Source organism: Strongylocentrotus purpuratus, unplaced genomic scaffold, assembly GCF_000002235.5.
Source record: "Strongylocentrotus purpuratus isolate Spur 01 unplaced genomic scaffold, Spur_5.0 spur5_contig_848, whole genome shotgun sequence".
Lineage (NCBI taxonomy): Eukaryota > Metazoa > Echinodermata > Echinoidea > Camarodonta > Strongylocentrotidae > Strongylocentrotus > Strongylocentrotus purpuratus.
The window spans coordinates 527,858-672,036 of record NW_022145555.1 but is presented as its reverse complement, the minus strand read 5'-3'; the positions used below and the strand labels follow the sequence as shown (position 1 = coordinate 672,036).

Here is a 144,179-nt window from a genome sequence, read left to right as displayed (position 1 = left end):
ATTTTATCATTTAAGTTATCATTCAGAAAATAGACTCGTTTGATCAGGCCAATTCATCAATAATTCATTATTTTTATTAGAATATTTTTATTTTCAGAAGAATAGTATCAACTCATTTTGCAATTCTTGTTCAATTTTGCTTGTTATGTTTTGCTTTTCAATATGAAATTTATGAAACCATGTCAACCACGAGATACGAACTGTAATGTTTAGACATTGTTAGTAACAAGTCTGTATGCATGGTATAAACTCCTTGAAGTGATAGGTTATAATAATAAATAATAATAATAGCCTAATAGTCCACTCCAAATTTTATTAATTTTTTTTGCCCAATTGATCGTGAGCCCGGCAGCCACTGAGCAGCGCCAGATCGACGTTGCTCTATCTCTTATTGTTGAACGCCAAACAAGGTAGCAACAACTCCCATCTTTTAACGTCTTTTGGTATGACGCGGCCGGGGTTCGAACCCACGACCTCCCGGTTGTGAGGCGGACGCTCTACTGACTGAGCCAACACTCCGGTATTATCATGCTTGCTCGAATACTAGTTATAAAAACTCTCATTTGCTACCAAACTTTCCATACTCATAACTAAGATTTGTATGTCTTAGCCAAAAAAGAAGAAGCATGAAACATTATTACAGTCCAATGTCATAATGTACTGAATCTGAATACAGTATCGTATAATTTTGAGAATGCAGACGTGTAACTTGAATTATCGAATTATTTACCTAGGTAAACCGGTTAGAGACACTAATCTATCACACTGTCAGTTGTTTGGTAATCATATAAAATACTTGTACATAATATCTAAGTATATTGATAATTTATTTTCTTCAAATTTGTTGTTCATAAGTGTTATTGACGATGACGAAGATCTATTCTTCTGATATAGTTTACTATGTGATAATAAAATATGCCTTCAGCCGTGCATTTAATGTTTTGAGTGGGATTCTGTTATACTTCTTCTAGACAGTTAATATATGATATGTACATGTATATAAATAAATACATTTTACTAAAGGCGTCATTAGAGGGACATTTGGAGTGACCAAAAGGAGTCACTAAGTAGACAGTGTCATTAGGAGGACAATTTGGTGTCCTCTTAACGTTTATACGTTTTATTTCTCATAGAAGGCCCATTTAAAAAAAATATATATCTCTCTCTATATATGTTATAATACTAAAGGTTTCATTGGAGGGACATTTTGAGTGAAAAAATGAGTCATTAAGTAGACATTAGGGTTAGGGTTAGGGTTAGTAATAGGAATAGGGTTAGGGTTAGGATTAGGGTTAGGGTTAGGATTTTTAGGATGTCCACTTAATGTACCATATAGGGTTTTATATATATATATATATATATATATACAACCCTACATGTTGTATTTACAGGATATCTACATTATATAACCCCAAATGGTACATTGACCGGACATCATAAAAACTGGTACACTACCGTAACCCTAACCCTTACCCTAAATTCAAAACAATGAAACTAATTAAACTAATGACTGATGATTAAACGTTATGTTTCTTGGGAGGCCTTTAAGTTACGTCTGCCTTAAAACGCACGTAGAGGGCGTACTTCTTTTGTTCAATCATTAACATGTCACGAAAATATCCTGCTAATGACCATTTCTACTAATGACCATGTGTACTTTCCTTTAAAAGAGATAGTTGAATTTTGTTGCAGAGGGCGCTACAATTTTTTTGGGTGAGACAATGAAGAACTGTGTGCCTAATTTGAAAGAACATACAATTCAAATGCGAAAATCATTTTTGTTTGATCAAAATCGGTTAAGAGATGGCTAAAATATTCATAAATAGGCCTATAGCGATTTCTAATATTTGTGGTGCCCAACAAATATTCAATAATTAAAACCTGCCGTTGAAAAAACGAGATAGCGCCTGATACGTTTTATTTCAGCCAATGCTGATGTTGGCTTTTTGTCGACTGTTCCCTGTTGGTTATAATACGCACAATCAGCCGGCCCATGTATTTTAATGATTAATTAATTACTGACGGTCACCATATTGTTTTGAAAGTGGAGCTGAATTGGTATGATCGTATTGGCCACATTTCAAACATTTTGGGGTCTAAAATTATCTTCATAGCAATTTTAGATCGCAGTCGTTAATGTTAAAACAGCTGAATGTTCTCATTAAGATGCACATAATCAGAAGGCGGTGACTATCATTGGATCAAAGAACGAATCACGTTGAATGTCCATCCGTAATAGGTCCATGGATAGACCAAGAGTTTGATGAAGTCGCCCTGTCCTTGTTCTACGATACCCGTGCGTATAATTATCTAGAAAGATTCTCTCCTGTTCGTACAAACTCTGTCCATGGTCACCATGACATAGGGATGTCGTCATGCATTGGAAGGCAACAAATGAAAAGGGCAAATGTTAATATTAGTAACAATAATAACATTCCGATTCTGTTTTGCGCATATCACATTATCATACACTCTAAAAAATATTGGGCAAGAAAGTGCCCAATTTATGTACTTTCACTTTTTGGTATATGCATGGATATAAGGATATCAATATTCAATTACTGTGATATACGATTTGATTCGTTCTCATATTAACTATATATTTCATGAATTATAAGTAAGTATATTTCATATGACTTTTCTCTTTTTAGGCTGATATCTTTGTTTGTTTAATTGAACTTTGTTTGATAACGTAATGCAAAGTTATTTCATATTGAATAAAAAATATATGAACACATTTTCGGACATTAACAATTTACTTTTCGACATATACAAACAATACTTAGGGGAAATGAGCATTTTACAACTAACAGAATGTATCTAATCGATACTATTATGGCATTGTGATAGAATCAGAATAGGTTAAGAACTCTTTTATCTGTACTATCTTGTTTGGAATTAAAGGGAACCAACACCTTCATACTAAGTTACTTTTATTGTAAAGTTTAAGATATTTGAAAAATATCAGTGAAAATTTGAACAAAATCGGGCAAGGAATAAGGAAGTTAGAGCTTTTTGAAATGACTAGTCACTAGAGGGCGGTATTCAATTTGATGACATCATCTGTGGACAACTCTCCATGCCTTTTGTACATCAAATTTCATGTTTTTCCTTCTTTCTTGTGATTGAGATAATCTTCTCCCCGAAAGCAAGATATAGAATGCAAAAAGATATTCTACTTCACATGTTATGAAGTCGGATCAAGAATACAAATAAATACGAAGAAAACAAAAAAATTGTGAAATTTTATGTACAAAAGGCATGGAGAGTTGTCCACAGATGATGTCATCAAATTGAATACCGCCCTCTAGTGACGAGTCATTTCAAAAAGCTCTAACTTCCTTATTCCTTGCCCGATTTTGTTTAAATTTTCACTGATAATTATCTTTCAAATATCTTAAACTTTACAATAAAAGTAACTTAGTATGAAGGTTTTTGTTCCCTTTAAGGTCCGCTGTTAGAGTCTCGCCGCGGCACTAATGTCCGTCGGCAAGACATCAATTTACATTTGCCACACTCGACCCAGGTGAGGTACATGTAAATGGGTACCTGGTAGGATTATTCCTTGAAATGTGCTGCCAGAGCTAAAGCTAGGGTAATACATTTTCAAAAAGCTCTTTGGAAGCGCATACGGACGTAACAAAGTGATATGCGCTATACAAGAACGGAATATTATCATTCGCTATCTCGATTGGTTGGAAATCAGTTACATTGTCTTATACATGTACAAGGGGGCCGCAGGCCGCTATAAATTGATACGAACTACATACACATTACCTTCAGCAGTATTAAACATGAAATTCAACAACTTAGGAATATCAACACAGCCGCAAAGATTGATGAGCAAGCATTTGTAACTACCTAGAGATAAAAACAAATTTGGAGAAGATCCCTTACTGAAGAAGGAAAATAACAACGTCTCAAATATCGATACTCACCTTGTATACATATTTTGTATGTAGCCCACTTTACTACAGAGAATACATTTTTTTTGGTATATACCCACACATTTCGTTTTTGCTCATCACGTGCAGGTATTGAAGGATAAAAGACATAGTGCCTTGACTCAAGTTACATAACTACCATACATCGATTAAATTACTTTGACATAATATTACACTGAATTGAATACCCGCACCTTTTTAGAATACCCACAATGTTAAAGGATAATCATTTTTTCTATAGGTAAGAATATATATTATAAGTTTGTCAAGGACAGTACTTTCATTGGCGGCTTGGCCATCATCCATATAGTTTGTTGTCATTTGCAGTGCTCTTACCAAAACTACACGTTATACTGTTAGCGCTGTACAAATTTGAAACACGTCAAGAGAACGTAAATGTTGGTTTGCGCCTTCAGGTCGTTATAATTAATTGTACTCAGTTTTATATCATCTGTAAGCGCTGGGTCTTACTCGTATATGTTTTATGGGCGAATAATTAACCTGAAGTAGCCTTTCTGGAAAATTGTGAGCGAAAAAAAAAATTAAATCGCAAAACAAAACCACAGATGATGATGAACGGAAACAACGCCCAAACATCACCCGCCGACGATGTCTCCGTAGAGTTAGGGATGGTTAGCAACGAAGGCGTGATGTTCGATAAGAAACATTCGCGTATTCACCTCGTTTCGTCTTGGTGGTTGGCGTTGTCTCGCAGTGCCCCGGAAGGAATAGGTGTGCCAGGAATCAAGTACATCCTCGTGTCAAGGGAGAGTCGGTGCAGAAGGTGAGAAAATACTACAAACGATGATGATAATTACAATCATATTCTCCAGTGATTTATTTTTCAATGATATAATTTGACTCTAAAAGATGGAAATGCTCGTCAAAATTTAATGGCCAAAAACCCCATATTTTTGCAGTTTGCTTGAAGAGACTAGTTTATTGTTAAAGGGCTATGCTCTCTAATGCATTTATATCATTTTGATATGTTATAATTTACACTTAACTGGGCATTAGATATGTCAACTGCGTCGCTCAGCGCATTCAAGGAATAAGTCTTACCAGTTAACCCGCGCATTATACTTTGGCCGAGCATGGACTTACTAGAAATGGGCCGAGTGTGGCAAAGGTAGAAACATGGACTTACTAGACATGGTAGAACCATGTCTTACCAAATGACGTAAGCGCTGGGATTTGAACCCCGTGCCTCTCTTTCCCCTCCCCCTTCCTAATATATTTGTGTGTGTGTGTGTGTGTGTGCGTCTCTCTCTCTCTCTCTCTTTCTTCTCTTTAACGATCTCTCTCTCTCTCTCTCTCCTTTCTTCACTCGATCCCTCCGCCCCACCTTATCTCTCTCTCTCTCCCTTTTCCCCTCTCTTTCTCTCTGTTTGTTCCCCCTCCCTTGCTGTTTCTACTAAATATCTATCTGTATATCTATTTTTGCTCGATCATTTCTTTCTCTCGCTCTCTCCTCTTCAGGATGGGCTGGTTATGCATCCTAACGTTAGCCTTGACAGCATTCATATCCTTAACCGCCGAGAGGGCTATTTACTACTCCACCTTCCCTCTCTCGGTGGACATTAGCTCAAACGTGACAGCAGATGGGCTAACTTTTCCCAAAGTTATCATCTGTAACTTTAATTCGTTTGTGTGAGTATTAAAGCTTATATATCTGATCTCTTTCAAAACTATTTTAGTTAATACCGTGAGTCCTTAATACAAACAAATGATATCATTGTCCTTGTTTAGTGTTGTTTTGTTTTGTTTTTCTTCCATCATCTATTTCTTATTCTACTTCTCCTTCCTCTTCTTTCTGATCTCCAGGGAAGATCAGCTCCACGTATACAAGTGCAGCTGACAATGATCTATCCAGCTGTCTATTTTCTTCTTTTTTTTCGCTGTACATTCTTCAATTTTATATATATATATATATATATATTGGCTGTAGCGTAACAAATATCGTTTGTTCGTTTCAGTTTCTTTCTGTCAAAACACAAAAACGTCATAATGGAGAACAAAGAATACGTTTTCCTCACTGTATGCAAGTATGCAATCATGAGGTTGTACATTCATAATATTTTTTTGGCATTAACTAATATCGTGAATGTTAAATTAATTAAATTATAATCATTTTCAATGTATCCCCCCCCCCAGGCCCACTAGGTTATGGCAATAGCTGACTGGATAGACATTCCCCCACCCCCCCCCCACTCAGTGTTATTTAGGGTACGCATATGCGTGTTCCAAGCGACCCCCTCCCCCTTTTCAGCAAAAGTCCGGTGTGTAAAGTCAATACGGGTCCACCTATTTCTTTTGTTATACGAGCCTTTTTCAGCACCCCTCCCCCTTTTCAACGAAAGTCCGGTGTGTAAAGTCAATACGGGTAGACCTTTTTATTTTCTTACGAGCCGGAGAGTTTGGGAACACGCATGGTATCACTCCGTTCACGGAGTAGGGGGGGGGGGCGGGAGACATTCATGTTATATCACATGCCCAGTCTGTGTCACGATCGCAGAGAGTTTGGAATATCAACCTAAAATAATTTCAGTAGCCTTGCCTATCACTAAGTACTAACAAATGCGAACAATAAAATATTACACATTGTCTCTCACATTTTTTTATCATTTCATTTATCTTTTCCCCACTTACGCTTGCTTTTCTCTCTAATTGTGGGACAGATCAATTTTTTAATTTTATTTACTGCGTGTTTTACATTCATTTATTTATTTTTATTTGACCCGTGCCTTGTGTGTCTTGTCCTCGGCATGTCTCTTGTTAAACACTTGAGAAAAAAAAAACACAGCTGCATATTTTATTGATGATTATAAATGATTTTATTTACTGTGTTTTTTAACATTAATTTATTCATTTTTATTTGACCTGTGCCCTGTGTGCCCTGTCCTCGTCGTGTCTCATGTTAAACACTTGAGACAAAAAAAAACAGCTGCATATTTTATTGATGATTATAAATGATTACTCATCCTACTTAAATTACGACGTAATTCAGTTTTTAGACGGGTATACCATTACAAGCTACGCTTTTCAACAAGCCTCTCATTTTTACATGTCACATAGAAAAAGTCTTTATATTAACCTTTAATTAAGTTCAAACTGTCAAATTTGTTTAATTGTCAATAATGTTACTTCAAAAATGCAATTGTTATTATGTTGTTTCCAGATGTAATATCCTCCATTTTCCATTTTGTTATATCGTTTGTTTCTTTTGTTTACATTTAAGCATGTGAAAATAAACTCAAATTCAATTCAATTCAATCCGAAGATTATCTCTATGGTTTACACTCAGGGAACCACTGGCGTAGAAAACGGGGGGTGTGGGGGGGGGGGGGGGGGGACTGTGATTGGGAGGGGGTTAGCCCCTGGCCAAAAATGTGGTGCGGCGGGAATATCGTTCCGCCCCCCCCCCCACTTTTTATGGCTGAAAACCCCTTATTTTTTTGCATTTAGAATGATTGTCCTTTTCCCTTTGGATAGGTGCGCCCTTTTCTTTTCACCATAGAATATAGCGACTTCAAGCATCTTTGTCTGCAATTTCACTCAAAGCTTGCTCGCATTTTAAGTTATAATGTATAATATTTTTTAAATAATTTTGTATTAAAGATCGTTTCAGTCTTTCATGATAAGGATTGTTTTTATCTCTTTATAAGATGTAATATTTTGCACTTCACAAATCTAAATAACTTGTTCGCTCGCTCACAAATAAATATTTAGACCATCACACCCAACTGCAAAGTATGATGCTTAAGCAGTATCTTGAACCATGTAAAGAGAAAAACAAATCAATGAAATTAACCCTAAAATCTAGTCATATTCCAGGGGTATAAGGGCCTACCAATGTCTGAAAATGGCATTTTCGCTTTGAGGTTTCCCTTTGTAGTTTAGATAAGCATCAACGGGCCCGCCTCAGGGCGCTTGGTGGGGTTCAGGGGGCAGAGCCCCCAGAAGCTCAGGCCATTTTTTGCCTGACTGTTAATTTGGGAATTTTTAATTTTCCAACAAACGCATACACAAATGTATTATTTACAAAAGAGTGCGAAAAAATCCCGGAAAATCATGTTATTTTATATAGCAACATTTGGAAACCACTGGTATCGAATTAGAAATAAACCTCGTTTGAATTTTATTCGGTGCCCCCTATCAGCACGCCAGTGGTATTTACAATTTATTCGAGTTGATTTCTCAAAGGTATTTTCTATACTTCTATACTTTTGTATACGTCATGGTAAAATGTCACGGTCTGTTTCATTCTGTTTTCCACGTTTAGAAAATCAAAAACTCAGGCCCGACCAGCGATGGACAAATTGTTGAGGATTTACGAGAACACACACTACAATTCCAATGAGACTATTCTTTTGACACAAGAGGAGTTGACGCATCTAAGGAACGTCAATACGACACAGATGTTCGAAGAATTGAAACATCAAAAGGAGGATATGTTTATCAGGTGACAGTAATGATACTAGTAGTAATAGTACTGATAATAATGATGATGAAATAAAAAAAACAATTAAAATAGGGATACATTCAAAGTCATTACACTATTTCAAATATATTAATACTTTCATAAAATCTAAACCTTACTTAATTGCACTAACACCAAAGCTATATTTCTGACAAAAATAAAACCCAGAGCAAAAGGGGGATTATCAATTGACAGAAAATTAATAGAAAAGAGGAGACATGTTGGCTTCGTTGATTAAACGTCTGCCTGTCGGAGCAAAGATCGTGGGTTCGAATCCAGGCCAGGCGGGTGACTGAAGCCAGCATTAGGGACTTTTAGATTTGCATGGACTGATACGTGTGACGTCCATTCAAGGCAGTGCATTAAAAGGACGTCGATCATAGCTGTCGTTGTGCAAATCTAAAAGTCCCTGTGTGTTTAACCAGGGAGGTGAAACTATCTGCCCCTCGCCTGTTTTGTAGGCGCAGGCTAGGTTACAGACAGAAAACATACCGTCGTTACAGTGATTCAGTTTGCTTTTCACCTCCCCGGCACAGGTGACACTAATACTTGATAATCATAATATATTATTTAAAGCCTGTCTGCACTAATTTGGCCAGGAGGGATTAGGCCTCCCTACATGGTCTCTGACAGGTGGTTATCTCTTCAAATTAGCTCTCACTTAAAGGTACTATGTCCCATTTGCAGGCCCCCAAAATTAGAAGGCTAAATTCCAACGGCATTTGAAAGGTAATACTAATTTATAACTTCCCTTAGAACGAAATGGTTTGAAAATGGTTTGAAAAGTGGTAAAATAACGACCATTAGTTGTCGAATCGACTTTAGTGATTGTAATCACTAAAGTTACAGTCTAATTTTCAGACCCTTGAACCGAATGGTCGAACGTATTGTGCTGCGCAAAGATTCAATCAGTTTAATGTTGGCCTTTACAAGAATTGGGTTATTGATGTAGCCAAAATGCTAATGTACCCTTTACAGCTCATTTTATGTATGTTATTACCAAAAAAATAAAAAAGTCAGTCAGTCACTCAATAGTGTCTGACAGTGAAGTCTAGAAGGTAAACGGTGTCCTTGAGTAATTTGAATATAAGGACACTGCTTACGTTAACATTTCACAGATAGGACATATTAAGTGACATGTTTATAATTCCTGTAAAAATCTACATAATTTGATGTTGGCGGCAAACATTTAACATAAGAAAAAGGGGATCATGGGAGACCAACGGGTACCGCGTTTGCACTGTTTGCTATATAGAGGGCGCAAGGAGCTACAGGTAGTGCAGTCCCGCTTTAAAGAGGATTGTCCATCATGTCTTATACTTCCACTTTGCAGGGTGGTATTTGCTGGTGTGCCGGTGAGCTTGGATGACATCATACCAGTGGCCACCACCTTCGGGCGTTGCTATCAGATTAACGACGGTCAAAATGGAAGACAACTCCTCAACTCTTCAGTTGCCGGTAGGGATACCACTACTATTAATAGGGCTACTACAACAACAACAACAACAACTATTACTACTACTACTACTACTACTACTACTACCAGGCGCGTACACAGGATTTTTTCAAGGGGGGGGGGGGGTTAACATTTTTAAATCGGGCCGAAAATTTCGCATCGACTCAGCCAGCCGCTGAATAAGCGGGGGGGGGGGGGGGGGGGGGGGGGTAAAAGTCCGTGCAACAAAGTCCGGCCCGAGAATTGTAAGAAAAGGGGGTGTATTTGACTTTCGACCTGAGAATTCTTTAAAAAGGGGGTGTTTTTTCTTTTTTGCTCTCATCTCTTTGGACTCCTGAAAAATTATTCCGAATTTAGGGGGGTAAATTGAGCATTTTTCCGAATTTAGGGGGGTACATTGAGCATTTTTCCGAAATTAGGGGGGTGTCCAAGGCAGGAAAAGCCCGCGAAATTCTCATTTCTATCTTTTAAACCAAATTATTTATTCAGGAGTGTCATTTGGACTGAGTCTGATCCTAAACACCGAGCAAGATGAGTATTACTACAACACGTACTTGAAAGACTCAGCGGGATTCTCGATTCAACTTCTGGACCAAGATGAAACCAGTGACCTGCACGTACGAGGGTTTCAGGTGGGCCCAGGCACGTCGGCTGATGTTTCAATTACCGCCAAACAGGTGATTGTTTTATACACACATCGGTTGCTTCCTTTGCCTCCCTGCATATGGCCTCTCGATCCTATCTCACACGACTTTTGGCACAAAACAATAGGCGCACCAATATTAATTATGACGGAAGGATTGCTTTGTCCACCAAAATTTAATGACTTTGCATAATTATAAATTTCTTGTTAACTTACGACTTATAAAAAAAAGAAGGTTGTCGTGCCATATTAAATCATAGAATCACCAATGTTCGCGAGATTGTCGTACCACATTTCAATGTACTGTATTTTAATTTATTTTCAAATCTTTTGTAATTCAATTCGTTTCAGCCTTTGGATCCCGCTTTGGATACTATATATTTTGAAAATGTTTTTTCTTCTTCAGATCAACAAGCCAGTTCAATGAATTAATATGCCATTTTGGATTTATAATTCCCAATAAAGTTGCTGCATGGTTCAAAGATTTAGCAGGGATTTTTATCATATTTTCTTTCCTTATTGTAACACTGCTCAAATTCACATTTTTCCCCTCTCTTTTCTTTTGTGCTTATAATCATGTAGCAAAACTATGCGAAGCCGCCGTACGGTGGTTGTGGAGAGAGGAAACTGCAATATTTCGATAAATATTCTCGAATAAAGTGTCTTCTTGAATGCATGACACATACTGTGATAGAAGCGTGTGGATGTAGATCTCCTGCCCTGCCCGGTGAGTACTCTTAAAAAAAAAATCGAGTGATCACTGACGTGACTCCTCTGGAGAGTGAAAAATGTAGTGAAAATAGAGTGAACATCCACTCTTTTCTTCTTAGAGAGTGACTTTGCGCCCACCCTTGGCTCAAGAAATATATAAAGAATATACAAACATAGATACATATGGAGCAGACGCGTTCGCAGGGGGAGGCTTTGGGGGGTTAACCCCCCTCCCCCTTCAATTTTGTTTATGTGTGTATTTTGGAGCAAATCCCCCTTGTTTGTTTTTTTTTTTGTTTTTTTTTTTTTAATTAAAAAAAAAAATGTCCTCTTACCCCCCCCCCCCCCCCACCCGCTTATTCAGCGGCTGGCTGAGTCGTTGCGATTTTTTTTGGGACCCCCCTAAAAAAAGTGTCCTCTTACCCCCCCCCCCCCCCCCCCCCCGCTTATTCAGCGGCTGGCTGAGTCGTTGCGATTTTTTGGGGACCCCCCCCCCCCCCCCCCCCCCAAAAAAAAAAAAAAAAAAAAAAAAAAAAAAAAAAAAATGTCCTCTTACCCGACCCGACCCCCCCCCCGCTTATTCAGCGGCTGACTGAGTCGTTGCGAAATTTTCGGCCCGATTTAAAAATGTTAAACCCTCCCCCTCCTTGAAAAAATCCTGCGTACGCTACTGATAATTATACAGTATAATTATATAAACGTCCGGTATTAATACATTTACCATCTGTTTGTCTAAGATGACGCAAAAGCAAATATGACGGAGAAGAGAAGTTTCATGCTTTAAGTCGTCCAACAGCTCTTATAAAGTGAACATCGACTATTCACTATCGGCAAATAATTTTCGTGATTTATTGTTTCTTTTCCAAACTCTGCCGAGGGAACGCATACCTTGTATTAGTCTCGACGCTTTTTCGCTTATGTTACAATTATATATTATATATATATATATATATATATATTCTGTTACTAGGCAACGCATCTGTGTGTGATCCGATCACTATAGGAACTTGCGCGAATGCTGTGTTCGGTGAGTATGATAGTCATTTATTTATTTTTCATTTGTTTATTAATTCATTAATTTTCATATTCATTTATTTATTATTTCATTTGGTTCGTGATTTTATTATCATTATTGCCACAACAACTAAGAAACGTAATGGGTTACACTAAGTATTAGGCCTAAAATAAAAACTTGTCGTATTGCCCATTGCGACCGACCCAAAAATCTGAAAATCTACGGTCGGTATTTAAAATAATGTAAAAAAATTAAACCTTTTTTTTAGATTTTTTTTGTAATTCATGAATAAAAATATATGTATTTTGTTTGTTTAAATGGGATATAAATGCATAAAATCAAACTATTCCAAAATTCTCACTCGTGCAAACCATGGATAATTATGAGGTGAAAATGATATCAATGGAATGATGACGCTGAAGCACATGTATTTAAGCATTAAAAACTGAAAAATATCAGCTAAAAGAGGGCGGGAAAAAAGAAAAAAACACATTCAAATCTGAAAATATCGGCCCAAAGAGGGCGACAAAAAAAAAAGTATAAAAAAAAAATTCCGACCGACTGACCCATGTTTTGGCACCCAAAGGGCAATATAACAAGTTTTTATTTTAGGCCTTAGTATGGATGAAAGGCCGAAAATTCATAATGCAAACAAAAATCTTAATATCCGTATTTAGCCAGATACACACGAGCCGTAATTTTGAGTGTATTCTTTATAATTATATCGTCATTAAAACAAATTATAGAATGCATCCCTCATTTCATCACTTTTCTGCATCCCTAATTTTTAAAAAAAAATTACCGTAAAAGTAAGGAAGTAAAGAAATAAATATACAAATAAATATTTTAATATATATAAATTAATGAATAGGTAAATACACAATAGATAGATACATAAAAATTAATAAATACATATTAACGAATAAATAATTGTCAGATTTTCATGGCCAAACGATTAATCCTTTCTCAGAAGAGATAACTAGCACACACCACGCAGAACTTTGTCAATGCCCCATGAACTGTGAGGAAAGGGATTTCCCCGTTTCTGTTTCAACGGCCAAGTACCCGTCAGCCTTTCGGGCCGGTCTCCTTGAAAAGTACATCAGTGAAGGCCTGCTGGACAACATCAGTTTTAAGTCTGCAAATTTGTCGGTCATTGAGTAAGTATTGCTAGCAGTAGAGCTAGTAGAGGCTATGGCACGCACTCGGTGCCATAGAGTTCAATTAATACAAACTAATGTCGATCTTATGGTGATTCTTGAGTGTATCGTATATTGAATACTGGAGCATAAAGTTTGATTGATGGATTTTTAAATAACAAAAAAAAAATCCTTACAAAATCAATTATATTTTAATCAATCTATAACAAAAAAGAAGGTTATCGGGGAAGACCGAGTCAAGGTGTAAGATAATATACATTATGATGCAAATCATTCAATGACAATAATGTCAATGAAACAAATACATTTTCACCTTGAGATGAAGTTTTTAAATTTTTTTGTAATATATGTAAATAAATGAATAAGAAGGCTGGATAAATGGGCTTATTTTCTACGTTTATGCCGAAGTCTTGAGTGCTCTGTTCAGGAGTACAAACCACGGCGAATGATATTGGATTCTCGACTCCTACGCAGTGGTTTTAATATTTTTGGAGAGTTGATTCTACTTTTGGAGAGTGTAATATAAGACGAAGCGAACCCGAATACGACGTCCAAATGAATGAATTTCCTCTTTTGTAAAGTGGGAGTGTCCCCCATACACCCCAGGGGTCTCAGTCATATAGACATACCGGAAGCATGCGTGACCACAAGTTTTCCAGACACCCCCTAAACAGGGATTTCTTCTGTAGCCAAAATACACCCTAAATGAGGATTCCGCGTGGGTCCCCCCCCCCCCCGAATTCACACCCTAAACGGGTAGTTAATAAAAGCGTACTCCTAAACAACTGCTGTAAAATTGTAACTTCTTGTGCATTTTGAAGTGCGATATTACAATTTAAGTTGTTTGCAATGAAAATAAATCAAATTGCGCTTTTGATGTAAAATTCAGAATGAAAAAAACAATTTCAATAGAGAAGCAATAGCATCAACCTGTACACTTCCAAATGGGTTTAATACACAGCCATCATAATATTAGTCCTTACTTTGAAAAAAGAAGGAATTACATTTCATCGTCGTCAAGCCTGGTCGTAAAAAAGCAATTCACATGCTGGTACGCAAAGTATAGGGGCTTCTTTATGTGTTTTTATATTAGCAAGCTGACGTAACCGCAAGTTATGGACAACCGGCTTTCCGACCAGCTTTCAATTTGGAGTCGGGATCTAGAAAAAATACCCCTAAACGCGTACAGCAGCAGGATTTTGAAAACTACCACTTTTCTTGAAAATGACGTTTTTAACCCCTTAACGCGGCACCGCACGGAGCGCGTCAATTAAATCTCCAAAATAACACCCTTTTTACGCGTTTTTGGGGGGTCACGTATGCTTACGGTAATTCATATATTTTACCGAGACCCTTAGCCCCTGTCCATACATCCTTAACATGTAGAATTTTGCAGCTGTTCACCATAATATCTAGCGCAGATTTTTTTTTTGTATATCACTCCTAAAAGAGTGGATTTCCACCCTCATCATAGAGTGTTCGTTTCTATTGTTTTCTATACATGATCCTTTACAGGCAATTTTTAGCGTTAATTTTTAACTCTTAAACGAGTGTTTTCCACTCCTGTACATGGCAGTGTTAGCCTCTAATCTCTTTCCCACTTTTTTTACAGGCAGAACTTTGTGGCTGTCAATATTTATTTCAGTGATATCAGTACGACGGTAGTGACCCACCGACCCGCCTATACAGTCTCCTCCTTCATAGGTGAGTAACTTTATTTTCCCTTGAAGTATGTTTTTTTTTGTTTAAATCATAGTAAAGTCGTTTGTTTTTAGACCCGTGCTAGAATTGTAATAAATATTGTGAAGCACATAGTCAATAGAGCTCTGGAGGTAATGTTATTGTGGTATATTCTAATTTTGTGTGACTTTTACAAAGTTCCAATGAAACCTGAAATTACTGATTGTTTTTTTGTAACTTCGTGATGCATTTTTCAATCGTTGACAAGAGAGCACAGCAACTACCATCCATGCATGATGTTTGCATTGAATTCCTGAGGTGATCGTTCTGTACTGTGTATGGCTATGTTGTGCGGATGCTAGTCATTATGCTATCTTTGTACCATTTGTAAATGTATGCCAACTATATCTGGTCTTACAAAAATGTTCTTTTCTTTTTGAAATTTGTGTTTAGATTACAGTGAAATTCATATAAGCTTAGGTGCAAACCTAAAAAGAATACATACAGATTTTATTGAAACTGATTAATAAGTTTTTTACATTTATGATTCTGTACAATTCTCGAAGTTTTTTTTTGGCTTCAAAAGGGTCCCAATTGGCCAAAAATGATGGGGTTCAAATTTTCAGACCCCTCCTTAATCTCCACGGGGGTCCATATTGGGCTCCAAAATTGGGGGATTGTTGAAGTCTTTGGGGATGAAAAATAAATATTTGGGAATGAAAATAATATTGAGTTTTATGAAAAACGAATTTGGGGATTTTCTGTCAAAATTTGGCAACTTTGGGGATATTTAAGTGTCGTTTGGGTGGGGATTTTGTTAAGATTTAACCTGGCAACGCACGCTGAGCTGGGCTGCTCATTTCCTGGATTCAAGTTGCTCACTTTTTTATCAGTCTGGTCTGAGTGTAGTGACAAGCAAAATGGAAGCAAACAGGGCAAAGAAGTTGCGGCAATCCAGTCTCGCATCTTTTTTTACTGGAAGGTATGTTTGAATCATGCAAAAAAGTTGGCATACAGGGTAAATTACCATACATGGGGGTGTAATACGGACGTGTTCATGCACTGCTTTTTATGGTCTCCATTGTGTTAATAGATGCCAGGAAAACATCACCTACGGGGTTCAAATAAACACCCCCAAAAAAATCGGCTCGCCGCTTCGCGGCTCGTGGACATTATTGGTCAACCCCCCCTTAGCAAAAAGCTAGATCCGCCCCTGGATTTGTTTGCAGTACGAAAATGGTCTATTGAAATAAGGCGCCGTGTGCAACGTTACGTAATGACTTCATTAATAATTATGTATCTTCTCATTCTAGCTGACATAGGGGGCTCTCTTGGTCTATTTCTCGGCGGTAGTCTTCTAACAATATATGAAATATTGGACCTCTGTGGACACTCCTTCTCCAGGAAACACTAGAGCCTGATATGATACAGGATACACAAACCCTTACCACCAGGTCGACGATAGCCCGAGAGAAGAGACCGAACATGAAGTTGCCAATATACCGAATGGCCAAAACCATTCGGTCTAGAGTCGGTTTTGCGGTGTGACTGACTCGGTATGAGAAGCGGGAGAAGGGCGATATACAGGTTGAACGAGTCCTATTATTGGGGAGGGGATGATTGACGACATTTTCTCCGGCAACATTTACATCGAACTTATTTTTTTCTCTTTTCCTCATACGAGGCACTTTATTACTTTATATCATTTTAAAAACATTTCATATAGAGTTTAATAACAATATATATATATATATATATATTCGCAATCAACAAACTGATATAATAAAATAGGGGAAACATTAGGAAAGTGGAAGGGAAAGATCAAGGCATGAATATAAATGCGTTAAAGATTCAACTAAGAAAGATTCATCTTGATATTACTTATTAATTGTTCTTGGTTTCTGTATTGCCAATTGACATAAAACATAAAATCGCTTTTGAAAGTCATCCAAATTGAATGACTATTGAAGGATTTACTTCTAAGATGATTAAGTATATACACCTTATAAATTGCATATTGTGCGTAAACAATTAGTACGTTCATGAGCAGAAACTCCGGGTCTTCAATGTTGAAACCAATTAATATGATTTTTTGTCCTAACTCAATATCTTTTTGGAACAAGTTCGTTACCAGATGATGAATTTTTTGCCAAAAGACTGCGACTTGGCGACATCTTAGCAAAATGTGTTTAAACGATTCTGATTCATTGCAATATGTACAAAGCATATCGGATGTAATTTTCCACTTGTAAAGATTATCTTTGAAGGGTAAAACTTTATGAAGCAGTTTGAAAATAAATTGTCTTACTCTGTTGTCTTTGATCTTTTTTAATTTAAAATCTAAAACATGCCTCCACTCAAAATTGATTGGTAGTTGCAGTATTTCCTGCCAAAACAATGACACCGGAGGATTTTCTTTTTGAACTCATTCAAAAGAATATAAAAGTGTTTTGCTTTCATGAGACTTAATTTAATCAAGTCGCAGTTCGATATCTCAAACATTCCTTCAGAAACTTCTGTTGCAATTGTATTAAAATTGGTAAATCTTATTTGTTCTACCCATACTTTTGGAAAAGCTCTTTTTAATTACGAAAGTTTGAAGCTATCTAATAAAGAACTTGTACCCAAACGTTCGAAGAGAGTGTTGCTTGACACCCATTGACCGTTTACAAATACATCACTAACTTTACAGATTCCGTTTACATTCCATTTTTAAAAAAATAAAACATTTCGTTCATGTTTGATGTTACTGTTATACCACAGAATTTCATTACATATGTCTCTTACATTCAGGAAATGAACATATCTTAATTCGCACCAGTATGTGAGTAAGTTAGCATAGAATATTGGTAACTTATACATCTTACATAGCGAGAACATATCTTTGCTTGAGCAGTTTATTTTCAACATTAATGGTATGTCTTGAATAAAACTGATCCAATATCTGAAAAGTATTCTCCATTGCGACTTACCTCCTTTCATATATTTTGAAAACCAAGATAATTGCAATGATTGGAATTTGGTTCAGAATTTGGTTTGGTTTGGATAATCAAACTTATATTATTTCTACCCTTACCAAGTTTTGTAAGTTTTTAAGAATGTGAAAAATTGATTTGTCCCAAATTGCGTTTCATGAGAATGAAGCATAATTATTAGAGCTTACATCTTAGACTTAACACATTCAACAAAGGCCCTAATTCAACCTGTCCACCTTTCATTCTTGAGTTACCGTGCGTAAAAAAAAAAAGAGTTAAAGTTACAAGGGGTATGAATGATTTAGTTGTTAAATGTATTATGTAGTCCAATATATCAGTTTTATTTCTATGCTAATTGCCTTTCAACTTAATATTTTAGCAATATTTAAGCCAATTTGAGATTGTTTCAGAACTCAACTTTAAGTTCATCTTTTAAGTTTGGTTTGAGTCTGAAAATGTATATCCCTCATTCACCAAAATTCAAGATTCAGACATAAATGTGTACAATTACAATAACAATAATAAAACTGGGACTACTTTGAAGAATTTGAAGAAGGCCTCTGCATATGCCTTGGTTTCCATGACGATTACATGACTTATAAAATATAACAATAACTGATGTCAAACGTAACGCACTTCCAAAACATGTGATATTATAGAAGCCCTATTCCATAGTGGATAAATGTTCTTATGGCACTCAACAGCTACTAAAAGGAGTATATCCAAGAATTACAATACACCAGCCTATATAGAATATACTTTGTAAATATCATTATACCGTCGCATGTATAATAGTAATAAGCGATCGATGTATGTATGTCGTTATAATTTGTAAGCTATTTTTTGCAGAAAGTGATAAATGTTACTTCAGTTCAACTCAATTCAATTCTTTTATTCATCCAAATTCACAAGAATAAATGGAAATTTGTTTTTGTCACACATTGTAAAAATAGGTAATAATATATATGCGAAACTATATCGTTGTGTTTATAATCATAAAAGAACCATCAAAATAAAATGTAGACAACATATTTATTATTATTATTCTTATATTCTAGTATTACTCATTGAAAATGATGAAAGGATTGAACATCAGTGTGAAGGAAGGAAGGAAAACCAGGCCAGGGGGGTGTTTCACAAAGATCCCAAGTCGAACTTAACTCTAAGATGGACTTAAATATTATGGAAAGCCATTTGTAGCCTTAAAATAAAATATGTTCAAAGCGAAAATTCAAGTATTTTAGACTTTTTATAAATTCCAGATCAAGAACATGAAATCTCCTTGATAATAGAAAATTATGATTGATTTGAATCGAAATTTTATACCTCTTAAAAAAACTTTTACAAAATATTTTCAAAGATGCTAACGGCTTTCCATAATTTTTCAGTCTAACTTAGAGATAAGTTCAAATTAGGATCTTTGTGAAACACCCCCCAGATCGATACTGGGACCCACATGATCCTCACTCCATTTGGTTGTACAAACGGATTATGAAACATAGTGGCCCGAATTCACAAAGGAGGTTTGTCGACAAACCTCCTTTGTGAATTCGGGCCAGAGAGCCCAAATATAGGCCTGTCCGACATTTCAATGAGCGCATTCTCCTTCCTGACCGTAATAATTCGTTATTTAGATTGTGAGCATAGTAAGCATGGAATTCATGATAAAAAATAAAACTAAGAACATTAAAACTTTGATTTTGTTGCTGTTATGCTTTTCGACAAACTCCTACTTTATGGAGAATTCTTTCCAACGACCGCTTCCTAATTGAATCATTTATTTATTATCATCCATGAAAAGGATTAACCTCGCTTTTAAAGGGCCACTCTATAACCAAAACGGGCTAAAAAATGAAGGGAAAAAAAGACATGTAGAATAATTGTTTTGAGAGGTTGGAATAAATATCAATGATATATATATATATATATATATATATATATATATATATATATATATATATGATATACACATCTTAGCTAGGCCACAAGTCATTTTGTATTTCTTCTAACTATATCGATGATAATTTATTTTCAACAGATATTTTTTTGTTCCTATTTGTGCTTCTGGACCGTATTAAAGAGGGCGTGTTTTATATGCTTATGGCAGGGTCGTCATTCGGCATGGGACTCGTAATTGTTTTATGACTTCTTATTCAGCTGAAGCGAATTCCGATATCAAAAATAGAAAAAAGTTGAGATCTCGATATCGCCTAACTTCTTTAATTTTCTGTTTTTTTCCTTCTAATAGGCCATTTTCGTAATGTAACCAAATTTAATGCATACATCTATGTGAAGTGCCTCAATACAAATTATTCATTCACCTGATAAAAATAATAGTATTTCAATAGACAGAATTCGAACGGCATAAGTTGTTGCCAGGTTGGACAAACGTTTATGGCTTGACCTACCTAGCAACACTTAATATATGCAGTTTGCATTCTGTCTATTGAAATACTAATATTCTTATCGGGTGAATGAAATAATTTGTATTGAGGCACTTCACAAAGACGTATGCGTTAAATTTGGTTACATTACGAAAATGGCCTATTGCTCCCATCTGTAGTCTAAGCGTACTGATGTTCTTTTTGTGCGTGTGTACAAGTTGTGGTGTGTGTGCGCGTGTGTATGTGTGTGTAGTTGGGTTGGAGTAGGACTATTGCGAAGTATGAATATGAATGAGGTCTCGCGGTTTAGTGGTTTACTATTCACTTGACTCTCAATGCAAGGGTTGAGCGTTCAAATCTCAGCCCGGCACTGCATGATGTCCTTTGACAAAAAATTAATCAAAATTTGCCACTCTCCATCCAGGTGTAAATAGGTACCTGTAAATTTCTTCCTGCGATCCTCTTTTTAAAATTCCTCTAATAATTTGGTCCATCACTGAATTACCCACGAAATACAGGTGCCTCGTACCATAATGGTTCGAGAGGGCACAGAATTGAAATCTGAATACAATTCATCTCACATGGGGTTGCAATTGCACCTCTACACATCAGAATGAACGCCCCACACCCGTTTCAAACCAGGGTGGTTTATTCGATGCTACCCAATAACCTGATGCAACAACATTAATGCTCCAAGAACAATCTAAAATCTATGGCATAACAGTTTGGTCCAAACCTTTCAGCTGTTTCCCAACAAATGTCAAATATGAGGGCATAATTATGAAGAGAAATCATTTTCTGGAAACATTCTTCAATTATATTCTTCCAAACTGACGTAAAATGAACAAGAAATCTCACAAACGAGTTTTTACCTCTACCACAACTCAACCTTCTCTTTAAAGTAGACACCCGAAGAAAATTCACAACTGATAATTATGGACAAATTATATATGGATGGATAGATTTTCTCCTGAAAAACAGGAATAATTTGCTGACGAATCATATAGATATCATGGAAAGGCGTAAAATTAAATTTTGGGGCTAGCCGTGTCTCGCATGTGACGTCACAAATCTTGATGCTCTACGGAGGACCGTGGAAGGCGGAAAATCTGGATCTCAAAATTAACATTTTTGAGAGATGATTACTGCATGCCCCAGACATGTTTTGAAGAGGGAAGTTGTTATATTTGATCAGTAAGGCTTCCCCTTCGCAATGATATGAATTTTGCATCAATTCAAAACACTTTAGTTTCTTCAGGCAACTACTTTAAATGAGCTCATAGCCCTTTACCAGATTATAGACCTCACAACTAAACTCAATCAGATAAAAGACAAGTACCACAAAAATGAATTTGTTAAATCAAATTTTTTAATGTAAAAAAAGGAAATGCATAATTTCATTTATGCTTAGTGCTTTCTTTAAGGCCAATTATGTTATACATATGTACACTATCATACAAAATTATAAAGAAATCATTTCACTGGAGGCAAATATGACAAATTAAAAATGAGATGAAATTAGGAAACTAGTAACCATTCATCTGTATTATTCATGATAAATAAAACAGAATCAGTTTTACTAAAATGCCAATTAAACCCCCCCCCCCCCCAAAAAAAAAAAAAAAAAAAAAAAAATTGCAATGGGTTTTACAATCCAATTTTCTTGAATGACTTATTAGTGATGAGCGTAGTTGGCTTTACTTTTTGGTTTAAAGCAAACTGAGAATTGCAGAAAATATAATACGCATGTGTCCTTGTAGTAATAAGTCGGGTGCCTGCAAGCACGTTACTGCTATAGACGATTTATAGCTCTTACTACTTGCTACTTGCAGACAGCTGACGAATATTCAAATTCATTGATATCTTCTTCAATATATGCTCAGAATTGACATCACCTTACGTACAAAGTGTTAACGTATTTTAATAATACAAACATCAGATATATACACATGTATATGTTGCTATATCAGGTATGGGTTATGCAAGCCTTGGGATAACCAAGGGCAGCCACCTTAGAAGAGTAATGCAAATAGTATAAACATGTCTGTAAGCTAGTAAGTCTGCTAAATGACTGAAATTATGCTTGTATGTTTGTCTTGCATCAATACAAAATAACTTGTAAGCGTAATAGTCAATATCATTGTACGTGTAATGTCATTTTAACTTATTATTTTTTAATAAAAAAAATATTTCATGCCGATATATGTGTACTTATCTCAACGACTTATAAGAAAATATTAGATATTGGTGTATAGTGATAATACATTTTTGCACATAACATATATATATGTGGATGAAATGAAAGCGTTAATATGCATATGCGGTCAAAAGCAACAGCTTTACTATGTATACTAAACCTTAGAAGACATAGCAGGGAGGCATAATATGAGGTTTCTAATAAGATAAATAATTGAAGAAATGGTCCATCGTTTCTCCGAAGCTTTCATACTGTATAATCTACTGAGCAGGCAGTCTTCACTGATTATCATCACTATGAAGGTCTATGATTGGCTGATCTCTAGTTGGGGTGGCGTAATCAGATAGAAGACAAGTTTTGATTGGTTGATACTTATGATGGGCTATGCTGTCAAAGATCAACTCACCGAAGATCAGTGATCATCATCACTATCAGAGTTTCACTATTGAGGTCTATGATTGGCTGATTTGTCATGGGGCTGGTAGGATCAGATATGAGGTACTCTGTGATTGGCTGATTCTTATAAAGGGCTATACTGTCTAACACCCACTCTTTAGGTATCACTGATCATCATCACTAACAAGGTCTATGGTTGGTTGATCTGTCATGGGGCTGGTGAAATCAGTCAAAAGGTACTCTGTGATTGGCTGACTCTTATAAAGGGCTATACTGTCTAACACCCACTCTTTAGGTATCACTGATCATCATCACTATCAAGGTCTATGGTTGGCTGATCTGTCATGGGGCTGGTAAAATCAGTTAAAAGGTAATCTGTGATTGGTTGACTCTTATAAAGGACTATAATGTCTAACACCCACTCTTTAGGTATCACTGATCATCATCACTATCAAGATCTATGGTTGGCTGATCTGTCATGGGGCTGGTGAAATCAGTTAAAAGGTAATCTGTGATTGGCTGACTCTTATAAAGGGCTATACTGTCCAACACCCACTCTCTCGAAATCACAGGAACTCTGAACTTTCTCTGCAGACCTAAAATGGAAAGACACACAAAGAATATTACAAAATCAATCTGATATACATGTATTAACCAGAACTAACCTACATTCTATATATAAAGTTTTAAATGTAAACATTCAAGATTCTGGTGATATGGAACAATGAAGGGAACCCATCGTAGCAGTTTCAAATACATTTCTACTAAAAATTAGTTATTAGTTTTTCTTTCAAAGTTTGAATTTACATGGTAGACTAATCCTGACAGATTAATTGTCTTTGTAGATAACATTTCCTTGGCACCAAACTTTGTCTTGTAAAAAAGCAATTTGTCTCAAATCACATAATTTTGATTTCAATTGTGGTGTATTCTACACTTCTTTTCCTCTCTGTCTGTCTCTCTTTTACTCCTTTTATTGCTATCTCTGTCTGTTGGTCTGTCCGTCTGTCTCTTGCTCTCCTTTCATCTCTATCTCTGTCTGCCTATCTCTCTCTCTCTCTATCCTTTTATCTCTATCCCTCCCTCAGTTTGCCTGTCTCTGTCTGTTTGTCTCTCTCTCCCTCAACCTGTCTGTCTCCCTCTTAAAATATGTTTATGTAATTTCTTTTTCTATGAGCAGGACCTAATGTATTCAAGCGTGACTGTCTTTTTAAGGTCCTTCCATCTGCAAACGTTTTCTTCCATTGTACATTACACATACCGTAGTTATATAGTTACATAGTCGCATCAATATGCCTACCGTATACAGTCAAACCTGCTTTAGACACCTGTCTACAAGGACCACATTTTTTGTTTCCCATGAAAATGGTTTCTCATTCAAACATGCACTGAAGGAACCTGTCTACAAAGACCACCTGTCTATAAAGACCACTTTTTGTGTTTCCCTTGGGTGGTCGCTATAGACAGGTTTGACTGTATATCAAACATTCATGTATTTATACATGTATATATTTGCCTTTGAGTGGAATAAAAACTATAACTGAACTGAGCTGAACATTCTCTTCTTCTGGGACCCGTTTCACAAAGCCTTTTTTCGATGACAAATGTCCAAAATCAGTGACAAAATTGCTGATAACCAATATCAGAAGCAAGGATTTCAGTAGCTTATAACAAAAACTGTAATTTGTCAATGATGACAAGTTTTGTGAAATGGGGGCCCTGGAGAACAAAACTGGGTCGATTGCATGTTTGAATGAATTAGTTTCAAAGAGTCTTACCTTGGTAGTTTCTGTCTGTGTCTAGGTTGGGTTCTACGACGATGAAGGCCTTCCTACCGGGGTTGTAGGGAAAGAGAGATGGATGCTGGACTGTGGAGGCACCACACATCTCACACAGACCTACTAGCTGATCTATAGGGGTAGAGAGAGGGAGGGAGAAAGAGGGAGGGAGGGAGAGAGAAAGAGAGAGAGAGAGGGAGAGGAGAGAGAGAGAGAGAGAGAGAGAGAGAGAGAGAGAGAGAGAGAGAGAGAGAGAGAGAGAGAGAGAGAGAGAGAGAGAGAGAGAGAGAGAGAGAGAGAGAGAGGGAGGGAGGGAGGGAGGGAGGGAGGGAGAGAAAGAGGGAGGGAGGGAGAGAGAGAGAGAGAGAGAGAGAGAGAGGGAGGAGAGAAAGAGAGAGGCAAATAAAGACTGGAATTAAAAGACATTTCAAATTTCTTAAAATTAAATCTACAAAATTGTGAAGAAAAGAAGAAAATCACAGATCACGCAATATGGACAAAAAGAAGAAGAATAAAATAGATGCAAAGTCACGCGCATTGACTGCAATTAAGACTCCCTTCTGACGTTACATAACATTTTGCAGGGACAAAGCTCTCTAATACAGGATATGAATTCACTGGGCTGTACACTTCGCTTTCTCATCATGTGTGTGTGCGTGTGTGATGTACATGTAGTTGGGTTTATACAGACACGTATTTTGGAACTGGTGTTAAACATCACCAGCGCATCCAAAAGATAATAATGGGGTTAAATCTTAGGCTGTTTTTATTGCCATACCAAAGACAGGACCACTGAACCTACACTCATCTGCTAATTCATCTTTTGCCCAATAGGCTATTTTCATATAGGTGTTTTTGTGAAGAGCCTTGATGTAAATTATTTCATTCACCTGTTACCAATAGTTGTATTTCAATAGTCTGAACGGTAATTGCATACACTAGTTGCTGCTAGGTAGAACAAACAAAATGGCTTGCTCTACCTAACAAGATGTTATAAACTAGTATGCAATTTGCATACTGACTATTGAAATACAATTTGTTGTAACAGGTCAAGGAAATATTTCCTATCAAGGCACTTCACTGAGACGTATGAATCAAATTTGGTTACATTACGAAATTGGCCTATTAACATTGAATCTTGTACGAGGGCTATACTTAGCTGTCGAAATACAGAGGGCATCCTGGGGGGGGGGGGGGGGGGGGGGGGGGGTTGTTTCACAAAGATCCTAAGTTGGACTTAACAATTATGGGAAGCCGTTAGCATCTATGAAAATATAAGTAATTTTAAAAGGCATACAATTTGATTTAAACCATTCATATTAGCTATTATCAAGGAGATTTCGTGTTCTCGATGTGGAATTCATAAATGGTCTAAAATACTTGAATTTCCACTTTTGAATATATTTTAAGGCTACAAATGGCTCTCTATAATTTTTAAGTCCAACTTAGAGTTAAAGAGAAGGTTGAGTTCTGGGAAGAGGTGAAAAATAATGTGTGAGCGTTATCATCGTTATTATGCAAATGTGGAAGAACATCAGATCAAAAATGTTGCCTGAAAAGCATGGCTCTTCAAATGCTTTAAAATTCTAGATATGACATGCAACAGCATAAAAACTTCCTGATTTTTATGCCACATGTTTGTGTAGTCCCATATACTTATTTCTGTGTACAGTGCTTGTAACTTGACCAAGGCTGGGCCGAATTTCTTATCATTTTGATGATTCCAGAACCTTGCAGTACACACCAATACTTGTATGCTAGATGATCAACCTTTTCTGATCGATTCCACACCATTTATTTCACAGTGCAATCCCATGACCAGAACTCAACTCTATCTTTAAGTTCGACTTAGGATCTTTGTGAAACACTCCCCTGTTCTGTCTTACCTTTGTTGAGTCCAGTAAACGGTCCTATGCAGCATAGATCAAATTTAGCCATGAAGCCTGGTCCTTCCACAGTCCTGGCCCTCTTGGGTCCGTGATGGTCCTCACCATTCACCACGTCACCTCTGACCTCATAGTCTTCCTCCGCCAGGATTTTTCTTGCTTTCAGGCTATCATGAACCCCTGTCAGGAGATGAACGTACGATTGTGGTTACAAATATTCAAAACAAATACAAAAACAAACTTTTTCTGTTGAAATCTGCTGCTCATTAAAGTGACAAAATAAACAATATTTGCGTTCATGGAGACAAAGACTAATTGGTAAAATATAAAACATTTAAAAAATGACTAATACTTCACATATTCCAACAACTACTCTCTGGGCAATTTTTAACACTAAATTTTTTTTATTTGTCTCTTAACCAAATACTACACCATACCTGCCAACATTTGAAAATGAGAATTAAGAATTTTTAGCACGGTATGTCTTAGAAAATAAGAAATCTGTACCCTTAACAGGCGTTCGCACATGCAGCGGCAGTGTTACTGGCAATATGCGGTAAATCTGTGCAAAAAAGCGAATACGAATTCGCTGCTCAATCATGCAGCCCTTCAACGCACGCAATACGTGAACTCTCACATCGCGGCATATGATAAAACAAGCTTAATTTGGATTAAGCAACACACACAAAAAAAAAATTGGGGGGTCCTAAAAATCCAGAAAAAACAGAATATTCCGGATTATTCGGAAGGGTTGGCTACACATGTCTTTACCAAACCCCAATGCTAAACTGATTTAACTGAACCTATAAGCCAAATGCAACCCAAGCCACTTTATTGATGACAAAATCAGCCCCAAAGAAACGATGAATCACCTATCACTAACTAGATGTAGAAATAATAATTTGGAAACTTGAAGAATACACACATAATGCAATAAATTCATTTTGATCAGGGTCCCATTGCACAAAACTTACCATTGATAGTAACTTTGCCATCAATGGTAACTACATGTACCATGGAAACCTTGGTTTTGATTGGCTGTTGAGCCCTGTTACCATGGCAGTTACCATCAATGGTAAGTTTAATGCAGCGGGCCCAGTTCTATTGCAATCTTGTATGAAAGAAATATAGAGGTAAGGATTATAAATTGGAAAAGAAGGAAACTTGGGAATTAAGGGGTAGAAAAAGAAGACAAGTGACAATACCAATGCTAATGATTCAGTACACTTCTCAATGTATATACAGTCAAACCTGCTTTAGTGACCACCTGTCTACAAGGACCACATTTTTTGTTTCCTTTGAAAATGGGTTTCTCATTGAAACATGTACTAAAGGAACCTGTACATAAAGACCACCTGCCTATAAAGACCACTTTTCTTGTCTCCCTTGGGTGGTACTTATAGACAGGTTTCACTGTTTATTGAATTGAATGTGTAACCATATACTTACATTGAAAGCTAACGATCCATGCACGAGCTGCAATGCCTTGGAAATATTTTAGAGTACGCTCGCAAACTAGGGAAGAATCTGTGGATATATATTTGACAAGCATATACATGTATTCAATACAGTTTCAGAAAATTGATGTATGAAGCTAAATCAGTATGGTCTTGATTTTGTTTTCTGCTCTTGCTTTTACCTTCAAAATAGTATTTAGTTCACCGAGCTCTGTTATTGTAAGTTTACAATAAGCATTTAAGAATATGATATTCTTTCTTTCTGTTACCTGGTACTTGTACATGGAAAGCAAATAAACAAATGGTCTTCTAAAAATGCATTAACTGTCTCCAACAAAAGAGTATGACTATAAATATCAAGATGAAAATTAAATGACATCTACATGTAACAGTCATTGGGATACGAGTGTGTGAGTGTGTTTAATTGGTTCGTGTAGAAGTGTATCAATCAGAACTGATTTTTTATGTCTAGGATCAACCCTTAATGTCACCATCCAAATGGCGCGACGAAGTTTCGAACATGGGTCCTAACAGAGTCCGTTTGTAGGCGAAGACAGAGAACGGATCGTACTGCGGACATTTCCGCTAGACCAACTCACATCTTACACTTACACACATCTTACAGATTTTATCACTATGATGTGTAAAAGGCTTCATTCAGTGATACATTTAAAAGCTGTCTGTACTAGTTTGGCCAGAAGGGATTAGACCACCAGCGAAGTGACTGACAGGTGGCTGTCTCATCAACTCAGCTCTCAATTAACATAAGAAAAAGAGGATCATGGGGGACCAACAGGCACCGATTGGGGAAGTTTTCTATATAGAGGGAGCAAGTAGCTACAAGTAGTACAGTGGGGCTTTAAATCACTCACCTGTCTTGACGATGACGTGAGTGGTGTTGGCGTTGAAGGCACTGGCAAAACGACAGTTGGCTAGCTGACTTGTCAGTTGCTCGACTTGACGCTGTAGGAGGGGACAAAGACATAACTTTTTGAATGAGATTGCATCTCTTTACTAATATTCATCCACCTATGTTTTAGTAATATTGGTTGCTGATATATCATCATGATTTCATTTATTAATGTCATCATGCACACACAAAAAAGAAAATTGGAGTCTATCTGCAGATTTGGTAACTAGTAGTAGGCTATGCAAAGATTTTAAACATAATTGTAAATTGACCTTTGATCATGATGTAATCATTTAAAAATCTAATCAAGTCATCTACAAATGCAAAGATAACATATCAAAAGTTCTTATTTTTATGCCACTTGAAATATTTGAGATTTTTCAAGTGAATTGCGTATGTTTCTAACACAATTACCCCCAAAAATGTATTCAACACATCCAAATTGGGATGAAATTTGAAAATGTGTTTTTAGAGATATTACAAAAACAAAGTCATATCTATGATCCTCATGTAAATGGCCTCATTAAAATTGATCCAGTGAGTCTGTAACTCAGGATCTATGCAAGAACACATACAAAGATAATACTTACCAGTTCTAATCTATTCAGACCAGTAGCGATGAGGGACATGGGTCGAGAGGAAGGTCTAGGACTTGGACCTGGTCCTGCTTCAGGAGTTCTCAGAGACTGATCTCCAGACCTTCTCTCAGAGTGGGCGGGTGACCTCTGAGTCTTCATAGAGACATCCACTGGGCTTGGTACCGAGGAGGCCCCAGGGGTTCTTCCAGGTGTCAGTCGGTCTTGCAGGGTGCGAAACTTGGGGGTCTGATGGCCCCGAGGAGTGGCGATTCCTGGGGTGCCGTGACCCCTTCCTTGTTGTGTCTTAGACAGTGACCTTCCACTGGCTGATGCTCTACTGGAACTGAGTGTTGGAGTTGTTCTTGAAGGAGGTGTAACGGAATGAACAGTTTTACGTTCTTCAACTGTCCTACCGACTGAGTTTGATCTCGACTTTGCTGGTGAGTTCACCCTATCTTGAATTAAGTCCCCATCGCTGTCCACACTGTCTACTCTTCTCTTCTTGGAGCTTGTTCTCGACGCCCCTGCCCTAGGTGAAGAAGAATTCCTAGATGACTTGCATGAAACCATGGCAACATCATCATCACTCCCATCATCATTACCAGAGGCATCCTTCGGGTCGTCCTCTATCCGTCTCTTCTTCGTAGTGACCTTCTTAGAGCTACTCTTTCGGTACTGCTCCACCATACTGGTGACGGAGCGGATACTGTCCGACATCGACAACGACGATGATGCCTTCCTGACGGTGCTCGGTGACAAGGGTGGAGGAGGAGACGGAGATCTTGGTTCAATCATGTCCTTCTCATCATCCATCTCGTCCTCTTCGTCTGAGGTTTCCAGCGCTTTGCTTCTACGCTTTGTCCTTCCTGGGCTACTTTGTCGAGACCTTGCCGAGTTGTTTTGCTTCTTTGAAGCAGGAGTGGATGCCCCTTCTGTTTCTTCGACGATGAAACCTTGGGGACTCTCCTCCGCCTCCACCTTCTCTTCCTCGTCTTCATCATTAGTATCATCGTGGCTCCTGCTCCCTCTCTCTCTGGCCAGTGCTGCATGCAGCTCTGCCATCTGCTCCTCGAGGGCCTCCATGTCTTCACGAGTCTTCTCTTGTTGCTGCCAAGCAAACAACAAAGACATTTTTCTGAATATAAATTGATGCCCTTAATACAGGGATGCCATTTAGAACTGATCAGGGGGCCTGAAAATCACCTAAAATGAGCTATTTTGTACACAAAAAAGCCTAAACTAAGGTCTGAAAATAACTTGACAGGGCCTAAAAATTGGCATCCCTGCCTTAATAGCAATTCCATCTGTAATAGCATATATCCATCCATTAAAAACATTTTCTGAGTCTAGGACAACTGCTCCCTTGAATATCACCCAAGAAAACTATTCCCCTGCCCACTCGACAACTATATCTCCATAATTAAGACAAATACAGCCCCCGACTACATCTCAAACAAATACTGTACCCCCCTAAATTCAATAGCTTTCTGATTTTGATATACCATGCATTTTCCCTCCATCACTGACTCGGTAATCTCAAGGCAAATAGAAGTGAAGTCATTAAAAATAAATGACCGGCAACCAGGAATCTTGACAGAGCACTTGTTAAAACTTATGACTATCAAAGTGTCAGAGGATCATTCGACCTTTGACCTTTGTATTATTACAGTTACCATTCCTACCTGTGTGTTCATGATCTCACTCTGACTGGAGGGAATAGATGAAGCACTGGTGAGGTTCATGTGATGACTGGCACAACTATCTTCGGAACTCACAGACCCTCCTGGAATCAAGAACAACAATCACTCGTGAAAATCACTAGGGTTATAATCTGCAAGGGCTACTATGATTTAATATAAATCTGGGACCTGTCTTACATAGAGTTGATATCAATCGGAACTTATTTGCGATTGATATAAATTGCAACTATGTACATGAGAGAAAGGAGACTGCAAACTTGCGATTGATTTGGATCAACTCTTTGTAAGACGGGGCCCAGGTTGTATGTCAGCAGATTTTATGAATTACAACGAACTGGCTAAATTGTGATTGAGTAGTGGCTGTTTAAAGAGCATGACCCCCTTCCTGTTTCTTGATTCTTTGGTGCTTCTCATGTACAGGTGTATACATAATCTTTTAAAAAGTTGGTAGTGACTTAAAAAAGAATCAGTTGTCACAGAATCTAATGAAATTTAAACAGAATGTTAAAACCTCAGAATAGATTTTAGCAAAACAAATTTGACAATGTTTGATTCCTGTATGATTAAAAAAGGAAACATTTAGGATCACAAATAAGGTGAACTACAACACCGTTATGCTGGCCCACGATGTCTGATATTCTTAAATTCAAAGCATTGAAGTTTTTAGACTTTTGCAAAATCCTTTAAACAACTTCTTATAGATTTTTAAAAATTTAGAACTGCAACCTTGTGTATTATTTTGTCAACAAATTTTACAAATTCTGTTCTTGAACCTTTCTTGTAGAAAATCTGACTAAAAATATTTACCATATGCTCCATGGCTAAGGTGAGGACCTGTGTGGTCTCCGAAGAGTACCATGGGGTTGTCCTCATCATCATCTTCAACTTTCTCTACAGGTTTCTGGACCGAGGTCTGCAAAAAGGAACATGGTATCAGTTCATCATCACTTTCATCTTCCTCATCTCTTGCAACTTGAACCATTCTCCGAGACTTCCTGCGTTTCTGTCTCCCGATAAAGCCCTCCTCCTCTTCCTCCTCCTCATCATCGTCATCATCACTTACATCGTCTGTGATCACCTGCTTTCTCCGTCTAATGGTCGTTTTCGGTATTTCATCGCTTTCGTTCGAGGATTTGATGGGAGGTTCTGATTGTGTGTCTCCAATAATCTGAGATGTTACCTTCCTACATGTCTTACTTCGTGGTCCATTCAGCCTCAAGTCACAAACTGAAGGCTCCCTAGGCGACAACTCAGGGTGCTCGGAGGCAACTTCCTGATCTCCACCTTGAACAGTCACAACATTCTGGTCTCTAGCACTTTTCTCTCTTCGATCCACTGACCCACGTTTTCGTTTTACAGGAGTGTCCGCTATGCTTTTGTCTTCAGTCTGAGACCGAGGTACTTTGTTTCTCTTTCTGGACACAACAGTCGGCGTCTCCATGACGAGACTCTTTGACCGAACAAAGTCCTGTTCTTTGGTGGTATCTTCACTGGGACACAGGAGAGAACTCATATCAGGTTCCAACTCTTCCTGTGCCTTCTTTTTCTTTGGTATTGCTTTTGAGAGTCCACTTGTATGAAGAAAGGACGACATGCGGGACTTGGACATGTCATGACAAGGAGGGGTGGGTGGTATGAGGGCTTCAGTTTCCTCATATTGACAACTGCCTTGTGACATCATTGCATCCTTTGTTTCATCAATCTCATCGGGTACATTAAGATTTTGAGATTTTCTTGTAGATCTTGGTGTTTCCTTCTGCATTACCTGCTGAAATTGTGATGCATTACCAGATGGCTTTTCTGAATTATCTAGATCACTTGAGCTACAAGTATCTTTTGCATTAAGGTCCTTGGACAGAAGCAGAATCTCTGCATTCATGCTCTGGGATTCTTCAATTCCCTTGGCTCCCTGATTACCAGCTGTTTCTTCCTCGTCAAACATATCCCTGGACTCCTCGTCGAAATTGCAGGTGTCCAAGGATCTGTTGCACTCCTGAGACGCTTCCTTCTCGGCCAAGGACATTCCAATGCTTTCATCAACAACGGTGATGCATTCTTGAGGTGGAGTGCTAATTCTTTGTTCGATTTCCTGTTCCTCCTTTGCAGTATTACTCATAGCAGACTCATTTCGTGGCTGGACCATATCTCTTGATTGTCTTGCACTTCTTCGTAGCACCCTAGGTGAAGACCCTGGTGTGCGCTGAGGATTCTCTGGCCCTTCATGCAGGGTTTTCTTTGACTGCAGTTGGAATGCTCTGGCAGAAATGATGACATCTGATGACCGTTCATTCATTTCAGATGCACCTTGTGTTGTCGGGATTGCACTGCCATCCGATACTAACCAATCTGATTTGGTAGATATCTTGTTCCTTCTACTGGAAGAACGTCTTCCACCTCTAAGGCTTGAGGCCTCGTTGCAATTGCCATCAAAATCACCACCTGGATTGGATGGACTAGGCTGCACAACTGGTTCCTCAACATCGCTACCTCGAATAGGACTCTGAGTGGTGAGTCTACCACCACTGCGGCTTTTCCTTTTCAACGTCAATGATGATTTACTTGCAACTGACACCACAGTCTCCTGAGAAGTATAAGCACAAGATGGAGATTCTTTTTCAGAATCTTCTATATTCTTGACAGCACTTTTCTATTGCTCTGGCTGTCAGATAAAGGTAGGGACTTACTTTTCTTTCTTGTCATTGGACTTGCTGTCTGTTGAGATGTCAAGGTTTCATCTGCAACTTCTAATGTCTTGCTATCCTGAGGTGACTTAGATCCCTTCCTGACCGACCTTTGACAGGAAGGTGACTTCATGTTTTCAACAAAATCTATGTCTTCATCAGCTTCACATGTTTCTTTATGACTAGGTGCTTCTGGATCCTTTTGATATTGGTTGGCCTCTTTTGTCAGGTTTGATTTGTTTGAAGATGCAGTAGGTTGCTCGAGACTATCAGGAATTATTTGAATGTTCTGACTTGGCAGAGTGGCTTTCTCTTTGAAGCTGGAGCAGATGGACTTGCATCAATAGTGAATGTCTTTCGTTTCCTACGGGATATTCTCCTTGTTGGTCTGCTATTACCTGACCCTGAAGAAGTCTGAACCCCTTGCAAGTCACTGCCACCACAGGCTTCCTTTAGACCATCAACCTGTTGTATAGCTCCCGGTGAAGTCTGCATGGCAGGCTCCTTGACAATATCACCATCTGGTGTGTGCAGATTGCTTCCTTGTCTCCCATCCTCGGAAGCTTTCCTCTTTGATTGCTTCAGAGGCAGTAGCAGGGATTCGCTTGGCTGGGAGTTCAAATCAAGAGAAACTGGAAACGATCCTGAGGTCTTTGTCTGTGAAATGATTGTCACACTTGCTTGACTTGCCTGCTGCGCTGAGGAGCTTGAACCCGATAGTACTGTCAGGACCTCATCAGGCTTCTTGCTCAAGCAAACATCTACTTCTGTTTGCACCTGATCAGAAGCTGTGCCACTGCTGTTTCCACTGGGGCCTGGAGAAATTCCCAAATCAGGATTTTGTTGACTGGACATTGAAGGCAGAATACATTCCATAATGGACATCTCATCATCAAGAGGAGGCTTTTGTTGTTTTTTAGGAGGACTGTTAACATCTTTCTTAGCTGATGACCCTCCTGTTGATGGTTCAAACTCTTTCTCCAAAGCTCCATCTGGGTCTTCATATTCGTCGCTATCGATTTCCAAGTCAATGGACTCTGTAGTATCTGATCCTCTGCACTTTTTAGGACTGACTTCATCGTTGTCAACTTTGGGAATGTCCTCAGTATAAAGAGGCAGAGATGCTTGAGTTGGTACTTCAACTTCAACGTTCTCTCCTGCTTCTCTCTCTGCTCGCTCAATGGCTGGCAAACTTAATTCTGCTTCATTAGCCACATCACCTGCACCACATAGTTCTCTCACAACTCCTCTTATTCTTTCTGGATCTGTCTCATTTTGTTGAACTTCTTCTGATACCTTAGCTTTCTTCTTCTTCTCCACTCTACCAGACAACACTTCTTCAGGAACATTGTTGTTGCTGTTAGGAGGCCCTGGATGAGAACCACGTTTAGACCTTCTCAATGATGGGGTCAACCGTTGGGATGATTTGCTTTCAGGGGTGCAGTCATCTGCAGGTTGTTGATTCATGGAGCTCTTAGTATCCTCTACTTTCCCTGGCCTTGATGATTCCAAATTCTGCTCTTGACATTCTACCTCGACGATTCCAGTTTTGGGAGACAGTTCTCCCTCAAGACTCTTCTTTCCTTTGGGTTGGTCTAAAATAAAGGGAGTCTCAGGAATTGTCAAAACTCTTGCTTCAGGAGTGTCATTCTGTAAGACTTCACCATTCTGATCCTTTGCATGGATATTTCTCTGAATTCCTGGAGAAGCTTTTCTTTTATCAGAGGCTGAAGCCTTCCTTTTATCTGCTCCAGTACTAGTTCTTTCTTTAACAGTTGTTTTGACAGGAACTCTTTTGAGATTTTGAGTTTCAAATGAATCAATATCAATTGTTTCATTAGATTCTTTCTGCTGATTTTCTTGGACATGGCCTTTAGATTTCCTGACAGGTATACTCTCAGGAACCTTCTCAATGGTAAGTTTACCCTTCCTCCTTCGGGATGATCTTCCACCAGTTTCAGTGGGTTCACCTTTGAGATGCTCTGGCTCGGTGCCGAACTGACGGGCCAGCTCAAGAGCTAGCTCCCAGTCGCTCTTGATTGTGGCAGCTTTCGATTCCTTTCTCGCAGCTGCTGATTCCTTCTTTGCAGCTTTGGCCTGTTCCTTGAAGTTTTCTTCCATGCGCTGCTTCACGGTTCTACGTCTGGGGGGAGATTCTTTGTCCACATTCTTTGTGGATGTATTCATAGTTGAATCTTCAATGTCATGGATGTCTTCTTCACCTCCTGCATGATCCAGTGTCCTCTTTTCTTCTCTTGATTCTTTGTTGAGTCTACCTGAATGACGTCTGCCATTTCTACTCTCTAATACTCCTGTTTTATCTCTCTTTTGGGGAGTAAGTTTCATTTGGTTAATTTGGTCTTCTTTTGATTTTGATTCCTCAACTGGTTCTGACTGATCTACAATGGTGATTACTTTGGGGAGGACTTCTGGGGTACATTTGCCTTCCTCCAAAGGCAAACTCTCGTAATTTACATCATCACTTCCTTGATCGGTTCCTTGAGTAACAAGAATGTCTGAGTGTTCTTCTGAATTTTCTGCCCCCTCTTTCTCCTCTTCTTCTCCATCATCATCAGACTCATCACTTCCTGCATTCTTACTGACCAGCCAGTCTAGGATCCTATCCTGTGGATCGAGAGGCGGACTCTTGTCCACCCCATTCTTTACTTTGCCATAGGTAGTGGCAAAGACCCTTCTTCCATGATTCTTGTTGATCACTACCGGCTGGGAGTCGATCATCATCCCTCCTTCAGATGACTGCTGGCTCCCTTGGATATTGCCACCAGCTCCCCTTGGTCTTCTGATGACCACAACAGGTGTAATAGGTAGAGGATGTTTTATCAGGTTCCGTTCCACATGTGGGACCTTCTCTTGAGCATTACCATTAGTTTTGAGACAGTTACCACCTTCGTTGTCAAGACGAGCAACAGTATCATCCATGACTACATCTGCACTATCCATAAGGTCAACATCTTCAATGATGGCTGTGGGAGTTTCATCCTCCTTTGCGAGATGGGTATGTGATTCCTTACCTCCATTCTTAAGATGACTGGATGTTCGAGTTGCATTCTGTCCCTTTGAGTTGGCTTTAGCAATAAGCTTCACACCCTCATCTACAGTCTTGCTTTGGTTTATTGCACTCTCTTGATCGCTTTCAGAGCAGCTACTGGCACTCCTATGATCCCTCTTTGGAGCTCCCAGTTTTGTAAACCTCCCGTTCCTGATTGGAAATTCCTTCTTTCCATTCTGATTCTTCTTTCTCCCAGCTTTCTTTTTCACTTTCCGTGGGGTGCGCTGGCTGGGCACAAACTCATACGGATCTTGATCCCCTTCTTTAGGATTGTTCACTTGGCCAAGGACTCTAGGTGCAGGCACCACAAAGATTTCTGAATCTGCAGGAGTCGTCAGATTCTGAGATATATTTGGTTGACTGTCAAGTATACGACTCCCTTTTTCCTCGGGATGTCCAGAATTGATTGGAAGTAGATTGATTTCATTATTTAGCCGGTTTAACTCGTTGCTGTAGCCGGAGATGATATCCCTACGGCTGGTTAGGGGTGCAGCGTTTAGAGCGGCCAGAAGATCCTCTGCCTCTTTCTCCAATTCTTGATCATCATCATGGTAACCCTTTTTGCCACCGGTCTTCAGTCTTGGGAAGGATGAACTGTGTTTTTAAAAAAGAATGTGCGGATGGCTGACAGTTAGAAATATACAGGACATTCATTATATATTGACTAAACTGCCTATATTAAACGCAAAAACCATTTTCATGTGCTTTTCGTTTACAAAATGCAAATTCATCCTATGACAAATGCCCCTTGAAATCCAAAATGACTACCACATTTTAGCAATTATAAGATATCACAAAACTGTGAAAAACTGAACTAAAGTTTCCCCAATACTCAAAAAATTTGAACAAAATCCCTGCATTTTCTAAGAAACGGTACTTAACCGACTTTAAAAACTTCTGAAAACCCATGTCTAACATTTACATTATGTGTTTAATGACTAAAGAACAGTGCTTTGTATCCATTGGAAATTGTGATGTGTAAATCCATTTTCTCCTTCTTTTTCTTCTTATTATTAGTACTGTAATGGCGCTAGTGAAAGTCACTATCCTCCTTTTTTATTCATTACATAACATAAACAGACATAAGTGGAAATTGTATGCAGCTTTGACAAGTTGCCTATAGATTAGAAGATGCTCATTTTGGGGGCTCACCTGATGTTAGTATGACCAACTAGAGGAAGCTCGAAAGCATCACTGTCGCTGGATTCACTGTCATCTCGATACACACTCACAGTCTCGGCAGCTTTCCTTTTGGTCTTTCGCACGTTGCCAGCTCGCCCTTGACCTTTGACCTTGGAAGATATTTGACCTTTCGCCTTCTTCTGAGGCGTCGGCTCTCTGGGCTTCGGGTCGGGCTGGGAGAAGAGGACTGGACCTCGTGGTGGAGAACCTACAAAGTGATTGGATGACACACATGAGTTATCACTTCAAGGGATTTGACCTAATATTATATTTAAACAATTTCATGGGGCTACTTTTCAAGCTTGTTTGCATGGAAATAACACTATTAATTTGTTTCGCATTGATCTCTATGCAAATTATCGGGGGCTCTTTTAAGTCTTTTTGGCATTTTGGGGACCACTTCGCCCCAAGACCCTGTGTATTTTTTTCCCTGGACCTTAAACCGTTAGTGCGGTGATGACAGTCTGGGCTATGGGACAGCTCAAAAGAGAGAGGATGGAAAATAGGTATGTACAAAACTGATATGGTATCATCTAGATATATTTGCTACAGTGTAGGACGAAAAAAATACATAATTTGTCATTCAAACCTTAGAATATGAAAAAAGGTTATGTGATGACTATTAATGTGAAAATGGGGCAAAGCAATATAGGGCGTTTAGATGAAGAGATCGGAGAATGAAGATGTGACTCACATCGTAATCCCGAGTCCTCTTCCACGGCAGTAATGACGGAGCGTACAGCTTTCACGATCCCATCCAACTGCTCATTCTTGGTCAAGCTCCTGTTTGGAAAAGAACAATAATTCCATCACATCAACTTTAAGCAAATCAATAAACAAGAGCATAAATATGGTAAATTAGTAATGCTATAATGAAAACAAGAAATACATTGAAACCGGTGTACCTCTATAACGACTGCTCATAGGAGACAAGAAATGCAATGTCAACAAGCCGGTGGGCTTTAAAGCCCCACTGCACTACTTATAGCTACTTGCGCCCTCTATATAGCAAACGATGCCTAATCAGTGACCATTGGTCCCCCATGGTCCCCTTTTTCTTATGTTTATTGAGAGCTGATTTGATGATAACCACCCGTCAGTGACCATGCAGGGAGGTCTAATCCCTCCTGGCCAAACTAGTGCAGCTAGGCTTTAAGTTCAGTTCTCTTAAATACAGGTTTCAAAGAGAAGGTGAACAAACAAATACAGGTGGGCGCTAGAGCAGGTTTCACTCATATCGGGATAAACAAGACAAAAGGAATTTTGAGGGCTCACCTTTTAGTGATGACAATCTTACATAGAGGGCAGCGTGCAGAAGGCTTACTGGAACTCTGCAACAACGCTAGAACACAGAAGCTAAACAATATCAAAGAAACAAAAACATGATTATATTTTGTTGACAAAACCTTTCAAAAAAAAGTGACTAGCGGTTACTGAATGAAATAGGTATGTAAGAATAGGTACAGTATGTAAGTAATACAGTCAAACCTGCTTTAGTGACCACCTGTCTACAAAGGCCACATTTGTTGTTTACCTTGAAAATGGATTCTCATTGAATCATGTACTAAAGGATCCTGTCTACAAAACCACCTGTCTTCAAAGGCCACTTTTTTGTGTTTCCCTTGGGTGGTCGCTATAGGCAGGTTTGACTGTAATTAAATCACGTTGTTGAGTTTGCAAATTGTTTTAATTTTCAAATAAGATTAGAATTTAGACTGTACGCAAGAAATGATTTACATATTGGCAACATTTTGTGATAACATCTTGCAATTTCAACACCATTCAGCACTTCTCAGCTTGACTTTCTTGCTTACTTTTCTTTTGGGCTAGAGACAATTGTCAACCTCATCCCACTTTTTTTGTTTCAAGTCAAAATTTTCATTTTTTTGTTATGATGTTAAACTTTTATCAAATAAATTTTTTCCTTCTTCAAAACATTTGTAGATTATTTTAAGTTAGATTTGGGGCAAAGCTTTTAAAATGTTTAAAACACACCATACCAGTGTTTGGGGGTAAGAGTCACTTACTTGCAGAATTGATGATCACACTTTGTTGAAACAGGATCCTGAAGCAAGTCCAAACTGTAAGTAAACAAAAATAAAATCAAACAAAATTGGTTTTAGAGGCTAGAACAGCTAGTTAAAATAAACACAGACCTACCAGAATGTGTAACTCATTACATACTCTATCACTGTGCTACCAACTTTGCCCTTTGTATAAGTGGCTTGTCATCATTAAGCATCAACTAGTCCAAATGTAGTCCTAATCCAAGGACAAGGTATAAGGATCTATATGCTGAAAGAGCTCTCGTAAAAATTGATTTTTTTTTTTTTTAATTTAATTTTTTTATCTGTAAGTTGTAACGTGCCATTTAAGCCCATCCACGGTAAAATTGGCTCTTTCTTTAAAAAAAAATACAACAAAGGCAGAGATGCCAGCCACAAAAAACAGACTGAATATCCTTTAAAAAAATCAGATTTTCATGAAAACTTGACACTTCTACTGGCCCGTTGGCCCTGGGCCAGTAAAATTCCAATTTTTTTTTTATACTGGCAAGAACTTAAGTGTAAAACGTTTGCTCATTCATTAACATTTAATGAGAAAATTGTAAACCAAAGTTTCTGTCAGGGTTGCGTGGGTTTACTTGTACCGGTACATGTTTCTATGCGATTCCACGGTTTTTATAGGTAAAAAAAAAAAAAAAATTGTTGAAAAATGAAGAAAAAAAAAAAATTGTATTTCAAGAGACGAATTGTATTATCGTATTTCACTCTTATTATCGTACTGGTTGGCACCTCTGCAAAGGTAACTCCCAAAAGATCCTTCATGACATGATGAATTTAAAAAAAAAGGTGATATTTTGTTACATCTGTAATGTGACTTCACTTACCAAATTGAACACTCCAAGTTTTTCTGCATCAACCCGATGCTGTCTGTGATTTTCTTCAGTCTGACTTCAGCCATGTTTGCTCGCCTTCATCTCAATGCAAGCCTTTACTGAATCCTCATCACTCCCACATTCAGCTCTATAAAATGGAGTAGTAGAAGAACAAAGGAATTTCACAGATTTTAAACGTTTTTGGATATTTGTGAATTTTCAATTGAAGGGTCACAAATTTAAAGGGAATTTCAACCGCAATAGCAAACTACACTAGAAGCAGACTGGTGAAAGTTTGTGAATGAAATTGGACAAACAATGAAGTAGAAGAAGAAAAAGAAGAAGCTAAAAGGAGGAGAAGAAGTACGGTAGTAGAAGAAGAAAAAAAGGAAGAAAAAAGGACTATTTTTTTTCTAGTGTTGGCCAATATCCCTTGCATTGAATTCTCACATCGAATTGCCAAAAATGACAGCACTTACATGTAGCATGCACACTCCTTAATTTCAAATAATTCTTTTCCCCCGATCCGAGCGGGGGAGCTAGGGAGTGTGGGAGAGGGTTCCACCTCCCGGAGTATACTTAGAGAATTGTTTTGGTTTGGAATTGTTAGGTACTATGCCTACAGTATTTTGGAAAGTTTGAATGAAATTGGACAAACAATGAGAAACTTGTGAATTTTTAGAAGTTGTATCACTATACATGTAGGTATGAGCTCTTCTGTCTTCGAATTTGCCAAGTTCTTTATGCCTCTGTGATGTAGTGGCAGACAGGAGAGTCATGGAGCGAACTTTGAGACATTTTGCAAGGTAAGTCGTGTGCAGGAATGGATGATTACTATCACATTTCAGAGTTTGTACACAAACTTTTTTGCACAGGCATATGGATGCCAATTCAGGCTTGGTGATATCAAAATCGTATTATCCTCAATCCAAGGCCAGGCCTACATGTAGGTCAGGCATGGACCTCCCGGTTAGATAAATCTTGGCATAATTTCTTAATGTTAAATTTGTTACACCTAAACAAATTGATATGATACCAATAACACAAAAGTACACAAAACTTGGCCAAACTTAATCCCTAATTTTGATATTTTACCGGATGCATTTCCGATGTATTTATATCCCTAAATTATCTCCATGCTTCGGTTCCACCTACCAACTTGACTACTTCAATTCGTTTAATGGTCCCTTTTCAGGAAATTATGGGTCAAGATCGACATCCATGAAGAAAATCTTGCAGCCGGGTTGCGTCTCTTGTAGTTTACGCCGAAGGCAAAATGATTTAGATTTCACCCAGAGAAGTGTACTGTGTTGAAAATTGGCAGGTCCCCCTCAAGTTATGATTATCGCATGAAGAATGGCAATGAAACTACAATCCTGAAAGAATCTAAAGTGGAAAGGGATCTCGGTGTGCTTGTCGATTCTAAGCTGACCTTCAAAGACCACATATCCCATGTTATATCCCTGGGTCTACAAATGTAACAGGCTACTGGGGGTGATACGAAGATCATTCGCAAACATGGACACGGACACTTTCAAACTCTTGTACATAGGCCTTGTAAGGTCTGTCTTGGAGTACGGACAAGCTGCATGGTCACCATACAGGATAGGTGAACAAAAGAGACTTGAAAGCGTCCAACAAAGAGCTACAAAGATGGTACCTAGACTGAAGAATCTTCCATACGAAACACGTCTGAGATACCTGAAGCTACCGTCTCTTGCCCATCGCAGAAAGAGAGGAGATATGATTGATGTTTACAAGTACATGTACCTCCATGGCTTATACACCACTCAGACAAACCTACTACATTTATGCAAGGAAAACAGAACACGAGGCCATACTCTGAAACTAGAGAAGACATATTCACATCTCGACATCAGGAAATTCTTTTTCTCGAATAGAGTAGTGGACACATGGAATAGCCTATCTGAAGAAGTGGTTAATGCCCCATCTGTAAATGCCTTCAAAAACAAACTCGATAACTATTGGAAGAATTCACCTTCAGTATATGACTTTGAAAGTAAATAGAAGAATGCAGAACTATTCCACCCTCCACACACACACCTCGACACGAAACCACAACAAACAGAAGTATTGATGCAAAGGAATTCAATCGATCGATGAACAGGCTCTGTCCTACCAACATCGATGGATTAAAGTAAAGTAAGTAAGTAAGTAAGTAAAGATTATAACGGAAAAACTGTGCACGAGCTACGAGTTCGTAATGAAAAGGGACCATTAAACGGATTGAAGTAGTCAAGTTGGTAAGTGGAACCGAAGTAGTTAAGCATGTAGATAATTTAGGGATACCGTATAAATACATCGGAATCCATGAAGAAAATCTTGCAGCCGGGTTGCGTCTCTTGTAGTCTACGCCGAAGGCAAAATGATTATAACGGAAAAACTGTGCACAAGCTACGAGTTCGTAATGAAAAGGGACCATTAAACGGATTGAAGTAGTCAAGTTGGTAAGTGGAACCGAAGTAGTTAAGCATGTAGATAATTTAGGGATAATGAATAGGGTAGAGTGCCCAGTATTCGGTCACTTAAGGGGAAATCACTAATATTTTGAATTCTTACCTCTTTTATTTGGCAATCTACCCATCAAAAGAAAAGAAATTTATTCCTCTAACAGGATTTTATAGTCACTTAAAATATAGAATAATGATAAGCAAAATACTTCCGAAAGAAGACGGAGCATTTTTCTGCCCAGAATTCGGTCACGCGATTTGTGCGTGGTATCTCCGTTGCCAAAGAGCGAAGCGTATTTGCGCACTATTTTCACACAATTGCGCGATAAAGCACTGAATTTCAATGCGTTGATAGCCTATAATCTAGGCGGAGTGCCGAGCTTTTTTCTTTGCTGCTATCTAGACTAACCCTAAGCAGAACGTCTGATACGGCGAGACTACGAACCGTGAGTCGCGAAGCGGCTCACCGCCTATACTGTAATCACTGGTCTAGCTTTAGTCATTGTTTTTTTTATTATCGACCATGAATCCGTGGCAGTTTTTCGTACGAAAAAACCTCATGAATACGAAATGAACTCAACCAATCAGAAACACGTATGGAGAAGAGTCTATGCATATGCATATTATAAATCACGTGACATTACGTCATTTTCTTCATCCGAGATGGCGGGTAGTTCATGCGACGACGATCTTCTGCGAGAAAGTTTATCATATGCGGCCAACAAACTAGGCATTCCTAATGGAAAATTCAGAGAACTGCAGGAATCCGCTATTCGTAGCGTTATTGAAGCCGGCAGGTATATTTTTGTTACATTACCTACTGGTTTCGGAAAGAGTGCAATATACCGTGCAATATACCAAGCAATCCCCTTGAATCCCTCGAACGTAACATAGGTGTACCTTATTTGGTAGGGCTGTTGAATGATTCATAGATCTGCCATTTTGAATATAGACCCTATATGAATATTGATTAGCTAGACCAGTAATTATAGGCGGTGAGCCGCTTCGCGACTCACGGTTCGTAGTCTCGCCGTATCAGACGTTCTGCTTAGGGTTAGTCTAGCAGCAAAGAAAAAAGCTCGGCACTCCGCCTAGATTATAGGCTAATGCGCGCGTTGACCGAATACTGGCCGAGCGATACCGCATGGCAAGGGTATCGTTTAACTTTAAATACCTCTCGCACATCGGCAAATGCGTCATTTGCAAATTCACTGCGATGGAGTGAACACGGAAGTGATTCTCTTCACACACATACTAAATTCATTGCGACAGCACACGCAGTTGTTTCGCAATAGACTTCTACATATGGCTATGCATGTTAGCGCATGTGCTAAGACTAAGAGAACGCAGAAGTGCAGAAAGTCTTGCGACACTGACCAATTTTGAGCTAAGTTGGAGATCTTTCCGGGGCCCTAAATCTGATTTAATTTTGAGAGTTAAGAAAAGTTGTTCAGCTGCTTGATTTGTGCAAGTTTTGTGGCTCGCAAATTATTTTTAAAATTGTTACAGCTGTCGAAACGGCTGTCTGACCGAATACATGCACCGTCTGTCTGCAGATCTCTCTCTGTCTCTGTTCAATTTATCCCTTTTTAACAAAATTGATCATTGCAGTGATACCATCTAGCCATAGTCAGGGCTATTTGTACGAACCACACACTCAGACAGTCTCATGACTCAACTCTCGATCTCAGCTCAGCTCAGCTCGAGTGATGAGGCGAGCGGAGACACTATCCACGTCCACGATCACGCCCGGCCAACCCAACCCCAGCCGCGCCCGTACGCAATGCGTGCCAAAGGCAAAGTCAGAGTGTCCGACAGCTCGACAGGCGATATAGTCTACTCCCGGAAAGGCAAGAGCAATGTCAACAGAGACGTGGTTTATTTCCTGTATTTCACAGAGATTTAGAACATAAATATTCAACAATTATAAAAGGTGATTTTACATACCATAATATCTAATAGCTGAAATGTTGTTTGGCTTTTCGTCAGGCAGCTGGACTTTACACGCACAGTTCTAAGCCATAGTTTCATAATATCATATCTTCGCGCGGTAATTCTGTTGCCGATTTAAGGGTTGGCATTTATCAAATGATTTCATTTACAATTCACATTAATTATAGCCAACATAATAATATTATTTACCTCTTTATAAACTTGATCATTAAACAAAGAAGTATAAAATTATTTAATCAATGAGTATTAATTTTTTAAAATGATAACAAAACTCACAAAGTACCACCAATTATTTCAGATCTTTAAAACATCAAATTACATCTGCAAATTGTTTTCTAAATAATATGCGCAACAAATTAGCTAGTCTGGAATCACCCACCATAATCTTGTTGGATCGGACGAAAGATTAAAAAGAAAAAGAAGAACAAGAACAATAAGAGGGAGAAGAAGAAGAATAACGAAGGAGGAAAAGAAGAAGAAGAAGAAGAACCGTGGAAGAAGAAAAAAGGGAAGGACATCAGGCCTAATTGACGCAGCACTTTCCTTAATTAGAAGAAGAAACAAAAGAAGGACTTTAAAAAAATATAGTGTTAATCGGCCAATAATATATCTTGCATTGAATTCTCACATCAAATTTCAAAGTGAGAGCACTTAGCATGTAGCACTAATAGGCCATTAACTGTTTCCTACCAATTTTTTCCGTATATCAGACTGAGCATCCTATCCCCCTTATTTGATGGTTCTTTTCGAAAATGTCTACCAGTGACCCCCCCCCCCCCCCCCCCCACTTCAGTGGCGGATCCAGGGGGGGGGGCGAAACGGCCGCGGCCCCCCCTATTGGCGGCGCAAAAAAAAAAGAAAAAAAGAGGAAGAAAAGAAGAGAAAAACTGAAAGGAAAGGAGAAGAGAAGAAAAAAAGGAGAAGAGAAAAGAAAGGAGAAGAGAAAAGAAAGGAGAAGAGAAAAGAAAAGAGAAGAGAAAAAAAGAAGAGAAAAGAAACAGAGAGAGAGAGAGAAAAAAAAAGGAGAAATGATAACGAAGAAAGTCCCCCCCCCCCCCCCCCCCAATTTGTGTTTCCAAAATCTCCAAAAAAGGGTTACTTTTCACGCAACAAAGTCCGGCCCGTACTGACTTTACACACCAGAGATAGAGGGGTGCTTTCAAAGAGAGGGAACATAATTGCGCGTACCCTAGATAACACTGAGTGAGTGGGGGGGGGGGGGAGGGGTGGGGGGTGGGAGGAAATGGCGCTTAGTGACAGTAACAACGAATAAGGGAAAAACTGTAATCGGGAGATTTGGGGTCATTTTTGTAGGCTTAGCAAACGTCATTGAATAGAGGGGGCCGGGCCGGCCGCATAAAATCTCGAGCCGCGGATTCAAAGTTAAACGTTAAAAACAGCCCCTGCGCTACAAAGGTCACCACTCTTTAGTGAGAAATTTAAAAAGGGCACACTATTTTGGATGTCTTTTAAATAGAAGCTATATACTCAACAGTCAAATTTTAAATTAGCGGTAGGGCCGCTTCACAACTCTTATTTTGCCCTTCATTTGGATTCAGCTCATACCAACTCGCTTGTGCTTGTATTTGAACTTATGTTGGTAAAACCATGGATTTATAAATGGTTGGTGTAATAAATCTTTCATTTCTACTAGTCTAATTGTGTGCTATCACAATCATGATTGTTTCATTGTCCCTGTAAAGCAGGCGCGTAGCCAGGGGCGGTAGGGGCAGTGAGAGGACATAAGACGAAAAAGGAGCAGACAAGGAAATATTTTTGAAATTCTGACAAGTCGAGAACGGTACAACGAATCGTCTTCTTTCTCTAATAATTTAATGAAATGTCAAAGCTTCCGCGCTACGCGCGGGAGGGGGAGGGGAACTGAATTCAGACAAGGAATAAGAGTCGAGAATGGTACAACAAATCTTCTTCTTTCCCTAATAATTAATGAAAGGTCAAAGCTTCCGCGCTTCGCGCGAGAGGGGGGGATGACGAACTAAATTCAAACAAGGATTTAGAGTCGAGAATGGAACAACGAATCTTCTAATTCTTTCTCTAATAATTTCATTAAACTATGAAAGGTCAAAGTTTCCGCGCTTCGCGCGGGAGGGGGAGGGGAACTGAATTCAGACAAGGAATAAGAGTCGAGAATGGTACAACAAATCTTCTTCTTTCCCTAATAAGTAATGAAAGGTCAAAGCTTCCGCGCTTCGCGCGAGAGGGGGGGGGGGATGACGAACTAAATTCAAACAAGGATTTAGAGTCGAGAATGGAACAACGAATCTTCTAATTCTTTCTCTAATAATTTTATTAAACTATGAAAGGTCAAAGTTTCCGCGCTTCGCGCGAGAGGGGGTGGGGACAAAATAAATTCAAACAATGATTTAGATCGAGTCGAGAATGGTTCAACGAATCCTCTCCTCTAATAATTTCATGAAACATCACAGCTTCTGCGCTTCGCGCGTAATGGGGGGGGGGGGGGGGACAGCGAGCTGCCCGAATATGAATTTTTGATATCTTTTCTCGTTTATTTTCGTGATAAATAACACTTTCGTAATATACATGTACATATTATGCTCAAATTTTTGCTCGATCGCTTCGCTCACTAGCCGAATTATGAAACCTGAAAATTACTTTTTCGGGCAAGAGGTTATAGCCCCCCCCCCCCGATTGTAATGACAAAAATTGTATGGTGCTTCTAATATGACCTTGTAAGTATTGATATGTTGAGTTTTAAAAAAAGGTCTGCGCAATTTTCAAATTTCCGGCCCCCCCCCCCCCTATTGGAAAATCCTGGATCCGCGCCTGCACTCAGAGGTCGGAATGACCGCATGCGTGTTGCCAAATGTCCGGTAAAGGAGTACTTTTAGTGCGACAAAGTCCGGCCCGAGAATTGTAAAAAAAGGTGTATTTGACTTTTCACCCGGAGATTTCTTTAAAAAAGGGGTGTTTTTTTTCCTTTTTTTCTCATCTCTTTGGACTACTGAGAAATTATTCCGGATTGAGGGGGTACATTGAGCATTTTTCCTGATTTAGGGGGGTCTCCAAGGCAGGAAAAGCCCGCGAAATGCCCGCGAAAGGGGGGTTCGGAAATATTAGCAGTCCTCAGATAGGGGGTGCTTTCAAAAGGAGGGAACGAGCATATGCGTACCCTAAATAACATTGAGTGGGGGGGGGGCCGGGCCAGTGACCTACCTCCTCTAGGTTGATGCCCTTGTCGTAATGAACTTGTGCAAACGCAGTGGCGAGGAGGGCTCAGGCATATTGTATGGGGGGGGGGGGGGCTCCAGTCTTAATTTACTAGATCATCGTTTGTTAACCTTTTTTTAATAGTCAGGGCACCTTTTTAGGAGTTAAAAGGTTTCGCGTCACGCCACCCTAATCCAAGCTTAATCAAAGAGTTAGTTTTCCATCTCTCTTCTACATAGGCATATTGGTATATGGGCACATTTTCGCGTGAGGGCCGTGTGGGCCTTTGGCCCGAAGATATAATATCTGGATCTGAAATATTGCGAGCGAGCGAAAAAAAAAAAAAAAAAAAAAAAATCCCTTTAATTGTTGCAAATTTGTTTAATTAGTCATCAATATACATTAGATCAAATCTAAAATTATTATTTCCGGTCATCTCGTGGCCAGGAATCATTTATCAATTTTGCGAGAATAGTGAAGCGAACGAGGAGAAAAAAGACACTTTTTTGTTGTGTTAAAGTTTAATTTAAAAATACATAAATAAGGTTATATTCAGGCTGCCCGAATCATGACGATATTTGAGCAGCGGGGTGCTTACATAATTATCGTCATAACATCATTACGTGGATATTCATGGGACCTCGTTGCCCGAAACTCTATACCCATTCCAAATTTTGCGAGCGAGCGAAACAAGCGAGGAAAAATACACTTTACCATCTCTGAAATGTCATTTCCTCATCAAAATATCCAAAGTGGTATATATTTAGGCATCCTGTGGTTACTATATTCTTTGTTTCCATGACGTTGACGTTATTCCCCAAATATATTATTAATATTATTAAAATACTCCCGCGGCACTCCGTTAGAAAAATACTCCATTATAAAAATTTGAGGGGGCACAATTACTAGGCCAGGAGGGAATAGACCCCTTGCCCCTTTAAAAGCGGGAAAATGTTGTATGCATGGGCACACAAACATAATCCCTTTGTCTATTTTAAAATTGTAGTACTTCGTTATTTTTATGATGTTATCACAGACACATGCACAGCCCAATTGAAGTAACTTTCTCTGTATAAGTGAACATGCCTTCCTATACTTAATTCTCTCCTCATTTTTTTCCTTCTCTCTGTTCCATTTACTATTTTTGTTCTTTCCTATCAACTTTCTGTTATATGAAATGTAATTTTCATAATAATATCTATAATGTTCTCTCGGTACCTGTGTTAATTTATTATGGGCGTTCCCAACTCAAGCTATGCTTTCCGGGTTTTCGCCTCCTTCCGTATCTGAATTATCTACTGTATACTCTATGTTGAAATAATTGTTACATAATTATATCATGTATTTGAGAAGGAAATAAATGTTAATTAATACAAAAAAAATATGTCTTCTATCTTTCACTCCTAATCGTATCTCCATTTATTTTTATTTTCAGCTGTATTTTCATCAATATTTTCATCAAACGCATTTTGATCATAATAATAATAATAATAATAGCTAGTTCTTATATAGCGCTTTTTAGGACCGAAGGCTCTCATCCAATAAAAGCACTTTTCGATAACCGTTGAATGCCCCTCACTTACTTCTTTGCTGATTAACATAATATTGTAATACTTGAAGAGCGTTTTCGAGCAATCTATATCTCATTATATTATCTTATGTTCTTTTTCCTTCATCTTTCCCCTCGCTCTCACCTTTTGTTATATTTTATTTTTTAAAGTGGACCTTAAATAGTCAGTAGCGAGGAAGGGGGAGGGGGGGGGGGTGCGTTTGCACCTGACCATAATTACGGGCCTGTACTATGACTTAATTTTTGTAAGGTGCCCCCCCCCCTCCTGCCACCTGCCCTTCCGTGCTCACCCCTATCCAAGAGCCTAATTAATTAATTAATTAATCTAATTAACCACCATAATGATTGTGTCTTTTAGATTTCGGATCTGTACATTTTCTAGGGTTCATAATGCATAAGCTTTTCTCCAATGCATATCCAGGCGTAGCCCGGACCCTTTTATTTTCTTTCCAAATATATATATATATTTATATATATATATATATATATATATATATATATATATATATATATATATATATATATGTATAAATCATTAACACGCCTGTGGGGACTTTAGAGCTATATCTTAACGTATTTCTCATTCTATTATTGTTTATTCTTCTTTCATCTCATTTTGTTTATTTTACTTTCTATCGATTACTCAGTCTTTCGTTCTCGAGTCTTTTCCAAACATGTTAAACGTATCTCTTTTTTTCCTTTCTTTGAATTTCCTTGTTTCTTTCTCTCACGTTCTTGACAAACAAGATACATCTACTTCGTATATGGTACTATGTTTTTCCTTATTAATAATTAATTGTTTTAATTTCCATTCATAATAATCTTTGAATGAAGTTCATAATCATCGTAATAATAATATACACACACATTCATAAAAAATCTCTGTATAAATGATATGCAAGTTTGAAAATGACGTTGTATATTAAAGACTCTAGTCTCTTAATTTACAATTAAGTATTGCAAAAGGTATAACATTATCTTAAAAAGAACTTTGCATAAGAAGAACAAAAATTAACTGGAATGAGTTATCACAGACATCGCCTATTCAACAGCGCTTCTCAACCATAGTTCGCTTGCGCTCTCGCTTCTATATTATTAATATAGTTCAGTCGGCCTACTTTAGTAAGTTTGGTCCGGGGTGGCCCAAATCCAATATCAGACATTGTTTGTCCCGGGTGCAACAATATATAAATTCGCCACTGCATATAATTATCAGACAATTCGATCTTTATTTTCCTGTGTCATGATTCATTGCTAATATTTCTCATTGTTTTTTTGTAAGGTGAGCCTCGAAAATGTTCTAACAACCATAGTGGGCCTCGAGTTCAAAAAGGTTGAGAATTGCGGCTGGCCTAGTGCATTTAGGATATTATACACGTACATTCATTAGTATTGTAAGTGCGACTCTTTGGTATCACGAGAGGAATATTTACAAACACATTTGACATTAACCCGTTGACTTCTGAATTATCTAATTGCCATAGACGTAACACAGGGACCACCAGGTTCCAGTAAGCAATGGGTTAACATTGTTTCATCGAAAGCGCAGAACATTGAAACACTTAACATTTCAGACTTAGTATTTTCATAACAAGGAGCATGGTTTAAGAATGCACAAAAGATGAAAGGAAAGGAGGAAAAGGAAATAAAGCTGGGAACTTTATTTTGACCAAAAAGAAGCCATGGGGCCAAAAATGAAAATCTTTCTTGGCCCCAGCTTTTCAGTCTCTCCCCAACCCCTTTGCAGTCCTCTCTTTGCCACTGCCACGCACTATTAAAAAAACAATTGAATTTATTTACACAATATTATTAGAAGTGCTTGTGATAAACTATCAATATTGCAAATCATTGAAAACAAAACATGTCAAATAATGAGTAATTAACATTCATTGAACTTGTCTTCACTTTACAATTATGATTACCGCGCAGTACACATTAAACAAATCTAAATGAACATAATACTGGAAATAGCTGCATGGATCCTAAAGGAGGCTTTAAAGTACTACATGTACTTTTGCTTTAGCTAAGTTTCTATAAGCCATATACACTGGAATCATTCAGTTAATTACTTCCTATCAAATATCGTATAAAATATACAACTGGATTAAGAGTGGAAAATGAAGATTAATAGCTGCAGTGACACTATTCTAAAATACTCTGACATTGAGAAAACCACTGTCTATCCCTTTGAAATTCTACACAATAGATTGAATGTGGACAATGTTGAACATTTATAATATTAGATTCCTCCCAGTTTTAGTACTGACAATTGCCATTACGGTAAGTACACTTAGCATAACAATGAAACAAAACAAAAATGCAGCAGGTAATGAACTCGATATTCTATATATTGATGCATGAGTTTAATGATGTTTTTAAAGAAAAAAACTTCTTTTATCGAAACAAAAGTATTTCGTCATAATGCATGAAACAACTAGGCCCGTATTATTTTTTAATATCTTTGTCCAATGTTGGAGAATCAACGTTACGGAACCAGGGGGTATATACAGGGGGAACGAGCCTCCAGAAAAAAAATGCGACCTCATTTTTTCCTTCCTCGTTAAAAAGACATTATTCTTCATCATATAATTTGTATTCTTGTCACATGTCACATAATACTAGATCCGCCACTGAATCGTTTGTACGATTACACTATGTGACAACAACAACAACAACAACAAAACAACAACAACAAACCATGACCGCATATAGACTTTCGAGGAATCAACTCAAAGTTAAGTGCATTGCCCTATTGTAAATCCCATAGAAGTCACGTTTTGATTAACTTTGTAAGTATAACGCGTCATTGCAACGTTCGCATAATTTACAAGGTGATGGAAAGGCTATTGAAATAGCTTTAGGTTAATTTTATTCCTCGAAAGTCTTTGCGATCGTGTCAATAATATCAACAGTGAGAAAACATTAATGACATTGCGTCCCTATTTTCACGAAGTGACGGTAGTGAGGAAAATCGTAACGCAAAGTGAATGCAATTTTGTTTCACTATACCGTCACTTCGTGAAAACAGCGACGGTTGATTTAAAAAATAAAATGTGATTTGAATATCAGCATATTTTTGTTTTAAAAGCGAATCTTTTTACAATCAATTAAGCCTATTGATATGAAATGCCTTCCAATTAGGGAAACGAACACAAAGTGGCCACGTGAAGAATAGTTGCATCGACATGTTCTACAATACTTTATTCTCAATGGAGACAATAAGGCGTTAAAAAAAAGATGTTGTATTGTCCTTTGCGACCGACCCCAAAATCCGTTTTTTTACACATAAAAAAATGTTTAATGCATATCAAAATATGTATCAAAGCATTCAAAACTGAGAAATATCAGCCCAAAGAGGGAGGGCAAAAAAGAGATTTCCGACCGACCCACCGATGTTTTGGCACATTAAGGGTAATGCAACATTTTTTTAAAGGCCTAAGGGAGACAATACAGAGGGTGCAATAATATATCCACTCTTTTAGGAGTGATAACATGGACCAATTTGCTCTGGTGTTAAATCTACTCTAGATCCATTATTTCCATTACTGACTTACATTTTGCAATCAATTATTAATGGCCAATCAAGATCATCGTTGCATGCACATATTGATGATAAGGTTGACTATTAACCAATCAGAACCGTTATTTAAATTTTTCAATTGATTGTAAACCTTTATGTTACGTGGCTCTGCTTTAATATTTTTAGTTATAAAAAATAAGTGCATTTTATTGGTGGGATAACCTGTCAGGGGTGGGTTTTAAAAATAAATTTCACTCCTTCCCCCTCCTTCAAAATACGCCAGTGATTATGACTCCTCTTCAAAGAGTGGACTTCTATAAATCTTGAAAATCTAAAAAGGGTACAGAACGTCCCTTTAGAGCCAAAAGGGCGTTAAGTCGCCGTAGAGGGCCATGAGTTAACGCCCTTCTGCTCGTGAAATCAATCATGATATTGAAGGAAAGCTATCGTATCAAATTTTGTCGTAGTCTTGCCCAGATGAGGTCTCCATCAATTGAGTTTTACCGCAGCAGCTGAAGAGGAAGAAAAATCCCTCCTGTTATAAACACAAAAAAGAAATAAAATTGCATGTTATTAAATGAAATCGAAATACGTACTAGTTTTTGTTAGGCCCTGCCTGATTGTATAATTTAAACGTCCTGCACCATAGTAAATGTTATTCATTATTATTATGTTTAACTGTCCAATGCTAACGATGGAGAACAGTCTGTAATATCATATCTCATTATTATTGTACCTTATTGCAGGCGTATATGGGGATTCGAAGTAATCATGCTTTTGCTCATGCGTGTAACGGAGATGAAAAATAACAATATAAGTAGGTTTCCAGACCTGTACCATGAGTGAATAACAATATAAATATATTTCCAGTCCTTTACCATGAGTGAAAAATCTCTATAGAAAACCGTTGCAGCAGGTGCGTGGTAATCATTTTCAAAACGCACACACACACACGCGCGTACGCACATATCTTTTTTTTTAAAAGTAATTTTGTTTATTCCTCCAAATGTAATACAAACAAAAACAACATACAATTGAATAAAATGAATAAACGTTTTCAATATCGATTGCTTATACATAAACACAATTAAATAAAAACTCATTTGCAGTATTATAACTGAGCATCAAAGTAAGCTTATCTGCCGTAGTTTACAGGAGGGATTAGACTGCCCCGCAAGGTCACTGGACAGGTGGTTATCTCATCAACTCAGCTCTCAGTTAACATAGGAAAAAGAGGATCATGGGGGACCAATTAGATTAGGCATTGTATGTTATCTAGAGGGCGCAAGTAGCTACAAGTAGTGCAGTGGGCCTTTAAAGTACATAAGCAGAATTTATAAGTCAATTCTACATGTTATTCACTAACTTTATATACAATTTTTAAAAACAAATCTGGAGGTTATTTTACTGGTACAAGAAACACAAAACAAAGTCCTGCCCACTCCCTCACACAACCCCCCCCCCAAACACACACACACACCACACTACTCACTCAGTGGATGTCTGCTAACATTCTCAACTCGAGAACTATACTAAGTAAGTTAACCGCACACGCACGCACACACAGAACACACACGCGCACGCGCGCGAACAAAATTAATTACCAGGATAAGAGTGGGTAGATCAAGCCAGAAGTGTACGTGAGGAATAATTTCCAACCCCTTTGCCCCACTGCAGCAGCACATATAGAAAGAACCAATCAGGAAGTACCCACATACGCAGCTTACAAATCTGGAAGAAAAAAATAGACATAACACCAAATTTATTTCTTTGATTATTTCATTATCTCATTATGATTTCATTTTCAATTCATTAATTTATTTCTCTGATTTCGACACTGATTGCTTTTTACTCACAAAAAACTTAAAGGCACCCTGTCCTACTTGTAGCTACTTGCTCCCTTTATATAGAAAACTTCGCTAATCGGTGCCTGTTGGTCCCCCACGATCCTCTTTTTCTTATGTTAAATGAGAGCTGAGTTAATGAGATAGCCACCTATCACAGTGACCTCGCTGGCTCGCTGGGTGGTCTAATCCCTTCTAGCTGAAGTAGTTAAGCCTGCCTTTAAGTTATAGGGCTCAGTCATAGTTTACAAGAACAAAAACTAATATGAATTGATACATAATAGTGAGAATGATTACATAATGATTATACATAACTATTGAATTTATTTGGTTTTGGCTTGTTTTGCTTCTTTAAGCCCCACTGCACTACTTATAGCTTCTTGCGCCCTTTATACAGGCAACAATGCCTAAGCGGTACCCGTTGATCCCCGATGATGCCCTTTTTCTAATGTTAATTGAGAGCTGATTATTTGAATGAGATAACCACCTGCCAGTGATATTGCAGGGAGGTCTTATCCCTCCATGCCAAACTAGTGCAGAGGGGCGTTAAACTAAGCATACTTACATAATGCAGATCACTCCTCCAGCTGTCAAACCGTGCGTCTCTGGGTGCGGTCTTACTGTTGCCGGGGTAAAGGGGGGCGGTCCGATTGTTACTTTGGTAACGGGGGGCGGTCCGATTGTTACGTGGGTAACGGTGTGCGGCCCGATTGTTGCTTGGGTAACTGGTGAGGCCTGGGTTATGATTGGCTGAGGTGTGACGGTGGGCGGGACAGAGGTCTTTGGAGTTACAATCGTAGAAGCACATGTCAAGAGCAGGATGAAGCGCTAGCGGTCAATGAAAAAAAAAAGAGAAGAAAAAAAAGGAAAAGGCAATTAGAAATGACATTAAAGGCCATCTGTACTAGTTTGGCTAGGCAGGCGCGTAGCCAGGGGGGCGGTGGGGGCGGTCGCCCCCCAAAAACGCCGGCCAAAAAAAAAAGAAAAAGAGAGAAAAAAAGAAAAAAGGAAGAGGACGTAGGAAGAAAAAGGATTAAGAGTCGAGAACGGTACAACGAATCGTCTTCTTTCTCCAATAATTTAATGAAACGTCTAAGCTTCCGCGCTTCGCGCGGGAGGGGAGGGAGGGGGGGGGGGGGGGGGAGGGGGAACTGAATTCAGATAAGGATTAAGAGTCGAGAACGGTACAACAAATCGTCTTCTTAATTTATGAAACGTCAAAGCTTTCGCGGGAGGGGAGGAGGGGGGGGGGGGGGGGAACTGAATTCAGACATGGATTAAGCTCGTTCGAGAATGGTACAACGAATCTTCTTCTTTCTTTAATAATCTAATAAAACTTCAGAGCTTCCGCGGAGGAAGGGGAACTTGATACATAAAAGGATTAAGAGTCGAGGACGGTACAGCGAATCGTCTTCTTTCTCTAATAAAACGTCAATAGAAACTGAATTTAGTTTGAAATCCTGGCTACGCGCTTGTGGCTAGGAGGGATTAGACCACCCATGGTGGTCACTGACAGGTGGCTATCTCATCAATCCAGCTCTCAATTAACATAAGAAAAAGAGGATCATGGGGGACCAATGGTCACCGATTAGGCATTGTTTTCTATATAGGAGCAAGAAGTTACGAGTAGTACAGTGGGGCTTTAAGTTTCTTGAGCGGACTTAATCGTGAAGCGAAATATTTGTTCCATATTGCGACGGACTAGAAAGGAAGGTATATCTGCCCGGAAATAGTAGATGCTGCAGGATCAATTCATAAAATTATGTATGTATGTATGTATATGTATAATATACTCCTTCATAGCATTATTTTCTCTCCATATTCATAGTGGATTATATTCGTATTTTGTTTGTTTGTTTATTTATTTAAATACGGTGATTAAAAACATGCTTTCAGCTTAGCATCGCTGTTTTGTCAGCATGTCCGTACATGGTACATTAAAACACATGAATAAACAGATAAAATACAAAATTAAGCAATAACAATACATAACATTAAATAAATGAAATCTAATGAAAACAAATACATATAAAAAAAAGAGAAATATAATTCAAGTTAACGAGAAAAAAAAAGTATATGTATAAAAGTATCAACATAGTTAACGCCATTCTTCCTCAAAAAAGACTTTAATAAAGGCGAAATTAGACCTCACCTATAATTTTCCTTTGTTAAACCCGATTTCGAATGAAAATTGATAAACCTAACGTCGGGTTGAATATGTTTTATATCTTGAAACTTTTGAGAGGCTTACATGAATGACTTGATTCGGAGTTGATGACTGAGCGCCCAGTACGACGATCTGGACTTCCTCTCCTCCGTTGCAAGCAGATTGGAACCGACTGATGTACCTGGGGGTGTTTCACAAAGATTCGAAGTCAAAGTTAAAGCCCCACTGTCCTACCTGTAGCTACTTGCTCCCTATATATAGAAAAATTCCCCAATCGGTGCCTGTTGGTCCCCCATGATCCTCTTTTTCTTATGTTAGTTGAGAGCTGAGTTAATGAGATAGCCATCACCTGTCAGTGACCTCGCTGTGTGGTCTAATCCCTTCTGGCCCAGTAGTATTGACGGTCTTTAAATATTATGGAGAGCCATGTGTTGCCTTAATTTGAAATATATTCCAAAGCAGAAATTCAAATATTTAAGACTGTTCATAAATTCCACATCAAGAACATGAAATCTCCCATGATAATAGAAAATATGAATGATTTGAATCAACATTATTATGCCTTTTAAAATAACTTTTACAAAAAAATTTCAAGGATGCTAATGGCTTTCCATTATTGTTAAGTCCAAACTAGAGATAAGTTCAACTTAGGATCTTTGTGAAACACCCTCCTGGTAGAATGAGATACATACAATAATATTAATAAAGGTTCACTTCTCAGTCAGGGATGGCGTAGTTACCTGATGGGGGCACATTATTTTAGAATTAGCATAATTATAGAGAGAGGAAATGTGACTGCTGTTTGGAATTTCACAATGCATACTGTTTCGACTAAACAAAATAATGTCATTCACAACTCGTCTTGTTTCTTGAAAAATCTACAATTATTCATAGCTCATGAAACAGGAAGAAGCCCCTCCCCTCCTTATTACCCCAAATGCCCGCCAAGAATTAAAATTTTATATTTTCATTTACGGTTCCAGAAGAATAATTTGGTACAGGGGGCTGGGGGCTTGGTGGTTCGTGCATTCACTTTCTCTCCCTTAAATTAATTTATAATAAAGATTTTTTTTTTTTGGGGGGGGGGGGGTAGGTGAAGAAATGTTGACCCCCTCCCCTTTAGAATCGCTAATGTTCCTTTGCCTCAAGTGGGGCTTCGACTAAAAAAAACACATTAAAAAATGACTTACACCAAATCCGGGTCGCTAGGATCTGTATGGTTGTACTCGAGCACCACACCATTGTCAGCTTCGCTGTAGTACATACGGCCAGAACTGGTAGCGGCAACATTTAGAGGGATGCCCATGTTACTTATACGGCAGACCTTTGTAAAATAAGGAAGAGGGAGAGAGAGAGAGAGAGACATAGGGAGAGAGAGAGAGACAGAGGGAGAGAGAGAGAGAGAGGAGAGAGAAGAGAGAGAGAGAGAGAGCGAGATAGAGAGAGAGAGAGAGAGAGAGAGGGGGTGGGACTGATAACGTTTTTTTTATTTTTATTGAACTATAGTAAACAATAAGAACAATGTATGGGTAATTGTAGTCAACAAAGAAACACTTATAACAATAATAATAAATCAATGACAATTATATTGATGATGATGATGATGATAATAATAATAGTAACAATTATAATAATGATAATACCAATGATAATAATTACGTCAATAATAATCGCGATAAATAATGATAATAATAATGACGTTGATAATAACAATGATAATAATTATAGTATTTAAAACAAAAATCGCTGTCCTATACACTTACGGCCACACCTGCGCACTCAGTCCCCAATGTAAATCCATAGCAAGGGTTTATGGTATATAAATTTGGGTCCTGATTTACATCTAGAGCAGTCACGTTGTTCCATCTGAAACAAGAAGGAAAGGGCAGTGATGTCGAAAGTATGACTTAAAATACTACCATATTACGTTCAAAAGGTAACCCAAACTCGTTATATCTTGAATTTAACCGCGCGGTAGGTGTAATTTCGGTCTAATAGAACAAAAGGCTTTTATGTCTCGACTTGCCCGCCTCTTTCTTTCTTTCTCCCTCTCTCTCTCTCTCTCTCTCTCTCTCTCTCTTTCTCTCTCTTTCTCTCTCTCTCTCTCTCTCTCTCTCTCTCTTACACACTAAATGCATGCATATAACAGAAGAAAAATAGTACATTTTGTATCAGAATTCAAAAATAAAACGTACTGTATTTATCTTGTTTAAAAAAACGATACACAGACAATAAGACATTCCTTTTTTGGTTTCGTATAGTATAGCTTTCATATTTCCAGTGTTATGTTTATGTTCTCAACATTATTGTATAATATACTTGTCCTGATGAGAATAAATCGAAATCGCTGAAGTATGAAGTTTAACCCTTGCCTCTTGTGTATGGTATCTAACGTTGTAAATTTATATATTTTGTTCTATATATATATTGTATATATATAATCAAAATACTGTTTAGAAATTAGAATTTCGGAAACATATAGACTTATATTTTTTTGTTTTAAGTGTTTATATTTTGTGTTACGTTTCCGTTCTCAAAGTTTTATAATGTTAAGCGAAATTGTGATTATTATGCGATAAACACATTTGACGTTATCATTATTATTATAATTATATTTCACTTTATTTTACCTTGCTGTTCCATCAGTGTTCCCCGCACTAGTCAAATCTAGTGTCTGACCGTCGTCGTACTCCCAGACACAGTTCGATAACTGTCTCCCATGCTGCTGAACGCTACTCGTCACGAGCACACTCATTAAGATCGCAATGGGAACGTACCGCATCACGCCCATTCGTGCTGGTACGTAGCGAGAGAGAGAGAGAAAGAGAGAGAGAGAGAGAGAGGGAGAGATACCAGGCAACTACAAAAATAATATGTAGGCTCAATCAGACAGCGATAGGGTCCACAATCTTCCCCCAGAGTCTAGAAAAATGCAGAGAAAAATAGGCGTTTCCGAAAATATAGTTGGTTTGGTGAAGTTGCGTCCGAGTTAGAAGCACTTTAAGGCAGGCACGGTAATGTATTTCAAGAAAACGTATTGGAGTATAATTATTCTTCCTCTACAACTTGGTGGAAACCACTAACATAATCTGCGTGATTATTTAGCTCAGACTCAACACAGCTGCACAACAATAGTTATAAAAGTCTCCACAAGTTTTCAAGTCACTGTTATTTTCCAAGACGCGAAGACTGACTTCGTTCTATAGCTTCAATCATTATAAACATAATAACAGGCCCTATATACTGAAGCTGTCCTGTACAGACCAATATGCATGTAGAAAGCTATGTGTAAATAGACCGTCATGTGCCTATAGTCCATCCCGATAAACCCTCCGCACTGTGTACAGGCGGGGTACAGACCTTTGTATTTGATCAGTTCAAAGGTTTTTTTTTTTGTTATCGGGTACTCATGTGATTCAATAAGTCAATTAACCACAATCATGACCCCAATCGCTCCGGAAGGATATTCTACTGCTTTTTTTTGTAGATAGGCAGAATATAATTACATTGACTGAGATACCTATGAAAAGTTGCAGAATTAAAAAAAAGGTGATCGGATTAACAACAACTACACGCCGGCAAAATATTGTTATCCCTTGGGTGTACAAAGTACCATAATACAGACACGATCTGTCCTCTATTCTCCTTAAGCCCCCCCCCCCCCATCCCGCCCTTTCGAGTTGGTAGAGAGGGAGGGAGAGAGAGAGAGAAGGAGGGCATGAGAGACAGAGAGAGAAATACCAGGCAACGAAATCAATCAGTCAGCGCTATATATAGGGTACACACAATTATGAAATATAATAAAACCACAAACTAAATGCCTCGTATTTGTCATTGTTTACTATACTAAGCATTAAGCAATGAATCTCAGAAATCAATACGAATCGATGAATATTGACGATTTTACTACTATAGGCATAATTATCTTGATTATAAACTGTTTATTTGTCAGGTTGTAATTTTTGTGTGTGGTTTGTTTGCTTGTTTTTTCGTTGTTGCTGTTTTCGCAATTATTATTTTTTTATTATTATCAACTAACCATGATTGTCAGAGATTCCACAAGTCAACTGCACAGTCGCTCCTTGAATGGGGCTAAAATTATAATATATTGACAAAATCATATAAGTAGTTATTGACAGTTTTAGAATTAGTGGCGGTGCCATTAAGTATTTTTGAAGAGATCGGATGCCTCAAACATGTCGAAACTCTCTGACAAGCGAAAAAGAAATGGAGAAGAAGAGGAAGAACTAGAGGAGGAAGAAGAAGCCATGAAGAAGAAAAGAAAAAAAAGGAGAAGCAGAAGAAGGAGAAGAAAAAACGGAATAAAAGAAATAGAAGATGAAGATGAAAGACGAGAAAAGGAGGAAAAAGAAGAAGAAAAGGAGAAGAAGTAGGAGAAAAAGGAAAATGAAAAAAAAAGAAACAAAGATGAAGATTAAAGACGAGAAAAGGAGAAGAAGAAGAAGAAAAATTGAAGAACGGAGCGAATTTGGAGTTTCGCCAGGGCAAAAGCTTCGTAAAAGATTGGAAGGAAGTTCGCAAACAGTTTTCATTGTCGCAAATAGTTTTTCTTGTCGCAAATTAAAATGTTCAAAAGTAGGAAGCATTTGCAAATTTAGAACCACATTAGGCGCATTTTCAGGCACTTCCTGGAGTTAAATGACGTTTAAATTGCTTTCTCCTACCCCCTCCAAGAGTAGGGATCTTTTGCAATTTGATAACCACATTTGGCGCAATAATGTCCACTGGGAAAAACGAGGCCTTCTGATTGGTTAGAAGTTAGAGAAAAGTGATCTGTCAGTTTTCAGTTTTCTCCCTCCCGCGCAAAGCGTGGAAGCTTTGACACTTCATTAAATTATTAGAGTAAGAATTCGTCCTTTGTACCGTTCCCGAATCTTAATTCTTGTGTCGCCCCTCCCGCGCAAAGTGCAGAAGTTATGACGTTTCATTTAATTATTAGGGAAAGAAGACGATTCGTTGTACCGTTCTCGATTCTTAATCCTTTTCTGAATTCAGTTTCCCCCCTTCCGCTCGAAGCGCGGAAGCTTTGACGTTTCATTAAATTATTACTCTTAATCCTTGTCTGAATTCATTTTCGCCCATCGCTGAAGGTTTCACGCTTCATTAAATTATTAGAGAAAGAAGACGATTCGTTGTATCGTGTCCTTGTGTGAATTCAGTTTCCCCTCTCCCGCGCGAAGCTTTGACGTTTCAATAAAATATTACTCTTAATCCTTGTGTGAATTCATTTTCGCTCATTTTTTTTTAAACATTTCATTAAATTATTAGAGAAAGAAGACGATTCGTTGTATCGTGTCCTTGTCTGAATTTAGTTTCCCCTCTCCCGCGCGAGCGGCGCAGAACCTTTGACGTTTCATTGAATTATTACTCTAGTCTTAAAGGCACACTGCCATACTTGTAGCTACTTGCTCCCTCTATATAGAAAACTTCCCCAATCGGTGCCTGTTGGTCCCCCATGATCCTCTTTTTCTTATGTTAAATGAGAGCAGAGTTAATGAGATAGCCACCTGTCACAGTGACCTCGACGGCACGCTGTGTGGTCTAATCCCTTCTTGCCCAGTAGTGGTGACGGTCTTTAATCCTTGTTTGAATTGTTTTCCTCCTCCCGCGCTAAGCGCGGAAGACTAGTTTTGACGTTTCATTAAATTATTAGAGAAAGAAGACGATTCGTTGTACTGTTTTCGACTCTTAATCCTTGTCCGAATTCAGTTCTCCCCCTCCTCCAGCGCGAAGCGCGGAAGCTTTGACGTTTCATTAATTTTTTAGAGAAAGACGACGAATCATTGTACCGACTCTTAATCATTTTCTGAATTTTCTAAAATGGTTTTTTGTCCGATAAAAAAGTCACAATTTGTGGGGGAAAAAAATTTGCCGGCCGACCGACATAATACATCTCACCGACTTCAAACTTCTGCATTGATATAGTACACGAGGGTTGAGCAAGAATACCGACACAGCTGACCCGACACAGCAACATAATTATATATGCGTATCTTTCTTGCTCCCTCGACGTCGGGTGACTCAACCCAACACCCCCCTCTCTCTCGTAATCTCACCCCTCTTCTCTCAGGCTCTCACCCCTCTCTCTCCTCTCTTTCATCCCCCGTTTTTTGTTTCCTATTTCTTTCCTTTTTCCTTTTCTCCTTTTCTGTCTTTTCTTTCTTTTCTTTCTTTTCTTTCTTTTCTTTCTTTTCCTTTCTTTTCCTTTCCCTCTCCTTCAATTTTTTCTGTTTTACTTTATCTTTCTTCCCTTATCTTTCCTTTCTTTTCCTTTTTTAAAATACTTTTTTCCCTTTCCCTCTCATTTTCCCCGGTTTTCTCATTTGCCTGACAGCAGCGCAATTTTACCCCTGGTTATTATCCCATTATTCTTTTATAAGAAATGCAATTCCTTATGCTCTCGCACATCTCTTCTATCGTTCTTTCATTTTTTTCCTTTCTCTTTTAACTCACAAAAATTCTCTCTTTCCCCCTTTTTGATCTATTTTTTTGTTCTTCTTGTGCTTTTATTTGGAGGGGAGGGGGGGGGGGCTACACGCTTGGCAACAGAGACTCCATAATGCACACTGCAAAATTGCGTCCCCCGCCCCTTTCCCTGTAACAAAAAAAACAAACGCCTTTTTATATTATCACCCCCTTTCTTTCTTTGCCCTTCTCATTATCCTCCTTTTCCCCCTTTACTCTCCTCCGTCTTTCCCCTTTTCTTTTTATTCCGCCTTTCCTCTCCTCTCTCTTCCCCTTTCTTCTTTTCCTCCTCCTTTTTCTCTTCTCCCCTTTTCTCTCCTCCCTCTTTTCTTCTTCTTTCTCTCTTCCCTTTTCTTTTCCCCCTCCTTTTTCTCCCCCTCCTTTTTCTCCCCCTCCCTTTTTTCCCCCTCCTTTTTCTGCCGTTCTGCCTACCCCCCTTCCCCCTTTTTTTTACCAGAGGAGGGAGGCATGTGCTCCCTGTGCCCCCTGAATCCGCCACTGTTTATAGTCAAACTGTAAGATGTAAAAGGCAAAGATTTGGGTAAAAAAAGAAGATGGCTTTGCGCGAGGCAGGCGAATCAAAGAAACTACTATACCGCCCTCTAAAGTCTAAAAGCAGCATAAACAGCCATTTTGGATCAGGAAGTACTGACAAAACCCGAGCCTCTTGTATGATTTCCGGGTGTGATATATTACCATTAACCTAGCAGCCGAGAAGTTATCCTTGTCAGAAATGAGTTGTATATGGAGACTAGAGTGATATTCGGGACTGAAACAAAGCACTAAGGTATACAATTAATTTTACTTTATGGTTGTAGACGGGGACATTTTAAGGTAATCGCAGGAAATTCTCCGCCGACTACACAGCGCGAGGCATGCAAGGTAGACCAAGTCTGCCGCCGCAAGCTTTCGTGTGGTTGCTTGCCAAACTGTGCGTTGCTGTAGCCTAGTGAATATAATGAATGCCCATTGCATTGCATTTGTAGGCGTGTGTTATTCTTGTGTTTATCACTCTTGCCTAACATTTGACCTCGATCTCTCCATAGGTATATATCTTGTTTCAAGTTGTTTGCATATTACAATATACCATGATATTAAATGTATTCAGCATATCTATTGAAAGAATGAAGAGTGAAATCTAACGCCCCTTTTAAAAATTAGATTGATTGAAGCTGCCATTTAAAAAAGAGGGGGGGGGGGGGGGGCGAGGGGAAAGAAGTTTGAATTGGAAGGGTCTGAAATAATGTATGAATATTTCTGTTATCATGATCTTGGATATTGAATGGTGGGGCTAGATCTACTGACATCATGTAGCTTGTTACTTTTTGTTAACGTTTATATCTCGGTTGCGTACTCCAACCGAGATAACGGACGGACGATGATGGATTTCGCGCCGGTGGACACTTGCGATCCCTGGGGGCTAGCGAAAAAACAAGCGCATGGATCGATTCCTTATGACTGGGACTATAATCGATCGATCCGTCATTTCTAAAAAGTGGCAAATTTCGGAGCTAGGATGCAAACAACATTTAAATCGCTGAAATGACACCCCTTTGGAAATATGGAGATTAATCTGCTCTTTCATATGACGCCTCATTTATTGAGTATTACGTTCAGGATCACAAGAAATAAAGGTTTGAATCTCGATTTGGTCATAAAAACATTGACCAATTTTGCATTATCGGGCAAAGCAGCGCAATGCACATAGACTGCATAGGGATGCTGCATGTACAGTAATCTCTATGGGAAGGATTTTAGGACACAACATCGGATGCGCAATCAGACACCCTACTACAGTGTATTAGATCTAATATTATTAGATCGTAAAATCAATTATTTTTTTTAGTCAGAAAAAAAAAAAATTTGCAGTCAAATTGCCAAAAAGGAAACTGAAACCAGAAATGTAAACCAACATCGCAACAAAAAATGACAATATCATCATATGGATATAGTGGAAAATGCAGAGATCTGCAGTCAAGTTTCCAGGTCTATCTGTTATGTGCTCTGTGCACATTGCTTCAATCAAATTTAGTCTTCCCAGGGGTGAGAATAATGATCACCACACCAAAAATGTGTCAACACTGGCTTTGAAAAAGTTCACAGATGTGGCAGTGACAACCTCTGTGAGTTGGTAGGAACTTCCTGTCATGACCAGGTGATGAATATTCCATGCATATCTGCATGTATTTATAAATATTTATTGGCTATTCTTTTGAAAATGTTTATATATTTGTTACAGGAATGTAAATGTGTGTGTACATTTAATATGCAAATCCAATTGCTACTTGCATGTAACAAGCGATTTTCACCACATCTGGGCACTCGACAAGCACAGGTACGATAATACACCAACGACGGTCTGTTCTTAACGAAGAAGAAGAAGAAGAAGAATAAGCTTGTCCACAGTTTTGTCCCCAGAGACTCTGGGAGATTGTTCCATAGTTTTGGTTTGGCATACTTGAAAGCACGGGACCCATATGTTTTGGTAGATCGTAACTAAGGGGCGTGAATGAATGTTTTGAAGATGAATGGAGATTACGAGTTGGTCGATGACTTGAAATACTATTGTGCAAATACCTGGGAGCATCATTGTGTTTACATAATTTATATACAATTGTTAAAGAGTTTAAAAACAATTCTATCTCTTACAGGTAGCCAATGCGAATCATACAACATATGAGTAATACATGTACTACAGTATGCATGAAAAACTATGCAAAATGACTTTTACCTACATTTACAATTTTGTTAGGCAGATTTGATTTTTTTTCTAGTTTTTCGCCCAGATTTAAAGAGAAATGGAAAAGAAGGTTTCACAATACGGAAATGGTTGTCATTAGCTTTAAGAACAGGGAAGTACTGTCTTTCTTTTTGAAAACTGTTGATGTTGGCATTGGAGAGCATTATACACATTACACAAACACATTGACATGTATCCTTATTTCTTAAAGGGATTTGGTATGTCTTTGCCTCAGATTCTAAACAAAATCCTGGATTTAGCTCATGCTGCAATCAAAATTATAAACCTCTAGATCAGTCAGGGATCCAATGACTTTTACACGCCAATCGCATGTTTGATTAGCAAGATATTTATGATTGGAATTCAAAATTTCAAAAACCTTTACAACACTACATTGAGGGAAATGAGTATGGTAAAACCAGTCCCTCAAATATTTTTACTTTTTTGAAGCACTTGGAACATTTTGAAGCACAATTTTACGCCATATCACAGATATTGATAACATGTACCTGCAGGGCCATACATCTCAAATTGGTAAAACTGAAAAAACAATGCCTTTAACCCTTGAACACACTGTATCCATCTGGTTTCTATAATGTAGCGAGTCCAATGATGAAAGCGACACGTCTGTATCAAATTCTTATGGACACAAACCTCTGGAAACGGGATACGGGATACAGTAGGAAAACATGTTAAAAATTCTTTGCTCTCGAATCATTTGGAGATGACTGATGCTGGAGTTCCGTCAACAGGGCTAGTCTGGCTTCAAGATGTAAACATGATTTTTTCCCCCTCTTTCCAAAACAAGGTTTAAACTGGGTCTGGAGTACATAGACTAGATTCTCCTAACTATATATTTTTGTGTATTTCATTCTGTGTTTATCTCTTGATCCTCATTCAGGTACAGTGTATGACATAATAAACCTTGGCTTTAAAAAAAAATGTTGATGTATAATGTAATGTGTTTCACATTTCTTTATCTTATAACACAGAGCTCAATATAAAAGTGAATTTGCTGTGCACAGTTGCCATTCATTTACCGTATGCATTTTAAGGCTGTGCATAACCGTGTAATGAGGTACTCGAGTACACTCCCGGGCTTACAAGTGAATACTCGGAATATTCAGACGCCATATTTTTTTTTTTATTAAAAAAAAAAAAAAAAAAAAAAAAAAAAATTCCCGGTCACCTGGCACTGTCCAGGCCGACGCCCACCCGTGCCAGGGAGAGCGCCCGCCATCGGCATGGTATCGTGGGTAAAAATGTTTCCAGCTCAATCACTGTCAACTCACCTCTCAGATTTGGTCACCTCTGGGACCAAATGTCCGGATTTCTGTTTGGACTCGGAGGTAAAGTCATCTTTGGTTTTAAAAATAGCATTGTTTACTATTATTATTATTATTAAATCGGCGCCTTCAACCGCAACTCGAAGTAAAATAGCGTGGGTTTTCGGAGACGGACCTGGGATATTTCTACCGTTGTAGTATGGTGGTGGTAATTTTCTAATTTTTTAATTTTTTTGGGCAGGTAAAAAAAACAACCAGTTATGGTCATGTGGAATTGATCAGAAAAGGTTGATCATCTAGCATATAAGTATTGGTGTGTACTGCAAGGTTCTGGAATCATCAAAATGATAAGAAATTTGGCCCAGTCTTCGTAAAGTTACAAGCACTGTACACAGAGATATGTATATGGGACTACGCACATGTGCGCGACTCGTGCATTTATCTCTCACACACCAATAGATAAACTAATTTACCAAATATACCAATTAGTAGGCGGTTTCCCGGCAAAATTTTTATCAAAACATATTTTTTAAATTGGGGCGTTTCCAATACTGGTTTTACCTTTAACAATTTTGGGGGCTACTTTTCAAGCTTGCTTGCATGAAAATAACACTCTTTAATTTGTTTTGCATTGAACTCTATGCAAATTTTTGGGGGCTCTTTCATGACTTTCGGGGGCTCTTTTTAGCATTTAGGGAGCTAATTCGCCCTGAGCCCCATGTATTTTTTTCATTGTAGCAAACAATGCCTAATCAGTGCCTGTTGGTCCCTATGATCCTCTTTTTCTTTTAAATGAAATCTGATTTGATGAGATAACCACCTGTCAGTGACCTTGCAGGGAGGTCTAATCCCCCTGGCCAAACTAGTGCAGACAGGCTTTAAGGAAAGGCAGACAATCAATGAGGAAGTTAGGGTTGATGATTGAAGATTCTCTTTGTAAATGACATACATGTGTAAAGATTACTACACTTAGCCGAGTGAGATGAATTGGCATTTCAATCATGAGTTTGTGATGTCATTCCCCTATTGTACACACCTCTTTTTTCATAAATTTCCCGTTTGCTCTAGAAAAAACTGTTTTCCTCATGTCTTTGCCCTTTGAATATGATTCTTATTCCATATTTACACTTCAAAAACATAATTCTTTCACATATTATGAAGATTTTTTGATGATAATATATTAATTTTGTCTTTATATGATTCATACATTTTATGAAAATTCCTGCTACTGATACTGTTAGCATCAAAATCAACAAGATTGAATTCTGTTTTACCTGCAGGGTTCCTAACGGGGAAAGTCAATGCCATGTGTTTCTCAACTTCCAACATAGCGGTCTTTCAACATTTTCTTGCCATTTAAGTTCGTTTAAAACCTACTTTCTATAAAGTTCTGCTACTTTACGGGGAAAGTCAATGCCATGTGTTTCTAGCGTGTTTTGTAACTTCCAACATGGCAGTATTTCTTCATTTTAAGTCCTTTTAAAACATACTTTCTAAGTTCTACCACTTTGATCATTGTTGACTTCCAACATGGCAGTATTTCTTCATTTTAAGTCCTTTTAAAACATACTTTCTAAGTTCTACCACTTTGATCATTGTTGAGGCCGGCTTAAAGCCAGTGCAGGAGACGTGGATGTATGTATCATGTGGGAGTGGAGATGTGGCCCTCCTAGTACATTGTACAATGAATGAATTCCACAATCCTACATTGCCATTTCCTGCAAGGTGTCTGCCTAGTTAGTTTTGCCTTGAGTCATCGGTGGGCATGAGGGACTTGGGCTAAGTTTATACTCCCCTCAAACAACTGAATTCTAAAGCCCACAAATGTCAAGTTTTATCAATTAATCGTTTGTTTTAGTTGATTGCAAAAATAAGTTTATACTCCCCTCAAACAACTGAATTTTAAAGCCCACACATGTCAAGTTTTATCATAATCATTTGTATTAGTTGATTACAGAAATACAGTCAAACCTGTCCTAATGGCCATCTCTTTATAAGGCTACCTACATACACATGTAGACCCCCCTTAAGTAAAACATGTGTATTACAGTACTTGTCTAGAAAGGTCACCTGTCTATAGTGGCCACTTTTTCAGTTTCCACTTTTTCAGTTTCCCTCAAGTGATCTTTATAGACAGGTTTGACTGTTTTAAGGTTACCCGAGAGAAGAACAAGAAAGTGGCCACTGTAGACAGGTCGCCTCCAAGACAGGTTCTACAACACACATTTCTTTCTTGGGAGAGACCAAAAAAAAAAAAGGCAATTTGGCCACTTTAGACAGGTTGCCTACTAGTAGAGAGGTGGCCATTACCGGTATTTATAGACAGGTTCGACTGTACCTGTGTAAGGTAGTTGAAAAAAAACCTTGTGGATGTGATACATGCATGTAGATTATAAAGCCTCCATGTACATTGTGAAGTGAACAGCAAGTTTTCTTTAAAGCTTATCTGTACTAGTTTACAGGAGGGATTATACCGCCCTGCAAGGTCACTGGACAGGTGGTTATCTCATCAACTCAGCTCTCAGTTAACATAAGAAAAAGAGGATCATGGGGGACCAATGGTCACCGATTACGCATTGTTTGTTATATAGAGGGCGCAAGTAGCTACAAGTAGTGCAGTGTGCCTTTAATAGAAAGAAGCTGGACGTCCTATCTTTTGTTATTTCCTGGTACAGACCCTTGACTATAATGACCAGACCAGTGTTTTGTTAAAGATCTCATTGTTATCGATATCCTCAATGAGTTTGTGGGTCATTTCTCCTTACAAAACAACAAAATACATTGTACATTGCAAAATGTACAACATATGCATGTGTTTTTTTTTTTATGTACAGTGTTTGATAGACCGCTTTACTAACATAATTTTATGTATTCAAATTCATGGATGTTTCTTTCTTGGGGACCTAGTGACTGTTAGTACTGAATGAACTACCGTAATTAATGGTGTATTAACCGCACCTTTTTGCCGCCGAAAAAAATTCAAAGTCGGGGGTGCGGCTATACACGGTACACCAAAAAGTTTTAAAGTTTCGATTTATGCCCCTCCACCTGGCGCTATGCCTGGCAATGTCTCCCAGCTTGATAATCGGTGTGTTGACTCACCACTCGGAAACTAGAACAACACTCCAATTTGTCTGTCATCTTGGTTTGAAAGTAATCTTTATGTTAGATCTCAACATGTAGTTTATAATAATAATTCCTCCAATTTTTCTTCTATTACATGGTGTACCACAAGGTTCTATCCTAGGTCCCTACTGTTTTTTAATTTACATTACCGTAATGATCTTACACAAAAAAAAAAAAATCTTGGCAATTTTTTTTTTTTTTTTTTTTTTAAGGGCGAAAAAGAGGGGTGCGGTTAATACATGAGGGCGGTTTATACAACGTTAATTACAGTATAGTACTTGGAATCCAGTCTGCAAACACTGTACATTACTTGTTGCTATTAGTGCTGTAGTCAAACGTTTAACCGTCCGGTATCCGACCGCCCATGGCGGATTCCGTTTTCAATTGGACGGTTTCGTTTTCCCGTTGTTTTTTTGTTTTTTTGTTTTTTTTTAATAATTTTTTTTATAATTTTTTTTTTTACAATATTTTTTTTTAAAGTTTCGATTTATGGCACTATGCCTGGCAATATCTCCCAGCTCGGTAATAGGTGTGATGACTCACCACTCGGAAACCAGAACAACACTCCAATTTGTCTGTCATCTTGGTTTGAAAGTAATCCTTGTAATAGATCTCAAAAGGTAGTTTATTATATAATTCAATCCAATTTTTACACATGGCGTACCATAAGGTTCTATCCTAGGTCCTCTACTGTTTTTAATTTACATTAATGATCTTACACATTCTTCTAAAATTGACATTGTTACTATTATTTGTGACTAGTTCACAAGTACAAATTGGTGCCTTCAACTGCACCTCGCAGGTGTGATTTAACTGCACCAGTTAAATGAAAGTCCTTCCCGCTTTTTCACACGGACCTGGCCAAAAAAAACAATCATTTAACCGAAAACCGTCCGGTTTTGACTGGCGGTTAAACGGAATTGGAGATATCCGTGATGTTACAGCACTAGTTGCTATACATGTACCATGACAAGTTCATGGCATTCTTCCGCAGAAGGGCGTACAAAAACCCCCCAGAAAGACCCAAAACTTGCGGCCATCTTACATTGTACTTGGGAAGTTATATATAATGGAAGTCTTACAAAGTACACATTGACACTGCATATCCTTGCCTCGAGAAAGATATTCCGCAGAAGGGCATACATCGAAAGAAACTGAAAGACCCCAAACTTGCCATCTTACGGTGTACTTGGGAAGTTGCATAATGGAGCTCTTACAACGTACAAAGTACATAATAATTAATACCGGTACTGCGTATTGTGCCTCGAGAACGGATACATTAGACTGCTCTAAGTCAGATCAATCGTGATGCAATGATACTGTTTGCCAGCATGCCAGATACAAAGCTCTTTGTGTAGTAGTATAAGAGGTGACCTGTATGCTCTATTGTTCAAATATTGAGTTCAGTTTGTTTATGCATGAGTGGAAAAACAATCACGGTTTCAGCATAAGGTACAATGGTCTACCTGGTAAATGTATATTTGTATCCTGCATATTTGGCATTTGATGCATACTTATGAAATACGGCTTAGGTGTACCTTGTAAACTTTTATTTGTATCCTGCATTGTTGGCATTAGATGCATATTTATGAAATAAAGTTTATGTCAACACATTATGGATTTGGAGTACCGGTAGGAAGATACATGTAGAGTCAGGAAGAACGAAAATCCATGAAAAGAAAGAAGAAGAGTGTTCCATGGATATTTGAAGTACGGTACATAGACAGTACATGCAGTCTTCTAATTTGTATGTTAATGCACAGTAGTGGAGTTTGGGGCATCATTTCAAACGAAAACTCTACATGTATGTTATGCATGCGCCCCCTGTTATACATTTAAAATGTGGGTCCAGTGTTGTTTTTTCGGGGGCTCCTGGGGCATCAGCGACAGTTCATGTTAAGCTTGTTATCGCAGCAGACACACAAACTAAACCCAAGACAGAATTCTTTGGGAGCTTTCCGATGTGCTCTGTGATCACGTAATGTACGGTATTCTTTGCTTGTCGGCACTTCTCTTTTATACAGAAGTGACCTTGGACTCGGTTGGGACTTCATTTCAAATCAAAACTAACTTGAAGTTACTTTAGGCCTTTCTTCATCAGCTCGAAATTGACAATAACCCGCTTTTTTAACTATCCCGATCGCAAATTATCCAGCTAATTTGCGTCTTCATCAGCCCGAAGTTACAATTAGCAGGATATTTGGTCAAGATAATCATCCCAAGATATCTTGGGCTAGTTTGCAAAATATCCCGCTATTTGTCCGGTGCGTCTTCACCAGCCTGAAGACTCGCACTATGCGCAACGCTGGGCAAAATATCTCGAGCTAATTTCTCGAGTTCTAGTTTGGAGGTCAAGTCTCAAGGTGATGAAGACAAGATTTGTAACTTTGGGCTTATTTCCCAAATCAGAAACGGCCGGCTATTTGGCAATCTCGAGCTGATGAAGACATACCTCTAGATAGTGGTCCCTGGTGAAAGCAGGATGTCCTCGAATGAGATTTCTTCTGTGCTCGAGTGCAGTCTGGGATACCATTTCCAGTTCATACTGAAATAAAAATTGACCAGGGCCTTGTCAATCGCATTTGATCCAAATCAAGTCCTCCAACCAATCGCAAGTTTGCAGTCTCTTGGTCTCTTATAGTTGCGAGTGATATCAATCGCAAATACTTAAGTTGCGATTAATATTACCTCTTTAAAAGACGGAGCCTAAAGACTGGCCCAGAAGACAACTTTGGTCAGTCCCCTGTAAGTTCTATTACAGGTCTAACTTGGACCTCATTCACCCAAAATGGGAACAAAAACATGTTCTGCCTTGAAGCGAGACTGCCAAGACGGAAGAAGCGTTTATTTTTCTTTGAAAGTCAGACAGACTGGGAATGGAAACCATCTACTATAAGATGTACATGTAATGTACATATGTCACAGTGTTGGATTGCGATTCGGCAAGTGTCCTATTTTCCTCTCTGCGTGTGAGCTGGGAAGGAAGTGATAGAAGATGTGTTCAGACTTTTCAAAAGAATAGACCAATTTACCAACATATTCAAATTGTTTGCATACTTTTAAAACCAAGGTTGTGCCTGACAGCCCAAAAGCTTGCCAGAGGCTTGCCCGGCATAGCACCAAGTAATATGTGCAGACTGGATTCCAAGTATTCATGCAGTAACCGAGGAAAGAAACATCCATAAGTTTGAATGTGTTAATAAAGAGGTCTATTGCTATATAGAGCAGCTAAAGCATTCTGTACATTGGTTTTATCTATTTTTATGCCTCCGCCACCGAAGGTGGTGCCGGAGGCATCATGTTTTCGGGTTGTCCGTCCGTACGTCCGTCCGTCCGTCCGTCCGTACGTCCGTCCGTCCGTCCGTACGTCCGTCCGTACGTCCGTCCCGTTTGACCGTTATCACAATATCTCAAGAACCATCTAAGATTTAAACTTAAGACTCGGGAATAGTATTTATCACCATAGGAAGACGATCTGATTAGATTTTGGAGTACGTAGGTCAAAGGTCACAGGTCACAGAGGTCAACTTATGAAATTCCTTGTATTGAGTTTGTTAGCGCGATATCTCAAGAACCATTTGAGATTTAAACTTCAAACTTAAGGATAGTATGTATCACCATAGGAAGACGATCTGATTAGATTTTGGAGCACGTATGTCAAAGGTCAAGGGTCACAGAGGTCAACTTATGAAATTCCATACATTGAGATTGTTATCATGATATCTCAAGAACCACTGGAGATTTAAACTTCAAACTTGGTGATAGTGTGTATCACTATAGGAAAACAATCTGATTACATTTTGGAGCACGTAGGTCAAAGGTCAAGGGTCATAGAGGTCAACTTATGAAATTCCATACATTGAGATTGTTATCATATCTCAAGAACCACTGGAGATGTAAAAACTTCAAACTTAACGATAGTATGTATCACCATAGGAAGACGATCTGATTAGATTTTAGAGCACGTAGGTCAAAGGTCAAGGGTCACAGAGGTCAACTTATGAAATTCCATACATTGAGATTGTTATCATAATATCTCAAGAACCACTGGAGATTTAAACTTCAAACTTAATGATAGTGTGTATCACCATAAGAAGACAATCTGATTAGATTTTGGAGCACGTAGGTCAAAGGTCAAAGGCCACAGCGCACATTATGAATGCAAAAACAGCTTGTGATCGCGTTATCTCAAGAACCGATTGATGGATTCATGCCAAAATTAGGTCATGTTTGTTACTTGCAGAGCCAATGAACTGAGTAGATTCTTGGTTCATAAGGTCAAAGGTCAAAGGTCATGGGCCCATTATGTATGCAAAAATAGCTTGTGAACGCATTCTCATTAGAACTGACAGATGGATTACTATTTAACTCAGAACATCTTGCAGAGCCAATGAACTGAGTAGATTTTATGGTCATGAGGTCAAAGATCAAAGGGTCATATATGTATATGAGAAATTGCTTGTAATCACAATATTCTGAGAACCTGTCAATGGATTACCATTGAACGTGAATTCAATTTTTTTTTTCTGTTTTGGTTTGTAAAATTGCTCTATAACGGAGGCATCATTTTCGACTGCGCGCAGTCGAATTCCATCTAGTTCTGTACTTCATTCATTCTCTAGCCCATTGCAGTAATGCTTGAAGCAGCGTCTCTGTACTGCTATTAAAAAGGATTACCATGGCTCTATAGCCCTCAGCTGAGGCTCCCACCAGCATGGTCTCTTCAGGGACCTGGAGCTACATTGTACATGCATGACCTACAAATTGTACACTGTAGCCTACGTTGCATACCTGGGTCGAGAGAGGCAAAAGTAGGTTGGTGATTGTTTGATGAATAATTTATCATTTGTGATTAATGCCTTAGGAAAGGACACTAGTGCATCAACTTGGCTTTGAACCTGGGACCTCCCAGTTACGAGGCCTCTGCTCTACCACTGAGCCATCATGCCTCCTTTACAGTTGAAAGGAAGGGTCATTCTCTGGATCTTTCAGCTACCAGTCTAGTTCCATGTGTATGTACGGTATCTTCATTAGTTTAGGTGTCTGGTGTCTTGTGCCTGGATGTTGTCCAGCTAATTAATGTTCCCTGGTGTTATTGTTAACAAGTCGGTTAAGACCCTCAATGAACCTCCCACATAATGCCAACAGTGTATTGTAGGCATACATGTAACATGTACATGTAACTACTTCTGCCATTGATTTCAACTTGTAGATAGTTGCTTTGCTTTTAGAAAGCAAAAGGAAACTTTGTATCGTAAACGTATGGGTATCAAGTAGTCATGCAGTATCACTATGTAACAAGATATTTTGGAAAGCGCTTTATAGAAACCTCTTGTATAATATTAAAGCCCTTTAGAAATATAATCTATTATTATTAATAAAGATCGTTTGGGAACAAAAGTCTTATGACAACTAATGTCATGCAATCATTTCTGCAGTCAGCTTTCACACTTCTTGTCTCATATGAACAATAAAATTTGATTCTGCTCTGAAACTTAAAGCAGACAATTATCTATTGATAGTCACTCATTGCAAAAGCAAAAATTGGACTTTGCTATCGTATTGAAGAGACTTTTTAGTGATTGCCTGCCTGTATGCTACTTGGACATGCACATAGGCCTATCCTGTACACATCCACCATAAAGCGATAAAAAATTGCATAGCTACGTGTATGTGTACGTTGTCCCAGACTTCAATAAACGTTGATACCTGATTATAATGTAAATACAGTACATATATAGCCAACGTAGTGAATGCGATTATCAAAGTTCTCGTTTTTTTTTCTGCTGAGTTTGAACATGCCCTTAATATAGTGAAACTGAAACTCTTGTATGGCTCCACAGCCTTCTAGTGGTATAGTTTTGAAGAAGGTTTAGAAAGGGCTAAATGGGCAAGCTTGAAACTATAGTGACACTGATAGGTAGAGTAGTGTATGCCATGTACTGCATGTAAAGTAAATGGAGGCCTACATTTATGTTCAGTTTACTGCAGTTGAGATATCATAATGGTATTATTACTGTGCTATGTAGGCCTGCTATGTAGGCCTACATTCAAGGCACAATGGCTCAGTGGTAGAGCATTTGGTCTCGTAACTAGGAGGCCCTCGGTTCAAAACTTACATGTATTTGATGCGTTCGTGCCCTTCGGTAAGGCATTAATCCTGGTTGCTTTATACAAGCATACTTTTACACATGCTTCCTTAGCAGTTAGGTAAAACAACAAACCAACCAACCTTCAATATGTATTTTGTAGTAGGCTTTACATCATGTGTACAAAGAAAATTTCCATACATTGTATATTTATTTTAGGCAAACTGTTGAATAGGGTCGCTGATGTATGCATATTGTTCGAGATGTTACCTTTCCCACTGCAATGAGAGCATCAGTACATGTACAGTACTGTACATGTATGTTTTTAATGTAAAAGTAAATACTACTCTATATGACCTTGCTATGTATATTTAGCCTACATTACCCATGCCACACAATATATATATATACAATGTACTGACTACTGAGTATATTGTACACTGTTGGCTAGTCCTGTACAGTTGACAACTAAATTATCCAGACTTTGTGGGCCAATGAAGATGGACGAACCATCCTGTCCTGGGCCCGTTTCATTCAACTTGTTATCTATCAAAGGCAAGTTACAAGAACTGCATTGTACGTAAGCTGCTGAAATTTTGCATTTGATTGGCTTCGTTCAAATCTGTTCAGAATTTTGGGGCTTGTTCGAAGCTGCCAACCATTCCTACTTTTTGGGGAATAATTCCTACGTTTGACCTTCAAAAAAAGTTCAAACTGATGTTTTGAACCCTAGATTCTTCTCTCTCTTTCTGAAATAGACTGCGTAGTCCTAATTCTGTCTTGAGAGATTCTTGAATTTTGCTGTGAAAGGTTTAGTAGGCAGATACGCTTGTTAGTAAAAAGAAGTTTTATGGAACAGGGTCCAGGTCCTGCTGTTGACTAGTTCTAGTACCGTTAGGCGGTGATGTACAGCTAGTGTACAACCCTCTGTTTGTCATAGAGATGCTGGTCAGGTCCAGGTCCTGCTGTTGACTAGTTGTGGTACTGTTGGGCGGTGATGTACAGCTAGTGTACACCCTCTGTTTGTCATAGAGATGCTGGTCAGGTCCAGGTCCTGCTGTTGACTAGTTGTGGTACTGTTGGGCGGTGATGTACAGCTAGTGTACACCCTCTGTTTGTCATAGAGATGCTGGCCAGTGATAGCATTCATGCAGAACTTATCACCAAGTTAGTCATCCAATGGAGGTAAACAAATGCACCCATATACATTCCACAGGTGCTGGAATGAAATGCAAGCTCTGGTATGTCTGTCATGACTCCATACTGTATGTGGAATATACATGTATGTTTTTTATTGATTTTTTGCATTTGCAAGCTGAGATTAGTTATACAGACCATGGTGTATGCTGTATTTTTGTATTTCATACTTATCCTTTACTGCTTCGGCAGTGATAAATCAAACTTGATATACTTATATTGATCCGAAATCCTACTATTTGCTCAACACATAAAAAACAACCTTAACTTTACTGTACTAAACTGAAGTAGACTTGAATCAAATGAAATCCAAGCTCTGGTATGTCTGTCATGACTCCATATGTGGAAATTCTGTTTTTTATTGATTATTTGCATTTACAAGCTGAGATTTGTTATACAGACCATGGTGTATGCTGTATTTTCGTATTTCATACTTATCCTTTACTGCTTCTGCAGTGAAAAATCAAAGTTGATATATACCGTACTTGTATTGATCCAAAATCTTACTATTTGTTCAACACATCAAGAAAAACAACTGATTTATTATACTGTAGATCTCTGGAGGGGCGACAAAACCTTGCCGATAATTATTGTTTTTAGAGCTCCGGAGGCCAACAAAACCTTGCCGATAATTATTGTTTTTAGAGCTCCGGAGGGCAACAAAACCTTGCGATAATTATTGTTTTTAGATCTCCAGAGGGGCAACAAAACCTTGCTGATAATTATTGTTTTTAGATTTCCGGAGGGGCAACAAAACCTTGCCGATAATTATTGTTTTTAGATCTCCGGAAGGGCAACAAAACCTTGCTGATTATGTATGTTGTTTATTGGCAAGGTTTTGTTGCCTCTACAGAGATCTAAAAATAATAATTATCGGCAAGGTTCTGTTGCCCCTCCGGAGATCTAAAAACAATAATTATCGGCAAGGTTTTGTTGCCCCTACAGAGATCTAAAAATAATAATTATCGGCAAGGTTCTGTTGCCCCTCCGGAGATCTAAAAACAATAATTATCGGCAAGGTTTTGTTGCCCCTACAGAGATCTAAAAATAATAATTATCGGCAAGGTTCTGTTGCCCCTCCGGAGATCTAAAAACAATAATTATCGGCAAGGTTTTGTTGCCCCTACGGAGATCTAAAAACATGTCCGTATCGGCAATGAAGTCTCAAAAAAAACACACATGTAACAAACTGCACAAAAATAATGTTTAAACGGAGCAAGAAATGCTAAACGGTTTTGATTAATGCGGTCGTATAACCGTCGGTTAAACGTTTTGACTCGGGCCTAATTTCACTTTGATGTTGGTGAACTTGTACATTTGATAGTCTTGTGAAACGCTGCCCTGGAACCCCAGGGTTTTTGCTTGCAGTGCAAATGCCCCTTGTAAAGTGTCAAGTTAGAGTCTGTGCCATTCAGAAATAATGATAGACATTATTTGCCTCGGCATGGTTGACGACTTGACAAATGAGCTGTTGCATATATATGTCCCTGATTCTGGTATTCTGACCACAGCTTATTTTGGTTTTGCTAGGAGTAAAATTTTGGATTCCATTACTATTTATTTTTCAATTTTGTACCCTACATGTCTCTCTTTTTTGATAATTCTAGTTTGGGTCTTGATAGAGCCATTTTGCCCCACCCCCACTCTTGTTTATTTTTGTACTGCTACGTGTATAGGCCTATTGGAGAAGCATTGTCTCAGTATCTGTCTCTTATGTTTGGGTGTATTTCAGTCAGAATGTACCGGTAGCTATTGTCTATGGATGGGATCATCATTATCGATGGGTATAAATGCCATAAAGGAAATGACCGTTGGGACACAGTTCCTTCTGTTCCTTCCTTTCTGCCTTGTTGGTTCTGCCGGGGCCTAGCTCCATCTATTGTGTAAAGTATCAACAGTTGGGTTCACATAGCAGTCCAATAACTTAGGGTGGTATTCTCGAAAGCGGACTAACTTTAGTCCATGGGTTAATCCATCGACTATGTATGAAATGCCAAGTATCCATATGAATATGTTTTTGAATAATTTAATCTGTCACTAAATCAAAATAAAATGTAATAACATAATTAATAAACAACAATATAGCTATGAAATAATTATGTTATGGTAATTTAGGGACATATGAAATTATTCCAAAATATATTCATATGGACACTTGGCATTCCATACTTAGTCGATGGATTAAACCATGGACTAAAATTAGTCCGCTTTTGAGAACACCACCCTTTAAGTTTAGGTCATGGTTTTAAAGTTATCTTGTACATGTAGTAAGGGACTATGCTGATGCCCTCATTGTTATAAAACCAAGTTTACTCAAAGTTATAAACCACAAGCGATCTTAAGGTTAGCGCGATAAGTACGAGCAGCAGGGGATCTTCACTTGGAAGTTATGTGTCCTGCCGATGCAATTAATTTCAAGTTACGCCGATACACCGGCATCTACAGTGAAGTTGAAATGAATGCTCTCCCTGGCTTGAAGTTAAAAACTTTTCTTCCTTGTCGTATCAATGCCATGTGATCCCTCGTTGTTGAGATTGGATCTTTGTTTAGAATTTTTTGCAATCTTAATGTTTTAAAGCTAAGGTGGTTTCGTGTGAACATAGCCTATATAGACCTCCCTTGTCTGATTTTGTTTTCCTTGCAAGGACATCCCTTTAGCTCTGTCATTTCCTTTCTGTGTGAATTCAAAGAATTGTTTGAAGGTAAGAAGAAGCATTTGGGTCTTGGGTGAAAAAAGCTTATTGTCAATTGTCATGTATTTGGAAAATTGCTAACTTTAAAGCACTTTACATTTGTATTAAATTTTGTGAAATGTAACCTCCCAGTACGTCTCGAAGTACAATATATTTGTAGTGTTTTCCCTCTTCCAAATTCCTGACATTGAAACAACAACATCGTCATCCATTTTTTGTACTTAATCAGAATTGCATGTCTTATGTAGTTTAGTTTTCAACCTACCGGTATCTATCTACTGTACATGTATCTAACTATCTATCTACATGTATCTACATTATCTATCTATGTCTGTCTGTCTATATGTATGTATCTTTCGGTATCTATCTATCTTATCTTTCTATCTAGCAATCTATCTGTCTTATCTCCTGGGAGTTAAATTTGTATCTGTATTTATTTATTTATTTATTTATTTATTTATTATTATTATTTTTATGTTTTGGGGGAGGGGGGGGGGGATGATTATGTCTGGCAGGGCTTGATACCCAACAGGTGAGTGTGATATGAGCCTCAAATTGTAACCCTGGACCCCTCCTCCCCCCCACCCCCATTTCAAAATATTTAGAGGGGGTTCATGCGTGCACACCCTCAATCCAAATCTCCCGCAAGATAGTATAAGCCCTGCTTAAGGATATATACTATACATGCGAATCAACTTTTTTTGTCCTCACTTTGTGTGACTGTTCCCTTTAAAGCAACAATGATTAATGATTGGTAGAGGTTTGTGGGTTGAGACTATTAATGCAAACAGGACAGCCAATTATCCATGACATTCTCTAATATGCTTGAGCCACTTTAATAACCAAGAGGTTTCAGATACACTTTTGAACGTACAGTTTATGTATGAGAAGCCTACCAATACAACAGTCTCTCCTAGCAATCGACACTTGGTTAAATTCACGAATGTGTAATGACTCTGGCCATGGATCACAATGAGGTGTCAAATCTGCATGACACTGCAGTTTACCTTTCGCCTTAGCAGTTTCTGATATAGAGAATGTTAAATATAATTATTAGAAAAGTTTATTTACAGTATTTGTGTAACATACAATGTAAAATTCTGGTATAGAGTTTGTTTTAGAAATGCTTCTATCGTGGATACAACATCAGGCAATTGGCGATTCCGTGCGATATAAGTATAACACGTGACTTTTATTGCAATGATGATTATGATAAAATGATTAATTTTTAATATTTTTGGGGAGTGGCAGGGGGGGGGGGATATACAATGTTTTGCAAATTATCCAAAGTTTAAACTCTGTCTCAACATAACTGATGCTGGAGGGCTGTAAAAAGCATGCACATGTAGGACAAACTGGGAATTGGAGGGCAGTTGACTTCCCACAATCTTAATTTGTGCAATTGTTCTGGTTGTCAATTTTGAGCCCAGTTATGTAAATCTGTATTGTTCGTTGAATTCTGTACTGGAAAAACTCCTAGTGCCATTACAGGTGAGCTGTAGCAGTATCAGGGAAAAAAATACCCTAACAATTTCGGGGGCTACTTTTCAAGCTTGCTTGCATGAAAATAACACTCTTTAATTTATTTTGCATTGAACTCTATGCAAATTTTTTTTGGGTCTTTTATGACTTTTGGGGGCTCTTTTTAGCATTTCGGGGGCTAATTCGTCCCGAGTCCCGTGTATTTTTTTCACTGAGCAGTATGGTTCTGTAACTCCCTGCTTTCCTAGCTGCGCCTTTGGATCTCGCATCAAGTCTTCTGTCTGCGAGGTGGGCATTGTTGGCAAGTCTGACATGAGATGGCACTGTGTAATAAACTACGCTACGGCACAAAGTTCATCAGTTCAGTATCGCTTTAACATTTTTTTTCTTCTTCTTTGTTCTTTTTTCTTGGTAGGTACTATTGCCTGGATGCTGTGAAAACCCTCCTACCACCACCATTCCAGGGAGATAACCAGAGGGAGACCCAGTAGGGCTGAGAGAGGGATCTAGATCAGGGACCCCTCTGACAAGATGCCACCCCCGCCGCCCCCACCGGGGCCCCCTCCCCCGCCCACCTTTAAACAGGCCAACACGACCCCGCCCAACCTCAACAAGAATGAGCAGAAAAACAGAGGGGCGCTTCTTGGGGATATTCACAAAGGAATGAAACTCAAAAAGACAGTAACAGTGGACAAAAGCGGCCCTTTGCTAGGTAATTAATTCAATTTATACTCACTTCATCTGTGATCAAGGTTATAGCAGGGCTACCGTAAATCTCTGTGTATAAGACACACTTTTTTTCTTCCGGAAAATTTGAAAGTAGGGGGTGCGTCTTATAGACAGGTACAGGATATTTTGAGTCCTCAAAATGCTACTTTCTATTGGTTTACAAACATCTCTGTGTCTCATCCTAAATTACAAAATGCGAATAAAGAATAGGATCTACTAATTGAAGTTAAGCTACGTTCCTAATTTGAAGGGAAGAGACTTTTTTTTTGTCTTAAAAAATAGGGGTGCATCTTTATACACTGGTGCGTCTCAATATACACAGAGATTTGCTTCATACAATCATCAGATACACTGAAATCTAAGCTGTGGCCAGTATGGGATGAAATAGCTTTCACCTGCCCATGTAGTAAAAAACAGTTCACAGATGTATATATTTTGTTTAATACAGTATAACTCAGTGGGGTAATTGACTACATGTGTATAAGTTTTCGTAAGATAGAGAAACGGGTCATTTATTAAAACAATTTAACTATAACTGATGTATTTTTTTTCATGGATAAAGCGATGCCAGGTGTTATCTGCCAAGATCCTGAATAAATATGACAGGGCTTGACACTAAGAGGGGTGCGGACCACATGGCCCCCCCCCCAAAAAAAAACACAAGACAGACCCAGCAGCTCTTGCTCCCGACCACAAGAAAATAATGTTAGTCTGGCCCTCTTTATGTTTAGAGTTATGTTTGATTTTCTGTCTCTTAACGTAGATATATTCCATCTTTCATAGTGTTTCATGGAAACCTACAGTCTAACTGATTACTTTCCCTTTATTATCTTTCATCTTTTAAGGTCCATCAAAACCTAGTGGAGGAGGAGGAGGAGGAGGGGGAGGAGGCGGAGGAGGAGGGGGAGGAGGAGGAGGCGGCGGAGGAGGATTTGGAGGAGGAGGAGGAGGGGGTCTTGGAGGGCTATTTGCAGGTGGAATGCCCAAATTGAAGCCATCAGGAATGAGGGGCGGCGGAGGCGGCGGTTCAGGTGAGATTCAATAAAATGGTGATCAGACATTTGCTTCAGGTTTTTTATCTGAAAAAGGTTATCTGTAAAAGCAGAAACTTCGCCCACATTGATTCTTTTTCTTCTTGTGGTCCAAACATAATACAAAAGTTACAAGCTGCGAAGCAATTTAATAAAAACTAATCCCATACTGCAGGAACAGAAGAGAAGAGAAAAAAATGATGCGAAGCTTGAATATGTGATACCTACAAGTTCACACACAATATTGCCGTAATTGTACAAAACTTGACTGAATAAACACCTTTTTTTCCATCCTAGAGAGATTCCATATTACTTGCAAGCATACCAGAACCAGTATAATTTTAGAAGACGTTTAATGATGATTACTCAAAATTAGAAACATTTCTTTCTCTGATGTGTCATGATGAAAATCATGATGGACGTCATATTTTCCCCATGTTTGGCTGCACATCGTACCAATGATGTAACAGGATGCACATTCTTATGGACACACATTATTTTGCAATTATTTATCCTCTGCATGATTCACTTCTAAAGTAAAAGCGGAGAAGATTTCTTTTTGAAAAATCCCTTACAAGGAATGCATGTGGGATACGGTGTAGTGTAGCCTAAACCTTTACCTCTTAAGGCACAGTTGATTTCAATTGAATAGCACCCTGGGCAGCATGTCACAAAATCTTCATACACTGTAAGTACAAGTTGGCGGACACCCCATTGAAACGTGTGTATTAAATGTAACATGCGTTTCAGTGGGATGTCAGTGAACTTGTACTTATGAGGGTTTCATGAAACGATGCCCAGATCTTGTACTTGTAGTTGTACAGTACGGTACAGGGGCCTGTTTCACAAAACTTCTTATCAATAACAAATGCCAAAGTTCTATAACAAATTCACTCTTTAAAATAGCCAATCAAATGCCATGATTTCAATAGCTTATACAGTGATTGTAACTTGTCATTGATATTAGTTTCATGAAACAGGGGCCATATACACATTTTACACTGTTGTATTTAATTATGAAAGATGTTGATCTAACAAAAATACTGTATTAAGCCCTTTTATAGAGGTCCAATTGAATTTTCAGAGTTCCGATAATTTTTTTTTTCAAATAGTCAATAGTGAGAACAAGCTAATCTCACGTTATAATTATCTGTCTGATGTTCCCCCATAAAAATGTTTATGTAATACATTTACATAATGTTTTAAGAAAGATGAACTAGCATGATTATTACATTGAAACAATATTTATAATGTGACTAGTGCTTTTTATTTGAAAGTGAAAATTGATAAATTGTATCTTTTTAGAATGTGTTAAGTTTCTCAAATGCTTGGTACTGGTAAATAATCTGAAATGTGATTTTGTGACTATTATAAAGTTTAATTCATCAACAGTTTAAGCCTTTTCATTTTAGTTAGAACCTTCAACCCAATCTACATCCCTTCATCCATACAAACCTTTACATGTATCCCTAATTTACCAACATTGCTTAAAACTTGCTATTGGTTTGTCATTAAGAACAGGTTTGTATTTACAACATTGGGTAATCTTCCATAAAACAGATAGAAATTAAAGTTGAAAAAGTTTGTAGGCCTACTATGGTTTCTTTAAATCTTTCTTGCTAGAAAATACTCTTTGGAGTTCTTTCAAAAGATTGTCCTATGATCACAGCCTCAATTTTGTTGATATAATCAGTACATTTTACTTCACAATCTATAGTGAAACCAATAGAATACTCGGATTCTGGCGGGATTCCTTGAGCAAATGTCTTTGCTTATCATGACAAATTCTTATGCAAGTAATAAGTAAGAAATATATTCTATATTCCAAATTAGAATGAAATCTAAAAGTTCATTAAATCATTTAGAAAATGAACGATTTTGGCTATATTCAGCTGTTTAATTTCACTATCGAGAACTTTTAGATACAGGTTTAGATGCACAGTTAAGTGCTCAAAACCTTGATACACCTGTATTTGGTAGATATGGCTAAATTGTTTAATAATGAAATTACTAATTAATTAAAGAATAAGAATGCTGAGATCACTGATATATATAGATATATATTGCACTGGACAATGTTTAGAGGTGGAAATAATACTGAGAATGCTGTTTCTCTCTTTGATTTCTCTAGCACAATCAAACACACCCTCATTACATGCACCCTCATCAAACCATGTCCATCATAGCAACAGAGGCCTGTCAACGTCACCTCAGCCCCCAAGACACAAATTTGGTAATGGTGGAAAGCCCAGCGGTGGCGGACTTCCCGCTTCACGACCATTACCCCATCCCTCAGGGAACTCACGGCCGCTGCCCAGCCAACCACAGAACACTCACAACCCGGTGTCGGCCAGAATTAGTAATAAAGGCAGCAGCAATGGGCACGGGGCAGCAGACAGAGCACCGCCCCCTCCACCTCCTAGTAGTAACAGACCTAGACCCCCATCAACAAGTTTTCCCCCTCCACCCCCATCATCTTTACCATCCTCAAAACCCTCAAATAATTTTCCACCACCCCCTCCCACATCATCTATACCCTCAAGAAATAGTAGAGCGCCGCCTCCCCCAAAGAGAGATCCCCCTAGTAAAGGGTCGACGCCCCCGCCCCCGCCCCCTCAAGGGAGGATTGATAATAAACTATCCAATGGTCCCAGTACAGGTCCACCACCACCACCGCCTTCAAGGCAGCCCCCCGGTGGCAGGCCGCCCCCACCCCCAAGAGATACCCCCAGGCCGGGGACCGCACCACCACCGCCTCCGCCTTCCAGAAGTCAAGGCCGGCCACCGTCAACGGTTTCAAGTTCGTCGTCGAGGGCGCCGCCACCGCCGCCTAACAGAACGTCGACCGGTCATTCTGCTCCTCCGCCACCATCCAGGGATAAAGGACCAAGACCGCCGTCAATAGTGGGAGGACCGCCCCCACCACCACCTTCTAGAGGTACACCCAGGAGTCCCCCTGCAAGGAACCCCCCTGCCAGGGATTCAGGAATTATGAATGGAACTGGTAAGTACCATGCACTATTCTTTTTTCTACCTCATTAAACAGTGATAAAATGCTAGTCAACTGTTTGCAATATGTAGAAAATGTTCCATCAAGTATTTTATTTAACATTACTGCAAACCTGGCAAAAATGGTGATGTTTTAGAGATCCATTTCCGCATGACACTCCTGACATGGTGCGTGGTTGAGTTTTAAACAACATTTTATTTTCCGGAACAACAACGATTCTATCCCAGTTGTGTTCTAGATGCAGAAATACTGGGGTTTCTGTACAAAAGACTTCAAAGAGCCACAACACCAGGTTATAGTTACAAAATCCAAGATATATAACCTTGAAGTTCGGACAAGATTTCCTTGTTTGACACGAACACATGTATTTCCTTATAATACCAGCCATCAACAATGTGACATGGGCCATGTATTATAAAGCCTTTTGATTGATCGTAAGGTTAATGTTGAGCGTAATTCTATGGCTCATCGTGTATTGATCAAGTTTAAGATCAATCGTAACTCTTTATAATACTCGGCCATGTACATGTACTGTATGCTGGTAATGTTCCATACTGCATCGCTTGCCAGAATCCAAATGTGTGTCTGAGATAGTTTTGATCTATACATTCTTGTCAGTTCCAGGTAGGAATATGAAAGATATAATCTATCTAAATGTTAAGTAGACTTGGATGCTTATATAATATTTGATGGCTTTGAGTGTGATACAAGAATATATTGTCTTAGCATGAGAAAAACTGACAGTTTTTGCTTGCAACTTGTAAATGCAGCTCATGAGTAGAGACTAATACAGAAATTTGTATGACATGCTTTATGTGTATATGATTACCGCCTTTCGAATGCGTGACAGCTGTTTCTTGTTCCATTAAAGGTACTCATCAGCATAACTTATTAAGTCAATTCCAATAAGCTCATTTTGGGGTGGGTGGAGGGTGTTTACATTAGGTTGTGTAGCTGATTGTGGACAGATACATACATACATCGTACATGTGTGTATGTTATTTTACTGACAAACATCTAAAATTAAACTACTGTAAATGTAGATTTATCCTGAGAATCGTATAGCTATACGATATTATTAAAAGTAAATGCCTTTAAACAAAAATCTGAACATTGAATAGAGAAACATCATGTAATATGTAACAAAACGATTTGTAGAAAAACTCATGTTACAATGTATGTACAGTACATGTATGTATGTGTATATGATATTCATAAAAAAAGTATAAATATTCTATTGAAGGAAAATCTCATGACTAGGCAGGGCCAGCGACTGATGTCTTCAAAACTAATTTCTTTATTTGACCTTTCTTTATTTGACCTTTCTTTATATGATCTACAGTGTAGGCCCTTTAACACAAAGCCTAGCAATTGACCAAATGATTGATTTTTGCGATCGATTGCTTAAGTAGTGATCACTGCAGTCAATTGTAAAAATCAATCGTACGATCATTTGCTAAGTTTTGTGGGGCCGTGGTCTGCACTGCTCTTTTGCTATACGATCAATCTCTATATGATGTTTCTTCAAACTAGTTTCATATACAGTCAAACCTGTCTACAGCGACCACCAAAGGGAAACACAAAAAGTGGTCTTTGTAAACAGGTTCCTTTATTACATGTCTCAATGAGAAACCATTTTCAAGGGAAACAAAACATGTGCTTGTTGTAGACAGGTGGTCTTTGTAGAAAGGTGGTCACTAAAGCAGGTTTGACTGTATATGTAAGTCTCTATAGTCTGAAGTCTGAACAGTCTATTTGGGTTTAATGGCTTCTGAACACTCGTTGTATCTTGTCAGTTGTGCAAGGCTTATCAGAGCAAAGACATCGTTGATGAGGCCATAGTCCAAAGACGTACGAAGTGAACGTAGAACAATTCCCAAGTGCACTGTACAAACATGTATACGTCATAAAGTATGTCACAAAGTCATAGGCAAAGGTAGAATACAGATGAATACAAGTAAGACCCCAAGTGTAGGGATAGTGTAAATAATTCTTCAAGACAATCTTTGCTATTAATTTATAAAATACTATGACCTTTATTGAATATAGAATGGAACAGTCATGATATTAATAAGTCACATTAAGTTTTGATGTGATAATGCTAAATAACTTTTTTGTTTTTCTTAGGATAGAAGATAACACTTGTATGTGTAGGAACATAATTTAAATTCTTATCAAGTTTTATATTGCGTAATTGACCTACTGCATGGTTATAAGAACATCTATTTTTATTCATTCTAACAAAAATTTGATATTAGTAACTCTATTTGTAGTACAGTACATTTGATTTTGAAGCTTCCTTTTAACTTTGAATGGTATCCAAACAGGGAGGGGGAAGGAAAGGGTGAAAATATGATAAAAATGGCAAGTTATATGAGTCACTGTTTTGAATTCATTGAATGAATACTTCAAATACAACCCCTAAAGCCACTTCAAAGCATACAGTCTGTACACCCATGCAGTAGTGCTTGTACAGTCTATGCATTCACACAAGAAACTTTGAAGTTTGAAAGACAGAATTTTTTCTGTTTTCTATCTGTAGACGATACAGGCTATTAAGTGGAGTATTGAAACCTGATGCCTTATGAGTATCACAGAAATATGCAGCAAACTTCACACATTCCATCTTTTCTAGTATACTCGGTACTCGAAATACCAAACACATAAGGAAGCAATATCCTGCAGCACTGCTATGGTGTTGTACATACATGTACATCACAGAAGGGAAATCAGGGGGGTGTTTCACAAAGATCCTAAGTCAAACTTAACTCTAAGTGTGACTTAAAAATTATAGAGAGCCATTTGTAGCCTTAAAATAAAATATATTCAAAAGCGAAAATTCAAACATTTAGACTTTTATAAATTCCACATCAAGAACAAGAAATCTCCTTGATAATAGAAAATATTGATTTGAATCAACATTTCATTCCTTTTTTAAATAACTTTTACAAAATATTTTCATAGATGCTAATGGCTTTCCATAATATTTAAGTCCAACTTAGAGATAAGTTCAGCTTACATGTAGGATCTTTGTGAAACACCCCCCATATCTTTTCCTACTTGATTCATGCTGTATCACTTTGTACTCATAGTGATCTGTCGGTTTCAGCAGACAGATTAGGGGAGCATGTCGAAAGCAACTCCCACTGTGATCAAGAAGCTCCTACTTTGAATTAAGTTGTATTTTCCCTAGTTCAGACGTATTTGTGTCTGCAAAATTCTCAGAAGTCTTTTTATTTTCATGAATATGCATGGTGTAGTGTGTACTAGTAAATCTATTTTATTTATTTATTTATTTATTTATATATATTTATTAGTCTTGTTTTAGAAAAGGTGGCTCCATCAGTACCGGTAGTTAAATACTGTTTTCCGTGGAGGCCCTTCAACATAATACAAAATTAAAAGCTTATTGATGTAAACAATACATATCTAGACAAAATGAATTTATTTACATCATTTTCGAACAAAAGAAAAGGAACAAAAAAACAAGTTTAAACAACACAATGCACCAGTTCAATGTTTAGGATTATGAGTGTTTACATTATGTCATGGAACTACATATTTTTTCATTGTCGAGAACTTAGACAATTCTTAGTTTAATCAACCCAAGCTGAAATAAAAACTTATTGTTATTTTGAAGCACTCATGTTTGGATCAAATCTGGCTACTTCTGTCGATGTTACATCTAAAAATTTCTTCACACTTTGGTACACAATTCAACTCCTTCTTCCATGTATAACACATGTAATTGTTGTCATATATATTTTCCTATGTTATGAATATGTTTAGTTGTTGTATTGAAGAAATAATAATAATGTTGCAAAAACAAGAAATTTGATGGTTAGCTAAATGTTAAAAAAGAGAGAAGTTTATACAGTGTAATCTCTGCACGGATGTACATTGCAAGTCACATGGTTGCCTCTTATATCGGAGACAGACGGTATGGAAAATACCCAACTAAGCTGGCAGACTATAGGGGACATGCGAGCGCAGATGTGATCTATGTTGCCGATAGCAACGACAAGCAAAGGGAGGCTTTGTGAGGAAATGGCAAGAGGAGTGGTGTCTGAACAGGCCTCTATTTTGGGAGAGATTTCACCGAGACCCGGGAACTCTGCCCCCTTCCTATCGAGGAGGCAGCCAAGGAGGAAAGAATTAATAAGGGTTTGCAAACTCGTTGTGCTTGTTAGTGTAGCAGAGAGAGGGGGAAAGATGGAAGAAGTTGGGAGGAAGGGAGAGGAAGGGAGAGAGGGAAGGGAAGGAGAGGTAGAAAGGAGATTGGGGGGGGGGGGGAGGGGATTGAGAGAGAGAGACAGAGAGAAACAGGCACAAACTTTTAGAGAAAGAAGACAATGAAAGAGCGTACAATGTGCAGAGGTGAAAGAGATAGACAAAGGATGAGAGAGGTAAAGAAGGGAGGGAAGTCCGTTTTTTGGGGGGAGGGGGGGAGGGGGGGGGGGGCGAGGGTGATCACATTAGGATCATGTATGTGTATGTACAGTGTACAGAGAATGAAAGATGGATGAAAATGAAAGTATATCCCTTAGGGATGTTCAGCCAGAAGTAGACAGTTATGAAGAAGAGGGACAAATGACGTATTTCTGGGAAGAAGAGAGGAAGAGACACAGTGGGAAGAGGAAGCTTTGCAAGCACTGAAGAGAGAGAGAGAGAGAGAGAGAGAGAGAGAGAGAGAGAGAGAGAGAGAGAGAAAGAGAGAGAGAGAGGGAGAGGTAGGGAGAGATGTATCAAGACACATGTACATGTAGATGTAGGTACATGTACCACGGGAGACATTTTAAAGATATGTATAAGAGAGGGAGCGATAGAAGGAGAAAAGGAAGATGAAGAAGAGAAGATTAAGAAGAGGAGGGAGGAGGAGGGATGGAGGGATGGAGGGAGGGAGGGAGGGAGGGAGGGAGGGAGGGAGGGAGGGAGGGAGGGAGGGAGGGAGGGAGGGAGGGGAGGGGGAGAGGGAGGGAGGGAGGGAGGGAGGGAGGGGGAGAGGGAGGGAGGGAGGGAGGGAGGGAGGGGGAGAGGAAGAAAAGGAGAAAGGGAACGAGAACGAAAGAGAGAGAAAAAAGCAAGAATTGAATCTTTGAATGGACATGAGTGAAGTTGTTGGAGGGAGGGAGGGAGGAAGGTAATGATACCGTACATTGCATTTGGCTACAGAATTTATGTGCATTTTAATGTGAAACTTCCAATTGAAACTATTTAGTTTGTTGGTAATAGTCCTGAAAGTCAAGGAAATACAAATGCAGTTTATAACTAGTTTTCCTTGTCAAAGACATTTGATTGCCCCATATCATTACTTGCGATCAATTAACAATGAATCCATTTTGTAGACCTTCATTTCATAGAAACAGAAAGCACCAAGTAATGTACATGTACTTCAAATAATTTTGGAAATGTAGTTTACAGTGTAAGTACTACATTGTACATGCACTACATTAAATTCTAACTCTTTGTGTAATCTTTGCTATTGGCTAGTAATGCTCAATTCCCCTCCTTTCTTGTTTGTACACAATTCGTTGCGTGTATGTTTCTCAAAATTCTCGGAATCTGTTTTATGAGTTGTTTTCCTGCCAAGTCGAGTCAGCCAGCTTCTGGTGTCTATTTTTAGAGAGCAAGACGCGTCTTCCGTCTTTTTTATTTCGGGGGGGGGGGGGGGGGGGGGGGATTATGCCCTACATGCGTACTTCATATCCAGAAGCATGTTTGGAAGATACTACAGTGTAGCTTAATGTTATTGCCGTTAGTGTCTTCACTAATTGCATATGCAGTGATTCTTAATCCAGATATCATAAAATTACATCATAACTGATCAAATACACTCTGAAGGTTTAATGAATTTGAAATTACCGGTTGGCAGATCTGTTTTTTCAGACTTTTTTTAATCAGCACTCTGTGATCGTACATCAACGGCAGTCCCCTGTATGTTGTTTGTCATATTGAGAAGTTTGACTTATTAAAGGGATCCGGTAACTTTGTCTTAGATCCTTTTAAAAAAAGCCTTGATTTACATGTAGCTCATGCTGCAATGATATTTATAAACCACTAGGCCAGTCAGGAACCCCATGACGTTTACAAGCCGTTCGCCTGTCTGATTATCAAGATATTTATGATTGAAAATCGTAATCAAATTTTGCGGTTGCCAAACTATTTTTATAACACTACAGTCTATTGGGGAAAATAAGTATGGTAAAACCGGTCACTCAAAGGTTTTTACTTTTTTGAGGCGCTTCTTGATCATTTTGAAGCACAATTTTTTTAGGGCTTCAATATAAACACCATATCACAGACACTGATATCACGTAGCTAGGGCCATGTATCTCAGATTTAACATTGTTAAACGATCCCTTTAAAGGTACTATGTCCCTTTTGCAGCCAACCACAAATTCTGTAGAACTTTGCAGGAATTATGAATATGTCATTGTATGTCTTATCTGTGAAATTTAAACGTTAGCAGTGTCCTCATATTCAAATTATACAAGGAAACCCGTTTCCTTGCTAGACTTCACTGTCAGACACTATTGAGTGACTGACTGGCTTTTTTTCTTCTTTAGTAATAACATACATGAAAATAGTTGTAAAGGGTACGTGAGCATTTGTCTACATCAATAACCCACTTCTTGTGATGGCCAAGATTAAACTGATTGAATCTTTGCGCAGCATAAACTTATGACCATTCGGTACAATTGTCTGAAAATCAAGACTATTACTTTTGGGCTCTATAGCCCTAAAGTCGATTTTACAACTAATAGTCGTTATTTTCCCACTTGAAGACATTTTCAAGCCTCACCTTTTTTAGGGAAGTTCTAAATTAGTATTATCTTTCAAATGCAGTTGGAATTTAACTTTTTCATTTTTTGGCCTGCAAATGGGACATAGTACCTTTAACAACATGCAGTAACATTGCTATGGCTTGTAGCCATGGTTGACTTTTTTAGAGATTAATTTATAAAAAGATAAAGTTTTTAAATCAGTATTATTAAACATTTGATTAAAATATTACTTTGAAGAAAAAGTTTGACATGAAATTTCTGTCATTTTTTCCCCAGCTGTACTGTAGTTGCATAGGCTCTGTTCTATTGTGCATCATATTTAAGCTTTAAACGTTATGAGAATTTGGGATGAACCAAAGAAATTAAATAAGGAGGGAACATTCCTCAAAAAAAATTCCTCAAAAGGCTCTGCTACTGTGCATCATATTTCAGCTTTAAACGTTATAAGAATTTGAGATGAACCAAAGAAATTAAATAAGGAGGGAACATTCCTCAAAATGATTTGCCTTTGGATTCTTTGAATATTTACCTAGAGCTGTACCCCTGTACATGTACATTGTAAGTCCCTGCCAAGCTTTAAGGGAGAGGCACTCGGGATCCCGTTATTAAAGATACAGAGGTCTTTTTAAAATCCTTTTATTGAGACACTGTGTATACACCTGCACAGCACCTATCGTTACGAGAATACACCCTATGGTTGCCTGTACTTATAGCAAAGAAGAAGATGTACTTTTTATAATCCTGTACAAGTTAATGTATTAACCAAAAGGTCAGCAGCCAGGTTCAGAAAATTTATTGAAAAAAGGAAGAAATCTGGAAAACTGATCCCCATTTTATTGAATTTCTTTCCTTGGGAATTTAATTAAAATGGCCATCCTTGCTAATTCACATATCGTTTTTGGCTGAAGGGGAGAATAGTCTTCTGTACCGGACATGGAATAACTGAAAGAAAAACTTTCTTTTTAATTAAAAGTAACTTATGAAACTACTATAATAGAGTCTTCATTTCATTTTGTTTGATCATGGCTCTTATGGATCACAACTGACTGATACTGTTACTGCTATGAAAACCATTTAAGGAAATAAGTCCTTATATCTACTTGATATGTCCCATATAGAATTGATTAATTTGTTTATTAATTTTTCTATTTTTATTAATGATTGCATTTATTTATATTATATTTACATAGTAGTTAGTTAGTTTGTTAGTTATTCACTGATTTAAATATTTATTTCTGATATTCACCAACATTGGTTCTTCATTAGACGCTCTTTGGTAAAAACAAAAATCAATAACAAATATTTATAAACTCATAAAATTCATTCTTGTAATCATTACATACATGTACAGAGACCCACACTTTTCTGCAGCAAAGAATAAGCCCAACAGAATACTGCAAGAGAGTCACTGATATGTGAAATTTACATTGAATGGGAGCTTGCTATAAAAGAAGAATACAAAAAAAGTTGAATTGAAAGAAACGTGGACTTGAATGATTGCCCATGCATCCTCGTGTCAGAGAGACAATGTCATTACTATTAGTATGATCCAAGAATGAACGGCTTAGCTTCTGCGGGATACAAGTAATGAGGTGCAACAGTACACTCGCATTTACTGTTAGCAACTGAATCATTCATATCCTTGAAAATTAGATGTTTTTGTCTGTATTTCCTACCTACATGTACATGTAACTCAAATAAAAGGAGGACTGGTTGAATTAGGGCCTTTGATGAATATTCGTTATGTTTCACTATTAGATACAATTTTTTCTTCTCCAAAACAAAAAGGAACCACTAATTTATAACCTACATGTATGTAACATGAGAAACTGTAAGAATGAGGAAGTTTACTATGAACACTTAATGTATTGGAGAAGGCGACATAACATGACCAAATCACACACACACAAAAAAAAACTCGTAATCACAAGTTATAGCAAGTGATAGACTGCAGTTTTATCTTGTATGCTTGTATTTTATTTGACAGTGACAAACATTAGGAATTAAAATACTACTCTATGTTTTAATGAATTATTGTAACCTGTATATTCATGAGACAGCCCAAAGGAGACAAGATATTATACAGTCTTTGTATACAGGTTTCAATAAGAAACTGTTTTAAATGGAAGCCGAAAGGAGTGATCTCTATTGCCAGGTTTGACTGTATTTTTTTATATTTATAAAAGAAAGGGGTTAATGATACATTGTACATGTATGTACGTTGATCACCAACTGCTAGTTTTTGTACTAGCACCTCCCACACACACCATTGTGAAGTATCCTGACCTTTCTCTCTGACTGTAATGTAATGATTGTAACAAGAGAGGGGGTAATTCATGTAATACTTGGAGACCCAAGGCAATTTGCAAAACTTTCACCAACAGTGAGCATGTTTTGTTGTGGAGGGTACTTGGGTAGCATTTTGATCTCACTTGAAGTTATGTTTAACATTTTACAGACAAACCTATTTAAAAAACAGTAGTGTGATGAGAAAAGCAGTCTTTAAGTTCATATACAGGTTGATGCAATGTGACTTTGATTCAGATTTGAAACAGATATACATGTATACAGTCAAACCTGTCTCTAGCGACCGCCCAAGGGGAACATAAAAAGTGGCCATAGTAGACAGGTGGTCTTTGTAGACAGGTTCCTTTAGTACATGATTCAATGAGAAACCATTTTCAAGGGAAACAGCAAATGTGGCCTTTGTAGACAGGTGGTCTTTGTAGACAGGTGGTCACTAAAGCAGGTTTGACTGTATATCTTTGCTGAAGTAAGGGAAACAAAAAGTGTGATCTTTATACATGATGATCTTTCTAGGTTGTTTGTAAAGTAGGATTTAAAGGCCATCTGTACTAGTTTGCCTAGGAGGGATTAGACCACCCATGATGGTCACTGACAGGTGGCTTTCTCATCAAATCAGCTCTCAATTAACATAAGAAAAAGAGGATCATGGGGGACCAATGGTCACCGATTAGGCATTGTTTTCTATATAGAGGGAGCAAGTAGCTACAAGTAGTACAGTGGGGCTTTAATGTATTTCCACAACTCCACAATGCAATTGACAGAGGATCGTATCGGCAGATTGTTTACGTGACATTCACACTATCATTGGTTTTGTGACTTGCTTCACTGACTTTAGCCGAGTCCTTCAGGTTTATCGTGACATAATGGACCAGGGAGTGTTTCATAAAGACTAAAATCGACTTTAAGTTAGGCTTCACTATGGCAGGCCAGTCATGCCACTGGTTGCTCTCACCATTATGATCTTTAGATAATATTTTTTCCTTCAATAATGAATTATCAAAAAATGAAGATTCTGTAGATTTGTGATCATGAGACTTGTATGTCCCTTGATAGACCAACACCAGCATACAAAATGGTGAGAGTAAATTACAGTGGCCTGCCGTAGTTAAGTCCAACTTAAAGTCGAACTTAGTCTTTGTGAAACACACCCCAGGGACCCGTTTCACAAAGCCTTTTTTCAATGACAAAAGACTATTAATCAGTGACAAATCTGCTGATAACCAATCAGAAGCAAGGATTTCAGTAGCTTATAACAAAAACTGTCATTTGTCACTGGTGACAAGTTTTGTGAAACGCCCCCCTGGACTTCCTGTCTGACATGGCATTCCCTAGGTCTTCAGCTGCAAGTCCCGTGTCTTCTCTGAGCACATCTATGTATGTTTTGGCTGGTCTTCTTCTCATGCCTGATAATCACCCAATTTAAACCATTTTCCAGAATTAAATAATTTTCCAGATTTTACCCTGATTTCCCCCCATTTTTTCCTGATTTTGCCCCAATTTTCTTACTCAAAAGGGGAGGAATGATGTTAGATGCCACCCCCCCCCCAGATTCCCTTTTTTTTACTCAAGGGGGGGGGGGGGGGAGGGGAGGGGATTGGATTGGATTGGGTAGTTGAGGGGGGGGGGACTATAGTTTTTTTAGTGCTCACTACCACCCCTGTCTTCTGCCTCTTTGTCCATTTTAACAGAAGTTGAGAGACAAACTTCATCTTTTCTCCTGAAGCAGTGGCCAGCATGCTTCAGTCTCAGTCTCTACACTGTCTTAGCTTCTCAGAGAGTTTTAGTAGATGGCCATAAAGGTCTGCATTACTAATGTATGTGGTGTTCTGCATCAACCTTGGCATTCAGGGCTGTTATGAGGAGTCAGGTGTAGCATCCATCTAATTGCCTAGTCTTTTTAATCGCTGATAAGTTTTGTTTTGTTATGCACTATGAAATACCTGTAGTGTATACTAAATGGTTTTGACATTGTTGAAATAGTGTACTTTGTTCAGGAGAGCCCTTTTTAGATTAAAAAAAAAGACAAATTATGATTTCTCTTTTGAGGTTCTTATTTTACAACCTATTTTGCATATTTTACATGTATGATTTTCCAGGAGTTAAATAGATTTATGCTTCCACCCCTCTATAACAAAAAAAGCATTGAAACAAACAACCAAGCAGGCAAGCCAAAAAGAAAGAAAAATATCTCAAGTACACATGACTCTGTAGTGCACAAACATCATGTTAAAAATGCCTCGTCCTGAGGGTCTACATAAAGTATGATTGGGTCCTTGTCTGAGATGCTCTTTCTTCCTTGTAAACTTTGAATTACAGTCACTGATAATTTGACATACATGTATAGCAATGTTCTACAGATACAGATGTACATGTATGACTCAATAATTGCTATTTTTGTTTCTGTTTACTGTTAGGAATACACTCAATGCTTTCAAGCTTGATTACAGCTAACACCTGGCATTGTTTCTATGCCTGATGAGTTTTTCCTCTCCCATGCTCTCAAGAAAAAAAGTTCACCTTAGCCAACAAAAGGTCTGGATCCAAGGATCTTGTATGCAATTCGACCTGTACTCTCCACTCTACGACCCAGTTTAATCAAGTCTCAAATCCATACTGCAACGACGTATCAGAATAGAGACACTTGTTGTGTGGCACCGTTTAACACCACCTAATTAGCAGCTGTCAGTTATAAACAGTATTGTCAGCTGGCACGACTCCCCTCATCCATTGCTGCGTAGCTGCGTAGGTCGCAAACCGTTGAGTCGCCCCAGCTACACGTCATGCTGTCCCCCTTGCGCTTCCTGTGAGGTCAGCTCAGTTTGATTGGACGTGTAGGGTCTCGGAAGCTCTCGCTAATCACACACTGCAAGATCAGACAGCGTTGCAGAAGTGCATTTTGTAGCTTGTTGTTGTGTACGCTACTTATGCAAGGTTCTTTCTCACAAGGAAAGCCTCTGATCCTCTGTACCATAGCCTGGGAGGTGTACATGTACTGACTCTGCCTTCCAAAGTTCTGGGAACTGTTGGAATTTTACTAGGAGAGGAGGATTATTCTTGTGGTCTGAACAAGAACAATTATTGTTGTATACGCTACTTATGCAAGGTTCTCTCTCACAAGGAAAGCGTCTGATCCTCTGTACCATAGCCTGGGGAGTGTACATGTACTGACTCTGACTTTGAAAGTTCTAGGATTTTTAATAGAAGAGGAGGATTGTTCTCGTGGTCTGAACAAGATTCTCTCACAAGGAACTCCTCTGTACCAAAGCCTGGGAGGTGTACATGTACAGACTCTGCCTTCCAAAGTTCTAGAAATCGTTGGATTTTTCTAGAAGAGGAGGATTATTCTTTCTGTCTTCTTGTAGCTTCTTGTTGTTGTGTACGCTACTACTGTATGTATGCAAGGTTCTCTTTTGAGCCCAAGGAAAACCTGCTGATCCTCTGTACCATACAGTGTAACCTGTACTGACTCTGCCTTCTGAAGTTTTAGGAATTGTTGGATTTTTTAATACTAGAAGAGGAGGATTATTCTTGTTGTCTGAACTCTGAACGGGACAAGGGGGTGGTTTTGGTTGTTTGGATTCTGCAATCTAGAGCTTGAAGGAGGTGAAAGCGATGGCGAGTGGGAATCGACGATGGGGTTTCAACGGGTATAACGGGTACAACGTGTACGGTGCTGGCCAGGCTACTTCTACAGGCAGCTCAGGTAGGTCAGACATCAGGGAAAAAATTAATAAAACAATTTCGGGGGCTACTTTTCAAGCTAGCTTGCATGAAAATAACGCTCTTTAATTTGTTTTGCATTGAACTCTATGCAAATTTTGGGGGGGGGGGGGGCTCTTTTTTTACTTTCGGGGGCTCTTTTGGGCGTTTTGGGGGCTAATTTGCTCCGAGCCCCCGTGTAATTTTCCCCTGTCAGACATTGAATGTAGAGCTCTGCCAACCTTGTCCATTGAAGGAGTGATTTCTACTTATTTTTATACTTTCAAATTACAGTCAAACTTGTCTACAGCGACCGATTAAGGGAAACAAAAAAATATGCTTGTTGTAGACAGGTGGTCTTTGTAGACAGGTTCCTTTAGTACATGTTTCAGTAAGAAACCATTTTCAAGGGAAACAAAAAATGTGCTTGTTGCAGACAGGTGGTCTTTGTAGAGAGGTGGTCACTAAAGCAGGTTTGACTGTACATTTCATGGATCTTACTTTCCTCTTTTTTTCCTCTTTTTTTGACTTCTTTGTATGGCATACACAGTTCTCTAGGCCTGTATATTGGAGGAAAGAATCCCTCTTTCTTCCCTTCAAATTTAAGATATGGGCTCTGGATTCCTCTCTTGTTTTGTTATGAAAAGTTATGTTTAAAAGCATACAGCTGTCTACAGCATACAGATACAACTGGATTCATGATTTTGTCCTGAGAGATTGCTACGTTTTGCTGCAGAACATTAGCAGGTTTGAATGCTTGGTTTTGTTTATTGGAAGTGGTTTGGAATCTCTCTTTGAATGTTTGAATGCTTGTAGTTTTGTTCATTGAAAATAATTTGGAATCCCTCTTTGAATATTCTTTAATAGTGTATTGAATATAAACAATGACCATGAACTATCTTCTGACTGGTGAAAACAAACTTTAAAATGACTTTTAGTAAAAGTAACAACCATCAATATCAATGTATACTTCATAAAATGGAACTATGATTGTGATATTCCTAATGATTTGCCATCTTGCAACTTTGAGCTTTTTGTAGTATTCTATGTCAATGCTGTAGGTGCCACTACTTTGGTACAAGTTTGATGGATATATCCCAAGTCGCTGTGATAAGAAGGGGGGGGGGGGCATTGCATAATTTCACGGACTTCAAATATTTGCATACATGTAGTATGAAATGATTGTGAACTTTAGACTCTGAGATATTGTTGAAACCTAATGTTCCTAAAACTAGCTGTGTTGACAAGTGCAATCCAAAATCGACTGTTCTTTGTTCTTTACAATATCTCTTGTGTGTGTCAGTAGAAAGTAAACATACCCTGGGAAACTGGAATTGCCAATACATGAGTTTCATAAAAGGTGATTCCCCCAAAATGTTTTGACTTTGCTTTTCAAGTTTTGTGCCTTTTGAAGGAACCAGAAAAAATTAATTGAAATTCATTTTTAGGGACTGAAATTGCAGTATCATATTTGGCGCATTAAACAAAAATACATTAAAAAGAGAAATAGAAATATGTTGTTGCCATGTATTCGGCAGCTTGGAACATCTGCCGTCAAAGACCCCAAGTCTTCAGTTGCATAATTCAATTGTACACTCTAGGCCTGTCTTCATCAGCTAGAGATTGCCAAATATCCAGCTGTTTGAACTATCCCGCTATATTGCGTACTGATCAGCCCGAAGTTGCAATTAGCGGGATATTTGGTCGAGATAATCATCCCCAAGATATCTTGGGCTAGTTAGCAAAATATTCCACTATTTGAACTATCTTGATCGCAAATTATCCAGTTAATTTGCGTCTTCATCAGCCCAAAGTTGTAATTATCGGGATATTTGGTCGAGATAATCATCCCAAGATATCTTGGGCTAGTTTGCGAAATATCCAGCTATTTGACTGGTGCACCCTCACCAGCCCAAAGACTTGCACCATGCGCGAACGCTGAGCAAAATATCTCAAGTTCGAGTTTCAAGGTCAAGTCTCGAGCTGATGAAGACGCGGTTTGTAACTTCGGGCTTATTTCCCAAATCAGAAATAGCGAGCTATTTGGCAATCTTGAGCTGATAAGGACAGGCCTTCTGAAGAATCTGCAGGATGTTTGCACTAATTAGTGATAATTAATTGTAGGTGGGAATCTCCTTGGTTATGGACTTGCAGAGTAATCGTACAATTTCGATTGACCATTGAAAGTAATTAGCCCAGTCGCACCTCTAGACTGACTTAATAATTTAATTACCTCTTTTCTTAAATCTTTTCTTAAATCTGGCCATAATATTCATGAAGGTAGATTTTGTCATAGATTTTACCTCAAGACTATTAAAAGCCACATGACTGCATTTAAAGATGAAGTTGAGTTCTGGTCATGCGATTGCAGTGTGAAAGAAACGTTGTACTGCAGGGTTTTGGAGTCATTAGAAATGATAAGAAATTCAGCCCAGTCTTGTTAAAGTAATAAGCACTGTACACAGAATGATGTATATGGGACTACACGAACATGTGGCAGAAAAATCTGTCCCAATTTTTATGATGTTACATGCCATATTTAGAATATAAAGGCATTTGAAGAGCCATAATTTTTTATCCGATGCTCTTCCACACATATACAATGATAACGCTCACAAATTATTTTTTACCTCTTCCCAGAACTCAACCTTCTCTTTAAGTGGCATCAGACATACACTGTACCGGTACATGCACACTGTGAACATGACAGGTTATCAAACAGATATCAACCACAGCTGTACATGTCTTTGCCACTTTACATACATTGTACAGAATCACTATACCTCAAGGAAACACTTATTATGTAAATGAACATGAACAATCAAATTAATGAGTCATTCCATCTGTATCACTTTTGTAACCCTTTTTTTTATCCCACAAGTTGACTCAATCCATTGTGATGAATTTGTAATCCCCCTTTTTGTTAGACTGCCAGAAATGAATACATTTTGAAAATTCAAGGTGTTTTGTTCCATACATTGTACATGTACATGTACGTTGGATTATTGTCTGCATCAAAGACTATATTTCTGATGATGATTACATCAATTTGAAAGCCTTCTTTAAAGCTTGGATCAGTGGAAATATTTAAGGATCGCAGAACTGTTTATGCATAAAAACATGGACATGTGTATAATAATAATAATAGGCATTTATATAGCGCCGTCTATCTAGACAATGCTATTCCGAGGCGCATAAGAAAAATAGAAAGAATGAGAGAGTTTGGATGAGTGTCATAGTGCCAAGTACAGGAATTGTTTTAACAAAATTGATTCCATGATACTTTTGTCTTTGTATCATATTGATCAACAACACTTTCGCTGGTACCTGGTCACTGTGCCCCCCCCCCCCCCCCATGTCCAAAACTGGTGTCCCTTCTGACAACGGAGCCTGATATAGATAATAATAATAATATTGTATGGCTTCGTTATGACAATATATTCTTGTATCACACTTAAAGCCATCCAATATTATATAAACACGTTTACCATTATAGGCTTGACTCTGTACATATTCATGTAGAGTTCTGTATTGTTTTCAATCCATAAAATGTTATCATAGAAGGAAAAACAAATAGAGCTGCAAAAAAATAATTTGTATCTTTCCAAGTAACGAATGGCAGGCAGTGGAGTGGCATGGATCAATACATTTATGGCTATACCTGTCCAGCGTATCTTTTTTTCAGGGTCGATTGTAACAATGGCACGTACAGTATTAATACGCCTAAATGAAAGTGTATTACAATCACAAACTTGGTACAGTACATGTACATACACGTATACATAGTGAAATGTTTGATACAATGTAATTTAGGTGCCTGCCTGGAAGTTAATTACAAAAATCATAAGAATGCTGTACACGTAGGTTCAATTCTTCTAGACGTTCTTAATATCAATTTCATCTTTACTTTTTTCTTCTCTCCTCTCCCCCAGATGATTTTGAGAGTCGGTTCCGGTTTAACTCATCCTCACGCTTCCCAACTCCTCCACCTATGAAGAAGTTACAAAAGACGTATCCAAGCAAACAACCAAATAGACAAAGTAAGTATAGCAGTTCATGAGGAGGGTAGAGACGGAGGCTCGTAGCCTCAAAGTAGTCTCAGACCTAGGTCATTGTGTAGAAACGTCTCCACGCGGAGCCAATTCTTTTGCCATTCCCAGTTATGTGTTTTTTGTACGGTCTGTTTTATACGTTGCGTTGTCAGTCTAGTGTTGGGTCTTGTTTGCATGGCAGAGGTTCATGTAATAGTTAAACTTGGCTTAAAGACTCTTCTGCACATGGGAACTGATGACCATCTCCCTTTAATTGTAATAGTCCATTGATATATGGAAGTCCAAATGTCCATCTATTTTTAGAAAAGGACATCTCTCCCCCCCCTAAAATTCAGGGCAAAAGTATAACGATATCCCAGGGCTATCTTTTTTTTTATTTCACCATTTTTATTGAAGATGAATTCTTGGGAAGGAAAGGCTATATAAATTGAATCAGACTAACAATGACACTGCACACTGTATAGTCTTAGTCATCAAAATCAGCAAAGCATCCCCTTTAGTATAGTAGTAGTAGTAGTCACTCTATATAGAGCAAATTTATTTAATTTCTTTTCACATAATATAAACAATAACAAGATAATCACAATAATAAACATAGTGATAGAACAGAAAATTAGCATTGAAATATATTTTTGACACTCGTTTTTAGTCTTATAATGCAAAATTATTTGGTAACAGGAAATGAAAAACTAACCTAATTGGAAGCAATGCTTGTTAGACCTGTGTAGGTGCGACTGCATCACATTATAATTTTTATGATATATAATCCTTGTTTGTTACCGGTAAATTAAATCATCATCATGTGAAGATATTCTCAAGATTTGAGACACCACACCCATCACTTAATAAATGCTACAGCATCATTTCAAACCGCAAAGTAGTATATTTATACTATTTGTTTGGAGCTTGAAGGGAGTTTAACCTCCGTAAAACAAGATTATTTAACGCTCTTTTGCCTCTGAACAAATGATATTAAGCATATAACACACTCCTATTAAATATTAAGTGTGTCTACAAATATAGATAAACAATTTGTAAATACACTTCACTGAAGAGTATTTCATCATTGCGACCCGATCGTATCCTGATCACAACAGATTACATGCAATGTCATGTGTTCAAAGAAAACATTCTTTCTTTTAATATGGATCTGGTCAAAGATCACTTTTAAAAGAAATACAGTTAAGGACTCTACTTGTATGTGCAGTGTACTTCATACTGCAATGGAGTTAAATGCAAAGACACATTAATAAATATAGATAAACAATTTATGTACACTTCACTGAAGAGTATTTCATCATTGCGAGCCAATCGTATCCTGATCATGACAGATCACATGCAATGTTGTGTGATCAAAGAAAACATTCTTTCTTTTAATATATGCATCTGGTCAAAGATCACTTTTAAAAGAAATACAGTTAAGGACTCTACTTGTATGTACAGTGTACTTCATACTGCAATGGAGTTAAATGCAAAGACACATTAATAAATATAGATAAACAATTTATGTACACTTCACTGAAGAGTATTTCATCATTGCGAGCCGATCGTATCCTGATCATGACAGATTACATGCAATGTCATGTGTTCAAAGAAAACATTCTTTCTTTTAATATGGATCTGGTCAAAGATCACTTTTAAAAGAAATACAGTTAAGGACTCTACTTGTATGTGCAGTGTACTTCATCACACTGCAATGGAGTTAAATACGAAGATGCATTCGTGCTCTCACTTCCTCATTGCCTCTACACCATTATTTTCATTTCTTTGTTATGGTATTAAAACGGTTCACAGATGTGTCATCAGCGTGTAGCCTCAAAGGCGTCGTGAAATTCTGTCGAGCTGTGAATTCAGTTTGAACTGTATTCACATACTGTATGTCATTGAATGAGTATTGAATAGCTTGTTAGATGCTCAATTAGTATACATTTAAACCTGTCTATAACTCCACTTGAAGGGAACGGACAAACATTGGCCACTGTAGGCAGGTGGCCCTTCTATAAGGGTCCATGATGGAAATGATTGTAGGCGATAGGTGATCTTCAGAGCGAGGTGGCTAATGTAACACATTGGACTAATATTGGACATTGTAGTTATCTCATTGAGAAGCTACATGTATGTTGCATTTGTTTGAAATTTTCTTGATTTTTCAATTAAAAAAAAACATCTTAAATGTCCTATTGTTAACCAAATCCCATAATGGCCACGTTTTAACGTTTTAACTACCGGTAAATAATTCATATTCAATGTTTATACATGTAGTTCACTCAAAGAAAAGCCCCCTGAGTCAATGTCATTTATTTGTATAATACTGTGAACTTTCCCCTTTAAGATTGATTGTAAAACCTCTCTTGAAAGAACATTAGACTATATGAGGAGTGGGGATACACTATAAGCAAAATCTGTGATACAAGGTAACCGCATACCCCCCTTCCTGAAAAGTGGTACATTGTTTTGTATAATTTTAAATGTAAAATAAGCATTTTCAGATTGATTTTTCAATCATTTCTGAACTGTTACATTATCAGAACCTTTGTGTTTTTAAACCCCCTTTGGCAGAAGATTTCTTTTAAAGCCTCTATTTCCTGCTTAGTGCTAATTGCATCCAACGCATTATTAGAAAAAGGTCATACAACGTATCATTAGAAAAAGGTCATACAATGATGTATGTCTGCATGTATTTATTTCCGTCCTTTTTATAATTCCTCCTTTTTTTAAAGCCTTCTCCCCCTTTTCCTTATTCCTCCTTTGTTTTCATAAAATATGTGTGATCATAAATGAGGAAACTCACACAGTAACTTCCAATATTTGTCCCGTTTTTAAGCATTTTGATGGGAATCACTCTATTGTCCAAGACCTTTCATTGAACTGGTAATCTTATTGTATGAATAACTGATTTCGGTCGAAAATTGTTTTGTGTAGGTGAGATTTTATTACTTCTTTGAAGCCTTTGCTTTACCATGTTGCCCCTGTTATATATCTTTCTGGTGTCTTCGAGACCTTTCCAGAGCAAAACTGTTGTATGCCTCTGTGTAATATGTTTTCCTGCTCCTGGTTTTATAATGCATACATTGGATTCATTTGCAGAGACAGATAAATAACGCAATTTGTAAGGTTTCGTCTTAAGACATCTTGTGGTGTGTTTTTTAAGATCCTGAATACATTTACCACAGTTCCTCTCCTACTCTCGATGATAAAAACAGAATGTGAAAATTACAAGTCCTGAATGTTTAACGTACGCAGGTATGGCTCTACCAACGTGGTAGAAAATCAGTTTTACTGGAGATGTGAGTTATATAAACACATTTGTTTTCAATCACAAAAAAAAGAAAGAAAAAAGAAACGCATATATTAATTGCATTTGTATGATTTGTATGTACCGGTATGTATTTTTTCCCTGATTTTTTCCCCTCATAGATATATATTTTTGTCATTATACATACATTAATTGCATATGTATTACATTTGAATGATTTGTATGTATTTTTTCCCCTTATTTTGGGGGGGTATTTTAGTGTCATTTTGCAGGGCTTGATATCAATGAGCCAAAGTGACCTTAATTTGATTTTTAGGTGGTCTGGACTCGAGTTTGCTTTGCCAAGATAATTTTTTGTAATGTTTCTTATTTTGTTTTTGCGCATCTATGTTGCACTGACATTTACTCAAATATATATTTTTTCTTTATAAATTTATCTCTCTCTTTTTTTTTTGCTCTCTCTCTTATTTTGTTTTCTCTCTCTCTCTCTTTTCTCTCTCTTCTCTCTCTCTCTTTTCTCTCTCTCTATCTCTCTCTCTCTCTCTCTCTCTCTTTCTCTCTTTCTCTCTTTCTTCTATCTCTGTCTATCTCAGTCTTTTATCTCTCTCCTTGCATGGGTTACTCTTCCAATATCTCTCTGGTCTTCAATATTGTATACAATGTACTTTTAATGTATTACATTTTTGGTTCCTGACATGGGCAACAATTTCTCTTCAATACTTTTTGAAGAATCAGCTGCCCGACATAGCAGTTTGGTGCCCCATGGCCAGGGGGCCACTACTGCGGTCAAGTCTTCCATATCGAAATATTATTTCACATTACCACTTCACTGTAATTGATGTCCCCATGCTTTTTATGCACCCCCTCTCTCTTTCTCTCTCTCTCTTGCACCCTCTCTGCACCCCACCCACCCCCCTTTTCGCTACCAGACTCCACTGTGTACTTTACATCCGAGCAAGCGAATGCACATTCCAATGGTGAGTGCTGCGACATGACAGATTTTGGCATATATGCAATTATGCATCCAATTGTTTTCTTCTAAAGGTCCCTTGCATTCCAATTTCCACCCCTATCATTTTTGCATGTGCACTGTTTAGCTCCATTTTATATTGTTGACATGACATGATAAATTTTATTAAAGGTATAGACCAGTTCTGGTCATGCGAATGCATTGTAAAAGAAAAGTTTGATCATCTAGCATATAAGTAAAGGTGTGTACTGCAAGGTTCTGGAATCATTAAAAAGATAAGAAATTTGGCCCAGTCTTGGTAAACTTACAAGCACTGTACATAGAAAGATGTATATGGGACTACGGGATATCTTTCCAGTCCAGATAGATATAATAATTTACCAAATATATCAATTAGTAGGCGTTTTCCCCGCAAACTTTGTATCATCAGTCACGTATTACTGTATTTAAAACATATTCTTTCACGTGAATTTTTGAGAGGGGGGGGGGGGATTTCCCAACTGGTCTATACCTTTAAAAAGGAGGGTTCAATACAAAATGCTGCGACAAAACTTGTATATTTACAAGAATTGCAAGAGATATTTTTTGAGGGTAAAACCCGTAGCCCCCATGGTTCTGTACAGATCTGTATGACAGAAGATGGAGAAACATGGGTGCATTATCCTAATATTATTTAACTTTTGCAGAATTTATTTTGCAACATTTGTTTTTTTCTCTCAAAGCATTTAACCACCTGGAGTCTGAATGGAGTCTGAATGGACCTTTGAGTCATATTTCCCCCCCCCCCCCCTGCATGTTGGAAGACTCGAAGATTCTTGATTCAGCTATTCTCTCCTACCCATCTTCTAGCACATGTAGTCCCACATGTGTAGAATGGAGCGGTGTGCGGGTTTCTGCCGAGAAATGCACTAGTTTATAATGGAATTTGCATGATAATGTTGTTTTTCTTATGTATTATTATTTGTTATATTATTCTTTATTACCTGTATTCTTTCCTATTAGCATTCAATGCACCATTTGGACTTGATGAAGAGAGTTTTTTTTATATTATTTATTATTTTTTATTCAAGAATTACATGATTTGAAGTGATTGGCATGGCATGCCTTGCATTGATACTCATTTTTTCGTATTGAAATTCTTGTTCATAGATTCAAATACATATCCTGTATAGTGTATGGGAAAATGAATAACATAAATTTATGCATAATGTAAAATACTTCTGCTCTTTGAAACTTGTTCTATCTTCTTGGGACTTTATATCAAGATAGTAACTCGACAATATTGAAAAATGATTAAAAAGTGCAGAAAGTTACATAAGTTGTACCACATTTTATAATTCACAAGTTGTTAATCTATATTCTTTACATGAGATTCCACCGTATAAACTGCACCAAACTCTAAGGCCCGAATTCACAAAGGAGGTTTGTCGACAAACCTAGGTTTTTGTGCCTCATACAGTATGACGCGTTTTAACAACCAGGTTTGTAAAAAAACGTGTTAAAAAGCGTCATATGACGTACATAAACCTAGGTTTGTCAACAAACCTGCTTTGTGAATTTGGGCCTAAAGGTGGTATTAAGGAAAGCAGACTAACTTTAGTCCATGGTTTAATCCACCGACTAAGTATGGAATGCCAATTGTCCATATGAATATATTTTTGAATAATTTGATATGTCCTTAATTACCATGATAACATAATTATATCATAGGTATATTGTTGTTTATTAATTATGTTATTACATTTTAGTTTAATTTAGTTACAGATTAAATTATTCAAAAACATATTCATATGGACACTTGGCATTTCATACTTAGTCGATGGATTAAACCATGGACTAAAGTTAGTTCGCTTTCAAGAACACCATCCTCAGTATATACCGTCCCCCCTAAAATAGCTACTCCTGTTTCTGCAAATCATATTGCCTCATGCCTGAGAAAAACTGGAAACATACAATGTCATGTGGATGCCTTTTTGCATGGAAATTTGTACTCTGCTTGTTCGAACTTAGGCATCATCAAGATTGCACTACCGGTACAAAGTTTTTATATTGACATTGTAAGAATTTTTTACAGGATATATATATATATATATATATATATATATACTACTTTACTATTTGTTAGGAATTTCTTTTCACAGTAAAAAAAAAAGGGCTTGTGTTCTGTTTTATACCTGTGGTATAATAATTTAAAATTGGTTTGAACAAATTGAATTGATTGTAGATGTACTTTTGGTTGGCTAATACTTCTAAAACATGTTATTTTCTTTTCTGACGTTTGCAGCTTATAAGTTTTCTGGTCAGCTTCTGGTTTTAGAAATGACCTTCTATAACAAACTACTCATGGTACCGTAACACCAAATAGTTTGCCAATGTGCTGAAAATGAATACAATTTTCTGTTTTTTGTATGCCATGGAAAATGAATAAACAAAAAGTTCCTTATATTGAATTCAGTTTTCTTTGCAGGCAAGATTTTAAAGTTCGTATAAATTGGCATCTAATGCTGCAGGGTGAAAATGCTCACATGTTAAAACTGTTGTTACGCCACTGCTGCCAAAAGCACTGGGATTTCCCTTGGTGCTTAATCATTGGGTTAGAATCATTTTCACAATGGAACAGAGGTTGTACGACACTCATATAAAACACAGTTGTACTGTAACTAATATTGTAAAAGTAGACTCTTATTCACAGTTCAATAAAATATGAATTGATTTGGCTCTCTCTCTCTCTCTCTCTATATATATTTATGGGACTAATTACCCTTCTTTCTAATTTTTTCTCTCTTTTCTTTAATTTGTGTTAATCAGGTACAAAGAGAGGACAACCCCCTGCACCACCCAGACAATAGGATCTTCACTATTTTTTAGTAGCTTAGGGAGAATGATGCACTTGCTCTCCACTGACAGAAAGGACCAGCAGCTGCCACGCCCAACCATCCTAACAATGCAGTACCACCTAAGCTGGTTGAAGAAAACAAAATCACAAACGAGAAAGGAGCGCCCGGCAAGGTTCCTAATGGAATACTGTATGCCTGTTGGATGAACTTTTGCAAGGCAGTAAAAGCACTGGAGGGGACAAGAATGCTATGCCAGGTTTAAAGGCGGAGCATATAAATGTGTATAAGTGATATCGGAGAGAGAAGCACAGTATTTTGGGCAAGCAGTGCTGGAGTCTTTGATATATATATATATAATGTGCTTCAATGTTTCAGTCGAGTCAGAGAGATTTTATACTACTGGTAATATATTTGCACTTTCTTTACATACTCAGAAGAAGTTCCATTATTTATATTGCAATATTTTAGCAGACGTGTCTTAAGAAAAAGTCAAAGGAAAGACAATTGCATTGCAGGAAATCTGCTGAATGTGATTTAGCCGGCTCATTCTACGGCATTCTGCCATATCATACAACCTTGCTATAGGCCCTCTATTACCTAATATCCAGCAAGTGAATATAAACACTTTGAATTGGTTCCGGATTTTATATTTACCTGTGAAGCACAATTTGGTAGCAGAGATTGGAAAATGTGGCTTCATTACATAGATTAGATTTCAGAGAATATTTTCGCATTGTCCTCTTGGGATATGGCCAGTCCATGCTACAGTAAAACCAGGACATTTTGTGTGTTGGTAACTTTGCAATGTATACGGATGGTTATTTCCATGGCAAGAAACTTCAAGCCACCTAGAAGTTGGTGTCCATGTGTCTTGCATCATAATTTGCTGACACTAGGTTTGGTGGAATTACCAATGAATGTGTCTGTGTTTGCAACAAACCTGTGGTCCCACCAGGAAATACTCCTACTTGCCTTCATATCTTGAGGATGAGGGAAATTTGATATCATGGAATTAATTCCTTATGGTGGTAGGTTAGGGGCACAGTGCATTACAAGACCTATCGGTTGTAAAAGTCCACTCTTGGTGACTGACAAGTTGACAACACCTGCTTAGTTGGTAAACACAAAATGGTGTCGAATTACCCCATGAGAACCCACTATTATGAGCCTTTAACTATTGCAAAGATGTGATACGTTGTCAATTGTGATACATCTATTATGCTGCTACAACTTTTGCGAATCTGAACCACTTGTGAAATTATTGAACATTTAATGCAGCCGAAAGTTCCTGGTTTTGCAGTAATGAGATCAGAGAAGAAAAAAATCAGTTGGAAAATGGAAGGATAAAGTGAAAGGGAACACACAACTCCCCTCTCCCAAATAAAAAGTAAACAATGATAAATATAAGAATCATACACCAGAACTCCCAAGAAACCAATCGTGGTCATGAATGATCATTGGCTTTCATCTTGACCCCCTAAAACCTTTGCCGCTCGAGTACAAATTTACAGATCATGAGAAAGTTGAAATATCCATTTTTCACAACAACTAAAATGGAAGGAACATTTTTTTCCCGATAATTAGCAGCTTCGTTTCTAGTTTGTCTTCCAGGGGCCCATTTCACAAAGTGTTTTTTCAATGACAAATGACAAATATCAGTGACAAATCTGCTGATAACCAATCAGAAGCAAGGATTTCAGTAGCTTATAAAAAAAAACTGTCATTCGTCACTGATGACAAGTTTTGAAAAACGCCCCCCCAGGTGAAAGCAAGAAGTTTTGGAGATTTTTTAAATTTTAGTTTCATACCCTCTTGGGTGATGCCAAATTTCGTTTGCATTGAAATTAAGGAGCTGGTTAACATCAATCATTTCTCTCGTATAACATGATGTAAACTGTGAGATATTATTCCAGGAAATTTGATATGACTTAGCCAAAAAAAAAAGAGAAAAACTCTTTACAACGGTCATCCATCATTATTTTGATATTTAGGAACTTCGTTTTTTTCTTCTTCACACGAGTTCTGAAATGATAAATGCTGCTTTTGAGATGCCTTATCCTGGTTCTTTGATGACGTTGTCTGCTCGGATCCGAGTTAAACACCAAAAACATCTGTATGTCATGTTTTGTAATCAAGCTTCCTCTAACAGACCTATGTCAATACATGTATTTCACATCTCAAACTTTTCCTCCCATCACATCTACATGTATTGTTGTACTCAATCTAGCGTAACTGGTCGTATCAATATATTGTCTGCTGAGAGCCAGTATGAAGAATTGAGCATAAATTTGATCGTAAATAATCTCAATTTTACCCATGTTCTGTAAGCGTATGCCGAGAGAGAAGATCTTTGGGAAACCCTTAAAAATCTAGTCTGAGAATGGCATTCTAGAACTTCTCTTTATCTTTGAATCAGTGAAGTATGTTCAACCTGCTTTAGTGACCACCTGTCTACAAAGACCATATTTTTGTTTCACTTGAAAATGGTTTCTCATTGAAACACTTACTAAAGGAACCTGTCTACAAAGACCACATGTCTGCAAAGAACATGTTCTGTGTTTCCTTGGGCGGTCTCTATAGACAGGTTTGACTGTAATTTCAATTATGATTTCTCATTGGTGTTTGCACAGATTTAATCTTCGTATGCAGCTACTCACCTGTACATGTAAGTGCCAGTGATTCAAAATTAATGCACAATCAGAGTTGTTACGACAGTTGGATGTAATTTTAATGAAATCAAAGATTTAAAGAGTCTTTGGAATACCACCCCTCATTTTTGATGCGACACTCAACATCACATCAAGGGTTTTGTCAGGGGTGATTAAAGCAAACTATTACCATAAGCATGTCTCTCCTTTAAAAAAACACATTTAGGCATCTGTGGGTATTAGTTTAGACATGTCCTTACATGTTATCTGCTGCAACAATTGTTTGTCAAGTGATGTTTAAAGGTAATAGAGTGGTGAAGTGTGACGTCATCAAAAATCCAATTAAAAAATTTCTTTCTTAACGTATTAAATTGGTTTTCGACGTTTAGACATAATTTTTGATGCTCTTTCGGAAAATGAAGAAAAAATTGAGAAATTCTAAAATTCGATTTTTATGACGTCACAGCTTAGTAGTACGCAAGCCATCAAAAACATTCCTGATTGTTGTCAGAAGTCCAGTCATTATTCCTCAGTCACACCGCAAAACTGACTCCACATCGACTCCAAACCAATCCTACTCGGTCATAGGCCTGTCTTCATCAGCTTGAGTTTGACAAAGAACCCGCTATTTCCAGACTCTGGATATTATCCCGAAGTTCATAATTGTGTCTTCACCAGACTGATACGCTCATCACAAAGTAGCTCGGACAGGCGCATATTAGCCCGCCGTTTCCCAAATATTGGGATATTTTGGAAACAAGACCAAGATTTCTCGGGATATTATCATTATGCTAATTGCAACTGGGGGCTGATGGGGACGCAAATTAACTGGCTAATTTGCGATCGGGATAGTTAAAATAGCGGGTTATTTGGCAAACTCGAGCTGATGAGGACAGGCCTAATTAGGGTAAAGTAATGTTTAGTTCCATCTGTCATTGGTCTGGCGTCGGTGTCGACCTCATCGGTGTGACTGGGTTATCGCTTAAAGTGTGTAGAGGCTCTGTGGTGCTGGTAAGGCCATTTTTGTGTTTTAGAAAATGGCTATGCACTCCAGTGGCAGTCTAGATAGTAGAGGGATCATCAGCAGCAGATTTAGCAAGCTTTGGCAAGCCTAAAACATCTTGAAACTCTTCAAGAGCACTTTGTTTTGATGCAATCTTGGGACGCCAATTTCTGTTTATATTAAAATGTAAATTGACCCCCAGATGGTTTTTGCCAATGTTGTTACACAGGGGTGCTGCTTATTAGCTGTATAAAGAGATGCATTATACTTTATATTTTATAGCCAGTTCTTTGTAACATTACTAAAGAAGAAAAAATAGTGGTGTTGGAAAGTTGTGGGATGTATGAACTAGTATGAACAGTAAAAAATAAAGGAGGAGAATGAAGAAAAACCAGGGCTTTCCATCAATTTCTTAATATTACCTGTGTTATGTATTTGAGAACTTTTTTCAACTCGGTGAATTTGTATGACAGCATATACGACGTGTAGATAAGAAAATGATTCATACTCGCGAGAAGAATTCTCGGATAAATCGATCTATATGTTTGATCTTGTTTATGATATACTACAGACATCATTTGAAGAATGTGGCAAAAAAGATGATTGAATTTTTGTATGATTGTATTTTTTCTAAAGAAAATAAATAATGTTTAGTATATTGATAATCCTTTTTGGAAGGAATGTCACATTCTGTACCATGTTTGTTACACTAAGATGCATATAATGTAGTTAACATTCTTTTCCATTAATGTTTTAATTATGTTTCAATCTATTTCCCTTTCTCTGTTTTCTAACATCGGTTGTTATCCAGAAATCATAGGTTATTGTACAAGTATATATTTTCCAAATGCAGTACAAAGACAAGTAGAGTTCAAGGTTGTTAGCCTTGTGAATTATTTAACTTTCTATGTATATAGTTATGAGAACTTCCATGTCCCTCTGTCTCTGTGTTTGCCTTTAGTTATACATTGTACCCCAAAAACACAAGTCCTGCTTTAAAAAAGTAATACCGGTCAGTTTAAAGTACATGTATCAGGGGACAAGAATTGCACCTGAAGAAGAATGTTGTTTAAGTAAGAGCATCAGAAGCAGTAAACTTAACCCTTATCAGTAGGAATCAATAATAATGATAACACTGTATATTTATTTCGCGTTTAACGTGAAGACTTATATATGCGCTTCACGACGCCCCCCAGTCACTAGTATTAAGCACACAGTAACTGTAGTTATTACAAAATTGAGTTGGAATTGAAATCATACGAATGAAAAAATTGAGTTGGAATTGTAATCATATGTATGAAAAAATTGAGTTGGAATTGAAATCATACGAATGAAAAAATTGAGTTGGAATTGTAATCATATGTATGAAAAAATTGAGTTGGAATTGAAATCTCAAGAAAAAAAAATTGAGTTGGAATTGAAATCATACGAATGAAAAAATGAAATGGAATTGAAATCATACGAATGGAAAAATGAGTTGGAATTGAAATCTCAAGAATAAAAAAATGAGTTGGAATTGAAATCTCAAGAATAAAAAAATGAGTTGGAATTGAAATCATACTAATGAAGAAAAAAAATGAGTTGGAATTGAAATCTCAAGAATAAAAAAATGAGTTGGAATTGAAATCTCAAGAATAAAAAAATTGAGTTGGAATTGAAATCATACTAATGAAGAAAAAAAATGAGTTGGAATTGAAATCTCAAGAATAAAAAAATTGAGTTGGAATCAAAATCATACTAATGAAGAAAAAAAAATGAGTTGGAATTGAAATCCTTTGATTTAAGGTATTATCTATATTTATAGCCACAATTGGTATTTTATTTTCTACATGAAGTGAAGATAAAAAATGCTCAATTTTCTTTATCCCCTTGTATTTTTGTGTAAGAAGAAGAAGAAAAAGAGCAAGTACTCGGACGTTACTTTCGTAAAAATGAGAGCAATTGGTGTATGGACACTACGGAAAGCCTCATGTAAGTAAAAAAGATTATTGCAGTAAATGCATGTGTTAGATTATTTTCTGAAGACAAGTCTATAAAGTCGTCTATCAAAATCATTATTTAACTCGTGAGATTTTAAAATCGATGTCTGTTGTCTCCATTCCTACCCTTCAATATGCAAATATACGGGACTCGTGGATCTTGCATTTGTGGATTATTTATATTATTTTGTTTCAAAGAGAAACTATTAAAGGCACAAGGCACTGTCATCAAATCCTTAGCCAGAAGAAATAAAGGATTTAGTAATTTTCTTTTTTCTTCTCAAGGTCTTTTTCTATATTAGATATTCCTGAAGTTCTTGGAGGAAAAGTGAAGTTCTACTAATTTTCCCACATGTACATGTAGATACACAGAAGTGGTCCAGAAAGATTTTGGCTAATCCACTTTGGATCTTATTTGTATGTAGCTGTTGTATATGCCTTTGTATTTTTTATTGTTCAATTATTGTCATTTTTCTTGTAAGATCATTCGTCGTGAATGAGTTGCAATACCGAGAAATCTATGAGAGAGAATTTTTTGTACCAAAAAATGATTTAAGAAATTAGAAATCTTTGTAAATGATTGTGTATCAAATCCTTACGGTTTATTTAACCACATTTTTTGTAAAGAATTTACTAACCATAGTAATATCTTCTATTATGATTTGCTCTATATGAAAGATTTAATTGAAAAAAAGCTATCTATTTAAATTCTCTAATTTCCTTGCATATGTATAATTGAATTTCTATCATGTATGTAATAAGAACATGTGCAGGAATTGTTTTTATATCAATTTCCTTTGCTTCATTTAGAAAAGGTGTACATTATAAATATATATATAACATTTTCTTCATCTAGTCATTTTGTTTGGGGTATAAAAAGAGAAATAAAAATGGTTATGATTCTTGAAATATTGTATCTTGCACCTGTGGTTGATTTATAACTGCTTTTGTCTTTGTGTGGTCTTCAAGATAAAGACCACTTAAGGTCATGCGATTGCATTGTGAAAGAAACGTTGTGGAATCGATCAGAAAAGGTTGATCATCTAGCATTTAAGTATTGGAGTGTACTGCAAGGTTCTGGAATCATCAAAATGATAAGAAATTTGGCCCAGTCTTCGTAAAGTTACAAGCACTGTACACAGAAAGCGACATGTGCGTTTATCTCTCACAGTCCAATAGATAAACTAATTTACCAAATATATCAATTAGTTGGTATGCGGTTTCCTGGCAAATTTTTTATCATCGTGTATTAGTCAAAACATATTCTTTCACATGATTGGTAATAAAGCGCTTCCATTTCATTTTTTGAAATTGGGGCGTTTCCAATACTGGTCTTTACCTTTAATCTCATGCAGTCTCTATTTTGCCACGTTACGTCTAAAACAACACGAGGTGAAAACTTGGGAAGAAGTGAAAGAAAGGACAAAAATAAGGAATGATAAAGAAATGGAAGTGTATTATCATTTGTACACCACATGCTCGTGTGACGATTGCTCCGTGGCCAATTTCCCACAATAACTGCAACTCCTAAATATAATTACCTTGGAACCAACGCTCTACCGAACCATAACTCCAAAACTAAACCTAGGCCGAAACCCAATTGCCACCCTACCCCGATACTTTTGACGAAATGAAGCCCAGAACAATTGTCACCGGAGCAAATGTTGGGTCATGGTATATTTTTCCACTTTTCTCTTTGCTCATGTGTGTGTTTCTCTCTCTTTCTCCCATTAACACACAAGTACCCCCTCCCCCCCCCCCCAAAAAAAAAAGGTGTAAGCATGACCACAGAAAGTGGGACAGACAAACTTAGACAAGTAAAAAATGAGAATGAGAGAAGGAAGGATAGTGAGAGACAGAGAGAGAGAGAGAGAGGAAGGGGGAAGGGGTGAGAGAGAGAGAGAGAGAGAGAGGAAGGGGTGAGAGAGAGAAAGAGAGAGAGAGAGAGAGGAAGGGGAAAGGGTGATAGAGAGAGAGAGAGAGAGAGAGAAGGGGTCGAGATAGAGATGGGTGCAGATACAAGGTACAATGAGACATTTAGGAAGACTTCTTAAAGTATCAAATATTTCATTTAATTTATTCAGATATAAATATTATGGACGGAAACGATTCACAAAGGATGGTCACAAGCAATATAAATAGATAAATGGTCGGCTGCCATCAAGAAGGCCATAGGAGGAATGTATTGTCAATGGCATTTACAAAGGCCTTGCGGGCAGCCAACCAAATGCTCAGTACAACAAACTACTGAGAAAACAAGTAGTAAAACAAATTTCATCATAATACAGTCAAGCCTGTCTATAGCGACCGCCCAAGGGAAACACACAAAGCGGCCTTTGTAGAAGAGGTGGTCTTTGTAGACGGGTTCCTTTACATGTTACAACGAGAAACCATTTTCAAGGGAAACAAAAAATGTGGTCCTTGTAGACAGGTCGTCTTTATAGACAGGTGGTCACTAAAGCAGGTTTGACTGTAAAAGTTCTTTTAGTTTTTCTGGTGAATTCATTCTTACCACAACTGTAAAAAGACAAGTATATTATGTACATCGATAACAAAGTCATATCGGACCATTCTACAGTGAAACTTGTATATAAAGACCTCTCTAGGGAAACATGAAAGGTGGTCTTTATGTGCAGGTTCCTTTAGTACAGGTTTCAATACATACAAGGGAAACAATAAATGTGGTCTTTATAGACAGGTGGTCGCTAAAGAAGGTTTGAATGTATTATGAGCATTCAAATTCATCTTCCCTAAAATCATCGTAATAAGCCTCTTTCATTCTCCTGGAAAAACTTTAAACTTCACATATTAATTTTGTTGCATTAAAACTTTTAAAAAGCTTTGGGCGTTTTTCCTGTCACCAAAAGTAACTGTAGTTGAGAAAGTTGCATAAAATTGAATATCGGTACACATGTACAGGTAATTTGGTCTTGGAGTTTAGTCCCCTCAATGTCAATATTAAAGTTTCCCATATAAATTGCAAACATTTGAAATACATGTATAGTAAACTGGTCGACTAAACTTAGTCCTCTGCTCTGCTACAAATAATTTTGTTAATGTTTCCTTAATCTCACATTTTCAAGGTGATGACAAAATTGCTTTTTCTTTGAAAGAGAAACACAAAATAAATAGAATACTATAAACATGGGACATTATCAGTGCATTCATTTCCCCACAAATTGCAGGATAAATAGGATCGAGACTAATATTTGCATAGTTTACCACTTTATACCGCGAGTATGAGCACCAAAATGCGTTCATTTCCCAATGTATGATTGGATAGACATTGGGCCTACGAATGATATTTGAATAGCTTTCCATGTAATGCATGGAAACACATATACAGTGAAACCTGTATACAAAGACCACTCAGGGTGACAAGTGAAGCAGTCTTGATATGCAGGTGGTCTTTATATACAGGTGTCTATGTTTTCATGAGAACCACTATTCAATGAAAACAGAAAATGTGGTCTTTATAGGGAGGTGGTCTTCCAAATGCAAGTGGTCACAAAAAGCGGTTACCGCTGTTTACAAATAATCACCTGCTGACAACGAGTGATTGTAATCAGTTTAAAGGCCAACTGCACTACTTGCAGCTACTTGCTCCCTCTATATAGAAAACAATGCCTAATCGGTGACCACTGGTCCCCCATGATCCTCTTTTTCTTATGTTAACTGAGAGCTGAGTTGATGCGATAAACACCTGTCAGTGACCTCCCTGGGTGGTCTAATCCCTCCTAGCCAAACTAGTACAGATGGGCTATAATGAATAGACAGCATGACTGATACTGATTCTCAAAACAAGAGAAAATGAATCAAAAAGAGTAACAATAACTTTTTACCATATTTGGTGAAAAAGAACAAGGATTTCAACAAATTTTTGTCTCCATATTTACAAGACTGCTAAATAATACACTACAGGGTAAACTCCATTACAACAAAGTCTGAAAGCCTGTCTGTACTAGTTTGGTCAAGAGGGATTAGACCTCCCTGCAAGGTCACTGGACAGGTGATTATCTCATCAAATCAGCTCTCAATTAACAGAAGAGAAAGGGGATCATGGGGGACCAACAGGCACCGATTAGGCATTGTTTGCTATATAGAGGGAGCAAGTAGCTAAGTAGTGCAGTGGGGGGCTTTAACAACCACAAAAACACTATTTGAGAACACATTTCTTATTCGCATCATGAATTATAAATAATGGAATGATACAAAGGTGGCACTGTGCAATTCTTCACTTTTTTCATGACATGCACTTCCTTATTATAAGCTATTTTGTTATAATGGAATTTCCCTGTAGTCTCTCTCTATTTACATTAGGCCAGGCAAAATTAATACTCCGTTTCTTGTCCTCAAGTTTGATATCTGATAATTCATCCACACACACCTCCTATGAGGTCGATTTCAACACCAATTTTCTTGACAAAATTGCACATGAAAATGGAGTACAGACTTCAGAGGCTTCAAAACGAGATGAAAATGGTAAGATATAATAATAATAATAATAATAATACTCAGTTTTATATAGCGCTTATTACAATCACTAAGCGCTTCCAAACTTAGAGATTATTACCCTGGCTTTAGCTGTGCTGCCATGACGGCGCTCTAGCATTTCAAGTAATTAATCCCTGCCAGGTCAATGTTTTTGTTACCTCATTGTTTGAGGAAATTAATAAGATATCTTTTTTTTCTTCATTTCAAAACAGAAGTATCAAGTGACAAAGGAAGCAGAAGAGGACAAGAAACTAGGAATTTAGTTTCATTGGCCTTATAAAAGCTATTAATACAGGGTTGTTACACCGTCCCTATCTGGATGCTGGAGAGGAGGTAAACTGGCGCTGTTTATCTCTGGGCGATCGTGGCGACACCAGACTCGACCTTGCCGTTTCCATGGCCTGCCGCGATTGGCTGCGGACTTCCTCGATCTGCAGCATGTGACGGTCATGCTGATCGGTGTACTGGGACGCCCTCTCTCGCGACTGATGGATTAAGTCTGCACTCAAGCGGAAAACGTCTGTAAATGAAACAGAATAAGAAAAGAAAAAAAGTGATAAATGCTGTTTGTGATTGCCAGTGCCGTTTCAATGTAGAGATTGCGCAATCAATTTGCAAATGGAACAAATCAGGCAACTTAAAAACCAGTGGTCCATTCGGAATACTATGTTATCCTTTATAAGGATAATAATAATAATAATAATAAAAACGTTATTTATAATAGTTTGTTAAAGGTACATGTAATACAAAGTTTCGGGAAATTTTACAAATTGGCTGGATTATGATTCTTTACAATTTTGATATATTTGGATGCCTCGGTGGATGCATTGTAAGCAGTAGAAAATTTAGCCCCTCAAACACTTCTGCTTTCGAGGAAAATTGAATATCGAAATTTCCCGCTGCTCCCGGTATATTTTGATAAATTTTAAATAGCCCTTACGGCCAAACAATGTGAGCTGTGACCATGACAATCTCAGAATATGTAGTTGTGATATATAATTTCCAAACGGAAATAGCCAATCGGTCGATTTTAGTCAAGAAACATTGTTTTATAGCTAAATTAATATCTTGACCTTGAGAGGGACCTATACAACATAAAGCGTTTATTATTTACAATTTCATCACTTTAGACTCGATTTTAACCGCGACAACGATCATTGAATATTGTAGGATTGCATATGCTTCCAATATGTTCATTTGAACCAAATTCATGACCCCATACCAAAACTTTTTATTACCTTTTGTCATTAAAAACTCAAAGGATGAAAAATCATTAACCCTGTGTCAACAATCATTCTACATTTTGCGATTTGGCTCCTTAACTTTTCGATTCAGAGCCCTACAAAATTTGCCATATATACACAAGTATAAGGGGCAATTTTTTGGCATACACTGCATCTATTTGTGTTCCATGAAAAAGTTGCGTTTGATGCCAGGAGTTAAAAAAAAATAATAAAACAATTTAAAACCTTAAATCGGAAACACATTGAGGAATTCAAAATCATTGTTTTTCAATCAAAATTGTTGATATTTTCAAATTTTGGATAGCATTCTTACCCATATATATTGTTTATAGAGACATTGCATTATATTTTAATAATGTAGCAAAAAAAAAGTAAAATATTATTTTTGCCAATATGGCCCTAAAGATAAATCTTGTCCTGAAAGGGTTATTTAAAAAAACGAAAGTACGAAAAGTCATTGTCTCACATCTGCAAAAAGCTGCCTGCATATGCCTACTACAGTACAGGGTGACATCTGAGCAAGCCCAAATATTACATGTATTCTAGGCAATTCCATTTCATTATGACAATTTAATACTTTCACTTTATTTCTCAGACTACAGCCCCCGGCAAACTTCTCATCATCTTTCATCCAGCAAACGAAACAAATTGCACAATGTAATACATAACCTACAAGCAGCAGTAATCCTTTTACAATGTTACTGCATAATTGAGGCAACAGTGGCAGAATTTTTCCTTTCTGTTCACTGACGGCTTGACGCTCTTTAAAAATTGTCTAAAAGAAAAGAGAGATTTCATCAGCAGTGATCTCATGGTTTCTTTCTCTTTGCAGAGCTCCAATCATTCTTATAGAGCTTTCCAGACTTAATTAGCTAAAGGCTCCTCAGAACTTCTTTATTGTATCTCTTTTGTGAGGTACTGATACTATGAGCTAGAAGCGTAATATACTTTAAAAAAATCTAACATGGCAGTTTAAAGCCCCACTGCACTACTTATAGCTACTTGCGCCCTCTATACAGCCAACAATGCCTAAGCGGTACCCGTTGATAATAATAAATAATAATAAAAACGTTACTTATAAAGCGCTTACCACCGAAGTCTCTAAGCGCTATACACACAAAATAGACTGATATACAATTACATCTTATACAAAACTAAAAATGCAAATAAACCTACAAATAACAATACATATAAAATACACATCAAAGTGAACAGAGATAATTAATCATCGAACGCAATTTTGAATAAATGTGTCTTGAGACTAGTTTTGAATAGGTTAACGGTTTGACAGTTTTTTACATTTAAAGGTAATTTGTTCCAAAGTTCAGCAGAAGCTTTGCGAAAGGAGCGATTACCATAAGAGAGAGTTGACACAGAAGTAGATACGAGGTTTAATTGTGAAGATGACCGTAAATTGCGTGAGGGTTTGTATTCCTCGATTAATTCTTGCAGATAAATTGGTGCCAATTCATGAATGCATTTATAAGTTAAAACTAAGATTTTGTACATAATGCGGTACGTCACCGGCAACCAATGCAATTCGCGAAGTACTGGGGTGATGTGTTCACAAGAACGTGTGCGTGTTACAAGCCTGGCAGCAGAGTTTTGGATTCTCTGGAGTTTTGCAATGTGCGACTCCGGAAGGCCATAAAGAAGGCTGTTGCATTGATCAAGACGGCATGTAATAAATGCATGTATAAGCGTTTCGGTAGATTTTTTATCAAGAAAATTTCTAATACCACCTATCTTGTACAAGGCATATGAAGCTGAGCGACAAATATTTTTTATATAATCATCCATCCTAAGATCATTTTCAAAGATGACACCAAGGTTACGTGCACTTTTGACAGGTTGTATCGGAACATTAGCAATTTCGACAGATGGTAAATGGGAGGACTTTCTGAATCGAGATGTTACATGTATCATCCCCCATGATGCCCTTTTTCTTATGTTAATTGAGAGCTGATTTGATGAGATAACCACCTGCCAGTGACCTTGCAGGGAGGTCTAATCCCTCCATACCAAACTAGTGCAGAGGGGCTTTAATACAATCATATCTATCTACAACTCACCATCTATCTGAACATTATCTTGACCACTGCTACGATCTCCATCTCCTTCATCTTCCTCCTCCTCCTCATCCTCCTCATCATCCTCCTCATCGCTCGATACTGGATGACCGGCTCCTCTCTTAACATCTTTAGTCAGCATCTCGTTGTCAAGCTGTTTCAGGTTTGGGAGCACTGCAAGAAGTCGTGTCCTGGGGGGTGTTTCACAAAACTTGTCATCAGTGACAAATGTTATTAGCTACTGAAATCCTTATTTCTGATTGATTATCAACAGATTTGTCACTGATATTTGTCATTTGTCATTGAAAAAAGGCTTTGTGAAATGGGCCCCCAGCTGGGGGGGCGTTTAAAAAAACTTGTCATCAGTGACAAATGACAGTTGTTGTTATAAGCTACTAAAATCCTTGCTTCTGATTGGTTATCAACAGATTTGTCAATTGTATTTGTCATTTGTCTTTGCAAAAAGGCTTTGTGAAACGGGTCCCAGTATTCCACCACAAAGAAAGAGAGACAGGTCAAAGAGCTATAGAGTACCGAAGCTGTGACGTCATAAAAATCATATGCTCTGGCTTCTAACGGTTAGGAGCCAGAGCATATAACACTGAGTTCCCATAGGCAATCTTTTTATTCAGATGGTCATATCTCAGCCAATACTTGACATATTCAATTGGTTTTCGACATGTGGACATTATTTTTGATGCTCTTTCGGAAAATGGAAGAAAAAATAGAGAAATTCTAAAAAGCTAGCTTACTCATGACGTATTCACATTTACTTGCCATGGAAATTTTGCATCAGAAAACCCTAATGATTTTAAAAGATTTTAAGTTGAACTTATCTCTTAGTTGGACGTAACAATAATGGAAAGCCGTTGGCATCTATGAAAATATTTTGTAAAAGTTATTTTAAAAAGGCATAAAATGTCGATTCGATTCATTCATATTTTCTCTTATCAAGGAGATTTTATGTTCTTGATGTGGAATTTACAAAGAATCTAAAATACTTGAATTTTCACTGTTGAATATATTTTATTTGAAGGCTACAAATAGCTCTCCATAATGTTTATGTTCAACTTAGGATTTTTGTGAAACACCCCCCTGTTTTCTTTTGGTGCTCTGTGTGGCAACGTACCTGTAATCTGGAAGGTCTCTGCAAGGATTCCCTCTCACATCCAGGAACACCAATGACTTGGGAAGCTCTTCTAATGAAATAAAGAAAGAAAACAAAAAGAAAATATCAAAGCAGAACTTGCTACATGATCTGTTCAAGATTTAAATCATATCACCAGGCTTCAATGGCATTAAGTCAAAGACTAAGATCGACTTTCAGTTGGACTTAACTATGGCAGGCAGTTCATGCCACTGTTTGCTCTCACCTTTTGCTGACATTGGTTCCTCAAGAGATGTACAAATCATGGTCACAAATCTACAGAATTTACATTTTTTGATAATTTATCATCGAAGGAAACTAGATGGAACTTCAACTGCGCGCAGTTGAGAATGATGCCTCCGTCATCGAGAGATTTTTCAAACCAAAACGGAAGCAATTTTTAAAAATTCATGTTTGATTGTATTCCATTCACAGGTTCTCAAAGTATTGTGATTTCGAGCTATTTATAGTTTGATAGTAATCCATCTGTCAGTTCTAATGATGATGCATTCACAAGTTATTTATATTCATAAATACTGAGCCCTATGACTTTTGACCTCATGACCCTAAAATCTAATCAGTTCATTGGCTCTGCAAGAGAAATGGGGACCTGGTAGGATGACGAAAGCCTTTGAGTTAAAGATAAAGACCAGTTATAGTCATGCGATTGTATTGTGAAAGAAACGTTGTGGAATTGATCAGAAAAGGTTGATCATCTAGCATATAAGTATTGGTGTGTACTGCAAGGTTCTGGAATCATCAAAATGATAAGAAATTTGGCCCAGTCTTCGTAAAGTTACAAGCACTGTACACAAAAAGATGTATATGGGACTACGCACACGCGCGCGACACATGCGTTTATCTCTCACAGTCCAATAGATAAACTAATTTACCAAATATATTGATTAGTAGGCGGTTTTACCGGCAAAATTTTTATCATCATGTATTAGTCAAAACATATTCTTTCACATGATTGGTAATAAAGAGCTTCAATTTCATTTTTTGAAATTGGGGCGTTTCCAATACTGGTCTTTATCTTTAATAGTAATTGCCATATGAACTCACATTTACTTTATGGTAGGAATACTCTCCATGCAGTGGGGATGGTGCACATTGTGCGTGAATGAATCCGATGACCAGGGTAATAACATCTGTAAGGCACTTTAGAGAGACAGTATTTTGTATTAAGCGCTATGAATATCCAGATTATTTTTATTACCTTCTGACAATTCTGCAATCTTGTTATCGGAGAGATCTAACAGCTTGAGGGTATCGAGTATCTTCAAGTTCTCAACCTTGTGTATCTTATTCCCGGCCAGGGTGAGGAACTGAATAGCAGTAAGACACTCCAAGTTCTCTATCTTCTCAATGGAATTCTGAAAGATAACGAATGGAGGGAGATGATGCAGTTTATAGATAAAGTCAAACCTGCTTTAGTGACCACCTGTCTACAAAGACCACCTGTCTACAACAAGCACATTTTTTGTTCCCCTTGAAAATGGTTTCTCATTGAAACATGTACTAAAGGAACCCGTCTACAAACACCACTTTTTGTGTTTCCCTTAGGCGGTCGCTTTAGACAGGATTGACAGTAGATGTAGTTTATACACCAATTCAAAGAGAGAGAGAGAGAGAGAGAGAGAGAGAGAGAGCTGAACATATGAAGTGCACGCTCACTGTCAGCCGCCATTGCTGGGGGCCATCAAGTATAGATTATTTAAAATAGTCCTATTTTAGTTCAGGGACAGCCATGTACATGTCTGATTACATACAGCATTGCATATTCTCTTGTTAAAGGGATAGTTGAGTTCTGTTTTCAGACCGCAAATGCCTTCAAAGTGCATGGTTATTGCTCTTATTCTTATCTATAACATTTATAGTGCCCTTTTAGAACCTAAAATTGCTATGAAGGTAACTTTAGACCCCCAAATGTGTGAAATTTAGCCAATACGATCTGACCAATTCAGCTCCACTTTAAAAAAAAAAACAGTGACCGTTATTCAATTATTTAATTAAAAATAACAATACATGAGCCGGCTAATTGGGGGTAATATAAGCAACACGAAAATGTCAACAAAAAAGCCAACATCGGCATTGGCTGAAATACGACATAAAAGCTGTTATTTCCTTTTTTTTCAACGGTTTTTTCAAATTTTTCAAAATATCTAATATATGTGGTGGTACACATGTATTACAAATCGTTATATTTCAGCCGTCTCTGAACCAATTTTGATCAAACAAAGGTTATTTTCTTATTTAAATATTATGTTCTTTCAAATTTGACACTCAGTTTTTCACTATCTCACAAAAAAATTATTTTGTGTAGCGCCCTCTGCAACAGAACTCAACTATCCCTTTAAGCTTTTGGATGGACCCCAAGTCCCCAACTATGGGGAACAAAGAATACAATATTCCCAGAAACCATGGAAACTGAATTGGTCTATAGAGAAAGACTCTATGACCCTATGAGCATAGATATTTATATCAATGGAAAGCTGAATGAACGTAGACAAATCAAACAAATCCCTTTCAGCTCAGTATTGAACAAAAGCAAATTAAAACCTCATTTTCTGCATCCCTCCTAATTACGAATCAACAGGTGTCTAATTTGCCGCAGGTACAGTGATGACATAACATGTGCACCTGATCGGCTCGCCTATATAGCTGAGATATTACATACTTGCTGAAGGTAAAGATTGGTTACAGGTCCAAGCATCTCAAGGTTATCAATCTCTGTGATGTTCTCTCTGTCAAGTCGCACATGGGTCAGCTTCATCAAGCCTGCAATACTGGTAAAGGAAAAAAAAAATTCATTACTAAAAATTGATAGATTGATGAACAACACAGAACTTTGAATAATATTCCCAAATTTGCTTTGCTACTTCAGTCTTTCTTTTGTTTGTCTTTCTTATATTTCTTATCAAATTTCTTCTTCCTTTCTTTTCACTTTGGTAACTACTACTACTCCTACTACTACTACTACTACTACTACTACTACTACTACTACTACTACTACTACTACTACTACTACTACTACTACTACTACTACTACTACAACTACTACTACCACCACTACAACAACTTCTACTACTACTACTACTAGTACCAATACAGTTTTACTACAACTTCCGCTGCTGCTGTTCTATTTTTTCTACCCCCCTTTCAATTTTTCCTTTTCATCCTCATTCTCATCTGTTCTCTTGGCCTTCTTTCCACCCACCTTTCCTTCTTATTGGTATTTTACTCTTTTTTTTCTTTTGCTGCTGCTACTTTCTTCACCCTCTTCTTTCTTTCTTTCTTTCTTTCCTTCCTTCCTTCCTTCCTTTCTTTCTTCCTTCCTTCCTTCCTTCCTTCCTTCCTTCCTTCCTTCCTTCCTTCCTTCCTTCCTTCCTTCCTCCCTCCCTCCCTCCCTCCCTCCCTCCCTCCCTCCCTCCCTCCCTCCCTCCCTTCCTCCTCCTCCTCCTCCTCCTCCCTCTTCCAATCTTCCTTTCCATCTTTCTTCTCCTCCTTCCTTAATATGTAGATGGTATTAATTTCATTGCAATACTCACAGCTCATCTCCTGATCCTTGCACCGTTGATTCAGGTAGATTTCTCTTTGCAATCAACGACATATTGATATGGGCTGGCTTACGTTGACCTGCATCATACATGTAAAATGATAAAGCACATGCCTTTAAACCCTTTCTTGTCAAGTGCAACATATCCCGACCAATACATTTGAGTGGTGAACATTGAACGATGTGTATGGATTAAGACAAGCAATGAATTAGTGCAAAAAGGTAACATAACTAGTCAGAGGAGAAAAAAAAAGTAATAATAAAGTCAACAATAGTCAAGTAGGGTCTATGACTGCCATCAAATTATAACGAAAGAATAAGAAGAAGATCCACACACATATACTATACTGAATCAGACACTTCCGAATTCGGACGGATGCCGGGTGACCACCACTCCAGCATAGAGAGTCAATGCTAATTAAGCCCGAGTCATTACGGTTTTTGTGCTAAACGTTTAACCGTTAAAAGTATACGGGCGGTTTCGTTTAACCGTTATAAAAATACATGAATTTGTAATAGTGCTGTAGCTGGAACACCTGCCGGTCTTCAGCCCGTCGGGCTGAGCATCACAAACTGGGTCAACCCAGTAAACAGAAACCATAACAAACAACATGAAAATGTCTTATTATTCCTCATCTGATATCATGATAAGCCCAGCAAAGTTACCTTAAAGCTTATCTGCCATAGTTTACAGGAGGGATTAGAGCGCCCTGCAAGGTCACTGGACAGGTGGCTATCTCATCAACTCAGCTCTCAGTTAACATAAGAAAAAGAGGATCATGGGGAACCAATGGTCACCGATTAGGCATTGTTTGTTATATAGAGGGCGCAAGTAGCTACAAGTAGTGCAGTGGGCCTTTAAGCAATTGAGGTCAAGTCGATGTGAAGATGGTTTGATCTGTGATGTGTTTATATATGCCTCTGCAATCATGTTTGCATGTATCATTGCTGTATGGATGTGGATGTGTGTATCACACCAAAGAGATATCAGCTTGTGTATCCTCCTTGATCACACACACCCAAGACACACCCAGCAATGAGCTGATCAATGTTAGTGACCAATCAGGAAGCATCTCTAGCTATGTGGGTGCGGTTTGATACCAGCATAAATTACAGGTTGGTGACCGAACGTGCATGGAGTCATGGACCCAGTTCAGTGCGAGGTCAAAAAGCCACGTGTTCGCCATATGTGTGTGTGTGTATGATGAAAGTTTGTACAGTGTATTTGGGCGCCGATGTTTGAGGTGGATTGTGTTGTGTAAGTGTGTGTGTGGCATGCATGGACCATGGAGAGAGTGAAGAAGTAAGACAAGTGAGATAGAACATGAGAAAGGGTGGCTGTGAATTGAATGATCAAAAACTTAAATTACTCACAATGTCCAAGACTTTGTTAATTTGTTGATTAATATTTCTAAAAATGCAATTATTATTGTCATCATTATTTTTGTATTTTATTTATATAGACCTATATCAACATTATTTTAAGAGGGGTCGAGTCGGGAAGGGTTTGATATTAATATTGATATTAATAGTGAGAGAGAGAGAATCGGGGAGAAGGGAAGTGAGAGGAACTGACTGTCTGAAAGTGCAACAATAAGAAAAGGTACATGAGCGATGAACACAGAGAGAAGGGGAATAAAGAGGGTGAGATTAAGAGAGAAGGGCGCATGATTGGTGACAAATTCATTCATAGAATAGAGATTACTGCTGCCAGACAACTGGCGCCCAGCTGCCAGGGTGTAACATTACACTGTGGTTTCTTTGATTATCTTTATTATCGGCTATTCAGCATCAGCATCAGTATGGGGAAGTGTGAGGTGATCCTGTTGAAACTTCCGGTCGTTTCATTGAGTGGTGCTTCGTTCGAAAAAGAACCTTAACTATTTTTGCTCGCATGGCGGCTGGACGCACAAATAAATTTTATGGAAGCATTTGGTGCTGAGAGGACCAGTGCTTGTCCAATCTAATCTTGAAAGAAGTGATTGAGGATGAGGAGATGACAGATGATATTAGCACATTCCAAAATGTAAACAAGTAACGGTTAAACGGAGCGAGAAATGCCAAACAGTTTTGATGAATGCGGTCGTTTAACCGTCGGTTAAACGGTTTGACTCAGGCCTAATGCTAATGCGTATTGACCTTTAGCGCTGCACTACGTGCTTATACTACTAGGCAGCAGTTGCACACATGAATAGTCAATACACACGTAACACACAAATGCACGATATGAAGACGATGCATGTTAAAATCGCTGAATATGCACGAGGTTAAGAAAGCCGAGGGTGTTTACAGTCACAGCTCTGTTTGTTCGAGTCATGCATATTCAGCAATTTCGAACGATCGGCGCTCGATAGCATGAATATTCATATTTTCTGCGCCACTGCCGCGCATGCGTACCTTCTCTTCGCCATTTTGACTCGACGCTGCAACATGGAAGAATCGTTGGTGTAGGAGACCGAATAACCCTTTTTTTCCCCATCGAAGACTTCTACAAATTATAATTTCAAGTGGTCATCCATATGCTCAGACTAAGAGGAGTCGAGCAACCTATGAAGACAAAATTGTAAGTACTCCCTTTGCAGATTTAACGATAATGTCGCCCCATCGGCTGTTTTACTAGCCCCCACGAAAGTAAAACCGAAGCTCCGACGCCTGCGGCGCCGGTGTTGGATCTTCCCGGTGTTGGATCTTCCCGGAGTTACTCAGAATTCTGAGTTTGCCCCAAACTCACTAAAAAGTTAGGCCTACACCAATCAAAGTATATGGGCCACAAGCGGCAACCCTATAGATTTGACGCGATTTTCATCACCATCCTTTTTAGACCTCATTCATCATATAAAAGCTCTTGCTTACCCATTCCAAGGAGGTTTTCGATTTCTAAATTGAATTCCTCATCGAACTGTTTCCTCAATTCTTCCTCAGACAAATCTTGAGCCATTTTTGCTCAGTACGCGTAGATCTACGTAGTCTACATGCATTTATTCGTAAACAAATAAATGGTACAAGAGATTCCATACAATTAAGGTAACTCGGCCCGCGCGCGCCGCGGCGCGTCGTGAAACGGGTCGAGCTCATTCGCTCCATCCATGAATATTTCTTGATTTCCCCCCTGATTAATTTGTGTGGTTTGGTTTTGGGTTTTTGTTCGAGTTGGATCCATTACTATTTGTTGCTTTATTTTTTTAGGCTCTACTTTTTCTTCTCCAAATGACTGAAGGGCAGGGGTGTCGCTAGACCTTTTTTCAGTGTGACAGTTGGGTACTATTGGAGCAAATAAAATGAGAAGATTTATTTAAATTATTTCTAAACCCTGTACACTGTGAGGAGAAACAATCGTCACGGCACCTTATATTTAAAAAAAAATCTTTAATTCATTTATTCATATTCTACAACTTATGACAAATACTTAGATCGATTTGAGAAAAAATAAAGTGTATATGAATGAACAGATTATAAACTAGAACCAGGGAGAGTGTCAGAACTCTCCCTGTTATAGAACACCAAAGTAATGGGAAAATGTGGAGGGGTGGCAGCAGTAACCAAACACACCACCCCACCCCTGTCCAGCCGCGCGCCAGAAGCAATTTGGGACGGGGGCCGGGGGGGGGGGCACACCTGATTCCAGAGGGCTAGGCTTTCAGGGGCAGTGGCGTAATGAGCAAAAGCGTTTGGGGTCAGGAGCATAGCGAGTGAAGCGTAAATTGGCGTGGGATCCATGGGCTGAGCCCCATGAAGCTCAAGGGGTTGTATGCATTAATTAAGCTTATAGTCATGAGCATAATTATGTTGATACCTTATTTGTGACACCGGCAGGTATATTGGTGGGGGAGTCCAGGTGGCTGAGCCCCATGAGGGTTTTAGACATTTAATAACGGTCAGATGAGAATCCAGGGGCCCGCCTTAGGGTCCTTGGTGGGGACCAGGCGGCGGAGCCCACTTAAAGACCGTCACCATGCACTACTGGGCCAGAAGGGATTAGACCACACAGAGAGCCATCAAGGTCACTGTGACAGGTGGCTATCTCATTAACTCAGCACTCATTTAACATAAGAAAAAGAGGATCATGGGGGACCAACAGGCACCGATTCGGGAAGTTTTCTATAATAGAGGGAGCAAGTAGCTACAAGTATGGCAGTGTGCCTTTAAGCTCAGGGGTTTTAGGCATGTAATTGCTGTCAGATGAGCATATTTTGATACCTCATTTGTGACACTGGCAGATCACTCATTCGTTCTTTCTTTCTTTTTCTCTTTAGGGCTCGAGCCCTCGAGCCACCGAGCCCCGCCGTTCTGCAGGCTCTGACACATAGGCTTCAAAATAGCATATTTTTAGCCTGACTGTAAATTTGGGAATGCAAACCATTTTTACTCCTTTTGCAAACGAGACGGTGTCGCTAAAGTTCTTTTTGATTCGCCATAACAATATTTTTGTTTGTTTTGTAGCATTGTTTTATTGTATTCATTCAGTACAAAATATATAACAAACAAACATTTACAGCTTCATTGATTTACATAACATATCAAAATATAAAGAAAATTGTACATCTCTCAAAAATACATGATAGTTTAATACACAGTACATAATGTTTTCAAATTAATTATACTGAACGAATATTATAAATCAAAGAGACACCTACAGACAGACAGACAGACACACCACACACGCTCACATACTCAGACACACATACAAACTTACATATCCCCCTTCCCCCTTCATTCTAAAGCTCAACAAATCCCCCCTCCCTTCCCGAGCATTCACATCTACATGTTTGTTGGAAATCCTGTCTCTTCCTTTTCCTTAAAGGTAATACAAAGTTTTGGGAATTTTAGAAAATTGGGTGGATAGTGATTCTTTACAATTATAATATATTTGGATGCCCCTGTGGATGTATGATAACCACTAGAAAACTTAGCCCCTAAACTACTTCTGCTTTTGAGAAAAATTGAATACAAAAATTTACCGGTGCTCCCGGTAAATTTTGATAAATTTCAAATAGCGCCTACGGCCGTACAATGGTAGCTGCGACCATGGAAATCTCAGAATATGTAGTTGTGATATATAATTTCCAAACGGGAACAACTAATCGGTAGATTATAGTCAAGAAACATTATTTTATAGCTTAATTAATATATTGACCTTGAAAGGGAGCTACACAACATAAAGAGTTTAATATTTACAATTTCATAACTTTAGACTCGATTTCAACCGCGACAACGACCACTGAATATTGTAAGACCGCACATGCATCCTATATGTTCATTTGAACCAAATATATGACCCCATACCAAAACTTTGTATTACCTTTAAGACCAAATTATATATTTTTTAAAAAAAAGTCCGAGTCTGAGAAAGAAGTATTTGCCTCGCCGTCCTTAACTGTGGAAGTTGTCCCATTTTCTGAATATGAATTTCTTGCCAGTGTAGATTTTTTAACGCTGATAAAGCAAAAAGGTAACCGCAGTCCTTCCAAATATTTGCTACCTTTTCACAGGTAAAAAACAGATGCTCATAGGTTTCTTCGTGTTTATTGCAAAAGGAGCAAAGATTGCTCACTGCATGTTTGAAAGTGTATAGATGCTTATTTGTATAAATTAAATTATATAATATTTTATATTGAAATTCCCTCAGCTTTCTGTCCAGAGTGGATTTTCGGGGTCTTAAAGGTAAAGACCAGTATTCGAAACGCCCCAATTTCAAAAATGAAATGGAAGCTCTCATTACCAATCATGTGAAAGAATATGTTTTGACTAATACATGATGATAAAACATTTGCTGGGAAACCGCCTACTAATTCATATATTTGGTAAATTTGTTTCTCTCATGGTCTGTGAGAGATATAGGGTAGTCCCATATACATCTTTCTGTGTATAGTGCTTGTAACTCGAAGAATGGGCCAAATTTAATAATAATAATAATAATAACTTTTACTTATATAGCGCTTTTCATAAAACATTTATATCAAAGCGCTTTACAATATTGATACAATTAAAACTTAACAGAGTAATGACAAGAAAACAAATGAATGAAAGTGAAATTATGAAACATAAGATAACAAGGTAAAGTAACAATATAAGAACTCGGTAACAATTTAAGAGCTAGGTAGAATATGCATTTCCATTAGGTAGGTTTTTAATTTTGATCTAAACAAAGTAATATCAGAGATGGAACGAATGGAGGCTGGGAGAGAATTCCACAGACGTGGAGCAGAGCATGAAAAGGACCTATCACCAAAATATTTTGTTTTTTGCTTTTTTAACGGTCAAGAGAGTTAGATTTGCAGAACGAAGGGGCCTATTGGGTGTGTATAATTGAATCAGTTTAGAAAGATAATTTGGGGCATGACCATGAAGAGACTTGAAGGTTAAAAGAAGAACTTTGAACTGGACGCGAAATTGAATGGGGAGCCAATGCAATTGTTTAAGGGTTGGTGTAATATGGTCATGTTTTTTGGTGAGAGACACTAGACGTGCTGCAGAGTTCTGGATTCTTTGCAGCTTGGCCATATCTTTTTCCGGAATTCCATGGAGCAAGCTATTACAACTGTCAAGGAGTGAACTGATAAATGCGTGGACGAGGATTTCAGTGGATGACTTGGAAAGGAATTTACGAATTTTACCAATTTTTCTCAGGGCGAAGGATGCTTTACGACAGATACTATTTACATGGGGGCGCATTGAAAGGTTTTGATCAAACGTGACACCTAAGTTAACAACTGTTTTGGAGGAATTTACAGAACCATTTGTTATTTGAATCGGAGGGAGTTCTATTGTATTTCTTCTTCGGTGAGAAAACAGGTGGAGCACTTCCATCTTGTTGTCGTTCAAGAGAAGAAAGTTTTCAGTCAACCAGGAGCGAATGGCATGTAGACAATCTTCCAGTTTCTGCAACATTTGAAGAATTTGTCCAGACTTAACAGTAATATATAGTTGGGTGTCGTCGGCATATATCGTCGAGGAGAAACCGTGGGAATGAATGATGTCCTCTAAATTTCTTATCATTTTGATGATTCCAGAACCTTGCAGATGCTAATGCTAGATGATCAACCTTTTCTGGTCGATTCCACAACGTTTCTTTCACAATGCAATCGCATGACCATAAATGGTCTTTACCTTTAAGAAAATTGTTCTCGTGTCCTTTTCGACCATATTGTATGTACGTTCTAAGTTGCATGTAGCATAAGATTTTTCCGTTCTCATTTTTAACAATGTACTATAAATATATTTTGATGTTATGCCTTGCAAAAAGTGAGGGTTTCCGTTAATAATGAATTCTAAACTTAATTCGGTATCCTCACAAGGATGTTCATATATATTCAAAAGAGTTTTCCATGAGAATGGAATGCCTTCATATAACTGTTTTATTATATTTATTTCAATGTTGTTTAAACCCATTTTCTTAAATTCTGTGATAGATTTCAATTCACCTTTCTTATCAACAATATGATGTATTTTAAAAACATTTTTCAGAAATAAGTCTTCATGGAAATATAATTGCCCCTGAATGCGGATACATCTATTATTGTAAATAATTTGATTTCTTTTTGAAATTTCGTTCTTAAGCAAAAAGGCTTTTGTCCCCAGCCAAGCCTCTAGCATGCTACAGTAAAAATCTGGTAATGACAGTGCAGGTAAATCTGGCGATACATTACTGAAAAATATCAAGAGGCCGCCATATTTTCTAGTCAGGTATTTAAAATAACGTTTCCAAATCATATTTGAATCTCCTGTTATAAGCCTTTTCATCCACATGATTCTTTGTGTTCGAATAAATAATTGAAAATCTGTCAATTTAAGACCTTCCTTATCGTAATCTAAAAACATAGTACTCCGTTTGATTTTATCTTTTCCATTCCATAAAAAATCATATATTAACACTTCAATTTCAAAGAATGCCCACGGCGGTACAGGTGTGAGTGATGATACATATACTAATTTTGATAGAACAAAAGTCTTAATTAGTTGAATTTTCCCCATCAAAGTCAAATCTCTTTGTTTCGACCACATAAGCAGCTTTTTAATTTTATTTAAGATTTCTGTGACGGTAATTAATTTTTGTCTGGCTTTCCACGTCTAACGTAAACTAACGTAAATATGCTAGCGACCACTCGACCATGCGATTCCTATATAAAAATAGACCCATTGAGTACGCTACCGGGAGTTAGCAAAAGGTCCCAAACATTCACAGACTGGGTGGCAAAGGATTGGCAAATAGTTGCTAATCTACGGAAAAACTGTCGCTAACATTTGCAAACATTCGCTCACTAATGTTGCTAATTGTCGCTAAACATCGTTAAACGTTAAACGTCAAATATTTTGTTTCAATCATTTTCTCAGACCTAGCTGTCATGGGCTGTCATAAGCTCCACCCTAAAAAAAAATGCCCCAGATCTCATTTATCTTGTGACATCATGACATCTGTCAGTGATCATTTTTGGGTGGAGCTAATTAGCAGGTTTGAGAAAATGATTTACAAAATATTAAAACATCTTTGAAATATATTTAGATGTATGAATAACAAAATATGAATTTATATGCACTATACAGCCCTGCACATCAACATGAATCAATTTATATTTGGATGTCACCCGACCTTCATAGATCTATATATTTCTCTCGCGGCAGTCTTGCCGCACCCCAATACAGTGTACACTGGTTGCGCGCACACATGGGGGGCGGCAAGACATCTCATAAATTATGTGCAGGCGGCATCCCGGTTGAAAAACGCTGGGGCTGCATGCACGAGAGAGAGAGAGGCGGTTTAACTTCAGCCTGGTTGTTGAGCGCGAAAGTACAGTGGCTAAAGGCCCGGTCTCACCGCCAGAACTTTTCTGGAGCGTTCCTGGAGCGGTGAAAAAAATTCATCACCGCTCGTAACCGTTCACCACCGTTTAACAGAAGTTGGCCCCCGTGGCAACGCCGTATACGCTCGGCCACCGCGCTGATGGTCCCTCCAACCGCTCCGAAAGTTTTGAGCTGCACAAAATATTGCGAGCGGTGAGGAGCGGGCAATTTTCCGCTCCGGCAAAGTACCACCGCTCCAACAACGCCCAGTCAAAGTTTGGCACGTCCGCTAGACGCAAGTTCGTGGACGCTTTGGTCCGCTACCAACGCAGAAATCTTGAACGCTGGACCACCGCTGCTTCGCCAGCTTTGCCCGGGCGGTGATTAAACGTTGCACAAACTTTGGTGGAGCGGTTGTAAGCGTTTTACGAGCAGACACGGGATTGCTGGAACGGTGTCGGGCGTTGAAGCAGCGATCCATTGCGGTGATGAACTTTGGTTTGGCGTTGGTATGGAGGTGTCGGAGCGGGACCAACGCTCGCTACCGCTCGCTACCGTTAAACCATCGCTAAAGCAACGCCGGCTTCAGCGGTGCACCGCTAAGGCAACGCCCGTGTTTTCGATTTGTTTCCCATTTTGTGCGCGGTGACGAGCGTTGTCGAAATTCGGCCCCCTCTCCCTACCGTTCAAGGAACGCTCCAGCAAAGTTCTGGCGGTGAGACCGGGCCTTAAGGGTCAAGCATGATTACTTAAAAGGGGGTGTAGCATGGCAAATACTGGTTAACGCCATCTACGACTTCTTTTTGACAAACGCACGTAAACGAATGGACTTGATTATAAAGGTCAGCGCGCGCTAGCATTCGCGAAACAGACCGAATTAGTTCTCCTCACGCTTCGGTTTCGCGTATGTTGCACGCACGTGAATATGGCGGTTGCGTCGTCCGTAACCACTTGGCCCCTCTGGCGCGTACACAGGGGGGGGGGGGGGGGGGGGGGGGGGGGGGGGGGGATTTGGGGGGTTAAACTCCCTCTTTGGTATTTTTTTGTGTGTAAACCCCCCCCCCCCCCCTAAATTTCTCTAAAACCCCCCCCCCCCCCCCCCCCCCCCCCTTTGGATTTTTAATTTTTTAATTTTTTTTTTTTATTTAAAAAAAAAAAAAAAAAAATATATATATATATTCCCATGGTTGACCTAAAAAAGCTGACCTTACCCCCCCCCCCCCAACGGAGCAAAATGTCAATTTTTCAAATTTCGAGACCAAAAAAAAAAAAAAAATGTGTCCTCTTACCCCCCCCCCCCCCCCCCCCCCCCCCCCCCCCCCCCCCCCCCGCTTATTGAGCGGTCGGCTGAGTCGTTGCGATTTTTTTGGGACCAAAAAAAAAAAAAAAAAAGTGACCTCTTACCCTTACCCCCCCCCCCCCCCCCCCCCCCCCCCCCCCGCTTATTCAGAGGCTGGCTGAGTCGTTGCGAAATTTTGGGCCCGATTTATAAATGTTAAAACCCCCCCCCCCCCCCCCCCCCCCCCCCCCCCCTTGAAAAAATCCTGCGTACGCGCCTGTGGCCCCTAGTCAGGCCACGGGAAAGACACTTAGTCTCGTCATGCTACACCCCTTTTAATAAATAGGTGCATACTGATACCTTGTATCACTTAATATGGAATGGATTTTCGTGCTGTTCGTGCTATTAAAAGAAGTATCATATCGCAACTCATGGAAAATTATCTGAATGATACAAAAAACAAAAAAAAAATTGTTTATATTTACAAGAAACGGTAACAATTTCAGTCCAATTTAATTAAAATAATTGTATTTCTACAACTCATTAAAAACATGAATATTTCAAAAAAGCAACCAAGAAAATACAAATTTCTGTGCTAGATCGCCGGTATTCATGCAGAAAAATGGGCAACTCTGTCATGGGGCTGCGATGTCATAGGCTCCCTATTCAGCAGCTGTGGTGCATGATATTAATATCCTATAGTATCCTAAATATCTGATTTTTCCACACGAACCTGATTTGTGTATTTGGCCCAACATGGTATTCCAAGTCGGTCTTTTGACCTTTATAGTGGATTTTTTTTTATGAACACCAATAGGGATATTTTTGAAACTTGTTGTATTCAGAGTTAATCATATAACAATTTTCCAAAATAAGATAGCGATCTACATTTATTAAAACGTTCATCAAAAGTTTTGGTTAATGTCTGGTTTTCCTTAAACAATTCGTTCCTATTTTCACGAAGTGACGGCAGTGAGGAAAATCTGCACGCAAATTGTATGCGATTTTCATTCACTACCATCATTTCGTGAACATAGGGACGAATTTTTGCTCAGTTTCTCAATATTTTTAAAGCAACCGATTAGGTTATGGCTGTAAATTGTTAGTTTACGTATGCGATGCACAAACGACGGACACTTTCGAAAGCTGTAATATTATACTCAGTGTAGCTGAGTGTTTCTGCATTATCGTAATGGGTCATGATTCCAAGTTTTGCTGGTACGTCAAGCCAATAGACTTTCCCATTCAAGATGGCAACATCCTTCGGATTGAATGTTAAGGAGATCCCCGATTGACCAGGTGTCAGCTCGACAGCAGGACCGATTTCCCCGCTGGTCGTGGATACGTCCTGATAGAAGGCACGGCCTCTCCCACTGCCATCGCAGAACAGGATGCGACCTCCTACGACCATACCGATGTGAACAGGCAAAGAAATGACAAATGAGAAAAATTGATAAGTAGGCCCAGGGTATGTAAAACACCTCCCTGGTAGGCCTATCAATACAAGTTTTTGTGTTGGTCTGTTAAAATGTCAACGATTTGGCACTAACTTATCGCGTGCCCCAACTTTCGGACTGCTCACAAGGACAAAAACAAGCAACTTAAACACATGAAGCATAACTACTGCACCTCCTTCCCAAATGCAAAATACTCTCTCTTTTTTCCTTGTGATAATTGGTCCATTTGGTCCATGGTCAATAAACGACAACATGAAACCAATATAAAGGAGCGTCTGACAACCCCTCAGAGGAGCTATTTTGTTAGGTTAGGGTGTGTATTGTACGATATGCTATTTCCTTCAAGTCCTTTTGATAAAGTCTGATGATAGGAGCAGGTGAGGTGAAATTGACCCACTTTTTTTATTCCGGGTCTAAGCCCGACAATACAGTTAGACTGGCAACTTTTTTTGTCTATGACTGACATGGTTTAAGTAACTTTAATAGGTAAAATTCCATGTTTGGCCGGATTTTTCGGAACAGGATCTATGACAATTAGATTCTATTAGTAGTGTAAATCTTTGTCGAGGAGAGGGGGAGGGGTGTCGCAATCTGACACACGACTCTCAAAGAGATGGATGTGAGAATTTGTCCATAAAAGAGACTCATTTTAGGACCTTCTATACCTGTTTCTATATATTTGTATCAAATTCTGGATCCCTCGGTGGAACAGCGCCACCATGTTGGTGAATGCTGAGCAGGGCCATCCAACCGTTTATCTCGTATGTGTACATACTGTGTAATGTTTCGAATATTGTATTTCTCTTTATACGGAAATAAATTCAAATCAAATTCAAATCAAAATTTCCCTTAATTAAATAGCATTGTAAAGAGAAATTGTCACCAATATTAGAGTCACCTTTATTAGTACTTTCAACAACTGATTTATTTTAACATCAAATTTCCTTTAACTTTACTTTGAATGTGGGATAGCATGTGTTTTTAAATTCCGCCCCTCCCTCCCTAAAGAAAGTTAGGGAGGGATGTTTACCCCTACCCCTACCCTTGGATTTACGCCTTTGGATTCTATATACCTTCTGCGTCGAATGTGAGTCCAGAGAAGCTTGCGAAGGCAAGATTTGTGTACACCTCTTCGGTTTCTCCTGTTCCATCAAGTTGCTTACGATCGATGCCATTTTTTCTGGTCCAGTAGAGATAGCTTAAACAAATCCATAAATGCAACCATTACATAGTTAGAGGGAGGATATTTGGATATTTGCACGGGTTATATGTCGCTTTTCCAAAGGTTAAGAATTCCACTACAGGTGTATCATTCCGAAGGTCCATATTTTCGAAAATGGACTATAGGGTTGTTAATTCCGAAAATGACATGGAATTCGATATCGTTTTCTCGAAATTACGAACCTCCGTTATAACGAACCATATTTCATTTTCGAAATTATGAACCTTCGGAACAATGGACCCTTTTCACTTATGGAATTATAAACCTTTGTATTAATGAACCTCGGATTAATGCAATAAATTAACGGAACTATGAACTTTATTTCCCTGGTATATGGGAAATTCATGTTCTTGAACCTTTGAAAGAATTACCCTTCGGAGTCCGGACAGACGCACCCCTTCCCCGGATCAAATAGAGAGATAGGGAATACTAAAAGGAAAAATGATAGAGAGAGAAACAGAAGGAAAAGGGGAAAGGGAGTGTGAAAAGACTGATGAAAGGGATGAACCCTCCCCCTAGTGCTTTGATGATTCCAGAAACTTGCAGTACACACTAATACTTATATGCTAGATGATCAACCTTTTCTGATCGATTCCACAACGTTTCTTTCACAATACAATCGCACGACCAGAACTCAACTTTATCTTCAATATGTTCGATTCCCCTCCTTCACTCTCCATCACACAACCATGGCTATGGACCTATGTTAACATGTAAGGGTTTTTTTTCTTTGTGTGCCACTGAACCGAAATATCATTGTGCCACTTTTTTCTTTCTAAAAGAACATTTTTATCTCCATCTTTCCTCGTATTCCTATCTTTCTGACATATTGCTTCTCCATGATTGATTTAAGACTGGATTTCTGGCATATCAATATTTGAGGACATGGAGAAAAAACGTGGCAAATTTACAATTGTTAATCAATACCTAATATTTGCACCGATAGACACTCGTGGCACCCCAACGATTTTGCCAAATGGCTAATATGGCCCATCGAAACGTTACTAAAGAAATAGAAGGCAAATGAAGTTACAGCCAAACCTGATTTAGTGATCACCTATCTACAAAGACCACATTTGTTTTCTCCCTTGAAAATGGTTTCTCATTGAAACACCTACTAAAGGAAACTGTCTACAAAGACCATTTTTTTGTGTTTCTCTTGGGCGGTCGATATAGACAGGGCCAAGACAGGTTTGACTGTACTACGTTAAAGGAATTTATATCTTGCAAACAAATATAAAGCTTACTTGTTGGCATCATCAGCAACCATGGCTTTGCAGTAATATATATCCAGGGCGAAATCTGTGTAATTTCCTACGCGATCGTCATCGAGAGACAGGGCGCCGATTTTACCTGTCGGGCTATAGTAGGTGACGAAGAGCTTCCGGGACAGTTCTGGGATGTACACATCCAATATGGTTCCTGTGGATGAATACAGATCTAAGTTTAATACCCAGGGTGTACAATCTATTTAAAGGGGTTCCCTCCCGCAAAGGGCATATCCAGGAATTTGTTAACGAAGAGGCCCCTAATATATCGGGACGGGGGACAGTTTACACCTCCACAAAAATTCTCAGACAGGCGCAACAACAACAAATCAAAGGGAAAAATAACCATAATAATATGTGTGTTTCTGGTCAAAAAATATAT

General features: G+C 38.1%; 5 protein-coding genes across 7 annotated transcripts; 2 read left to right on the top strand and 3 right to left on the bottom strand.

Annotated features, from left to right (window-relative positions):
- Positions 1-4,211: 4,211 nt before the first annotated feature.
- On the top strand, positions 4,212-16,751 carry LOC115918888 (acid-sensing ion channel 1B-like). 2 transcript variants are annotated; one of them, XM_030993475.1, is made up of 10 exons: positions 4,212-4,728; positions 5,424-5,594; positions 8,227-8,406; positions 9,758-9,882; positions 10,370-10,557; positions 11,106-11,250; positions 12,205-12,261; positions 13,220-13,409; positions 15,026-15,113; positions 16,403-16,506. In XM_030993475.1, exons 1-9 carry the CDS (start codon positions 4,511-4,513, stop codon positions 15,072-15,074), a joined length of 1,323 nt encoding a protein of 440 aa, XP_030849335.1. In that variant the 5' UTR covers positions 4,212-4,510; the 3' UTR covers positions 15,075-15,113; positions 16,403-16,506. The 2 variants fall into 2 exon arrangements, with proteins under 2 accessions (XP_030849335.1, XP_030849329.1); XM_030993469.1 differs by having other exon boundaries at positions 4,214-4,728; positions 15,022-15,113; positions 16,403-16,751.
- A 5,046-nt stretch (positions 16,752-21,797) lies between these two features.
- On the bottom strand, positions 21,798-45,701 carry LOC755086 (breast cancer 1, early onset). Its single transcript, XM_011683914.2, is given in 16 exon segments — positions 21,798-23,637; positions 24,820-24,951; positions 26,706-26,885; positions 28,155-28,232; positions 29,035-29,125; positions 29,663-30,757; positions 31,333-31,433; positions 32,158-33,993; positions 33,996-34,340; positions 34,343-37,695; positions 38,254-38,491; positions 38,978-39,066; positions 39,559-39,639; positions 40,311-40,364; positions 41,174-41,309; positions 45,580-45,701. Coding segments are annotated over 15 exon segments (7,911 nt in total). The 5' UTR covers positions 41,248-41,309; positions 45,580-45,701; the 3' UTR covers positions 21,798-23,473.
- An 8,087-nt stretch (positions 45,702-53,788) lies between these two features.
- LOC592911 lies at positions 53,789-61,200 on the bottom strand. Its single transcript, XM_795639.4, has 7 exons — positions 60,506-61,200; positions 59,639-59,741; positions 59,066-59,199; positions 57,960-58,056; positions 56,274-56,536; positions 55,469-55,595; positions 53,789-54,399 (listed from the first exon to the last, which is right to left on the bottom strand). The coding sequence occupies exons 1-7, from the start codon at positions 60,664-60,666 to the stop codon at positions 54,316-54,318; spliced, it is 969 nt and encodes a 322-aa protein (XP_800732.2). The 5' UTR covers positions 60,667-61,200; the 3' UTR covers positions 53,789-54,315.
- A 3,780-nt stretch (positions 61,201-64,980) lies between these two features.
- Positions 64,981-113,431, top strand: LOC105438133 (WAS/WASL-interacting protein family member 1). Of its 2 annotated transcripts, XM_030993431.1 has the most exons (7): positions 64,981-65,148; positions 83,390-83,686; positions 84,549-84,734; positions 86,866-87,738; positions 104,468-104,575; positions 108,773-108,820; positions 111,622-113,431. In XM_030993431.1, the coding sequence occupies exons 2-7, from the start codon at positions 83,506-83,508 to the stop codon at positions 111,660-111,662; spliced, it is 1,437 nt and encodes a 478-aa protein (XP_030849291.1). In that variant the 5' UTR covers positions 64,981-65,148; positions 83,390-83,505; the 3' UTR covers positions 111,663-113,431. The 2 variants fall into 2 exon arrangements, with proteins under 2 accessions (XP_030849291.1, XP_030849299.1); XM_030993439.1 differs by lacking the exon at positions 108,773-108,820.
- A 7,881-nt stretch (positions 113,432-121,312) lies between these two features.
- LOC115927471 (leucine-rich repeat-containing protein 46-like) lies at positions 121,313-132,771 on the bottom strand. The gene is made up of 7 exons (XM_030993425.1): positions 132,647-132,771; positions 129,786-129,873; positions 128,915-129,023; positions 127,454-127,610; positions 126,217-126,286; positions 125,091-125,278; positions 121,313-122,294 (listed from the first exon to the last, which is right to left on the bottom strand). Exons 1-7 carry the CDS (start codon positions 132,729-132,731, stop codon positions 122,086-122,088), a joined length of 906 nt encoding a protein of 301 aa, XP_030849285.1. The 5' UTR covers positions 132,732-132,771; the 3' UTR covers positions 121,313-122,085.
- Between the last annotated feature and the right edge of the window lie 11,408 nt (positions 132,772-144,179).

Excerpts from the sequence above, each read along its gene's own strand:
- LOC115918888 (XM_030993469.1), top strand. The coding sequence starts at position 4,511 with ATGATGATGAACGGAAACAACGCCCAAACATCACCCGCCGACGATGTC. Across the intron at positions 11,251-12,204 it reads TAGATCTCCTGCCCTGCCCG|GCAACGCATCTGTGTGTGAT; the intron begins GTGAGTACTCTT and ends TTCTGTTACTAG. Across the intron at positions 13,410-15,021 it reads GCAAATTTGTCGGTCATTGA|GCAGAACTTTGTGGCTGTCA; the intron begins GTAAGTATTGCT and ends CTTTTTTTACAG.
- LOC592911 (XM_795639.4), bottom strand. The coding sequence starts at position 60,666 with ATGGGCGTGATGCGGTACGTTCCCATTGCGATCTTAATGAGTGTGCTC. Across the intron at positions 59,200-59,638 it reads CTGAGTGCGCAGGTGTGGCC|GTCTGCCGTATAAGTAACAT; the intron begins GTAAGTGTATAG and ends TATTTTACAAAG. Across the intron at positions 56,537-57,959 it reads CTCCGAATCAAGTCATTCAT|CGCTTCATCCTGCTCTTGAC; the intron begins GTAAGCCTCTCA and ends ATTGACCGCTAG.
- LOC105438133 (XM_030993431.1), top strand. The coding sequence starts at position 83,506 with ATGCCACCCCCGCCGCCCCCACCGGGGCCCCCTCCCCCGCCCACCTTT. Across the intron at positions 104,576-108,772 it reads CAAACAACCAAATAGACAAA|ACTCCACTGTGTACTTTACA; the intron begins GTAAGTATAGCA and ends TTTCGCTACCAG. Across the intron at positions 108,821-111,621 it reads AGCGAATGCACATTCCAATG|GTACAAAGAGAGGACAACCC; the intron begins GTGAGTGCTGCG and ends TGTGTTAATCAG.
- LOC115927471 (XM_030993425.1), bottom strand. The coding sequence starts at position 132,731 with ATGGCTCAAGATTTGTCTGAGGAAGAATTGAGGAAACAGTTCGATGAG. Across the intron at positions 129,874-132,646 it reads CGAAAACCTCCTTGGAATGG|GTCAACGTAAGCCAGCCCAT; the intron begins GTAAGCAAGAGC and ends TGTATGATGCAG. Across the intron at positions 122,295-125,090 it reads AGATAATGTTCAGATAGATG|ACGTTTTCCGCTTGAGTGCA; the intron begins GTGAGTTGTAGA and ends TTTCATTTACAG.